Genomic DNA, 144,179 nt, shown 5'->3' on the forward strand with positions numbered 1-144,179 from the left:
GGACTGTGTTAAATATTTAGGAATACATCTGTCAAAAAACCACTTAGTCAGACAACATGAATTTCTCTCCTAAAATTTAGAAAACCAAAACTATTTTTAATAATTGGCTACAAAGGGATCTTTCTACACTTGGGAGAGTACTTCTGTCCAAGGCAGAGGGACTGTCTCGTTTTGTGTACCCCTCATTATCTTTATTTGTAAATCCCTCTAATTGTAAAGAGATCAACAAGACCTTTCTTGAATTCATCTGGAAAAATAAGTCTCACAAACTAAAGAAGTTAGTCCTCTGTAATAAAAAAGCTGAAGGTCTGGAAGTGTTGGGTTTTGTTGACATAAATAACACTTTCCAGATCAACTGGTTGAAAAGATGTTTGATCAATACTGAATCAATATGGTATTTCATTCCAAATAATGTGTTTAATAAATTGGGAGGTCTTCGTTTTTTACTGAAATGTAATTATATTCCTGAAAGATTACCCGCTAAATTGGCTAGGTTTCACCAACAAGCTTTAATTGCCAGGAAAATATGTTTCCTGCACAATTTTTCCCCACTTAAGCTATTTTGTGGAATAATTCAGACAAAACTGTAAGGAATAAGTCATTGTTCTATCTCAGCTGGCATGAGAGGAATATTGACTTTGTTCCTGATGTTTTTGACAACAGGGGTAATATTCTTACATATGAACAATTTGTAACATTGAAAGAGTTTCCAATACCTTTCAGAGAGTTTATTTGTGTGATCTAAGCCATTCCCAGTGGTTTAAGGCTTTACAAATATTGTATACCAAACAAATTTAAGGAAGTGCACTTTAAAATTCTACATAAGATATATCCATTGTCCAAATTCGTGGCTATTGATGATATCTGCGTTTTCTGTGGAAAAAGGTGAGAATCTGACTCACTTGTTCTTTGAATGTAAATTTGTGTCTGAATTTTGGGAAAACCTTGCAGAATACTTATTTACCATTATGAACACTACCCATGTTTATGACATGAAGGATATAATATGTTACTATTGCAATGATAACAAGACCATTGAAATGATTGTGATTTTTTTTATTCTTCTTGCCAAATACTTTATACACAAACAAAAATTCCAGAATTGTATAGCAAAATTACACATATGATTGAATGTTATTATCTTGTTAAGACATTATCCCTAGTGAATAACAACAAGAATAACATCTTCCTGAATAATTTCAGAGTGAACACAATTCCACTAGAATTGTTACTTATTATAATTTTTTATTATTTTATTGTATGTTTTTAGTATTTTTTGTTCATATCTGTGTTTTGTTTTGTTAGACATGTTTGATGTAGCATTGTAAGTTGTTGATTTTTGTATTATGAATAAAAAATAAAAAATAAAAAATATTTTTTAAATCTTGTAGGAATATTCCCGAGCATCCGCCAATCAACAATGAAAACATAGTTCCTACTTTTTGGTATCACTGAGCTCTTGTATAAAAAAAAAAAAGTAACCTTTATTTAACTAGGCAAATCAGTTAAGAAAAAATTATAATTTACAATGACGGCCTACCAAAAGGCCTCCTGCGGGGACGCGGGGTTAAAACATATATATCCTTTCTAGGACACACGTTCCGCTAGCGGAACCCCTCGACAACATTCCGCTGAAAAGGCAGCGCGGGAAATTCAAAAATATTTTTTTGAATTATGTAACTTTCACACATTAACAAGTCCAATACAGCAAATGAAAGATAAACATCTTGTTAATCTACCCATCGTGCCCGATTTAAAAAAAATGCTTTACAGCGAGAACACAACATATGATTATGTTAGATCACCGCCAAGTCCAAAAAACACACACCCATTTTCCCAGCCAAAGATAGGAGTCACAAAAAGCTGAAATATAGATAAAATGAATCACTAACCTTTGATGATCTTCATCAGATGACACTCATAGGACATCATGTTACACAATACATTTATGTTTTGTTCGATAATGTGCACATTTATATCCAAAAATCTCAGTTTACATTGGCGCCATGTTCAGAAATGCCTCCAAAAATTGCAGAAATTGCAGAGAGCCACATCAAATAACAGAAATACTCATCATAAACTTTGATGAAAGATATATGTTTTACATAGAATTAAAGATACACTTGTTCTTAATGTAACCGCTGTGTCAGATTTCAAAAAAACTTTACGGAAAAAGCAAACCATGCAATAATACGAAATTACATTATAAATATTCCCTTACCTTTGATGATCTTCATCAGAATGCACTCCCAGGAATCCTAGTTCCACAATAAATTGTTGTTTTGTTCGATAATGTCCATTATTTATGTCCAAGTAGCTACTTTTGTTCGCGCGTTTGGTAAACAAATCCAAAGTCACGAAGCACGTCCACTAAAAGCAGATGAAATGTCAAAAAGTTCCGTAACAGTCAGTAGAAACATGTCAAACGATGTATTTAATCAATCTGTAGGATGTTTTTATCATTAATCTTCAATAATGTTCCAACCAGAGAATTCCTTTGTCTTCAGAAATGCGATAGAACAGAGCTCGCTCTCACATGAACGCGCATGATCAGCGCATGTTCAGCTCATGATAGACCTTACTCAATCCCCTCTCCTTCGGCCCCACTTCACAGTAGAAGCATCAGACAAGGTTCTAAAGACTGTTGACATCTAGTGGAAGCCGTATGAAGTGCAAAATGACCCATATCCCACTGTGTATTCGATAAGCGATGAGTTGAAAACCTACAAACCTCAAATTTCCCACTTCCTGGTTGGATTTTTTTCTCAGGTTTTTGGCGCGCAGGCATAGGACGAACAGCACCCTCCCAGCGCCCCGGAGACACAGTATACAGAGCCGGCGCAGGATACCCTGGGCCGAAACGGCGCACCGGAGACCAAACACGCTGAGCTGGCACAGTCCGCCCTGGCTGGATGCCCACTCTCGCATGGCACTTGCGGGGGGCTGGCCTATAGCGCTCCGGGCTATGAGCGCGCACTGGCGACACCATGAGCGCGCACTGGCGACACCGTGCGCTTCACCGCATAACACGGTGCCTGACCAGTACCACGCTGCTTCCGGTAAGCACAGGGAGTTGGCTCAGGTCTATCGCCTGACTCCGCCAATCTCCCCGTGTACCTCCCCCCAAAAAAAAGAATTGGGGGCTGCCTCTCGTGCCTGCTGCGCTGCCTTGCCTCATATCACCGCCTCTCAGCTAAAGCTGCCTCCAGCTCTTTTTTCGGGCGGCGATATTCCCCAACCTGTCTCCAGTGTCCCTTACCGTCCAATTTCTCCTCCCAAGTCCAGGAGCCCTGAACCCTCTGCTCCTCGTTGCCACGCTGCTTGGTCCGTTGGTGGTGGGTAGTTCTGTAACGTTCGTCGTCTGAAGATGAGGAATCATTGGATCAAAACACAGCGTGGTAAGTGTTCATGTTAATTTATTAAAACAGAACACTAAACAAAATAACACAGAGAATGAAACGAAACAGTCCTGTCTGGTACAGACACAAAGACAGAAAACAACTACCCACAAACACAGGTGGGAAAAGGCTACCTAAGTATGGTCCTCAATCAGAGAGAACGATAGACAGCTGCCTCTGATTGAGAACCACACCCGGCCAAACACACAGAAATAGAAAACATAGAACACAAAACAACATAGAATGCCCACACAAAATCACGCCCTGACCAAACCAAAATAGAGACATAAAAAAGGAACAAAGGTCAGGGCGTGACAGCATGTAGACCTATCATCTCATGACAGGTATCCTAGTGGTTAGGGCGTTGGACTAGTAACCGAAATGTTGCAAGATTGAATCCCTGAGCTGACAAGGTAAAAATCTGTCGTTCTGCCCCTGAGCAAGGCAGTTAACCCACTGTTCCTAGGCCGTCATTGAAAATAAGACTTTGTTCTTAACTGACTTGCCTTGTTAAAAAAAAAATTTACCTAGCCCGGAGCGCTATAGGCCAGCCCCCTGCAAGTGCCATGCAAGAGTGGGCATCCAGCCAGGGCGGACTGTGCCAGCTCAGAACATCTTGGCCACACAGGACACCGGATAAGACAGGAGAAGTCCTCCAGATATAACAAACTGACCCTAGCCCCCCAACACATTAACTACTGCAGCATAAATACTGGAGGCTGAGACAGGAGGGGTCAGGAGACACTGTCCATTATAATCGCACTTTGTTTTACAACAAAATGTGGAACACTCAAGGGGTGTGAATGCTTTCTGAAGGCACTGTATCTATCTATTGGCAGGAATGTCTGTCTTAAAATCAGTCTTAGGAGTGGCAGGACATATCACATATTTTGCTTTTCAAGTGTTCATGACAGCAACCAGAAACTATATTTTTGACCAGAAACTGTATTTTGCTGGAGCCTTTTAATATGTAATCTGATTATGAAAATCACAGGGCCAGGTTTCTCAAAAGTTATCTGGATTTCACCTATAGGGTATGATGAAATAGAATGAATAGATTGGACAAATCATTGACTCAAATGGGGAGTCCCGTTCAATTCATTCCTTCTATTTCTATGCATTTAATCCTATCCGATAGCCAAAATCCAGATAGATAACTTCTGAAAAAATGGGCCCAGAAGACTAGAAGTCTCCACATCAGTTCAAAAAGTATTATTTCATTGTTAGTGTAGCATTTACAGTTGGAACAGACCATGGAGTTGAAAGACATAGTGGACGTAAAATCATGAGTCCAGAGGTTGTTCCAACTCACAATTTTCCTTATTAGCTTTGATCAAAAACACTCAGAGCAGGACAGTCTGACACGACAGAGTGACCTCTGACCTGCCCTGTCATACTTGATCCATACATGGAACTGAGAGAGGGCATTGGCAACAAATGTCTATCTGAAGCAAGTCAGTCAGCCAAAAGTCAGTCAGTCAGTCAGGCACATTATGTAAGTGAACTAAGGCTTCGCTCTCTGTCTCAAAACATGTCATCTCTCGATTAAAACCTAAAACCTGTTTTTAAAAGCAAATCAAACAATTCAGCCCCCATGGAACTGTACCAGTCAAACACACCCAGTAAGCTTCATATTTCATTTTTAAAAAGTTAAAGAATACACCTACTGCACTCCCCCGCTCTCCTTCGCTCTCTCCATTAGGAAAGTCTCTTCTGCGTGTGTCTGTGTTGTGGGCGGACTCTCCTCTGTGGGCCACTCATCTCTTCAGAGGGGAGGGAGGACGTGTGCCCCTCAGGCTCATTAGTCCACCCCTCGGGGGAGTAATGGGGGAGAATGGGGGAAGGGGGGGCCGGGGGATAGCGATTTCTCCTCCTCTCGTCCTCGTGATGGTGGGATGATCTCCAGTTCTCATCTCTCCTACGGTCTTCCTCTGGGGAGTAGGGCCTCCTCCAGTTGTTCTGTGGCTGGGGGGGTCTCCACTGGGAGTTGTTGAAGTGAGGGGGACGAGGCGGTTAAAGGTTGGGGTGGGAGGACCACATGCCGAAAGTAGGCAGAGGAGTAGGGAGCAGGTCGTGACCGTGAGTCTGGTAATTCAAACCCTTCTGGTGGAGAGGCCTGGAGAGAGTGAGAGAACATTCAAACAGACACCCAACAATACAGATATATAGAGACATCTGGCTTGAAGTTCAATTAATAATGTGTATGTAATTGATAAAATGTTTTGTTGTAAATGAGGTAAACAGGCATGCCCTGGGTTACTATTGCTAGATGTTATTGTGAGTGTTTTGTTATTGGATTTTGGGACCGTGTTAACCAATTAGATAGGAGACATGGGTACTCTGCCGGCAGTTTTGCATATTTGGGTAAACATAAAAGGATTTGTACCACAGTGGTTGCAATAGGTAACATTCCCGTGCGGAGACAACATTCCGTTCTGGGACCATTGATTAGGCAATACTCTAAGGGTAATATTGGCAACCCTTGCAAGTGACCAAGATTTTGAAATCTAAAAACAGCCGGTTTTCCTCGTCTGTCTCATTCTCCTGTGTGTTCGTGTTCCTATGTGTGTGTGAATGTGATATGAGAGTTGAGTGTAGAAATCGGTGTTCATCTGAAGTTTGGATAATAACATATAGAAATTAGCATAAGAGATTGGAATTTGTATAATAAACTGACTTAAATTTGGATAATAAGTTTCAATATGTAGCGTTATCCTGGGGTTCCATTCATCACTGCCCATCATAGAATATGACGGGGTAGTGGCATGTCTATAATTCTGGAAGTCTAGAGTTTTTGGATTCTGCTGGGAGTGTTTGCAGAGCTGCCATGTAGCAAGGGGGAGTCATTTCAAACGCACATGGAGTGGCTCATTAATGTGAGAACCTAAGATTTCTACGTTTATATATTGATTTTGTGAAGATTGTCACGCCCTAGAGATCCTTTTTATGTCTCTTGGTCCACTTTCTTCAACAGCCGTGACAAAGATATTACCTTTTTTTTTTAATTGATGAATTGTATGTGGGCATAATCGATTACTAGAGATTTGATGAAGTAATGATGGAACTAAATGATAAATGATATACTTACTTGCGCACCCAGACGTAGACGTACGTCGGGTGGGAATATAATAAATCCGAGTTTGAGTTGGACATGAAGGGGTTAAACCAAGGCCTCATACCTTTTAAAGGTTAATACATTGTGTTATGATAAACTGTAAGGTCTCCTCTTCTAGGAGACACCTGTTTTCAGTGTTGTGCCCTTCAGACACTATCAGAAGGCGGAAACCGGAAACATGGCTATCTGAGGTTCTGAGAACACAAGGCTGTCGCAGGCCTGATGAAAACAGCTACCTGTCAGAAGATGCTTAGACCTGTTCACTTCTGAGCTTTTAATTGCTGACAAGATGGTTGCTGCTGTCAGGGGGAGGTCAGATTTATTAAAATGTTGTTGCCAGGGAAAGTCATGCAAGGAGGACTGGGGAGGCTATATGAGTTACAGGATGTCTTAGACATTTTGCAGAACCTGGGGAGAGCTATCGTATACTGTACTCTGTACCAACTTCTGCCTACAATTGTATTACTAAAGGAGAATTGTAATACTAAAACAAAGCATGTGTTTCCTTTCCATTACTAATGTATGTTTGATAATTATATAGACCTGATCATCTGTTGAAGAAATTGACCAACCATCCCCTTGATGGATCATTTGATAAGAGATAAGGTTAAAGCATTATATGACTGTCTAAATGCTTATGGGATTTTCTCTGTCCAGGTAATACATTTAGAGAAAACTGCCCTTAAGTCCTGGGAAATGTATTTTCCGCAGTAAGAGATGAGTTGCTATATTTATTGAATAGATCCTTTTCCCATACATTTACAGCGGATTAAGATGGAATCTCGACGTAACTTATACCGTCATACAAAGCCAAATTAGGATTTCCATCAAACAAATTATCTTTGCGGAGCTAATGTGATGTACTAAAGTAATTTAAATATGTTGCATGAGAAAAGATAATCTGCTTTTATGACAAGGCGCAAGATCTGGTTTTGAGTCAACGTATGTCGATTTAATTTGTTTGACTGCTATGATTGTCAGTAAATCCCCTTTGCACATGTGAAAATCTCTGCAGAGAAACACTTGAACGAACTTTAAGGCTATTTTCGGGGGAAATTGTGTCGTTATTATGTGCCAGATGTTAAGACTACAGACCATTATAATTGGGTTATTTGCGGGACTTATTTCAATAGCATTGGGTCTATGTTACTGACTGTAATTTCAACTATTGCTATGTTTTTTCTTAGAAAGTTATAGCAGTGTTTGTTGTAAGATATAAACTGGATGATTTTACAGCTTGCTTAGTTCGATTTTGAACGACTCTAATCGCCTGATAGAATAGGCTACTAGTAATGATGTCGTAATTTAAATCACTGAATCAAATATTAATGATATGGACTGAATATATGCTCGTTAAAAATTGGAAGTGTTAGTTTTATTACCTGTAGACAAATCAGAAGGGACAGTCACGAAATCTAATGAATTCTAATAATAGCGGATAGGAAATTGCGATAGATCTGTGACCATGATCATAATTTTTAACTATATATGAGTATTAATTATTGCATGATAATACAAGGCTACAACAGCAATGGATTGATGTTGTGGACAGAAAGAGGCTCTATCATTGTGAACTATTAGCTCCCATCTAAATACATTTTTTCCTTATGAATTGACGGATGCATTTTATTCGGCGCATTACATGTTCATTTTAAAGTCATTAATAAGTGTGAAGCAGAGGTTGGTTGTCACACCCTGACCTTAGAGATCCTTTTTATGTCTCTATTTGGTTTGGTCAGGGTGTGATTTGGGGTGGGTATTCTATGTTCTTTAGTTCTATTATTTGTATTTCTATGTTTTGGCCGGGTAGGGTTCTCAATCAGGGACAGCTGTCTATCGTTGTCTCTGATTGAGAACCATACTTAGGTAGCCCTTTTAACTTTGTTTGTGGCACATAGCCCTTTAGCTTCACGGTTGTTTTGGATTGTTTATTGTTTTTGCTGGCATCATATAAATAAAGGAATATGTACGCTCACCACGCTGCGCTTTGGTCTACTTCTGTTGACGGCGGTGACATTGGTATTAAAAATATAGAGTAATATTGTTTGGGTAGACTGGAATGCCTTCTAATAATTTGAATGGAAATATGTTATTAGTTATTGGTGGTTTTTGGATAGACTACTAATGCATTGTTTTAGTCCGCTGGTGAAAGTGAGTCGTGCTCACTGGGCTATAATTTTATTTTATTTTTTTATTTCACCTTTATTTAACCAGGTAGGCTAGTTGAGAACAAGTTCTCATTTGCAACTGCGACCTGGCCAAGATAAAGCATAGCAGTGTGAACAGACAACACAGAGTTACACATGGAGTAAACAATAAACAAGTCAATAACATGGTAGAAAAAAAAGAGAATCTATATACAATGTGTGCAAAAGGCATGAGGTAGGCAATAAATCAAATAATTACAATTTAGCAGATTAACACTGGAGTGATAAATCATCAGATGATCATGTGCAAGAAGAGATACTGGTGTGCAAAAGAGCAGAAAAGTAAATAAATAAAAGCAGTATGGGGGGTGAGGTAGGTAAATTGGGTGGGTAGTTTACAGATGGACTATGTACAGCTGCAGCGATCGGTTAGCTGCTCGGATAGCAGATTTTTAAAGTTGTTGAGGGAGATAAAAGTCTCCAACTTCAGAGATTTTTGCAATTCGTTCCAGTCGCAGGCAGCAGAGAACTGGAAGGAAAGGCGTCCAAATGAGGTTTTGGCTTTAGGGATGATCAGTGAGATACACCTGCTGGAGCGCGTGCTGCGGGTGGGTGTAGCCATCGTGACCAGTGAACTGAGATAAGGCGGCACTTTACCTAGCATAGCCTTGTAGATGACCTGGAGCCAGTGGGTCTGACGACGAACATGTAGCGAGGGCCAGCCGACTAGGGCGTACAGGTCGCAGTGGTGGGTCGTATAAGGTGCTTTAGTAACAAAACGAATGGCACTGTGATAAACTGCATCCAGTTTGCTGAGTAGAGTATTGGAAGCTATTTTGTAGATGACATCGCCGAAGTCGAGGATCGGTAGGATAGTCAGTTTTACTAGGGTAAGTTTGGCGGCGTGAGTGAAGGAGGCTTTGTTGCGGAATAGAAAGCCGATTCTTGATTTGATTTTGGATTGGAGATGTTTGATATGAGTCTGGAAGGAGAGTTTGCAGTCTAGCCAGACACCTAGGTACTTATAGATGGAAGGGACGCAGTGGGACATTTGCAGCAGAGGTCTGAATAGTTGAATCGGAAACGTTCTTTGATAGTTTCTGATTAGTGTTGCTGGGTTTTATAGTTTAGGTAACACCATTGAATTTGAGCAAGAAGTTATTGTATTCTCAAATGATAATCTATTTCCATTGTGGGGAACAGTGCTTAAAATTAAAGTAGATCCAAGTAAATGTTTTATTTTTACTATTACGCTGATAGGACAGCAGACTTTTTGAAGGTTCTAGATTTGTTAAACAACAGGTTTATATGTTTACTAAATCAAGTGGAAGTGATGACATTACCGGAAAGGGCCATAATCTAAGGCGATATAGCTATGACCAATGTCATTGGACATTGGTCCAGTAACGACACCAGGATAATTTGACATGGGAGGAAATGGAGCCGATTTTGGGGTTGGACAATCCTTGCGAGAATTAAAGACAATGGAGTCTAAAGGGTAATAAATTAAAAATACTCCTTGCAAACTCAGAGAACCTTGGGTGTTTTAATCTCGTGATCATTTTTTTGTCATCTTATCCTGAAATAGATTTTCTAAAGGGAACTGGCCTGGCCATTTTTGTTTGTTTTTTCCATATGTTTTGCAAATACCCACTCAAAACACATTTGTTATGAATATTTGTTAGTGGTGTTAATACCGTGTTTGACTTATTGAGTGACTATTTCATTTGGGTTAGTGGGTTTTCACAGGTTAGTGCCGAGGTATCTTAAAAGGGGCACACACATGGAATTTCTGAAGTTTTTAATTTCTGAAGCCCTATTTGTGATTCGGACCAATGGGAAAAAGAGGGCGTTGCCTTTGAATAAGGGTAGGCTGTCTTAAGTCTATTTTACTATGACTGTATGGGAACATTTTTCTTTTTATTTCTTTATGGAGTTATTATGGGTAGTGATTCTAATTCGATTTTGTCATTTGAAATGGTTTTGTTTTATTTTTTTTACACATTACTCACATTGTGAGTCTTATGTCAAAATGGAGGAATAGTGATATATAGGAGTGTATCGAGTGATACATGAAGGAGTGTATTGTTGTGTTGCTTGTTCTGTTCTGTTTCGATACAAATCTCACCCGATTGGGTTTGTTGGATTGTTGGGATTTCTCCCGATGGGTTAGGGATCTGACTTCCTGATCCTGTGACTCTGTGATGACGTTGACAGTGTGATGGGGAGTATAAGCCAATTTGAAAAAAATGGCTTCAACAGAATGTGTTGTTATTCTCTTTGACATGTGTTTAGAGATTTGTATTAAGAATAATTGGTCAAAGTAATCATTTTTTGGATTTCCTGAATCAGAAATGAACTGAACCAAACTGTTGTTCTGATCTGTCCTCTCTCGATGTTATCGTGAGGGTGACTACGGTCGGTGTCTTAATAGATGGAAGGAATAATTTGACCACTAGAAGGTGTGAACCTCAAAACCCCCTCTAACCGGCTGAAGAAGAGCAAGAAAGGCGTTCAATACGGCCCTGTCCGCACCACTTCTACCGAGAGACCTGAGTCCGAGCCAGCAACCGGTGTACAGCATCCAATCAAAGCTATCAACTTCTTTTTCTCTCAGGGGTGTGACAGGAGTCCATCTGGAGTAAGCATGTAGCATGTTGTCACGGCTCCTCCTCTGCAGTGCAGGGGCGGTTCCTCCTGCAGGCAGAGGAGGGTCGTTAGTGATTGGAGTCACCTGGGCTCTAAGTATTTAAACTGTCACTAATCACTTCTCTCTCTCTCTCTCTCTGCTCCTCCAGGTATGCTCATGTTTTGTTTGTTCCTTTGTAGTTTTGCATAGTTTTCACTCAGTCATGTTCACACACACATATTCACGCATCCATGCACTTTACATACACCTTACATTCTGATACTTCCACACCTCATTCCTTTTTCTTAGTTTTAAGTTAATAGTTTTGTTTATAATAAAGAACACTTTTAATTGGCCTATACCTGTTGTTCGTGTCCCCTCATTTTTGTCACAGGCTATGAGCCGGCTTGTGACAAGATCCATTTCAAAACTTCTCTCATGTTGCCGGTATGCTGGTTGGCAAATGGTCAAGATATAATGGGTGGTAAAGGTGGGGGCGGCCCAGGTGAGACGTTGAAATTGAAACATTATAATGGGCCATCCACTTGAACAATGAAGCTATCTGAAGAAGACTATGAACAGACGCCAGAAGATTGAGTGCATGAAGGGGTGGGGGTCAACTTTTCCCAGAATTGATTTAGGCTAGTCTTTAATTTGGGGTATCAAGTTAATTATAGCGGTCTACACACTGCTAAATGTAAAGTAATTTAAATTAAGAATGCATTGGGATACTGATCTGTGGTTATAATCATGATAAGAAAGTGAATACTATAATTATGGATAATCATACTGTATGTTTATATAAATGTACATTCTGCCAGTGTGTCGATGTGTGCTAAGCTGAGGGTTTTTAAACTTTGAGTACTAGGACTAATGGGAATCACTGAAGCATTGCCATTCAAATTTTGAATGTTGACACTATTCTCAGCATGACCTGGTGAATGGAGAGGGTAAACTGATCCTAATCTATTTTACCTATATCCAATTACCAAATTACATTTGGTTTGTAAACGTTGTCTTAAGAGGGGCAACTGCAGATGGTGTTTAAAGGGAAGATGTGGTCCCAGAGTCAATGGTCATTACCTGAATATTATTTGATGTAGAGAAGACTGTGCTGACGGCAGAAAGGGTTTAAACTCAGTAACCCAAAGGAGGTTATTTACCATGTGTGGCAGTGCCGAGCACCAGAAGGTATTTAAAACTAAAAATAAATTGTAGTCGCTTTTTTCTTTTATTATTTTCATTTTATTGTTTTGTGATTATTTTAACACTGTAAGGATTTAACTGAAGGTTTAGAAGAAACGTAGTTTCTTGATTGGGGAATGTGAGGGCCTTTTCTGTTCAACCTTACTAATGCTTGTGTACTAAAATATCCATCTTTAAGCCTAGGCATTGGGCTTGAGATTGTTAACGAAACCAACTGATATAAGATAGATAAGTGTGTGTGCATTAATAAGAGGCTTGTTCTAACTGTTCTGTGTGTGTAGCATGACCCCATGATATCTGGGAGCTCAGCCAAGAGCTGACAGAAACTAACTGGTTCCTCTTAGCTTAAAACTTGTTATGGATAGGGGGCAGCATTTTCACGTTTGGATGAAAAGCGTGCCCAGAGTAAACTGCCTGCTACTCAGTCCCAGTTCTTAATATATGCATATTATTTTCTAAAGTTTCTAAAACTGTTTAAATGATGTCTGTGAGTATAACAGAACTCATATGGCAGGCGTCTGAACTTTTGCCTGGACCTGCCCGCGCATCGTGAGTTTAGATTGTGTACTGAACGCGTGAACCAAAAGGAGTAATTTGGACATAAATTATGGACTTTATGGAACAAATCAAACATTTATTGTGGAACTGAGATTCCTGGGAGTGCATTCTGATGAAGATCATCAAAGGTAAGTGAATATTTCTAATGCTGTTTCTGACTTATGTTGACTCCAACATGGCGGATATCTCTTTGGGTTGATTTGTCGTCTGAGCGCCGTACTCAGATTATTGCATGGTTTGCTTGTTCCGTAAAGTTTTTTTGAAATCTGACACAGCGGTTGCATTAAGGAGAAGTATATCTTTAAATCTGTGAATAAAACTTGTATCTTTTATCAATGTTTATTATGAGTATTTCTGTGATTTGATGTGGCTCTCTGCAAATTCACGGGATGTTTTGGCGGCAAAGCCAAATGTAAACTGAGGTTTTTGGATATAAATATGAACATGTATTGTGTAACATGTTGTCCCGGGAGTGTCATCTGATGAAGAATATCAAAGGTTAGTGATTCATTTTATCAATATTTCTGCTTTTTGTGACTCCTCTCTTTGGTTGGAAAATTGCTGTATGCTTTCTGTGACTAGTTGCTGACCTAACATAATGATATGTTCTGCTTTTGCCGAAAAGCTTTTTTGAAATCGGACACTGTGGTCGCAGTGCTAGCTGCGCCACCAGAGTCTCTGGGTTCGCGCCCAGGCTCTGTCGCAGCCGGCCGCGACCGGGAGGTCCGTGGGCGACGCACAATTGGCCTAGCGTCGTCCGGGTTAGGGAGGGTTTGGCCGGTAGGGATATCCTTGTCTCATCGCGCTCCAGCGACTCCTGTAGCGGGCCGGGCGCAGTGCGCGCTAACCAAGGGGGCCAGGTGCACGGTGTTTCCTCCGACACATTGGTGCGGCTGGCTTCCGGGTTGGAGGCGCGCTGTGTTAAGAAGCAGTGCGGCTTGGTTGGGTTGTGCTTCGGAGGACACATGGCTTTCGACCTTCGTCTCTCCCGAGCCCGTACGGGAGTTGTAACGATGAGACAAGATAGTAATTAATAGCGATTGGATACCACGAAAATTGGGGAGAAAAGGGGATAAAAAAATAAAAAATTAATAAAAAATAATAATGGTGTCTAATACTTGTATGTTTGAGAAAATTGAATTATGAGATTTCTGTTGATTGAATTTGGCGCCCTGCAATTTCATTCCCCAGTCCGAGACAGGTTAAGTGGAGACAGGGCAGTATTATATTCTGCACACCAATGATAGAGCTATTGTTCTGTTTGGAACCTGTTTCTGGGCGAAAGATTCATGTTTTGTGTGTGTGACCAGTACGACCATACATCATCTGGGCCGACAGTCAAAGGCGCTTGCTTGCCCAACTTGGGGTAACCGTTGAGCTACTGTTAGAGGAAGTATGTCTGGAGTGACTTCCTGTCATTCTGGCCCCCATTATCCTCACTCAGTTGCGACAGACTGAGGCAACCTTTTCACCCAGTTGTCTCCCCTCACACACACATACATAGGGTCACGTTTTTTGCAGATCCTTGCATGGGGTATCTTGACTATATAAATGCTCATGTACTCTTTGTACCAGCAGGCTATCACTCCATTTCACCTGTGTGGGTGGTGAAACCAGCATCCTTATTATAATAAGTTTATAATAAAAGTAATACCTTGATTGATTAATGACTTTGCCTCTCCTCATTATTAGTTAAAGGTAGAATTTCCACCACAACAGTACCAGCCAAAGGATTGGACACACCTACTCATTCAAGGTATTTTCTTTAATTGTACTATTTTCTGCATTGTAGAATGATGGTGAAGACATCAACACTATGAAATAACACATATGGAATCATGTAGTAACCAAAAAGTGTCAAACAAATCAAAATATATTTCATATTTTAGATTCTTCAAAGTAACCACCCTTTGCCTTGATGATAGCTTTGCATTCTCTCAATCATCTTCACCTGGAATGCTTTTCCAACAGTCTTGATGGAGTTCCCACATATGCTGAGCACTTGTTTGCTGCTTTTCCTTCAGTCAGCGGTCCAACTCATCCCAAACCATCTGAATTGGGTTGAGATCAGTGATTGCGGAGGCCAGGTTATCTGATGCAGCACTCCATCACTCTCCTTCCTGGTCAAATAGCCCTTACACAGCATGGAGGTGTTTCCTGTGTTTTCCCGTTGAAAAACAAATGATAGTCCCACTAAGCGCAAATCAGATGGCATGGCGTATCGCTGCAGAATGCTGTGGTAGCCATGCTGGTTAAGTGTGGCTTGAATTTTAAATAAATCCCAGACAGTGTCACCAGCAAAGCACCAGCAAAGCACCTCCATGGCATCACACCTCCTCCATGCTTCACCTACTCTGCGTCTCACAAAGACACGGCGTTTGGAACCAAAAATCGCAAATTTGGACTCATCAAACCAAAGGACAGATTTTCACTAGTCTAATCTCCATTTCTCGTGTTTCTTGGCCCAAGCAAGTCTTCTTATAGGTGTCCTTTAGTAGTGGTTTCTTTGCAGCAATTCGACCATGAAGGCCTGATTCACGCAGTCTCATCAGTTGATGTTGAGATGTGTCTGTTACTTGAACTCTGTGAAGCATTTATTTGGGCTGCAATTTCTGAGGCTGGTAACTTTAATGAACTTATCCTCTGCAGCAGAGGTAACTCTGGGTCTTCCTTTGCTGTGGCGGTGCTCATGAGAGCCAGTTTCATCATAGCGCTTGATGGTTTTTGCGACTGCACTTGAACAAACTTTCAAAGTTCTTGAAATTTTCTGGATTGATTGACCTTCATGTCTTAAATTAACGATGGACTGTCATTTCTCTTTGCTTATTTGAGCTGTTCTTGCCATAATATGGACTTGGTATTTTATCAAATAGGGCTATCTTCTGTGCACCACCCCTACCTTGTCACAACAACTGATTGGCTCAAACACATTAAGAAGGAAAGAATTTCCCCAAATTGTGTGCAACACACACAGACAAACCCACTTATCATGTTCACTTATAATGTTCCAAAAGTCATAGAAGTCTACTACCGGGTAGTTTGGCTCCTGGATGCTGATTCGTTGAAAGCTTTGGTATATTTAAGCAATAAGGCCCGAGGAGGTGTGGTATATGGCCAATATACCACGGCTAAAGGCTGTTCTTATGCACAACGCAACACAGAGTGCCTGGACACAGCCCTTAGCCGTGGTATATTAGCCATATACCACAAACCCTCGAGGTGCCTTATTGCTATTATAAACTGGTTACCAAAGTAATTAGAGCAGTAAAAATAAATGTTTTGTCATACCCGTGGTATACCGTCTGATATACCATGGCTTTCATCCAATCAGAATTCAGGGCTCAAACCACCCAGTTTATACTAGGCAAAAATAACACGGCTATGACGGAAAACTACTTGTTTACTGTTCCAATTACGTTGGTAACCTGTTTATAATAGCAAAAAGGCACCTCGGGGTTTATGTTATATTGCAAATATACCACGTTGCGTCGTGCCTAAGAACAGCCCTAAGCCGTAGTATAATGGCCATATACCACACCGCCACAGGCCTTATTACTTAAATATATAGTTAGAGGCGTAGTATATAGGGGTGAGAGGTAGAGCTGGGACGATAAACTGAAAATATTTTGCTGATATCGTTCATTACGACAAATAATGTACAGGGTTCTATTAGAGAAATTTTAAGTTTGAAAATAAATAAGTTTGCTAATATGAGTGACTGTTAATGGGACAGTTTATAGCTACAACATTCAAAGTAGTAGTAGAAATGTTAAGGGTAATATAAAAAAATGTGTACATTTGTTATAACTTGTTAAATTTAGCGTTATCGCGATACTTTGCCCATATCGCCCAGCTCTAGTTAGAGGTCAGGGTGCTTACACAGAGTGGTTGTGGTCGTAATGCCTGTCATGGTGCTAGTTAGAGGTCAGGGTGCTTACACAGAGCGGTTGTGGTCGTAATGCCTGTCATAATGCCTGTCATGGTGCTAGTTAGAGATCAGGGTGCTTACACAGAGCGGTTGTGGTCGTAATGCCTGTCATAATGTCTGTCATGGTGGTGGGCAGGACCGTCCGGAATATTGTCATGCCGACTGCCAGAGTAGCCTCTGATTGGCTCCTGCTCCGACTTCTCCATCCCATAGTTACTGCAGAAGGAGGGAGAGAGGGATGGATACAGGAAAGTATTGATGACAAACAACGATAGAGATATAAAGAACGACTGACCAACACATACACAATGACAGACAGAGACTACCTTCTCTTTGGCCCAGTCTGTAGGTCTTTCAGGTAGTTCTCTCTCTCTATGGAGTGGGCCCGCGAAGAGTTAAACACTGGAATAACACAGGGAGAGAACATTACACACCCATGCGTGCGTGCACACACACAATTCTTAAAAGGAGGTTCAGTACTCACACTCTCCAGCCTCTTTAGGATCCATCCCATCTACACCTATCAGATACCTGAAGAGAAGAGAGAGTAAGAGGAAGAAAAGAGAGAGAAGTGAGAGAAAGGGAGGAGGAAGAGAGGAGGAAAAGAGGAAGGTTATATACTGTAAGCACATGTAGAATCTACCAGACACTCCACAAAATCTGCTAAACGCTCCTTACCTACAGACCAAGTAGTCTGTCCTATTGAGACCATGAGTAGTAAGGTCTTCTAAGGTCTTCGAAAGCCAAGTCAACAAACAGATTACCGACCATTTCGAATCCCACCATACCTTCTCCGCTATGCAATCTGGTTTCAGAGCTGGTCATGGGTGCACCTCAGCCACGCTCAAGGTCATAAACGATATCTTAACCGCCATCGATAGGAAACAATACTGTGCAGCCGTATTCATTGACCTGGCCAAGGCTTTTGACTCTGTCAATCACCACATCCTCATCGGCAGACTCGACAGCCTTGGTTTCTCTAATGATTGCCTCGCCTGGTTCACCAACTACTTCTCTGATCGAGTTCAGTGTGTCAAATCGGAGGATCTGTTGTCCGGGCCTCTGGCAGTCTCTATGGGGGTGCCACAGGGTTCAATTCTTGGACCGACTCTCTTCTCTGTATACATCAATGATGTCGCTCTTGCTGGTTGTGATTCTCTGATCCACCTCTACGCAGACGACACTATTCTGTATACTTCTGGCCCTTCTTTGGACACTGTGTTAACAACCCTCCAGGCGAGCTTCAATGCCATACAACTCTCCTTCCGTGGCCTCCAATTGCTCTTAAATACAAGTAAAACTAAATGCATGCTCTTCAACCGATCGCTGCCTGCACCTGCCCGCCTGTCCAACATCACTACTCTGGACGGCTCTGACTTAGAATATGTGGACAACTACAAATACCTAGGTGTCTGGTTAGACTGTAAACTCTCCTTCCAGACTCACATCAAACATCTCCAATCCAAAGTTAAATCTAGAATTGGCTTCCTATTCCGCAACAAAGCATCCTTCACTCATGCTGCCAAACATACCCTTGTAAAACTGACTCGACTTCTCCTCGACTTCGGTGATGTCATTTACAAAATAGCCTCCAAAACCCTACTCAATAAATTGGATGAAGTCTATCACAGTGCCATCCGTTTTGTCACCAAAGCCACATATACTACCCACCACTGCGACCTGTACTTTCTCGTTGGTTGGCCCTCGCTTCATACTCGTCGCCAAACCCACTGGCTACAGGTCATCTACAAGTCTCTGCTAGGTAAAGCCCCGCCTTATCTCAGCTCACTGGTCACCATAGCAGCACCCACTCGTAGCACGCGCTCCAGCAGGTATATCTCTCTGGTCACCCCCAAAACCAATTCTTCCTTTGGCCGCCTCTCCTTCCAGTTCTCTTCTGCCAATGACTGGAACGAACTACAAAAATCTCTGAAACTGGAAACACTTATCTCCCTCACTAGCTTTAAGCACCAGCTGTCAGAGCAGCTCATAGATTACTGCACCTGTACATAGCCCATCTATAATTTAGCCCAAACAACTACCTCTTTACCTACTGTATTTATTTATTTATTTTGGTCCTTTGCACCCCATTATTTCTATCTCTACTTTACACTTTCTTCCACTGCAAACCAACCATTCCAGTGTTTATTTTTTATTTTTTACTTGCTATATTGTATTTACTTCGCCACCATGGCCTTTTTTATATTTGTATTTATTTATATATATATTTTGTTTGCCTTCACCTCCCTTATCTCACCTCACTTGCTCACATTGTATATAGACTTATTTTTCACTGTATTATTGACTGTATGTTTGTTTTACTCCATGTGTAACTATGTGTTGTTGTATGTGTCGAACTGCTTTGCTTTATCTTGGCCAGGTCGCAATTGTAAATGAGAACGTGTTCTCAATTTGCCTACCTGGTTAAATAAAGGTGAAATAAATGAAATAAATAAATAGTACAGTGCAATCCGATCAGCTTATCTGTGAAAGAGAAAGATAATAAATATGTTCAACATCCTCTTGTCTTCCTGCTGATGTGTTCATGATGAACTAATCAGTTTCACTAATCACCTGTGAGGGTGACTGTGTGTGTCACACCTTCCCAAGTTCTCCCATGTCACCCTGCTCCTCCGCACACTCCACTGGCTTCCATTCGGAGCTTGCCTCCACTACAAGACCATGGTGCTAGCCTATGGAGCAACAAGAGGAACTGCCCCTCCCTACCTTCAGGCTATGCTTAAACCTTACACCCCAACCCGAGTCCTGCCAAGTCAAAGCTCTTCTCTGCTAAGCTAAGTCCCTGCCCATCATCCGAAGACATCTGAAACCCTACCTCATGGAAGAATATCTTAAATAATCCCTTTTGTGAACTAACACTCACATTTGACTTTCTTCCCCCTTACTAGCTCTGACTTTGCTGATAGCTACTTCATTGAGATTTTTTTTTACTATGATATGTGGTTGTCCCACCTAGCTACAGTATCTTAAGATTAATGCACACTAACTGTTAAGTTGCTGGATAAGAACATCTGATAAGTGACTAAAATGTAAATGACTGACCATTGTGTGTGTTGTCTTGTAGGAACCTGCGGACGGCACGTTTGAAGTAAGGATTGTGGGATCGCTGGGAACTTCTTGACCTGCTGTGAAGATTTGTCTGGAAGGTCCTACACACACACACACACACGCACACACACACACACACACACACACACACACACACACACACACACACACACACACACACACACACACACACACACACACACACACACACACACACACACACACACACACACACACACACACACACACACACACACACACACACACACACACACACACACACACACACACACACACACACACACTATATACAGTCATTGTGTGTGTGTTTGTGTGTGTTTGCATGTGTGTATACCTCAGGATTGTAGTAGCGTGTTGTAAAAGTGAGGTCTATGATCAGTGTCAGGTCCTGTCGTCTTTTTCCAGAATCTGCATCAGCTCCCACGGACCAAACACCTCAGAACGCTCTACACGACAACACAGGGACTGGAACACGAACACGAACACACACACACGAACACACACACACGAACACACACACACAAAACCCGTTTTACACAACCCCAGGACTACTGAACACATACAAACACTCTGACTTAGTTACCTGTACCTGTTTCTGAGGGACTTTAAACAAGATTAACCTTATCCCAGGTATCCTCTTCCCTACTGCCTGGTAGTCTTCCCATCTGTATGGGAGAGCAGGGCATCAATATGACAGAGAGTTAGTCTATAGCGCTGTCCCGTTGCCAAGGTCCAGCATTAGTTAGCTAACGTAAACTCACCCCATTTTGTACAAATGTGCATAACCGCAACATTCAAACGAGGGTACAATGAAAACTAATGGGACTGTAGCGACTGTGTTAACTTCAAAATCTGGGGTGTGAACTACGTTTCTATTCAAGCGTTGATCGACATGGTAATGGCTCTATAGTATTGGAGAAAAGTTGAAAAAAACGGACCCTCCGTTACATCGTGACGTGTCATGCCGTAACGTACAGCACGCATAAAGCAACTATTTCTGTCTTACAATCTCTCTCCACCAGGTGTAGCACTTCTCTCATCCTTTAAAAACAAGAAATGGACAGTGGCGGGGGTAAGGGGGATACCTAGTTCTTTTTTGCGTCATCATTGCACGCGATCATCATTCTCATCATTCTCAAAGCCGCTAAGATCACTTTAGCACCGCCCTAAAAACCCGATTCAAATTCGACACAAACCTTCAAATAGGTATGTAATGACACATTATATAAACTTTTTATAGTGTTTTATTTACATTTTAGAGGCGATAAGGTGATAAGTTGGACAGATCGAGTGAAAAAAAGCAATTTTCCCACACAACATCTCTCCTTCTCACTATCACGCATTAGTTTCGCTTCCCCACCCGCCATTTTTAAAAAGACCCGACGGGGCTCATTGCCTTCTTGAATCATGCCGAAACGGGCAGCGTGGGGGTCATGTAATTGATTCTGTTGGAAAGGGGAGAAATTGGGCTTTACAATGGTATTGACATTACAGTTGATCTGGAAGTATTACGTTTTTGGGGCACTAAAATAAGCTCAATTGTACGTACCAAGGCGATGTACAAAAGTGAGTGAGTTTACGTTACCAGTTTACACGGTAACGTTACATATTTACCTGTCCGGTATCCCGTTTTTCTTGTTAGGCATCTTTTTCTTTGGTTTACTCTTGAGTAACGTTACTTATAAAGACAACATAATCTGCAATAAAATGTGTATCAGATACTATAGCAGCAAAACTAACTGCTACGCCAGCCAGCCAGCTAGTTAGTTAGTTAGTTATCTATCTCGGCAACACAGACATACTCTGTTCTGTCCACGAGAGATTAGTCAGCTAGCAGCTACGTCAGCTAGCAGCTACGTCACAGTGACAATGAGACAGATATTTCACCGGATGTATAAATGTGAAGCATCCACTTGGCGTTTCCACTCACTACCAAATATGGTATTGAGCGAAAGCCCAGTGGTCGGCAGTGATAGAAGATTGAAGGAAATGGAATATGGCCGACATTCTGCAGTTTCTCATCGATGAAACATTCGATCGCAATACAGTTTTCTGTTCCCAAAACTAAAATATGCTATGAACAGAGTGGAATAGATTTTGTAGACTTTACCCTTTGCCAAAGTTTTTAAAAATCACGTTGTTTAAAAGGAGTGCAAAGGAGAATTGTAGTTATTGCACACGCGCACTTCACAGAGTAGGCGTTCCCAAACGGAAATATGCAGATGTCTGCTAGAACGGACCAAGATCTCGCTAGCTCGTGCTTGGCTCTGCCCACCTCCTTGCTTGTTCTGCCCACTATGACTCATTTGTTCCCATTGGAAACGACTGGCTGTGGTTCATCTTGGTTCAGTTATAGAAATCTTTGTTCTAGTTATACAAATATTTGGCTACGTAGTTCTTCTTCTTCTTCAGGATTTGGTTAGCGGATTGCATCCAACTTTTAAGTGCGTATACGACCATCTACTGTACTGGTGTGTGAGGCCATTCAAGGCCTCCTTACATTAAATTCTTGATATGGTAATACAAATTGGAAAACAGGAAGAAGAAAAATCCCTGCCAACTATTAATCCTATATACAAAAAAATTAAAACACCACCCCATTTCACTTTTTTATCCTATCTAGTCCTACTCCAGACCAACGGTCAAACAGGACAGAACACTACCACTCAACACCCCCTGCAACTGTTCTGCAGTAAACCCTCGCAATCCCAAATACTTCTCTGCCGCAGCCACCACAGAACACTACCACTGACATTCATATTCTGACTATCTCTGAAACTCACTTAGACAATACCTTTGATGATACAGTGGTAGAAATACAAGGTTATAACAGTTACAGAAAAGACAGAAATGTCAGTGGTGGAGGTGTTACTGTTTATATTCAGAACCACATTCCTGTAAAGATTAGAGAGGATCTCATGTTAAATACTGTTGAAGTTATATGGCTACAGGTTCATCTGCCTCACATAGAGCCCATTCTTGTAGGAAGCTACCACCAAGTGCTAACAGTCAGTATCTGGATAACGTGTGAAATGCTTGATAATGTATGTGATATCAACAGAGTGGTCTATTTTCTGGGTGATTTAAATATGGACTGGCTTTCATCAAGCTGCCCAATCAAGAAAAAGCTTAAAACTGTAACCAGTGCCTGCAACCTGGTTCAGGTTATCAGTCAACCTACCAGGGCAGTTACAAACAGCACAGGAATTAAATCATCAACATGTATTGATCACATCTTTACTAATTCTGCAGAAATGTGCTTGAACGCAATATCCAGATCCATCAGATGTAGTGATCACAATATAGTAGCCATATGTAGGAAAACCAAAGTTCCAAAGGCTGGGCCTAATATAGTGTATAAAAGGTCATACAATACGTTTTGTAGTAATTCCTATGTGTTGATGTAAATAATATTTGTTGGTCCGTGGTGTATAGTGAGGAGCAAACAGTTGCACTAGACACATTTATGAAATTGCTTATCCCATTTACTAATAAGCATGTACCCATTAAGAAAATGACTGTAAAAACAGTTAAATCTCTGTGGATTGATGAGGACCTGAAAAATGTTATGGTTGAGAGGGTTGACACAAAAGGAATGGCAAATAAGTCTGGCTGCACAACCGATTGGAAAATGTACTGCAACTTGAAAAATCATGTCACTAAACTGAATAAAAAGAAGAAGAAACTACACTATCATACAAAGATAAAATACATAAAGAATGATAGTAAAAAGCTTTGGAGGACCTTCAGTGAAATGTTGGGGGAAAAAGGGTAACTCAGCTCCATCTTTCATTGAATCATTCCTTACAAATCTGACTGATTGCCAACTACTATAATGATTTTTTCATTGGCAAGATTAGCAAACTTAGGCATGACATGCCAGCAACAAACGCTGACACTACACATCCAAGTATATCTGACCAAATTCTGAAAGACAAGAATTGTAATTTTGAATTCCGTAAAGTGAGTGTGGAAGAGGTGAAAAAAATATTGTTGTCTATCAACAATGACAAGCCACCAGGATCTGACAACTAGGATGGAAAATTACTGAGGATAATAGCGGACTATATTGCCACTCCTATTGCCATATCTTCAATTTAAGCCTATTAGAACATTCTGCTAACTAAGAATAGTAAAGCCCCCTTTACTGGCTCAAATAGCCGACCAATCAGCCTGTTACCAAACCTTGGTAAAGTTTTGGAAGAAATGTGTTCAACCAGATACAATGCTTTTTTACAGTAAACAAATCGACAACAGAATTTCAGCACGCTTATAGGGAAGGACATTCAACAAGCACAGCACATACACAAATGACTGATGATTGGCTGAGAGAAATTGATGCTAAAAAGATTGTGGGGGCTGTTTTATTAGACTTCAGTGTGACTTTTAACATTATCGATCATAGTCTGCTGCTGGAAAAACGTATGTGTTATGGCTTTACACCCCCTGTTATATTGTGGATAAAGAGTTACCTGTCTAACAAAACACAGAGGGTGTTCTTTAATGGAAGCCTCTCCAACATAATCCAGGTAGAATCAGGAATTCCCCAGGGCAGCTGTCTAGGCCCCTTACTTTTTTCAATCTTTACTAATGACCTGCCACTGGCTTTGAGTAAAGCCAGTGTGTTTATGTATGAGGATGACTCAACACTATACAAGTCAGCTACTACAGCGACTGAAATGACTGCAACACTAACAAAGAGCTGCAGTTAGTTTCAGAATGGGTGGCAAGGAAGAAGTTAGTCCTAAATATATATATTTTTTAAAGCATTGTATTTGGGACAAATCCTTCACTAAACCCTAAACCTCATCTAAATCTTGTAATAAATAATGTGGAAATTGAGCAAGTTGAGGTGACTAAACTGCTTGGAGTAACCCTGGATTGTAAACTGTCATGGTCAAAACATATTGATACAACAGTAGACAAGATGGGGAGAAGTCTGTCCATAATAAAGCGCTGCTCTACCTTCTTAACAGCACTATCAACAAGGCAGGTCCTACAGGCTCTAGTTTTGTCACATCTGGACTACTGTTCAGTTGTGTGCTCAGGTACCACAAAAAGGGACTTAGGAAAATTGCAATTGGCTCAGAACAGGGCAGCAAGGCTGGCCCTTGGATGTACACAGAGGGCAAACATGAATAATATGGATGTCAATCTCTCCTGGCTCAAAGAGGAGGAGAGATTGACTTCATCACTACTTGTATTTGTGAGAGGGATTGACATGTTGAAAGCACTGAGCAGTCTGTTTAAAAGATTAGCACACAGCTCAGGCACCAATGCATACCCCACAAGACATGCCACCAGAGGTCTCTTCACAGTCCCCAAGTCCAGAACAGTACTACATAGACCCATGACTACATGGAACTCTATTCCGCATCAGGTAACTGATGCAAGTAGTAGATCAGATTTAAAAAACAGATTAAAAATACACCTTATGGAACAGCAGGGACTGTGAAGCAACATAAACATAGGCACAGACACATGCATACACACACACGTTAACATACGCAATATACACACATGTACACATGGATTTTGTGTTGTAGATATGTGGTAGTGGAGTAGGGGCCTGGGGATCCATAATAAATACAAATACAAATACCACTATTTTCTGTAACTTCCAATCCATTTCTGCAGTACAATTGACAATCATGACTATGAATGCTAAAAAGCCAACCTTACTGAAGCACATATTCTTCCCATCACTCTCTCTTGGTCTCTGCCTATCCACAGGAATCCTCTCAGTATCCCTCACCTTGTACCCATCTTCCTCTACCACTCTCTTCACTGCTTCAGCAAAGGACACTTTCTGTACTACTTTAACCCTGGCAACCACAACCTGCCTTTCTCTCACCGGACACTTCCGATCTCCAACCCCATGGGAACACCCACAGCTTACTCACACAACCTTCTCCACTGATACTACACATTCCTTCGTTTCATGCCCTCCTGCACACTTTTCACATCTAGGAATCTCCCTCCTAAACACTGCTGCAACATGCCCATAAACTTGACAGCTAAAACACAGTAGTATTTCCAGAACAAAAGCTCTCACAGGGTAACTTACACTTCCTAACTTGACCTTGTCCGGCAAAGATTCTACATCAAAACTCAACAGGACAGACAATGTCTTCTCCTCGTGAATATTCAATTTCAACTGATCATCTTCAACACTTAATGCACCCCGTTATCACCCCTTTCAACGACGCCCTGCTCCGGAGAGCAAATCAAGTCCTATTTCTTGTCTCTGATTGCATGATCTGGAGTGCCGGCTCCCTCTGGACTGAAGAAACACAATAAATCATCACTAATCCACTCCGAGTTACTCTCACCAACTCAACCGTCCGCAACCTCTTCTCCACCCAAACTGACACCACATATGGATCAGCCAAAATACAAGGATCCATTCTCTCCACAAACCTCACTCCCATTGGACCAGAAACATCCTTTTCATCCTCAGGACGAGGCCTGAACTCGGCAGTCCTCACCGCAGGTACTACATCTATGCTATCGTCATGTTCCATCTCAGCTCCTAGAGCAAGAATCCCCCTTTTTGCACTTGATACCAACCCTCCTCACCACACCACTTCCCTCTACACTCAGCACCTTCTCAGCAGTCATCACTGCACCTGTCACCACAATTAATTCACCCTCACTCTCATCACATTCCCTTTCCTCAGCTCTTCTAAAAGTTCTGTGCGATCCTCCATTCCATATTCCATTTAAACATATTCCACTTTTCACCTTTTTCCTTTATCTGCCATCTTCACCTTCACCAGATCTTTCCAGAAGGCTGTTGTAAATCCCTCACTCCATATTTATTCATAATGTGTTCTACTTTCTTCCTTTTTTCCTTGTCCGCCATCTTAACGACTTCCTTCAACCCTTCTTCCTCAAAATCATGTTGCTAGGGTTCATTCGGGTTCATTCGAAAAACACCCACAAACTCTTCTAAACAGTTCTTAACATAATTCATGCTTTATTGTAACTGAAAAGAAAGTAACCTAATTTATTTAACAAAAAACTATTTCGCATGAATGAGGGGGTGCGATTAATCTCACCTGTTTTACGCTGGCGCTCCACCCTCCTCACTTTCGCCCCCGATGACGTGACAGCCATTGCCTGGTTCAACCCGGGCCAGTGTAAAAGATTTCCCTTATTGGCTTTCCACGTTTCTGCTGCCGCATGTGGACGACATAAGCAGTATCTCACGACCAGAATGTCTCTCGTTCCCCCTACGGGTTTGGATGTGTCATAGAAAGAGATGTGACAACTGAAACTTCAGTACAAGCATAGCAGATAGACCAATATTCACGTAGTCTGTGTCTAAACACCCTTGGGAGCGTCGCTGGACAGCTATTCTCAGGTCTCTCCAGAGATGTTCGATCGGGTTCAAGTCCGGGCTCTGGCTGGGCACCTCAAGGACATTCAGAAACTTCTTGCATTTAAGAATGTGTTCCTTGGGACCTTCAATGCTGCAGAAAAGTTTCGGTACCATTACCCAGATCTGTGCCTCGACACAATCCTGTCTCGGAGCCTGCCTGTTGTGCCCTGTCCGGGGGTATTGTCGGACGGGTCCACAGTGTCTCCCGACCCTCCTGTCTCAGCCTCCAGTATTTATCCTGTAATAGTTCATGTGTCGGGGGGCTAGGGTCAGTCTGTTATATCTGGAGTATTTCTCCTGTCTTTCTCTCTCTCTCTTTTTCTCTCTTTTTTTCTCTCTCTCTCTCAGAGGACCTGAGCCCTAGGACCATGCCTCGGGACTACCTGGCCTGATGACTCCTTGCTGTCCCCAGTCCACCTGGTCGTGCTGCTGCTCCAGTTTCAACTGTTCTGACTACGGCTATGGAACCCTGACCTGTTCACTGGATGTGCTACCTTGTCCCAGACCTGCTGTTTTCAACTCTCTAGAGACAGCAGGTGCGGTAGAGATACTCTGAATGATCGGCTATGGAAGCCAACTGACAGGTGCTGACCTGTTGCACCCTCTACAAACACTGTGATTATTATTATCTGACCTGGTCATCTATGAACATTGAACATTTTGGCCATGTTCTGTTATAATCTCCACCCGACACAGCCAGAAGAGGACTGGCCACCCCTCATAGGTTTCTTTCTAGGTTCTGGCCCTTCTGGGGAGTTTTTCCTAGCCACTGTGTTTCTACACCTGCATTGCTTGCTGTTTGGGGTTTTAGGCTGGGTTTCTGTACAGCACTTTGTGACATCAGCTGATCTAAGAAGGGCTTTATAAATACATTTGATGGAGATACCTTTTTTTAAGTAGGGGTGTGAATCAGAAAACCAGTCAGTATCTCGTGTAACCACCATTTGCTCATGCAGCACGACACATCTCCTTCTTATAGAGTTGATCAGGCTGTTGATTGTGGCCTGTGGAATGTTGTCCCACTCTTCTTCAATGGCTGTGTGAAGTTGCTGGATATTGGCGGGAACTGTAAAACGTAGATCCAGATCCAGAGCATCACAAACATGCTTAATGGGTGACATGTCTGGTGAGTATGCAGGCCATGGAAGAACTGGGAGATTTTCAGCTTCCAGGAATTGTGTGCAGATCCTTGCAACATGAGGCCGTGCATTATCATGCTGAAACATGAGGTGATGGCAGTGGATGAATGGCACGACAATGTGCCTCAGGATCTCTGTGCATTCAAATTACACAACAATGGCACGACAATGTGCATCACGGTATCTCTGTGCATTCAAATTACCATCGATAAAATACAATTCTGTTCGTTGTCCATATCTTATGCCTGCTCATACCATAACTCCGCCGCCACCATGGGATACTCTGTTCACAACGTTGACATCAGCAAACCGCTCGCCCACACAACTCCATACACGCTGTCTGCCATCTGCCCGGTACAGTTGAAACCGGGATTCATCCGCGAAGAGCACAATTCTCCAGAGTGCCAGTGGCCATTTAAGGTGAGCATTTGCCCGCTGAAGTCAGTTACGACGCAAAACTGCAGTCAGGTCAAGACCATGGTGAGGACGACGAGCACGCAGATGAGCTTCCCTGAGTTTCTGACAGTTTGTGCAGAAATTCTTCGCTTGTGCAAACCTACTGTCTCAGACAATCCCGCAGGTGAAGAAGCCGGATGTGGGGGTCCTGGGCTGGCGTGGTTATACGTGGTCTGCGGTTGTGAGGCCGTTTGGACGTAGTGCCAAATTCTCTAAAAGGATGTTGGATGTGGCTTATTTTAGAGACATTAAGATTAAATTCTCTGGCAACAGTGCTGGTGGACATGCCTGCAGTCAGCATGCCAATTGCACGCTCCCTCAAAACTTGGCATTGTGTTGTGTGACAAGACTGCACATTTTAGAGTGACCTTTTATTGTCCCCAGCATAAGGTGCACCTGTGTAGTGATCATGCTGTTTAATCAGCTTCTTGATATGCCACACCTGTCAGGTGGGTGGATTATCTTGGCGAAGGAGAAATGCTCACTAATAGGGATGTAAAAAAATGTGTGTACAAAATTTGAGAGAAATAAGCTTTCTGGGATCTTTTATTTCAGCTCATGAAACATGGGACCAACACTTTACATGTCGCGCTTACATTTTTGTTCAGTGAACATTTCAAGTGCTTGCATTTGATTATTATTAATCAAATACAAACCTTGAATTGATTACTTCTTTCTGGTTATGTAGGTGAATATAGCTGGTTAAATTTTCTGAAATTGGCAATCCCTGAGTAATGTGATTACTCAGAACCACTTACTCCTATTTATATAATGTGACTTTGAGACTGTCTTTGTGAAAGTGAAGGTATTGATGACGGTCTGCCCAGCAAGCCCTTTACATTTACATTTAAGTCATTTAGCAGACGCTCTTATCCAGAGCTTTACAAATGAGATGAGCTGGTTATCCATTGCTATAGTATAGGTTGTGAAATATGGTTAAGTCCAGAGATGAGCTAACACGGGTTTCCCTGATATGGCTTTCCCAGCAGACAGAAAAGAACATAGTAGATGAATGGAGGAGGAAATGAGGGAAAAACAGAGAAAGAGCAGAGTTAGGTAATACTGTGACGCAACAGCATGTGATCCTGACATACCGCTTCTGGCCTTCCAGGTGTGTTAGTGTAAAGGGCAGGGCTATTGGCAGTAGCCCATCTGTCTGCAAGTTGGAACAGTGTTCAGCTGCAGTATAAATACATACACACCTGAACCTGACTCATAAACACACAGACTTTACACTGACATTCTAAAGAAGCTGAGACACAGCTTAGGTGGATATTTACGTGCTGGTGGTGTATTCAGGTAGCTTTTACCTGCTGGTGGTGTATTCAGGTGGATATTTACCTGCTGGTGATGCATTCAGGTGGATATTTACCTGCTGGTGGTGTATTCAGGTGGTTTTTACCAGCTCGTGGTGTATTCAGGTAAATATTTACCTGCTGGTGGTGTATTCAGGTGGCTTTTACCTGCTGGTGGTGTATTCAGGTGGCTTTTACCTGCTGATTGTGTATTCAGGTGGATATTTACCTGCTGGTGGTGTATTCAGGTGGGTGTTACCTGCTGGTGGTGTATTCAGGTGGACCCCAAGAGAGAAGTCACTCCATTCGGCACTCTGATCTACGCTCTTTCTATCACATTGGACTTTGTGCACAATATACTAGTACATTTGTCAGAGACAGTGAATCCGACCTAAACCCCCAGAGAGCAAGCAGAGACGACAGAGGCAAGGGATAGGTAGATACTCCAAAGGGACTGGTAGAAACCTTGAGAGGTACCAGACTGCAGCGACCAACTGGACCAATGGTCTCTAGATTTTTGGAAATGGCGCTGTGGAGACGGACAAAGGCTGGCAATGAGGAGTGTAACCGCGCTGTCCTGGTCGCAGTGTCGAACTTTGACCACGGTGTACCACTGTGCAGGAGGCCGGGGGCAGAGAAAGACGCCAAAAGACTCCACCGTACCCTGACCAGACTGGGATACAGAGTGGACATACACACTGACCTCACCTCTCATGAGATGTACACACTCTTCAAGACAGGTAACACACACAGACACACACATACCTTATACACACACACCCCTGCTCTACATCAGCTCTAAAACAATAATAAATACTTTATATCCTGGTTTTATCCATTTTATCAAACGTATCAGAGTTCTTACATAATGTTAGCAATTAGGGGACGGTCACAGAGTCCACTGCAGCCCTGAATACAAAACAATTGAAAACCTACACTGAGTGTACAAAACATTAAGGACACCTATTCTTTCCATGACATAGACTGACCAGGTGAATCCAGGTGAAAGCTATGATCCCTTATTGATGTCCCTAGGTAAATCAACTTCAATCATTGTAGATGAACGGGAGACAGGTTAGGAAGGAATTTTAAGCCCTGAGACATGGATTGTATATATGTACCATTCAGACGGTGAATGGGCAAGACAAAAGATTTACGTGCTTTTGAACAGGGTATGGTAGTAGATGCCAGACCCCACCTTGACCAAACTGTGGGAAGAATTGGAGTCTACATGGGCCAGCATCCCTGTGGAGTCCATTCCCCGACGAATTGATGCTCTTCTGAGGGCAAAAGGGGGAGCACACCTCAATATTAGGAAGGTGTTTGGTACAGTCAGTGTATACACACACATAAACAGAGTGTACAAAACAAAACATTTAGGACACCTTCCTAACAGATCGTATCTCTTGTCTTGCCCATTCACCCTCTGAATGGCACACACACAATCCATGTCTCAATTGTCTCAAGGCTTAAAAATCCTTCTTTAACCTGTCTCGTCCCCTTCAGGGGGAGGCAGAGGAAAGATGATTTGCCATTCATTGTTATTTACAGTTACTTACAGTAGTAATCATAGGAGATTTGAAATACTGTATGTATGGCGTGCAGACAGAATGAAATGATGACACACACAAACACACACACGCACACTCACGAGACAGAATGTCCTAGTAATAAAGGATGACACAGTCCTATACACACCTGTTTAATAACTACTGTGCAAATACCTGCGGACATATGCACACACCGTGCTGTGCCCTGCAGACAGGATCACAGATGGATAAGCTAATCTTTCACTAAAGCAAACTGTTCTGAGGAATCGCATACCACCATCATCACATGACCCAACAGGGGAGATAATGTTCTATTAATGTTTCTTCTTCTAACCAGTACAGCCAGAGAGGGATGGGCCGACCCATAGTCTGGTTCTTCTCAAGGTTTCTTCCTTTTAGGGACTGTTTCCTTGCCACTGTGCTGCTGTTAGCTCTTAGTGGGTCTAGGCCAGTAAAGCACTTTCTGACAAAACATATATAAATGAATACAATTTCATTAATTGATTGATTGCAGAGAGCGAGCGGCCGGTGAAGGAGTGTTTCCTGGCAGTGCTGTCGTCTCACGGGGAGGAGGGCTGTGTGTTCGGGGCGGACGGAAGGCCGGTTAGACTGTCCCACATCTTCTCCTGCTTCAACAACTCACACATGGAGGGAAAGACCAAACTGTTCTTTATCCAGGTCAGTACCATTATCATCAATCACCACATCCACAACAAAAAATCAGTCAGTGATATGACAATCATCATTAGTAATCATCTCTCTCTCTCTCCCTCTCTCCTTAGGCGTGTCGTGGGGGTGAGCTGGATGATGGGGTGACAGTGGAGACGGATTCAGCAGGAAGTGATGTCACTGAGGACACTCTGTCTCAGTACCTGTCCATCCCCATGGATACAGCGGTGATGTACGCCACCACGCCAGGTTACGGGGCCTTCATGCACCCTCTGGGTGCTGTCTTCCTCCAGACACTCTGCATCCTATTGGAGGAGGAAGGGGGCAGGGCCTTGGAGCTGACACGCCTCCTGACACGCCTCTCCCACCGTGTAGCCTTTGGCTTCCAGGCCAAAGGTCGTCTGCTGGGGGGGAAGAAGGAAATGCCTTGCTTCGTATCGAGACTGACCAGAGAGGTGTTCCCATTCGCCGAGCGCGGGAAGGAGGGCGGGGCCAATGGGCTTTCTGCAACGACATTGGTCAACCCAGAGTACAACAGACCTCGCAAACCATCTATAAGCTAAACCCAAAGTCTTTGTGAGATCTAAAGACACTTGTCGCTCACAGATTGATAGGGTAGACTTGCTCTGTCAGCTACATTAGTACGGATGATTTTCAATGTGTTGTTAGCCAGAGGGTTGTGAGTTCGTGCAAAGGTTGGGACAGAATTTCCACTCTGTTACTTGTGTGCATGTTCGTGTGCATAATAGAAACAGAACATTGTGAAGATCAGATATGTGGATAAAGGAACAGATCTGGAGGTGTTGATGGTTTCACCACAGAGTAGATGATTATGGCGTCTTCCTTTACAGACAACTGATGCATCTTAAAATATTATAGATAATGAACGGTATACTATGTTACTTGAGTCTATTTCTTTAATTCAAATGGCAACCTATGGCTAAGCTTCTGCTTCTATTTGAAACCATTAAATGTAAGTTGAACACGCATGCTCAATGTTGAGTGTGTTAAAAACGACTTTGCGTGTGACAATATCTTTTTTCATTCATTGCTTTGATAAATATAATGTTCAAGGTGTTTTTAGTATTTTAACTGAGACAATACATGACTAAGTTGTAGCGCTCTGACTGGTACAGTGAGATGGAGAGTAAGTTGAAGAAGACACAGCTTTACGCCAGATCAGTGCACCAGCAGGCTCAGATTTGAGTGCTGTAGGAGGAACACCAGTCCAGGTAGACTAAAAGATTAAAGTCACACTATAGTCTCCTTTTCACCTCATTTACTTAAACAAAAGGAACATCTCAATAAGTGGCCCAGGTATCCTCATGACATGGCACAAGTGGGGTTCTCTATTTCTCAACTATTGTTCCCGCAAGTATGGGGGAGTCCATCAGACCAACTCCTTGAATGGCTGACTCCAAGAAGTTTGAACTTGTGTAATTTTTTGTTGTTGCTAAAAACGTGTTCTTTTTTACCCATAAGTGCGTGTATATTACTGTATAAGTGGGATATTGTTTTTCCAACAGGAAAAGTAAAAAGATTGCTGGATTGTATCTTTACTCTTTGAACCCACATACTGAGCTGTGAGAAGGACTACAGGCCTTTCCCCAGACAGACAAGACAGGGAAAGAAGAACACATAACATGAACGCCTGTCACCTGATACACTCTGGCACATAATTACCTACCACAAACAAAGCACACTGATAAACCACCTCATAAACACATCTGATTCATTACTGATACAAATGTACTTCTCAGCACTATCACTTTCCGCTCTCAAGAATCATTTACAGTAATTTAAAAAAATATTTTTATTTATTTAACTAGGCAAGTCAGTTAAGAACAAATTCTGATTTTCAATGACGGCCTAGGAACAGTGGGTTAACTGCCTGTTCAGGGGCAGAACGACAGATTTGCACCTTGTCAGCTCGGGGATTTGAACTTGCAACCTTTCGGTTACTAGTCCAACGCTCTAACCACCAGGCTACCCTGCCACCCGTAAGACGGACTCTCTGCTGAGGAACTCTGAGGTCATGACCATAAGAGTTACATGTTTAATCATTAACCTGGGAGTTCCTTCAACCAGCTGATTAAATTTAGTAGAGCAACTGATACCATACACCTATGCATTTACATTTTAGCCATTGAGCCGACGCTCTTATCCAGGACTTACAGGAGCAGTTATGGTTAAGTGCCTTGCTCAAGGGCACATCAACATATGTTTTACATGGTCGGGGATTCGAACCAGCAACCATTTAGTTACTTGCTCTTAACCCCTAAATTACCTGCTCTGAGTTTACCCAGGGCTAGTAGACACACGACGTCTGCGTGCCAAATACCCAAGTTCAGCCTTGTTCCGATTGTAAGACGATTAGATCAGTGACTGTGCACTTTATTGTAGTAATAAAGGTCGAGTTGGGGAAACTTGTTCTTGAACAGATCATATCTAAATCAAATCCAAATCAAATGTTACTTGTCACAAGCGCCAAAAACAAATGGTGTAGACCTTACAAGCCCTTAATTTCTTGAACTACATTTTTGGTTAAGAAAATATTTACTAAATAAACTAAAGTAAAAAAAAATAAAAAATAAGTACATTTAGGTAGGGGTAAAGTGACTATGCATATAAAATAAACAGTGAGTAGCAGCAGTGTAAAAACAAAGGGGGCGGAGGTGTCAATGTAAAAAGTCTGGGTGTCCATTTGATTAATTGTTCAGCAGTCTTATGGCTTTGGGGTAGAAGCTGTTAAGGACCCTTTTGGGACCTAGACTTGGCACTCCGGTACCGTTAGCCATGCAGTAGCAGAGAGAACAGCATTACTTGGGCGATTGGAGTCTGACAATTTTTTGGGCCTTCCTCTGACAACGCCTAGTATATAGGTCCTGGATGTCAGGAAGCTTGGCCCCAGTGATGTACTGGGCTGAACGCACTACCCTCTGTAGCGCCTTACGGTCAGATGCCATAACAGGCGGTGATGCAACCGGTCAGGATGCTCTCGATGGTACAGCTGTAGAACTTAAGGATTTGGGGACCCATGCCAAATCTTTTCAGTCTCCTGAGGGGGAAAAGGCGCTGACGTGCCCTCTTCACAACTGTCTTGGTGTTTGGACCATGATAGTTTGTTGGTGATGTGGACACCAAGGAACATAAGCCGCTCCACTACAGCCCCGTCGATGTGAATGGGGGTGTGTTCGGCCATCCTTTTCCTGTAGTCCACGATCATCTCCTTTGTCTTGCTCACATTGAGATTGTTATCCTGGCGTCTCTGACCTCCTCCCTATAGGCTGTCTCATCGTTGTCGGTGATCAGGCCTACCACCATTATCGCCAGCCAACTTGGTTTTGAAGTCGTGCTTGGCCACTCAGTCATGGGTGAACAGGAGGGGACTAAGCACGCACATTTTATTTGTGCTGGTCAAACATTGAGGTTCATAGGAAACACTCACCTTCGATGATGAGATCCATTGAAGATGCAGTGTGTTAATTAGAAAGACTATGCTACCAAAGGCAAGACAACACAGGAACAGACACGTTTCAGAAATAAGTAGATGTTTATTATCAAGACTCAGTCATATGGGGGGTTATAAAAGAATAGGGGAGGGAGGGAAACCAGATCTACACACATTACTACCACAAAGACTGAAACGTACATTGATCTATTTTTCTTAAAAAATGTACCTTTACTTTTTTGTATTTTATACAAGTAGCAAATTGGACAAATTAATACAAAAAAAAGGTAGGATGTTGCAATACCATTTGACAAAAAAAATGTAGTTACATGAAGCCAAGTTAAAAGAGGTGTGGTCAAATATTGACCAATAATTGTTTCCTTTTCATACTAATATAAAACTAGGTCTAATATCTATAAAAGGTTAAAAAAGTTTATTTACAGACAAAAAAAAACAATAAAAAAGTAGGAAGAAATTGACCCTAATCCTAAAGCAACAGTGGGTGTTGCAGGCTTTTCCCCCCCAGCCCAGCACTAACATGATTCCGCTAATCAATGAATAATGATCTTCATTTAAACCTCTATTCAAACACTATTTAAATTGTGTGTGGTGCTAGGCTGGAGCATCATGTAGCCCTCAAGGAGTTGTTCACCCCTGCCCACAGAGTAGAGAGGACTCTCCAACACACTGATAGGGGGTCAGATATTTTTTCATCCCACCCATGATTAGACAGGGTTTAGAGGTATCTGTGGTTAGGGGTAGTGTAATGCTTAAGGTTACGGCTGGCCTTAGAGGAATCTGATCATAGATCTGTGGTTAGCGTCTTTGGGTTTTAATTATTATTTCTAGTGACGAGGGAGAGTGGCTGGGACTGGAGCATGGCATGATGGGAGCTCATTGTTGATTGGTGGATAGAGGTGGGAGGAGCTAAGCCAGAGGCAAAGGGGATTGGTCGAGACAGAAGTGGTGGAGTCTGTTTGCTGGATGAGCTCATGTGGAGAGAAAATGGGGGATGAGAGGAGGGGGATGAAGATGAAGAGGTATTGGGGGTAGGGGGCGGGGGGAGGTGTGTGTGAGTTAATAAATGTGAATGTGTGTGAGACTGGATGTGGGTGTAAGCCTGACCGTGTGTGTCCCTGTGTGACTGCAGACGAGGGGGTTTGGTGGTGAGGGAGAGGGGCTGGACCTGCTCAGGATGTGTGTGCTCGGAGTGTGAGTGTGTGTGTTCGGTGTGTGTGGGTGCGGGAGCGGCAGGGGAGGCCAGAGCAGTGGTGGGCGTGGCTGGAGAGTCCAGAGAGGAGGCGGGACTAGCCTGGGACAGGTGTGTGTGTGTCAGGTGTGTGTGAGACACACTGGGTCTCTCCTGAGTTCCATAGGACACACACGACTTCTTGAGCTGCGCGGAGAAGTGCTCTATAGACAAAATAAAAACACACTGATCAGTCTTGCTGTTACTTTGCAGTCATGTCATTAAGTAGAACAGAGTAGGTCACTTCTCATATTGCTCTGATCTTGAATGTATTAGGTGGTTCTTACCCTCTGGAGCAGCTGACTGGGGGTGTGTCATCTGTCCCTCTGGAGCAGTCTCTGGCCTGCCATCTCTCTTCCTTTTCTTCCTCTTCCCCTGCACACACACACAAAATCACATCACATCCTCCACCACCACACAGCAACCAATCAAATCACTACTAAATAATTACTACTTACGTAGTTGTCTCTAGCTGACCATCCAGGGTAGAGTTGGGAGTGTAGCTGTCTCTCCTTGCGGGCCATATCATAGTACTTAGACTGCTCCTCACGAGACAGAGTGTGCCACTGTAGACAGACACACAGGGTTAACACACACACTCCCTTCTGGAGCATAGGTCATTGACCACAACGTTCAGCATGAACGCACACATCATACAAACAATGACCGTTTGTGAGCACGCATACACACACACTGCCACTCACCCTGCGTCCCAGAATCTGGTTGATGGCAGCGCTCTCCTTCAGGGTGCACTCAGCCACCACCTTGGGTCTCTGCTCCTTCATGTACAGCATAAAGGCATTCAGAGGCTTCTTCACGTGAGGCTTCTTCTCCTCCTTCTCTCTGTCCCCCATAGACACAGCACACCTCCTACACACAACACAGCACAGAGTTACGGAGTCAGCAACAGGGGTGTGAGAAAGGTGTGTGGTTTAAAGAGCTGTGTGTGTACGTACCCGTGCTGGTTGTCATCTCTCGGTTCCTGTTTGATCGCCGTGGAAACGATGGCAGGGTGGGGGACTGACGTCTGGGGAGGCGGGACCATGTGGGGTGAGAAACGACTGGACACAAAGCTGTCAAACACACACCATACCACAAACATAAATAACAATTAAATGACATGTTTGCAATCTTTACAGAAGTACAGTCTTCACAGTATGTAGTCTCCAGAGGAGTGATACGTGGATGTGTGTAAGTGATTAGGTGAGCTGTACCTGGACATGGAAGAGTTCAAGGCGAGAGCTGCAGGGTAGGATGGTCTAAACCCCCCCACTGGAATACCGTACATGGACTGGCCCTGCCTGGAGACAGAAAACGAGGGAGGGGTAACAGTGTCACTTTTGTAATAGCATATGGTGTGCTAAAAAATGTTGGCAAAATAAACTAAACCATTATTGTATTTATCATGAGAGTTTGAATGGGCGTGTGTGTGACTCACAGCCAGCTCAGCGGGTGTGTCATGTGTTCCATGCCTCCAGGAGAGAGAGGGTAGTAAGGAGAGAGCTCTGCTGGGTGGGGGGTGGGGGGAAGACCTGGAGAGGGGAGAGCAACATATAAATCTGTTGTTATATAGCAACAAGTGTCATCTGACAGATATCAAACGTAAAATGTGAATCACCTAGGATTTAACATTAATACTGAGTATTCCAGACAAAAGCAGAAAGAGGGATGAGAGAGGAGAGGAACTTTCATACCCGTGTCAGCTGAGAGGTGAGGAGGGGGTGTCCGTGGGGGGAAGGGGTCTGGACTGTAGGACAGGAGTGGGGAGAAGGGGGACAGATGACTATGCTGCACCACTGGTACCTTATTGGACTAGAGAGAGAAAGAGAGGGAGATAGAGAGGGATTAGATTTGGAACAGCTATACAATGCTTTCAAATCGACATGAGCCTTGGCCCTAGGGCCTGGGGTTGTTTCTGGGCTGACTGGCTGTATCAGTGAGAGGGAGCGAGTCCTCCACCAGGTCTTCAGGGATATCCTCAGATACCCAACACACACTCCGTTACATACACACACTCATCTCATACACACGCGCGGTCCTGGTCTCTGTATCAGAACACACACAGCCATCGCTACACACACCACCCGGAGGTGCTAAAGTCCTCATTGTCTCTGGACGGATTAACACCATTCAGCTTTAACATTCCTGCTAGTGTCTGTCTACAGCAGGTTTGAGGGAGGTCAGGAGGGTGTGTGTGTGTGAGTGAGCATGGAGATATTCCAGGAGACATGCTAAATGGCTGATAGTAGCAGTGCAGGGAAACTAACCACGGTAAGTTTTGTAATACAAACAAGGTACTTCAGTAAAGTATGTAGCTAGAAGCTTACTTGCTACGTACAGTTGTCCTTTTACATGTTATGTGTCAGGGCAAGTGATGTCACTGCACAGTCACTAGACTGTAGTGCACACACACTCACCATGTGAGCAGGGGAGGGAGAGCGAGGGTCTTTTAAAGCAGAAGTTCCAGGAACATCCAGCATGGGCCACTTCATCTGTAGATACTAGAGAGAGCGAGCGAAAGTGATTTAAAACATACGACTTTGATTCATTGTTTGCATGCACTACATATTAAAAAAGATTTAATGGACAAATATGACATATCGTGAAACGGGTATGAAGAGGGGTGTCTGTGGAGGGACGTACGAGGGAGGATGTGTGTGCAATAGGTGTGTGTGTGTTACAGAGTGTGAGAGGTTGAGAGAGTGAATTCCGATGACTCTCCACATGGGTCTGGGTCAGATTAATGTATGCAGACAGACACACACACACACCCCCCTATGTGGTGAGTGTATCAGTCAGGCCCCAGCTGCACGTCTCTCTACATTAGGGTTTATGTGTGGGAACGGTTGCTTTTAGAAAAGCCAGCGCTTAAACATAGTGTTTCCCCTAGGATTTTTTTTCTGCAGCCGTGGCAAATTTAGCGGGGTGGAAGGGGTGGAGTGGTAGTGGGCATGGGCATGGGCATGGGCAATGGTGCAGTTTTAGAGGCCCTCTTGGCTGCGGACTAAAATAAAATGTTTTTTTATTTCAGCTTTATTTTAAAACCAATTTCTTGCAATTATACACATTTCACCATGAGGAAGATAGAATATTTTACAGTTTTGAAGCTTGTTTCCTGCAATTTTATACATTTGTCATGGGGGCTAAGAGACAAATTGCAGTTTCAAAGCTAATCTCCTGCAATTCTGCAATGGTCATGGCTTATGCCTTGCTCTTATGCTATCTGAGTTACTGAAACAAATCAATGTGGGGCCCATGCCGTGACATTTTTGGAATTTCAGATTCTCCCTGACTGTAGTTTTTATTTTGGTGATTGTTAGTTCTCAAATATAATCAAATTTTAAAAACTGTATTGCTCTCAATCTTTTCTACATACTTTATATCTGGTTTTAGCCGTTTAAGCTTCCACTGAAAATGTTTTACCTTCCCGAAACCCTGGCCACAATTTAGCAGCGGCAGTGCACCACTGCTAAATGCATATAAGGGAAACACTGACGTAAACCACAACAGCTCAGGGGTCAGTCTCCACTCAAAGGAAGTGAGACAGGAAGGAAGAAGGGATAAGCGAGGGGGCTAAAAATGGACATGGCAATTTGCAGGAGTAGAGAGGTCTAGTATCTGTGTAGGGACAAGAATCTTGAGGTGGAAAGTGACCTAGAGGTCGAGAGAGGAGTAGTAAGATGTGCCATAGAGGGGGAGAGAACGTGTGTGACGGGTATAATGCAGGGTTTCTCAAAGTTGACAGGGATGACTGCGGATGTACTGCAGGGAGTAGATTATTTTTAGAATTAATATTACTAACAGATCAAACAAATGTTGGCCAAGGGCTCCGTGGAATAAGTTTAGAGAGTGTAATACAATATTATTAATCTACAGTTTGTGTAAACCTTGGCCACCTGGGCCTGGGATGGATATTGGTATGCAAAAATTACAGGCATAAATGTACTACAATTTAAACTTTAAAACTGCAAAGTTCTCTCTCTGCCCCATGATAAAATGTGTAGAATTGCAGAACATTTGTTTAACGTTCTCTCCATTTCCAAGAGATGGGCCTTTAAAATGTTCCATCCCAGGACCCGAAACTTGGTTCGTCCAGCCTTGCACTTCCAAAGTCATAGTAGAACTCCTTGTGTTGTGATTATGAGGGGTCACTGATGAATTCGCCATCACAAAATTTTATTTTTGTTCACAGCAGACCAACATGCTACATTGAGTCGCTGACTACAGTTGAGGAAAAAACTAACATAGCACACACAATAAGGGTCCCATTGTGTAGCAGGTCAAATAAAACAAAAATAATGAGGACCACAAGAACATAGGTGTTTGCCTGTGCAGGGAGTGTGTGTTCACTGCACAAGGAGAGAAAGTGTGTGAGAGGCTGAGCAGCTCTTCCTCCATACTCTCTATTGTTACCACACACACACACACACACACACACACACACACACACACACACACACACACACACACACACACACACACACACACACACACACACACACACACCAAGGCCCCAGGAAGTTCTGGCTGTGAGCTCTAACTGAAACCAGCTGTTAGAAATACCATACTGATGAAGCCTACACATAAATACACACACTCTCCCTTTCTCTTTTTCTTTATCCCTGAACAATAAGGAGTTAGCTGCTCTATCATGAAGTCACTGCACAGCTGGAGGCTAAACATACTGCTTCTTATAAAACACCAAGACACAAACCACACACCAACACCCCCCACCCTCCTTAATTTAGCATAATAGGTTTCATAAGCAGTTTTGTAAACACTATTCACAATAAATAAAAAGCTGTAAACAGCAGTAGGTAGCATCATTTAGCTTTCTTTGTATGTTGCAAAAACATTTGATTGCAGAATACAACAGAATCCTTTTTGAAGTTCAGCGAGAGAAACAAAGGAATTTAAGTCCACGTCAGTTTCTCTCTGCAAACTAGTTAGGTAAAAAAATATATAAAACTCAAAAGTTTGAGGTCACTTAGAAATGTCCTTGTTTTTGAAAGAAAAGCACATTTTTGTCCATTAAAATAACATCAAATTGATCAGAAATACAGTGTAGACATTGTTAATGTTGTAAATGACTATTGTAGCTGGAAACAGCTGATGTTTTATGGAATATCTACAGAGGCCCATTATCAGCAACCATCACTTCTGTGTTCCAATGGCACGTTGTGTTAGCTAATCCAAGTTTATCATTTTAAACGGCTAATTGATCATGAGAAAACCCTTTTGCAATTATGTTAGCACAGCTGAAAACTGTTGTGCTGATTAAAGCAGCAATAAAACTGGCCTTCTTTAGACTAGTTGAGTATCTGGAGCATCAGCATTTGTGGGTTCGTTTACAGGCTCAAAATGGCCAGAAACAAAGAACTTTCTTCTGAAACTCATCAGTCTATTCTTGTTCTGAGAAATGAAGGCTATTCCAGGCGAGACATTGCCAAGAAACTGAAGATCTCGTACAACGCTGTGTACTACTCCCTTCACAGAACAGCGCAAACTGGCACTAACCAGAAAAGGAGGAGGAGTGGGAGACCCTGGTTCACAACTGAGCAAGAGGACAAGTACATTAGAGTGTCTAGTTTGAGAAACAGACGCCTCACAAGTCCTCAACTGGCAGCTTCATTAAATAGTACCCGCAATACACCAGTCTCAACGTCAACAGTGAAGAGGCGACTCAGGAACTCTGCCTAGAAGGCCAGAATCCCGCTGTCCAGTGTCTGTTCTTTTTTGCCCATCTTAATCTTTTATTTTTATTGGCCAGTCTGAGATATGGCTTTTTCTTTGCAACTCTGCCTAGAAGGCCAGCATCCCGGAGTCGCCTCTTCACTATCTTTCTCACATTGAGGGAGAGGTTGTTGTCCTGGCACCACACTGCCAGTTCTCTGACCTCCTCCCTATAGGCTCTCATATCGTTGTCGGTGATCAGGCCTACCACTGTTGTGTCGTCAGCAAACTTAACAATGGTGTTGGAGTCGTGTTTGGCCACGCAGTCGTGGGTGAAGAGGGAATACAGGAGGGGACTAAGTACACACCCCTGAGGGGCCCCAGTGTTAAGGATCAGCGTGGCAGATGTGTTGTTGCCTAATAAGTTAAAAAATAAGATAAATTGCAGAATTGGTTGGGAGAATGTAAAACGTCAGCCATGTTCTTCGGCGCCATCTTCACATCTCCTGCCTAACTCTAAAGGCTTCTGCAAGCTTCCCATCCGAAACAGTTTATGCATATATTATGACGACATTTTGTGACGTTTTGGCATCAGGCAAGAATTTTTCCCTCGAGGCAAGCCAAAGTCTATGCCCCTTCGTTGGTGATTGGTCAACAGTAGGGACTCCTCAATGAAGTGTTTGTCATCATTCAACGAGACATGACTCGTTTTCATGCTCATTTCTTCACTTCACCAAACACGGAAGTTAAATCTAACATTGAGTGACTAAGATCTCCTCAGCAAAAACATCACAATTCATGACAGATTCCGAGTTCTTAGATTAAGTCTAATTATTTTGAGGAAGTGTATACTGGCCACGGTGTCTCAAGACGGACAAACAGTACGACTGCCGCTTTTTATTGTTTTCCAAGCGAAGTTCTTTTCAAATGAAGGTCGAAGGTACACTATATATACACAAAAGTATGTGGACACCCCTTCAAATTAGCGGACTCTGCTATTTCAGCCACACCAGTTGCTGACAGGCGTTTAAAATCGAGCACACAGCCATGCAATCTCTATAAACAAACATTGACAGTAGAATGGCCTTACTGAAGAGCTCAGTGACTTTCAGCGTAGCAGTCATAGGATGCCACGTTTCCAAATGTCTGCACTGCTAGAGCTGCCCCGGTCAACTGTAAGTGCTGTTATTGTGAAGTGGAAACATCTAGGAGCAACAATGGCTCAGTGGTAGACCACACAAGCTCACAGAAAGGAACAAACGAGTGACGAAGCGCGTAAAAATCGTCTGTCCTTGGTTGCAGCACTGACTGCCAAGTTCCAAACTGCCTCTGGAAGCAACATCAGCACAATAAATGTTCGTAAGGAGCTTCATGAAATGTGTTTCCATGGCCGAGCAGCCGCACACAAGTCTAAGAAGACCATACAAAGTGCCAAGCGTCAGCTGGAGTGGTGTAAAGCACACCGCCATTGGACTCTGGAGCAGTGGAAACGCGTTCTTTGGCGTGATGAATCACTAATGCTCTCATGGCTGAATGGAAGCAAGTCCCCGCAGCAATGTTCCAACATCTAGTGGGAACCCTTCCCAGAAGAGTGGACGCTGGCCAGCAGGGAAGTTATTGTCCCTTCGCGCTCTAGCGACTCCTGTGGCGGGCCAGGCGCAATGCACGCTGACACGATCACCAGGTGTACAGTGTTTCCTCCGACACATTGGTGCAGCTGGCTTCCGGGTTAAGTGGGCATTGTCAAGAAGCAGTGCGGTTTGGCTGGGTTGTGTTTCGGAGGACGCACGGCTCTCGACCTTCGCCTCTCCCGAGTCCGTACGGGAGTTGCAGCGATGGGACAAGACTAACTACCAATTGGATACCATGAAAAATGGGGAGAAAATGGAGAAGGAAAGAAAAATAAGGGAAAAAGGGTGCATGTTAAAAGGGGAAAGGGTTCCTGAACAACTCTCCCTGGGTTTACAGTATCCATGGGAAACAGCTTTTCGGGTTTCCCTGGTCCTGGAGAGCTAGACTTAAAGATGCAGCCCGGGATCTTAAGCACAACAAATTTGCAACATATTGTACACTTTTAAAAAATTGTCAGTATGATATGTTATTATAAATAATAATCATAGCAGGACGTAACATCATACGAAACAGATGTAGTACCTTTTTTTTTTACGGGACCCATTTTGGCTCGTGAGCACCACTTTCAAAATTACTGGCTGAAATTATATAAAAGTTTTACTTCCAGTCCTGGAGAGGAGATATCTCCTTTTGTGACTGAATCTGATTTCACCCCTAGAGTTTTTGGTCCATATTTCTGTGAGGATAGATGGTATGCTATGGTTCAGCTAAACCAAATAAAATGTTATTGGTAAAATACACATGTTTAACCGATGTTATGGCGGGTGTAGCGGAATGCTTGCGTTTCTAGCGCCAACAGTAAAGTAATATATAACAAGTAAAATCTAACAATTTCACAACAATACAGTCAAATCCAAAGTAATTAAGAATAAAAAAATATTTGGACGAGTAATGTCGGAGCGGCATAGACTAAGATACAGTAGAATAGAATACAGTATATACAGTTGAAGTCGGAAGTTTACATACACTTAGGTTGGAGTCATAAAGACTTGTTTTTCAACCACTCCACAAATTTCTTGCAAACAAACTATAGTTTTGGCAAGTCGGTTAGGACATCTACTTTGTGCGCGACACAAGTAATTTTTCCAACAATTGTTTACAGACATTATTTCACTTATAATTCACTGTATCACAATTCCAGTGGGTCAGAAGTTACATACACTAAGTTGACTGTGCCTTTAAACAGCTTGGAAAATTCAAAAAAATGATGTCATGGCTTTAGAAGCTTCTGATAGGCTAATTGACATCATTTGAGTCAATTGGAAGTGTACCTGTGGATGTATTTCAAGGCCTACCTTCAAACTCAGTGCCTCTTTGCTTGACATCATGGGAAAATCAAAAGAAATCAGCCAAGACCTCAGAAAGAAAATTGTAGACCTCCACAAGTCTGGTTCATCCTTGGGAGCAATTTCCAAACACCTGAAGGTACCACGTTCATCTGTACAAACAATAGTACGCAAGTATAAACACCATGGGACCACGCAGCCGTCATACCGCTCAGGAAGGAGACGCGTTCTGTCTCCTAGAGATGAACGTACTTTGGTGCGAAAAGTGAAAATCAATCACAGAACAACAGCAAAGGACCTTGTGAAGATGCTGGAGGAAACAGGTACAAAAGTATCTATATCCACAGTAAAACAGGTCATATCGACATAACCTGAAAGGTCGCTCAACAAGGAAGAAGCCACTGCACCAAAACCGACATAAAAAAGCCAGACTACGGTTTGCAACTGCACATGGGGACAAAGATCGTACTTTCTGGAGAAATGTCCTTTGGTCTGATGAAACAAAAATAGAACTGTTTGGCCATAATGACCATCGTTATATTCGGAGTAAAAAGGGGGATGCTTGCAAGCCGAAGAACACCATCCCAACCGTGAAGTAAACCATCCCAACCGTGAAGCACGGGGGTGGCAGTATCATGTTGTGGGGGTGCTTTGCTGCAGGAGGCACTTTACAAAATAGATGGCATCATGAGGGAGGAAAATGATGTGCATATATTGAAGCAACATCTCAAGACATCAGTCAGGAAGTTAAAGATTGGTTGCAAATGGGTCTTCCAAATGAACAATGACCCCAAGCATACTTCCAAAGTTGTAGCAAAATGGCTTAAAACTTCTTATGGCTGCAATCCCGGTAACGGGATCGATATCACAAAAACAAAAAAAGTGCAGGGCGCCAAATTCAAAAAACAGAAATCTCATAATTAAAATTCCTCAGACATTCATGTGTCTTATATCATTTTAAAAGGTAATCTTGTTGTTAATCCCACCAAAGTGTCCGATTTCAAATAGGCTTTTCAGCGAAAGCACTAGAAACGATTATGTTAGGTCACCACAAAACCACAATAAGCAGCCATTTTCCCAGCGAAAGATAGCTTTCACAAAAACTAGAAATAGAGATAAAATGAATCACTAACCTTTGATTATTTTCATCAGATGACACTCAAAGAACTTCATGTTACACAATACATGCATGTTTTGTTTGATTAAGTTCATATTAATATAAAAAAATCGGAGTTTACATTGACGCGACTAGATTCACTAGTTGCAAAAACATCAAGTGACTTTACATAGCCACATCGTTTCAACAGAAACACTCATCATAAATATATGATGATGATAATACAAGTTATACACATGGAATTATAGATATACCTCTCCTTAATTCAACCGGTGTCAGATTTCCAAAAAACTTTACGAAAAAATAAACCATGCAATAATCTGAGACGGAGCTCAGAACAATAGCCAAATTAGCCGCCATGTTGGACTCAACAGAAACCAGAAAATACATGATAAATGTTTCCTTACCTTTGATGAATTCATCAGAATGCAGTCCTAGGAATCCCAGGTCCACAATAAATGCTTGATTTGTTTGTTAATGTCCGTTATTTATGTCAAATTAGCTACTTTGGTTAGCGCGTTTGGTAAACAATTCCAAAGTCACAAAGCGCCTCCACTATAACGTGACGAAATGTCCAAAAAATCCGTAACAGTCAGTAGAAACATGTCAAACGATGTACTGAATCAATCTTTAGAATGTTGTTAACATACATCTTGAATAACGTTCCAACCGGAAAATTAAATTGACTTCAGAAGAGCGGTGAAACGGAGGTCCTCCTCATGTGAAGGCGCATGGTGAATGCGTGATCAGCCCGTGGAAGTGATTACTCATTCCTGTCTCCTTCGGCCCCCCTTCACATTAGATTCATCAGACAAAGTTCTATTGACTGTTGACATCTAGTGGAAGCCATAGGAAGTGAAAACTCATCAATGACTCGCTGTGATTTCAATGAGAGCTTGGTTGAAAATTGGCACCCCCAGAAAAAATACAAACAGGAAGTGGAACTTCTCAGGTTTTTTGCCTGCCATGTGAGTTCTGTTATACTCACAGACATTAATTCAAACAGTTTTAGAAACTTCAGAGTGTTTTCTATCCAATATGAATAATAATATGCATATATTAGCAACTGGGAATGAGGAGCAGGCCGTTTAATACGGGCACCTCTGTGCACCTTTCATCCAAGCTACTCAATACTGCCCCTTCAGCCATAAGAAGTTAAGGACAACAAAGTCAAGGCATTGGAGTGGCCATCACAAAGCCCTTACCTCAATCCTATAGAACATTTGTGGGCAGAACTGAAAAAGCATGTGCGAGCAAGGAGGCCTATAAACCTGACTCCGTTACACCAGCTCTGTCAGGAGGAATGGGCCATTTGACCCAAGTTAAACAATTTAAAGGCAATGCTACCAAATACTAATTGAGTATGTAAACTACTGACCCACTGGGAATTTGACGAAATAAATAAAAGCTGAAATAAATCATTGTCTCTACTATTATTCTGACATTTCACATTCTTCAAATAAAGTGGTGATCCTAACTGACCTAAGACATGGAATTTTTACTAGGATTAAATGTCTGGAATTGTGAAAAACTGAGTTTAAATGTATTTGGCTAAGGTGTATGTAAACTTCCGACATCAACTGTACATAAGAGATGAGTAATGCAAAATAAGTAAACATTATTAAAGGGACTAGTTCCCATTATTTAAGTAGCCAGTGCAAATTGAAATGGTTTAGGGTGTCAGGTAAGGTAGAGGTGATATGATCCTTGACTAGTCTCTCAAAGCACTTCATGATGACAGAAGTGAGTGCTACGTGGCAATAGTCATTTAGTCGTTACCTTTGCTTTCTTGGGTACAGGAACAATGGTGGCCATCTTGAAGCATGTGGGGACAGCAGACTGGGATAGGGAGAGATTGAATATGTCCGTAAACACACCAGCCAGCTGGTCTGCGCATGCTCTGATGCGGCTAGGGATGCCGTCTGGGCCAGCAGCCTTGCGAGGGTTAACAAGCTTAAAATGTCTTACGTTGGCCACAGAGAAGGAGAGCCCACATTCCTTGGTAGCGGGCCGCTTTTGTGGCACTGTGTTGTCCTCAATGCAGGCGAAGGTGTTTAGCTTGTCCGCAAGACGTCGGTGTCCGTGACTAGGCTGGTTTCCCCTTTGTTGTCCGTGATTGTCTGTAGACCCTGCCAAATACGTCTTGTGTTGAATTGCGACTCCACTGTCTCTATACTGACGTTTTGCCTGTTTGATTGCCTTACGGAGGGAATAACTACACTGTTTGTATTTGGCCATATTCCCAGTCACCTTGACATGAGTAAATGCAGTGGTTCACGCATTCAGTTTTGCACAAATGCTTCCATCTATCCACGGTTTCTGGTTAGGGTAGGTTTAAATAGTCAGAGTGGGTACAACATCTCCTATACACTTCATGAGAAACTCAGTCACTGTATCAGTGTATCCATCAATGTTATTCTCAGAGGGTACACGGAACATATCCCAGTCAACATGATCAAAACAATCTTGAAGTGTGGATTCCGATTGGTCAGCCCAGCGTTGAATAGTCGCTAGCACGGGTACTTCGTGTTTGAGTTTCTGCCTATAGGAAGGGAGGAGCAAAATGGAGTTGTGATCAGATTTGCCTAAGGGAGGGCAGGGGTGGGCTATGTAGGCATCTCGGAAGTTGGAGTTGCAGTGGTCGACTGTTTCAGCAGCTCGAGTACTACAGTCAATGTGTTGATAGAACTTCGGCAGCGGTTTCCTAAAAATGTCTTTGTTAAAATTCCCCAGCAACAATAAATACGGCCTCAGGATATGTGGTTTCCAGCTTGCATAAAGTCCAGTGAAGGTCTTTGAGGGCTGTCGTGGTATCAGCTTGAGGGGGGAATATACACGGCTGTGACTATAACCGAAGATAATTCTCTCTTCGGAGGTAACACGGTCGGTATTTGATTGCGAGATATTGTAGGTCGGGTGAACAAAAGTACTTGAGTTCCTGTATGTTATCACAATCACACCATGAGTAGTTGATCATGAAACATACACCCCCACCCTCCTTCCCAGAGAGATATTTATTCCTGTATGCGCGATGAACTGAGAACCCACCTATACGGACTCAGACAGTACATCCCGAGAGAGCAATGTTTCCGTGAAACAGATTGTGTTACAATTCCTGATGTGTCATTGGAAGGAAATCCTTCCAGATAAGTCCACTCCGAACACCTCTTCTCCTCTGGCGATGTTTTGGATCAGCCTCTGGAATCAGTTAACCTGTCTAGCCCCGGGGTTCCGCTAGCGGAACCCCCCCCACATTCCACTGAAAAGGCAGTGCGCGAAATTTATTTTTTATATTTAACTTCCACACATTAACAAGTCCAATACAGCAAATGAAATATAAACATCTTGTGAATCCAGCCAACATGTCCGATTTTTTTAATGTTTTACAGCGAAAACACCACATATATTTATGTTAGCTCACCACCAAATACAAAAAAGCACAGACATTTCTTTCACAGCACAGGTAGCTTGCACAAAACCCCCAAATAGAGATAGAATTAGTCACTAACCAAGAAACAACTTCATCAGATGACAGTCTTATAACATGTTATACAATAAATCTATGTTTTGTTCGAAAAATGTGCATATTTCAGGTATAAATCATAGTTTTACATTGCAGCTACAATCACAAATATCACCAAAGCAGCTAGAACAATTACAGAGACCAACGTGAAATACCTAAATACTCATCATAAAACATTTATGAAAAATACATGGTGTACAGCAAATGAAAGATAAACATCTTGTGAATCCAGTCAATATTTCAGATTTTTTAAGTGTTTTACAGCGAAAACACAATATAGCATTATATTATCTTACCACAATAGCCAAAAACACAACCCATTTATCAGCAGCAAAAGTTAGCGATCGCAAAGAAACAGAAAAAGATATATAATTTTTCACTAACTTTGACAAACTTCATCAGATGACAGTCCTATAACATCAGGTTATACAATACACTTATGTTTTGTTTGAAAATGTGCATATTTAGAGCTGAAATCCGTGGTTATACATTGTGAAAACGTAGCAACTTTTTCCCAGAATCTCCGGATATATTTCTGACACTCACCTAATCTGACCAAATAACTCATCATAAACTTTACTAAAAAATACATGTTGTACAGCAAATGAAAGATACACTAGTTCTTAATGCAATCGCCGTGTTAGAATTCTAAAAATAACTTTAGTACGACATACAGCTTACGTTATAGCGAGACAGCGCCTGCAATGAGGGCGGAAAATAGTACTAAACATTTTCCACAGAAATACGAAATAACTTCATAAATGGTTCCTATTTTTGCTGAGCTTCCATCAGAATCTTGTACAAGGGGTCCTTTGTCCAGAACAATCGTTGTTTGGTTTTAGAATGTCCTTTTCTCCTGTCGAATTAGCAACCAAAGCTAGCCAAGTGGCGCGAAGCTGTCCATCTTCACCAAACGCAGAGAACGGAAAAAGCCAAAACTCCCGATAAACTTTCAATAATCGGATAAAACTATATTGAAAAAACATACTTTACGATGATATTATCACATGTATCAAATAAAATCAAAGCCGGAGATATTAGCCGTCTATAACGAAAGCTTTTCAGAAGGCAATCCAGGGTCCCTTCCCGCGCCTTGCTGAACAAAGGAAATAGTGGTCACGTCATTCCAAGAGCTCTTGTTCGACCTCAGATCAAGCTAGACACCCCATTCCACCTCTCACTGCCTCTTGACATCTAGTGGAAGGCGTATGAAGTGCATGTATATCCATAGATTTCAAGCAAATGAATAGGAAGGCCCTGGAACAGAGCCTCGATTTCAGATTTTTCACTTCCTGCCAGGAAGTTTGCTGCAAAATGAGTTCTGTTTTACTCACAGATATAATTCAAACGGTTTTAGAAACTTGAGTGTTTTCTATCCAATAGTAATAATAATATGCATATTGTACGAGCAAGAATTGAGTACGAGGCAGTTTAATTTGGGAACGATTTTTTACAAAGTGAAAATAGCGCCACCCTATCCCGAAGAAGTTAAACTGCCTTGGGGGGTACGAACAAAGGATCCAATTCGAGAAAGTCGTATTCCTGGTCATAATGCTGGTGAGTTACCGCCGCTCTGATATTCAAAAGTTATTCCCGGCTGTACGTAATAACACAAAAAAAATCTGGCCTAATAATCTAAGAAATAACACATACAGTCGTGGCCAAAAGTTGAGTGACACAAATATTAATTTTCACAAAGTCTGCTGCCTCAGTTTGTATGATGGCAATTTGCATATACTCCAGAATGTTATGAAGAGTGATCAGATGAAATGCAATAAATTGCAAAGTCCCTCTTTGCCATGCAAATAAACTGAAACCCCCAAAAAACATTTCCACTGCATTTCAGCCCTGCCACAAAAGGACCAGCTGACATCATGTCAGTGATTCTCTCATTAACACAGGTGTGAGTGTTGACAAGGACAAGGCTGGAGATCACTCTGTCATGCTGATTGAGTTCGAAAAACAGACTGGAAGCTTCAAAAGGAGGGTGGTGCTTGGAATCATTGTTCTTCCTCTGTCAACCATGGTTACCGGCCAGGAAACACGTGCCGTCATCATTGTTTTGCACAAAAAGGACTTCACAGGCAAGGATATTGCTGCCAGTAAGATTGCACCTAAATCAACCATTTATCGGATCATCAACAACTTCAAGGAGAGTGGTTCAATTGTTGTGAAGAAGGCTTCAGGGCGCCCAAGAAAGTCCACCAAGCGCCAGGACCATCTCCTAAAGTTGATTCAGCTGCGGAATCGGGGCAACACCAGTACGGAGCATGCTCAGGAATGGCAAAAGGCAGGTGTGAGTACATTAGCACGCACAGTGAGGCGAAGAATTTTGGAGGATGGCCTGGTGTCAAGAAGGGCAGCAAAGAAGCCACTTCTCTCCAAGAAAAACATCAGGGACAGACTGATATTCTGCAAAGGGTACAGGGATTGGACTGCTGAGGACTGGGGTAAAGACATTTTCTCTGATAAATCCCCTTTCTGATTGTTTGGGGCATCCAGAAAAAAAGCTTGTCCGGAGAAGGTGAGCGCTACCATCAGTCCTGTGTCATGCCAACAGTAAAGCATCCTGAGACCATTCATGTGTGGGGTTGCTTCTCAGCCAAGGGAGTGTGCTCACTCACAATTTTGCCTAAGAACACAGCCATGAATAAAGAATGGTTCCAACACATCCTCCGAGAGCAACTTCTCCCAACCATCCAGGAACAGTTTGGTGACGAACAATGCCTTTTCCAGCAGGATGGAGCACCTTGCAATTAGGCAAAAGTGATAACTAAGTGGCTCGGGGAACAAAACATCAATATTTTGGGTCTATGGCCAGGAAACTCCCCAGACCTTAATCCCATTGAGAACTTGTGGTCAATCCTCAAGAGGCGAGTGGACAAACAAAAACCCACAAATTCTGACAAACTCCAAGAATTGATTATGCAAAATGGGCTGCCATCAGTCAGGATGTGGCCCAGAAGTTAATTGACAGCATGCCAGGGCGGATTGCAGAAGTCTTGAAAAAGAAGGGTCAACACTGCAAATATTGACTCTTTGCATCAACTTCATGTAATTGTCAATAAAAGCCTTTGACACTTATGAAACACTTGTAATTACACTTCAGTATTCCAAAGCAACATCTGACAAGAATATCTAAAGACACTGAAGCAGCAAACTTCGTGGAAATTAATATTTGTGTCACTCAACTTTTGGCCATGACTGTACAAAAACAAAATATTGTAAAGTTGCCTAGGAGCTAGAAGCACGGCTGCACTATCTGTCGGTGCCATTTCTGGCTATTCTACAGTGAACCATTTAAATGTAATGACAAAATGTTGATTTCCGCCTAAATAGACATACCCAAAAGTTACTGCTATTCATGTGTAATTGCATGATTCTGACATGCCAAAACTTGGTATATTTGGAAAGAAGACATCTGTGAGATGAGGAAATAAGATAGGAAGATCAGATATAGGAGTTACATACTTCAGAATACACAAGATCACGCACACACAAAATAACCGTTTATTTTTTTTATTTTGAAAGTCATCTTTCAATGACAATCTATTGGTGAATTGATTCCCAGAGCTGTAAACACATTAGATGGCTTCCACAACATGTGAACAATCAGGAAAAAAACTGGATTGATAGACCTAAACTAAAAATGGACAGAGGGTTTTAGTAAGTGGTGTTAGGTGTGGTCACGGGACGTTTTCAAAGTGTCCCTAAACCTCTCCAAAGTGGCATATATTGGTATTTTCTTCTTGAACTGCACTGTTGGTTAAGGGCTTGTAAGTAAGCATTTCACGGTAAAGTCTACACTTGTTGTAGTCGGCGCATGTGACAAATAAAGTTTGATTTGATTTGTCTGTAAATAAGACAATTCCAGTGCCATTACATATTTGCAATCCCTAAATGCTATTTGTTCAGCGTAAAAACACAATTTCTACCATATCAACCTCACTTAAACATTGTGGTGGTGTTATGGGTTATCCAGAGTACATTCAAGTGTCCTTTCAACCTCTCCAAAGTGTCCGAATGTGGTAATTACACTGTGGATGTGCCTAAAAGTTATTGTTCACTATAAAAACAAAATCTCTACAACACCAACATCTCTCAAACATTGTGGTAGTGTCGGGGGACATACAGGGCATATCCAAGTGTTTTTCAACCTTCCAAAGTGCCTGAAAGTTTAGCCTAGGCATATCCAATGTATTGGTCCCACATACAAATGAACTGTTTACAAAAACAATATAAAAGCAACAGATACACAAGTTCCAGTCAAAACTTGGACACACCTACTCATTCCTGGATTTTCTTTATTTATTTTTTTACATAGTAAAATAATAGTGACATATGGAATCATGTAGTAACAAAAACAAAAGTGTTAAACAAATCAAAATATATTTTATATTTGAGATTCTACAAAGTAGCCAACCTTTGCCTTGATGACAGCTTTGCACACTTGACATTCTCTCAACCAGCTCCCTGAGGTAGTCACATGGAATGCATTTCAATTAACAGGTGTGCCTTATTAAAAGTTAAGGAAAGAAATTCAACAAATTAATGCATTTGAGACAATCAGTTGTGTTGTGACAAGGTAGGAGCGGTATACAGAAGATAGCCCTATTAGGTAAAAGACTAAATCCATATTATGGCAAGAACAGCTCAAATAAGCAAAGAGAAACGACAGTCCATCATTATTTTAAGACATGAAGGTCAGTCAACACGGAACATTTCAAGAACTTGCAGTCACAAAAACCATTGCGCGCTATGATGAAACTGGCTCTCATGAGGACCGCCACAGGAAAGGAAGACTCAGAGTTACCTCTGCTGAAGAAGATAAGTTCATTAAAGTTACGAGCCTAAGAAATGGTCGAATTGCTGCAAAGAAACCACTACTAAAGCACAACAATAAAAAGAAGAGACTTACTTGGGCCAAGAAACACAAACAATGAACATTAGACCAGTGGAAATCTGTCCTTTGGTCTGATGAGTAAAAATGTGCGATTTTTGCTTCCAACCGCCGTGTCATTGTGAGAGACAAAGTAGGTGAAAGGATGATCAACGCATGTGTGGTTCCCACCGTGAAGCATGGAGGTGGTGGTGTGATGGTGCCACTGTCTGTGATTTATTTAGAATTCAAGGCACACTTAACCAGCATGGCTACCACAGCATTCTGCAGCGATACGCCATCCAATCTGCTTTGCGCTTAGTGGGACTATCATTTGTGTTTCAAAGGGACAATGACCCAACACACCTCCAGGCGGTGTAAGGGCTATTTGTCCAAGAAGGAGAGTGATCGAGTGCTGCATCAGATGACCTGGCCTCCACAATCACCCGACCTCAACCTAATTGAAATGGTTTGGGATGAGTTGGATGGCAGAGTGAAGGAAAAGCAGCCAACAAGTGCTCAGCATATGTGGGAACTCCTTCAAGACTGTTGGAAAAGCATTCCAGGTGAAGCTGGTTGAGAGAATGCCAACAGTGTGCAAAGCTGTCATCAAGGCAAAGGATGGCTAATTTGAATAATCTCAAATATAACATTTGTTTGATTTGTTTAACACTTTTTTGGTTAATACATGATTCTATGTGTGTTATTTCATAATTTTGATGTCTTCACTATTACTCTATAACGTATAAAATTGTAAAAATAAAGAAAACCCTAGACTGAGTAGGTGTGTCCAAAACTTTTTACTGATACTGTACATAAAAAACGAACTTGGTTACACACGTGTCCTTCACAAAAAAAGATGCAAAAATAGAAATAAGCTTTACTATTTACAAATGGCAGTCGTGCTTGTTTTACATCCCAGGTGTAGATGATTAGACTTCACTTTCACCGTAGCTTGTGCATGTCGATGAGTGTGCATGAGTCTTTGAAGCAGTCCCTCTCTACCAGGAAACAAAAAGCAAACTGGCATTTCGGACAGAAGATCTGGCATTTTACCCTCCACCCTTGTTTTGTGCAATGCTTGTAGATTTTCCTTTGGTCATGTGTGTTAGATAGTGGCACTCACCTTGAGTGTGTGGTCTTGTGATGGTTGTGAGGTTGCTTTGGGCCCCCAATTCAGCTATTTCCAACACCAGCTGCTCTCGGAAGGCCAACTGGGAAAGAGGAGCTTGACCTTTTGCTTTGGCCATATGCTTGTGGAGAATGAAACTATTTACTGTAGCAATGTCCACAAAGTGTAAAAAAATAAATAATAATAAAATCTACCACTTCCTGGTCTTGTGGAGGACCTGGTAGTAGCCTATCAGAACATCAGATAGGTCGACACCCCCCACGATAGCATTGTAGTCCTTCACAGAAACAGGAATTGGGATATTCTTCCTTTTTCATCCTCCTTGAGACATGGTTGTTATTGAATGCCTTATGCTGTGTGGTGAGTATGGTTACTTCCCTAGTGATCTTCCATTTCACAAAAAGCAGCTTGTTAGTCCTGATCGACCGTATGGTCCCCCTCTCTGCTGTCTTTGTCATGTTGTTTACCTTGGTCTTGGGGAAACCAATTCTGTTAGGATGAATGGTGCCACAAGACATTATTTTATTTTTCAAGAGGTCTATCAAAAGTGGATGTGGAACCATCAGATGGGGTGATTGACACAGCAGGTGTAGATGTTGACCGGCGGTGGCGCTTGCTGGGGAGGGATGGCTTCCAAATGTCATCATCCAAATCCTCTGATTCCTCCACTGTTGTGAATTAAATAAATGGATATATTGTTGAAGACACAGAATTACAGTTGACTATATTTATAAAATATTACTGTAAAGTAAACACACTAAGCCTAAACTTTATCTATACAGTGACTCACATAGGTGTGAAGTACACAAAATGCAAACAGTGAGAACCACAAATAAACAATGGCTAGGAGAGTTTAGTGGCCTCTCCAAAGTTACAAGGATGAAACTTAGAACAGTGAACTAATATGAAACATAGGCCTATGTAACAAGTCATTTCTATGTAAACTAAATCCAAAGCACAAATAGCAGATCCAAAGCACAAATAGCAGAAAACTTATCAAAAATTAAATGCATTTCGTAAATTATCGATATAAAGTCATGAAAATAATTTACTTACAGAGCTAAAAGTGGATCCAATCCTTCTAGAAAGCAATCTTCCTCGGCTGAGTCGAAATAATCGTCGCCCAAATCGCTCCCCTGATCCGAGATCGGTATACATAGCTGCCTTTTTTCGAGCTTCGTGTTTGATATTCTAAACCCCCCCCCCCTTTTTTCTTCATTGAGAAGCGATATTTTATGCTAAAGCGATGAAATTATAGAGAGGAAATCTGTTTACAATGTAATGTAGCGTGCTCGGTGCGTCTCGTCTCTGAGCCAGGTAGCAATAGTTTGCATTACGCATAAAAGGTTCTAGGCCTTGCTTTGTCCCACCCAGGCCAATGGCATATCCCTGAAAAGCTTATCCCATTGGCTACAAGACTGTCAAGGTGCCATAGTGGCCCTGTGTAATGGATGCCTACGGCATGTAAGCAGGTGACGTCATATTTTTGATGAGCAAAGAGTCACTTGGTGGACATTCGATGTTGCCATTAAGTCATACATCATCAGATAACATTGGTAATAGGCTAGATTTGTTCCTACCAACCTAAGGATTAATTTCATACCCCCATGTAGCTATAGGTCAAACACAGACCAAATGGAAGCTTACCTTGTAAGATGTTTGCTGTTTGATGAAAACATTGTGTAAAATAAACATTTTGACTCTCGGGCTGGTGATCAATAACAGTATGTCACAGACTGACAAATAAGACATCATCATGATCTGCAGAGTCCCGGCTCTCGGTGGTGTGAATCGACGTATTCTGTGTTTATTTCGTTTATGCTCCACAGCGCTAACAGGAATGTAGGTAGCAACTATCTTGAAATTAGGTCATTGGCTTGGCCTGCCCTTATACATTCGTATGCCCATATATTGTAGTAAGTCAAATCAAAGTTTATTTGTCACGTGCGCCGAATACAACAGGTGTAGACTTTACAGCGAAATGCTTACTTACATGATCTAACCAATAGTGCAAAAAAGGTATTAGGTGAACAATAGGTAAGTAAAGAAATAAAACAGCAGCAAAAAGACAGGCTATATACAGTAGCAAGGCTACATATAGACACCGGTTAGTCAGGCAGATTGAGGTCACACCAAAGATTTTAAGGCACAGATCAATAACCAAGATACTCAGCTTTCTGCAGACACCCTGCTTTTGCAGCTAGGGGCTACCGTTCTCATTGAACTGAATTGAATAAAAAATCTAATAGGCTCCCCAAATATGGGGACTTTAAGTAGGGATGCATGATATCAGAATCAGACGATATTAGCCAAAAATGCCAACATCGGACCAATGTCTAGTTTAACACCGATGTCAAAGCTGACATGCAAACCTATATAACGTTAGGTAGATGACGTAATGACGCCACGAAAAATACAATGCTACACGCGCAACACCGTATTCCTAACCTGGCCCACAATGTCTGCTGTGTGGATCTACTTTGAAGTTTCAAAGGAAGATAACAAAAAGGCCATATGCAACGTTTGTGCTGCTATTATTTCCTGAGGGGAGAAAGTGAAATCTTTCAATACCACAAACCTAATTACTCATTTGAAAGTGCATCACCCCCAGACGTTCAGCAACTACCTAGAACAAAAGCAGAAAAAAAACTAAGTGCACGCTTCCAACAACTAAACAAGTTCAAGTTGAGCAGTCATTTGAAAGAGTAAGAACATTTCAGCGAGACACCTCAAAGGTAAAATCCATTAACGCCAAGATAATGGAATTCATTGCCCTTGACAATCAACCGTTCTCTGTCGTGGATGGTGTTGGCTTTCGCCGACTGGTCGGGCACCTCGAGCCCCGGTACACACTACCAAGCAGGCACTATTTTTCAGATGTTGCCCTACCGGAGTTACACAGTATGGTTGAAACGCACATTCATGAGCTACTTGCTATGGGCATCACTGCTATTAGTTTCACAACTGACATTTGGACCATCGATATCAGCCCCATGAGCATGCTGAGTCTAACAGCACAGTGGGTCGACAAGGATTTCGTACTGAGGAAAGCATTATTGCATGCTCGAGAATGTGCTGATTCTCATACTGCTGCTGCCATTTCAATGGCATTTGAGAACATGTTAGAAACTTGGAAACATGAAAACACTAGCTAGCTCCATTTGTACAACTGACTGGAGAAATAAGCTCATCAACTGCGCCTGGAGCAGATGTGACACCCTCTGTCATGGCATTGAAACGCCTGCTCAACAAAACTTGCAAAAGTACTCTACTAGAGGCTGTGAACAAGTAACTTGTGTCATTCTCTCCGAGCCTCTTTACTGTGTTGCCAGCATGCTCGATGATAGGTACAAGGACCGCTACTTCGATGCAGACAAGAAACAGGGTTTACGTGACACAGCTGGACAAGATGGAAACGGACACAGTGACAGTGCGCACTGAAGAGACCCGCTGACAGAAGAGGCCACGGACAAACAAAGCTGAAACTTCACTGCTTGACATGTATGATGACATCCTGGTTGAGAATGAAACGATTGAACAAATGAACAACGAAACAGCACAGCTAGTAAGTGAAAGAAATAGGTTTTGATTATGTTTTACTGATAATGGGGACATGTGTAAATGGCAACAAAATAATGTTTTGGTCAGTGTTTGTTTCAACTATAACTGTACTAGAATGCTAAAAAGGCAGCAAAAAAAATATTATCGGGTATCGGTCCAATTTTTTTTTTTGGTGCATCCCTACATTTAAGGGGTTAACATTAGTATGTTTATCTTCTCTCAGACAGAGAAGTGGGCATCTCTATCACCATCTAATAGGGGAGGAAGGCTGGGGGAGGAGGAAGGAGTATCAACCACTGTGTGGGGATGATCTCCTATTGAGAACAGTATTAGGTCCATTCAGCTTCTCCACCTCCTCCTAATGACAACAATATCCCATTAATACCTGGGGAGGGGAATGCAAAGGCAGGCAGACAGGGTGTGTGTGGAGTTAATGTATACAAAAAAAGAGCAACTACTACCAGTTGTGTTGAAGGGAAACATTTCCACATCAGACTTAGATCGGAATGTTAGCTTTTTGTCTACTTACACATACACGATTCAGAGTGAAGAGTTTTCATAACTATCGGTAATCTGCCTTTTTGGATGTCGATTATGGCCGATTACATTGCAATCCGTGAGGAAACTGCGTGGCAGGCCGACCACCTCTTACACCAGTGTAGCGTCAAAATGACCTTGTGGCTGCAAGAAGCCAAGATAAGTTGCTAGCTAGCATTAAACTTATCGTATAAAAAATAAATCTTCACATAATCACTAGTTATCATCAACCATGTGTGGTTATTACTAGGTTAACTAGCTTGTCCTGCTTTGCATATAATCAATGCGGGGGCCTGTTAATTTATCATCGAATCACAGCCTACTTCAACTTCGCCAAACAGGAGATGATTTAACAAAAGCGCATTCGTGAAAAAAGCACGTAAGTTGCACAAATGCACCTAACCATAAACATCAATGCCTTTCTTAAAATCAACACACAGATGTATAATTTTTTAAACCTGCATATTTAGTTAAAATAAATGCATGTTAGCAGGCAATATTAACTAGGGAAATTGTGTCACTTCTCTTGCGTTCTGTGCAAGCCGAGTCAGGGTATATGCAACAGTTTGGGCCGCCTGGCTCGTTGCGAACTGTGTTTCCTCCTAACAAAGACCCTAATTAATTTGCCAGAATTGTACATAATTATGACATAACATTGAAGGTTGTGCAATGTAACAGCAATATTTAGACTTAGGGTTGCCACCCGTTCCGACAAAATACAGAATGGTTCCGTACTTCACTGAAAGAATAAACGTTTTGTTTTCGAAATTATAGTTTCCGGATTTGACCATATTAATAACCAAAGGCTCGTATTTGTGTGTTTATTGTAATTAAGTCTATGATTTGATATTTGATAGAACAGTCTGACTGAGTGGTGGTAGGCAGCGGCAGGCTCGTAAGCATTCATTAAAACAGCACTTTACTGAGTTTGCGAGCAGCTCTTAGCAATGCTTGAAGCACAGCGCTGTTAATGACTTCAAGCCTATCAACTCCTGAGATTAGGCTGGCAATACTAAAGTGCCTATAAGAACATCCAATAGTCAAATGTGTATGAAATACAAATGGTAGAGAGAAATAGTCGACGCATCATAATTCCTATAACTACAACCTAAAACTTCTTAACTGGGAATATTGAAGAACTGGGAATATTAAACCACCAGCTTTCATATGTTCTCATGTTCTGAGCAAGGAACTTAAACGGTAGCTTTTTTTACATGGCACATATTGCACTTTTACTTTCATCTCCAACACTGTGTTTTTGCAATATTTAAACCAAATTGAACATTTCATTATTTATTTGAGACTAAATAGATTGTTATGTATTATGTTAAAATAAAAGGGTTCATTGTTCATTCAGTATTGTTGTAATTGTAATTATTCCAAATATATATAAAAAACGGATGATTAATCGGTATCAGCTTTCTTTGGTCCTCCAATAATCGGTATCGGCATTGAAAAATCATAATCGGTCGACCGCTAGCCTCAATCCCAAAACACAGAAAGGAAACAAACAAAAAAACAACATTAGCTACAACTGTAGCAGAGTTACACATGGATGGTGATGAAATACTGTAGCCTCTCTCTCCCCCCTCGCTCACTCTGTCACACACATTCCAGCAACAGTGGTTTATCAGGGCTGTGTCGAGGCCTGTCTGCTGCGGTAGTGCCAGTGTGTTAACACACCATTAATCGCTATGAGATACATCACACTGCTCAGAGTCAGAGCGCACACACACACAACTCATCATTCACTGTCCCTTATAACACACTTATAACAGACATCCCACACAGTCGATACACACACCGCCAGACACCACACACAGACCATACACCACACACAGACCATACACCACACAGACAGCTATGTTAGTACAGCAGCCTTACTTGCAAAAATTATAAGAACAATAACAGTGGCCGTATGTGATGCATGTTCCTGCGTGCATGTGACTGACTCACCGTCCTGGCGCCGGGTGAGAGGACTCCCGGAGAAAGGTAGGGGTTGCCAAGGTTCCCCAAGTGTCCCAGGTTGGCTAGGCTACCCAGGTCAGGGATCATCAGTAAAGGATAGCCAGCGTACAGAGATGCCTTGAACAACCCACTGTCGTGTTGCTGTCTCCTCAGAGCTGGGAGAGAGGGAGAGAGAGACACTGTATATAGACATAATGACATTTGAAATGTCTTTATTCTTTTGGAACTTCTGAGAGTGTAATGTTTACTGTTAATTTTCATTTATTTAACTTTTGTTTATTATCTACTTCACTTGCTTCGGCAAGGTTAACATATGTTTCCCATGTCAATAGATCCCTTAATTGAATTGAAAAAAATTGAGCCAGAGTTAACTTCAACAACCACTGACCAACTGCCTCCTCAGAGCTGGGGGATAGACTAGGGATGGGTTGTTGTCAATCTATTATAATCTGTTTAGTTGCTTTGTTAGCATGTAAGACAGTGACTTCTCTTGTCAACAGGGCTCATTGAATTGAGAGAGAAAGGGAGAGTGTGGGAGATAGGGGGGGGGGGAATGAGGCTGGAGAGAGGAGGATTCTGGAGGAAGAACTGAGCGATTTCCACTAGATGTTCCAGCTGCAAAGTCATAATTGGCTATAACACAAAAATGTATATAATCAAACATTTGCTTTTTGGTCTTAATTTAAGTTTAGGCATTCGGTTTTGCAGTGTGTTTGTTTAAGGTTATGTTTAAAATCAGATTGTATGACTGTGCCAGCTAGTGACCATTCTGCAGAGCTGCCACCAAGGCTAGAATGCTTGTGGTTGTTGATTTATTGCTATATGCTCTGTGTTTCTTGTAAGGGGTGTAAGATGACCTAACTCTTTCAATACAGCTTTTTTAAATGAATTGAGAAATAAAGGAATGGACTGGGAGGGAGAGATAAAGGAGGAGAGGATGAAGAGGGGGATATAGAGAAAAGTGGGGGAGAGGGGGACACTCATATGAAGGATCAAAGTGAGAGTTACAGGTATACAGTGTTGTAGTTTTACTATGAGTTTGTGGTGTTTTACCTTCTGCAACGAACTCTCTCTGTCTGACATAACTCTCCCAATCCGGTATGTGATGCTGGGGACGTCTATGACTGACTGCCTGCTGACAAACACACACAAACGTTGTTTGCCAAAAAACACTGGAGATTGGTAGCGAGAAGAAAAAGGTTAGTACCGTAGTTGTTTATATAGTGATTCAATCGTCTGTCCCTAGCTGACTAGATAGTAAAGTTAGCTACCTCGGAGTCAGACGAACTGCTGTTGTTCTCCGTCTCGTTGACCAGTGAAGACTTGACATCGTCCAGGTCCCGCTCAGAGGACACATTCTCGGCGGTCTTTTCCTCCTGCTCCCCCTCATCTTTAAACGAGATCAACTCGTCGTTGGCTCCCAAATCATCTCCTCCTCCTCCGTTCAGCTGCGGCATCTTGAATTTCTAAAAACACACTCACTGTTGTCTTGCCGTGGAAGTGATGTCGTACCCACCGAGTTTCAAAACACCCTGCTAACGTTAGCTAGCTAGTACACTGTATTATTTGGATTTCCAGTGGTTGTAACGAGATTAGCCATGAACAAGACTAGTTGTTGCAAACTCTGCAAAAATAAGCATCCAACGACTGTTCATTGTTAGCTAGCTAACGTTAGTTAGCCATGCTAAGCTAACTAGTTAACTAGCTAGTCGATTCCTGGAGTTGTTCCACTCGTTTCTTGTCGCGTCTTTTATTTTGGGCTAGAAAAACAGGCTAACGTTACAACCCACATCGACGATTCCACGAATAATCGTATACTGGTGTAAAAACAACTAGCAATCTCTTAAAACTGAAAGGGAAAACGAAAACAATGGAAAGTTGTACGTCGCAGAAGTTTAAAACACGCACGCACATAAGTTTGTCCTCCTGCACATACGTTGTCCTCCTACTTAACGTTACCCTCCCGAGTAAAATCAGCCCGAAGAAAAGTCAGCTCATAAGCCTACTTTCTTAATTATTTTGTCGTCCATTATCCTTCAAAAATAGAAAATGCAATCCTTGCGAGTTTGAGAAAAAGTTGAGAAAAAGAAAAAGTCGCTGGTTGTGTAGCGTGTATATGGTCGCGTGGGAAATAATACAAGTCGCTTGGTGTTTCTGATGTGGAGTGGAAGGAAGAGCTAGGCCGCCGCCGGGAGACTGTGGGTGGGGGAGGAGGGAAAACGGGAGAAGGGAGACTGGGGGTGGGGGAGGAGGGAAAACGGGAGACTGGAGGAGGAAAGTGGGTAGGGGAGGCGTTTGGGCAGAGTAATTCCAGTCCAACGATGTATGTGTCAATGGCGCCAGGAGTTTTTCCCATCTGATTTCTTGAGCTGAAAAAAAATATTGGTCAGGGGGAAAGTATATCTATGCAATGTCTGGATTACCAGCCAGATCACCCGTGATACAGTGGTATAAGGCACTGTATCTCAGTGCAAGAGGCGTCATTACAGTCCCTGGTTCGAATCCAGGCTGTATCACATCAGGCTGTGATTGGGAGTCCCATAGGGTGGCGCACAATTAAAAATACAAATCAGTTTGCCTCCGCACTGAATATCGCTCAGTTTTACTGTTGTTTCACCACACTGAATTATATTGGATTCCAGCTGGCTTCATGTGCATATTCATAGGAGAGAACTGAAGGATGTAATGGTAGGCTAATGATTATGATGAAGATAATGGTGTTGATAATGCCCGCTCTTCTTCTCTCTTTAATGTGTACTTTTTTCTGTGGGACTGTAACCCGAGCCCTCCCTTGGTCTGTTATCAGCTCTAACACCCCCCCATATATGTTTATGTGACTGCAGGTCCTTGCTACAAAATTGACACTCAACCCTCTAGCAAACCACAGGCATTTCCAAGCTAACATAATACTATTGCACAATAGTGTGTTTGTGCATGTGTGTGTAGTGCAAACGTGTGTGTGATGGGGGTGTTGGGAATGATGAGTGTCATGCCCCCCTCCCTCATAATAAAACCACCCACCAACGAGCAAAGGAGACAAGGGCTTAGACTGCATCTGAAATAGTGTGTGTGTGTGTGTATTTGTGTCTACGCCTCTATGTCTGTCTGTGTACATTGGTGAAAAGGAATTCCCTCTTTTGTTCCTGAGAAAGCTAGTGTATGTTCAGTATGTGTGTGTGCGTGTGTGTATCTGTGTGCATGTGTAAAAGAGGAAGCTGTAGGGTGCTCATCTACACACAGAGAGAGAGAGAGCATGCACGAGAGAGAGAAAGAGAGAGAGAGAGGGATGGCAGGGATAGAAAAGGAGGGAGAGAGGGAACTGCTCACCAACAGCAAAGAGATAATGAGATAGAGAGTATTTGATAGGATAGAGAAAGAGTGGAGATCTACTTATCAACAAGGCTGATGTTTGTGAACCTTCTGTAGTCTAACCAGCAATCACCTTCAGTCCCTTTACAGTAGACTCTTCCACCACCTGAATAGTTAGCAGGAAGCATTTAGTCTGCCAACTTGCTTGTATTGAAGAACTTGCAGTACTGCAGCACCAATCTAAAAAATGTGACTTTTCCGGTTCTGCCCTGACCGGTTTCTTTCTTTCTCTCTCTCTCTCTCTCTCTCTCTCTCTCTCTCTCTTTCTCTCTTCTCTCTCTCTCTCTCTCTCTCACACACACACACACACACACACACACACACACACACACACACACACACACACACACACACACACACACACACACACACACACACACACTGCCCCGACAAGTTTCAGAGGGGTGTGTGTGTAGTAGTTCCTTCATACTGAATCAGCTCGGACAGCCTGTGTGTGTTAGCGGTCCTCTTTCCTTGATTTCTCTAGGTAGAATATTTAAATCTTACTTTGACACAGAGAGGAGACCATTCTTTTGCCGATTTGGTCCTGATCCATCCCAGTTTTGACAAAGCTGAAAGAATCCCCTTGGTACAAGACTCGCTTGTCATTGGAAGTTCTACCTTTACCCACTAGAGTGCTCTTTCATCATTCAGTATATCTCAGCTACTCCAACTGAAGAGACCATTTCTTATTTCCTGGATAAAGTTTTGGTGCTGCGTTTTCTTTGACGCGGTGGATGCCACGGCACAGATAGACACACAGGAGAATGTCGGTGAATCTCAGTAAAAATGGAGCAGCGCTCACGGCCGCGTATAAAGAAGTGGTGGATGTGAAGTCTGATACCAACTGGTGAGCAAGAACTGAGAGAAGGATTAGATCAGTTGATTTGGTATCACAGTTGTATCTGTATGTGTGTGTTTGTGATTCAGCAATGACAAGAGAGAGTGAATCTTCCAGTTGTTTTTCTGTCTGTCTACAGGGCTCTGTTCACCTATGAGGGGAACACCAATGACATCCGCCTGGCAGAGAAGGGAGGTGAGTGTGGGTCTGCAATATGAGTTGTTTGTGCATGTGTGTAATGGGGGGGGTTCAGGGAACTTGTTGTATGATAACTGAAAACTGAAGATACACCACACCACGTAGGCTTTAGTTTAGCTGGCTGACATGGTCATCAGTAACGTTGACGACCCACGTTCGATTTGTGTGTTTGTGTATGTGTATCTGTATGTAGACGGCGGTCTGGAGGAGATGGTGGAGGAGTTGAGCAGTGGGAAGGTGATGTATGCCTTCTGTCGTGTCAAGGACCCCAACTCTGGCCTGTGTAAATATGTCCTCATCAACTGGGTAAGTAGCACACACACACACACACACACACCACCCTCGAAGCATAACGATCACTAGAGACCTTTGTCAAATCAGCCATTCACCTTTGTGTGTGTGTGTTTTAGACAGGTGAAGGGGTAAAGGACTCTCGGAAAGGACAGTGCGCCAACCATGTCATTTCCATGGGTAACTTCCTACGGGTGAGTTTTACCTGCTTTAAAGAGAGAGATGTTCCAAAATGTTAATTCTCTAAAATCGCGCTGTGTAGACTCTCTCTCTTACCAATCTCGTTCCTGCAGGGTGCCCATGTGACCATCAATGCACGGGGAGAGGATGACGTGGAGCCAGAGAGCATCATGGGTAAAGTGGCCAAGGCGTCGGGGGCCAACTTTAACTTTCGCAAAGAGACACAGAAATACAGCGATGTACCCAGTGGACCTGTGGTGAGAACACACACACACTCACGCACACACACAAGCATACACACACACACACACACAGAGTAATGTGTTGTTGTGTTTCAGGGGTCGGTGTACCAGAAGACTAATGCTGTGGATGAGATTCTGCAAACCAAAGAGACACAGAAATATAACATACCCAGAGGGCCTGTGGTGAGAGAACACACACACACACACACACACACACACACACACACACACACACACACACACACACACACACACACACACACACACACACACACACACACACACACACACACACACACACACACACACACACACACACACACACACATACAAAACAGTGTAGTTATTCCCTCTTCAAGGCAATCAAACAGGCAAAACGTCAGTGTAGAGCCAAAGTGTAGTTGCAATTCAACGTCTCAGACACGAGACATATGTGGCAGGGTCTACAGACAATCACGGACTACAAAAGGAAAACCAGCCACATCACGGACACCGACCTCTTGCTTCCGGACAAGCTAAACACCTTCTTCGCCCGCTTTGCGGATAACACAGTGCCACCGACGCGGCCCGCTACCAAGGACTGTGGGCTCTCCTTCTCCGTGGCCGTCGCGAGTAAGACATTTAAGCGTGTTATCCCTCACAAGGTTGCTGGCCCAGACAGCATCCCTAGCCGCGTCATCAGAGCATGCGCAGACTAGCTGGCTGGTGTGTTTACGGACATGTTCAATCTCTCCATATCCCAGTCTGCTGTCCCCACATGCTTCAAGATGGCCACCATTGTTCCTGTACCCAAGAAAGCAAAGGTAACTGGACTAAATGACTATTGCCCCTTAGCTGTCACTTCTGTCATCATGAAGTGCTTTGAGAGGCTAGTTAAGGATCATATCACCTCTACCTTACCTGTCACCTTAGACCCACTTCAGTTTGCATACTGCCCCAATTGATCCACAGACGATGCAATCGCCATCACACTGCACACTGCCCTATCCTATCTGGACAAGAGGAATACCTATGTAAGAATGCTGTTCATTGACTATAGCTCAGCATTCAACATCATAGTACCCTCCAAGCTCATCATTAAGCTTGAGGCCCAGGGTCTGAACCCTACCCTGTGCAACTGGGTCCTGAACTTCCTGACGGGCCGCCCAGGTGGTGAAGGTAGGAAACAACACATCCACTTCGCTGATCCTCACAACTGGAGCCCTACAAGGGTGCGTGCTCAGCCCTCTTCTGTACTCCCTGTTCACCCATGGCCAAGCACGCCTCCAACTCAATCATCAAGTTTGCAGATGACACAACAGCAGCAGGCTTGATTACCAACAATGACGAGACAGCCTACAGGGAGGAGGTAGGAGTGTGGTGCCAGGAAAATAACCTCTCACTCAATGTCAACAAAACAAAGGAGATGATCGTGGACTTCAGGAAACAGCAGAGGGAGTATCCCCATATCTACATCGACGGGACCACAGTGGAGAAGGTGGAAAGCTTCAAGTTCCTCTGCGTACAAATCACTGACAAACTGAAATGGTCCACCCACACGGATAGTGTGGTGAAGAAGGCGCAATAGCGCCTCTTTAATCTCAGGAGGCTGAATAAATTTGGCTTGGCACCTAAAACCCTCACAAACGTTTACAGATGCACAATTGAGAGCATCCTGTTGGGCTATATCACCGCCTGGTACGGCAACTGCACAGCGCGCAATCGCAGGGCTCTTCAGAGGGTGGAGCGGTCTGCCCAATGCATCACCAGAGGCAAACTACCTGCCCTCCAGGACACCTGCAGCACCTGATATCACAGGAAGGCCAAAAAGATCATCAAGGACAACAACTACCTGAGCCACTGCCTGTTCACCCCGCTATCATCCAGAATGCGAGGTCAGTACAGGTGCATCAAAGTTCGGACTGAAAGACTGAAAAACAGCTTCTATCTCAAGGCCATCAGACTGTTAAATAGCCATCACTAGCACATTAGAGGCTGCTGCCTATATACAGTTGAAGTCGGAAGTTTACATACACTTAGGTTGGAGTCATTAAAACTCGTTTTTCATCCACTTCACAAATTTCTTGTTAACAAACTATAGTTTTGGCAAGTCGGGTAGGACATCTACTTTGTGCATGACACAGGAAATTTTTCCAACATTTGTTTACATTCAGATTATTTCACTTATAATTCACTGTATCACAATTCCAGTGGGTAAGACGTTTACATACACTAAATTGACTGTGCCTTTAAACAGCTTGGAAAATTCCCCAAAATTATGTCATGGCTTTAAAAGCTTCTGGTAGGCTAATTGACATCATTTGAGTCAATTGGAGGTGTACCTGTGAATGTATTTCAAGGCCTACCTTCAAACGCAGTGCCTCTTTGCTTGACATCATGGGAAAATCAAATGAAATCAGCCAAGACTTCAGAATAAAATGGTAGACCTCCACAAGTCTGGTTCATCCTTAGGAGCAATTTCCAAACGCCTGAAGGTACCACGTTCATCTGTACAAACAATAGTATGCAAGTATAAACACCATGGGACCACGCAGCCGTCATACCGCTCAGGAAGGAGACATGTTCTGTCTCCTAGAGATGAACGTACTTTGGTGCGAAAAGTGCAAATCAATTCCAGGACAACAGCAAAAGACCTTGTGAAACAGGTACAAAAGTATCTATATCCACAGTAAAACGAGTCCTAAATCAACATAACCTGAAAGGCCGCTCAGCAAGGAAGAAGCCACTGCTCCCAAACCGTGATAAAAAAGCCAGACTACGGTTTGCAACTGCACATGGGGACAAAGATCATACTTTTTGGAGAAATTTCCTCTGGTTTAATGAAACAAAAATAGAACTGTTTGGCCATAATGACCATCGTTATATTTGGAGGAAAAAGGGGGAGGCTTGCAAGCCGAAGAACACCATCCCAACCGTGAAGCACAGGGGTGGCAGCATCATGTTGTCGGGGTACATTGCTGCAGTAGGGACTGGTGCACTTCACAAAATAGATGGCATCATGAGGGAGGAAAATTATGTGGATATATTGAAGCAACATCTCAAGACATCAGTCAGGAAGTTAAAGCCTGGTCTTAAATGGGTCTTCACAATGAACAATGGCCCCAAGCATACTTCCAAAGTTGTGGCAAAATGGCTTAAGGACAACAAAGTCAAGGTATTAGAGTGGCCATCACAAAGCCCTGACCTCAATCCTATAGTAAATTTGTGGGCAGAACTGAATAAGCATGTGCGAGCAAGGAGGCCTACCAACTTGACTCATTTACACCAGCTCTGTCAGGAGGAATGGGCCAAAATTCACCCAACTTATTGTGGGAAGCTTGTGGAAGGCTACCCGAAACGTTTTACCCAAGTTAAACAATTTAAAGGCAATGCTACCAAATACTAATTGAGTGTATGTAAACTTCTGATGAAAGAAATAAAAGCTGAAATAAATCATTCTTTCTATTATTATTCTGACATTTCACATTCTTCAAATAAAGCGTTGATCCTAACTGACCTAAAACAGGGAATTTTTACTAGGATTAAATGTCAGGAATTGTGAAATACTGAGTTTAAATGTACTTGGCTAAGGTGTATGTAAACTACCGACTTCAACTGTACATAGACTTGAAATCAAATAAAAAAATGGAACAATAGTCACTTTAATAATGTTTACATATTGTGCATTACTCATCTCATATGTATATACTGTATTCTATTTTATTCTACTGTATCTTAGTCTATGCCGCTCTGACGTTGCTTGTCCATATATTTATATATTCTTAATTCCATTCCTTAACTTAGATTTATGTGTATTGAGTTGAGTTGAGTTTATTTTATTTTTACAAGGATATTGGGTATATATTGTGAAATTGTTATATATTACTTGTTAGATTTTACTGCACGGGCGGAGCTAAAAACACAAGCATTTCGCTACACCCACAATAACTTCTGCTAAACATGTGTATGTGACCAATCAAATTTGATTTGATTTGACACACACACACAAACAGCTGTAATGTTTTTATTTTTTTATTTCACCTTTATTTAACCAAGTAGGCCAGTTGAGAACAAGTTCTCATTTACAACTGCGACCTGGCCAAGATAAAGCAAAGCAGTGCGACACAAACAACAACACAGAGTTACACATGAAATAAACAAACGTACAGTCAATAACACAATAGGAAGAAAAATCTATATACAGTGTGTGCAAATGAGGTAAGATTAGGGAGGTAAGGCAATAAATAGGCCGTAGTGGCGAAGTAATTACAATTTAGCAATTAAACACTGGAGTGATAGATGTGCAGAAGATGAATGTGCAAGTAGAGATACTGGGGTGCAAAGGAGCAAAATAAATAAATAAATAACAATATGGAATGAGGTAGCTGGATGGGCTATTTACAGATGGGCTATGTACAGGTGCAATGATCTGTGAGCTGCTCTGACAGTTGATGCTTAAAGTTAGTGAGGGAGATATGAGTCTCCAGCTTCAGTGATTTTTGCAATTCGTTCCAGTCATTGGCAGCAGAGAATGTGTTGTTGTGTTTCAGGGGTCGGTGTACCAGAAGACTAACGCTGTGGATGAGATTCTGCAAACCAACAAGGACAACTTCTGGGCCCAATCTCAGGTAGACCTTCTCAGATAGCCAAGCCTACATTTTATTTGTCGTATGTAACTAGTAAGCTACATTGAAGTGCTTGCTCTTAAGACATAACAAAATTCCAGACAAAAGTAATACTATACTATATTGTTATTGTGCAGAAGATGAATGTGCAAGTAGTATGCGGTATGCAATCCTGTTTTGAGTTACTCTGCTGCTGGTTCTTTGGGAGTTTGGTTCCAACAGAAGGTTACATTTCTCACACTTTCTCTCTCTCTCTCTCTCTCTCTCTCTCTCTCTCTCTCTCTCTCTCAGAGAGATGAGGAGGTGCGTCAGAAGGAGGAGAGCAAGAGAGTGGAGGAGGAGAGGCAAAGGGTGAAAAGAGAGCGAAAAGAGAGGGATGAAAAGGAGGCTGCAGAGAGAGAAATGAGGGCAAAGGAGAGAACCTCTCAAATCGACCAGACAAAGTCAGTCATCACACATGCGCAGACACACACAAACACATGCTCAATAATATAATATTGTCTGTGTGTGTGTCCGTTTGTGTGTGTGTGTTTGTGTTTGACAGGACTTACCAGAAGCAGCAGGAGTCAGGGTATAGAGACCAGGAACAACATCAACCGGTGAGCCTTCTCTGTGGTACTATGTGTGATTTCTATGCGTTGCACAAAATGCTTTTGTGAGTTGCAGTATTCCACACTTATTTGTGTGTGTGTGTTTTTCTGTGTGTGTCTGCTTTTTAGGAGCAGCAGGACAGTGAGCGTCAGAACTCTCAGAGGATAAGACCTGCATCTGTACAAAATGCAAACGTGAGAGTCCGCACTCACTGTGTGTGTGTGTGTGTGTGTGTGTGTGTGTGTGTGTGTGTGTGTGTGTGTGTGTGTGTGTGTGTGTGTGTGTGTGTGTGTGTGTGTGTGTGTGTGTGTGTGTGTGTGTGTGTGTGTGTGTGTGTGTGTGTGTGTGTGTGTGTTCAATATGTCATAATTTACTGAACTTTGTGTGTGTGTGTGTGTGTGTGTGTGTGTGTGTGTGTGTGTGTGTGTGTGTGTGTGTGTGTGTGTGTGTGTGTGTGTGTGTGTGTGTTTGTGTGTTTGTGTGTGTGTGTCAGGAGGCAGCACGTCTGATCTCCCAGAGGTCCTTGAACCCCAGAGAGCTGTTTATAAAGAGAGAGCAGAGTGCTTCACTGGACAACACGCCCAGCTCCAGACCTGGTAAAATCACCTAGAATGTTGTAATAGTGTTGTATAGATAAGCAACAAGGTGGGAATCGATATAGAAAACTGGTCAACGCTAAACACACTTAATAACTTAAATGAAGTTATCAATATATCCTTATGACATATCAATAACACATTCTGCCCCCCCCCCCCCCCCCCATAACACATATACCCCTAGCCCCAATAACATATAGCACATATTATTCCCCTCCTCCCTCAGGGAAGCTGCAGAGCCAATTCCTGGCTCAGAAGTCCACTGAGCGAGAAACACCCATCGAACCACGTTCCCCACAATACCCTGCTTTTCTTCACCCAGAAGCCCCGGCTCCACTGCTCCCAAAAACACCTGCTCTGCTCTCAGAGCCCAAGGCACAGGCAGCCCCGCTCTCACCTGTCCAACCCGCAGGTAATACATGCACCCACCCACACCTGTATCATAGATAACCCTTTAACCCCTGCCCCACTCTCACCTGTCCAACCCACAAGTCAGACACGCATGCACACATGAATGCACACACACATCTGTATCATAGCTAAGCCTTTAACCCCTTACTTCTCTACTCCCAGAAACCCCTGCTACTGTGTTCCTACAGCTTGAGGCACCAGCTGCCCTACACTCACATGTCCAACCCACAAGCCAAACACGCATGCATACAGGCATACAGCTAACTCTTTCCACCACATGCTGATTCATGTCGTAGTGATAAGGCTGTCTAAATAATATGTGTGTGTATGTGTGTCACAGAGTCTTCCTTCACTGAAGAGGAGTACTGGTCAGATGATTTTGATGATGATACACAGGACACAGCACCAGAGGACGGTAGGCCTCCACCTCACACACACACGCAAACTAATTTCCACTCTCACATTGTTAGCACTTAAAAACTACAGCTGGTGAGGGTCTTTAAATATTGAATCTCTCAGAGCCAACAGTTGCCGGCCTGGTTCAGGGTAGAGAGGGGCACATTGGCCCAGATGAGGTATACGAGCTCCTGCCATTGGCAGCAACAAATGAGGAGGATAACATTTATGATGATATCTACCAGGACACACCCACAGTAAGTCTACAGGAAGTATGATGGCGTTGCTCTTAGCCATGTTATCAAATATTATTCCAAATAGGTTGAAAAATTCTGTGGTGTTATGACTCCACTGTTTTATTCCTCTTCAAATCTTCTTTAACTCCCTATCACTTGAACAATCTCTCTCAGGTGCTGGAGCAGAGAAAGGAGGCCAGTGGACAGGATGTGCATGCCAGGGCTCTGTATGACTACCAAGCCAGTGAGTGTTGCCCAGCTCTGGGTTCAAATCAAGTCCCTCTTTTTTTCTAATTTCATCTTCTTTCATCTGATCCTTCTTTGCTTTTCTAATCTTCTCTGATGTCCCAAGTCATATTCCTTCCCTTCTTCCATCTCTTTTGGCACCACTCATCCCTATCTCATCTCTATCCATAAAGTTGTATTGAATTTAATCTTCTTTCATCCTTCTCTCCTCTCCTCCTCAGCTGACGACTCTGAGATTACCTTTGATCCTGATGACATCATCACAGGGATAGACATGGCGGATGAGGGTTGGTGGAGAGGCTACGGACCGGATGGACACTACGGAATGTTCCCGGCCAATTACGTTGAGCTCCTGTAGTTCCAAAGCCCTCCCACATGCCTGTACAACCAATTAGAGCATCAGTTGGATCATTCTGACTGCGACCCATGCGAACAATACAGGGGTAGGAAGGGGGATGTTTCCCTCTCTGCACAGATATTAGATTAGGTTTATAAGTAGAAAGTGAAGAGAATGGGGGTGCGGGGCTTATCAGGGATGTCAGGGAAAGTGACTGTCACTTGATTACTGTATTTTAATGTACAACAGAGCTATTCTATTCTTTATGATTGTCTGGTTTTAGTCAGGTCTCAGACTAGTAGTCTTCTATGGGATTATGGGGATGTTTGGGGTTTTATATGTGTCTTGAAGTTGTCAGACTTTTGCTTTTGATCCACTTTTCAATAAATAAAGATGCATGTCCAACTGTTTCCATGTGCTTAATCTTTTCTACCATTTGAAGCCTCGTGAGTTCTAGATTATTTATGCTCATCCCTCTTCTATGAAATGGGGATGGTGTATTCATTTGGACTAATCTTGCCTAGTCTAATAAAGGTTAAATAAAAAATAGATTATTAACAGATGATGTCATGTAGGCCTACTGAATGGACTGCAATGTTTTCTTAGTTGTTTTGGGGAACGAAAGGTTGAATAAGTTTGCATGATAAAGTATATGCATAACTTACCTTTTCAGGTAACGTTAGTCAACCACCAGAGCCTTGAACGCGTCTATTTTTTAAAAATGCAAGAGCACAGACGTCAGAATAATGCGACTGTCACGTAAATATTAAACGTCATCAGTGTGCTGCCAGTTGTATTTCGACCTCTTATTATACATCAGTGCTTTCGACCAGAAGGAGAAATGGCTGCAAGGTTATTGCTTCGCTCGGCCGTCAGGGCCGCTACAACTTGCCGGGCCGCCCCGGTCCCTGCTCTCACCCGCGGCATGGCGGTTGGTGGTGAGTCGGTAATGTGGAGGTTTTGGGCAGAAGCCATGGAAGCATCGTATTTGACATATGGATGTCTTGCCAAGGACAGGCGATGCATTGCCAGGCAATGGCGCAAGGTTTCCTAGCCAAGTTATCACAATATTCGTTGTATCAAAATACAATTTTCAATCTGTCCACATTTTGTTCTCATTAAGTAGCTAGCTGAGCAGATGATGTTTTCATGTCCTATATTGAGCTATTTTGCTTTATATAGCGACCTTTGTCAAAGTCAAAGATGGTACCTTAGTTTAGGGTTCTAGCTAGCGCGTTAGCGAGCTATCCGTGTCGACTTTATCATCGAATGTGCTCAGCGCGGAAGTAGCCCACTGCTAATTTTGCTAGCTAATAAACTAGCTAATGCCAACTAAGTGACTAGCCAACTAACTAGTTAACCTTGCTAGCTAACACTGACATGTTTTCAGGCATCCCCACCGACGAGGAACAGGCCACTGGTCTGGAGAAGATCGTTATGAAGGCTGCGCAACAGGGCGCGGTGAGTCTAGATTACATTTGTTTGAAATTAATATTATTTGCGTCAACTGTGTTGCCCTGGCCAACATTTACGTAACACCGGTAGTTTAACATGTCAAGTATTAATTAGTTTGGCAGTAATCTCACTCTCTTCTCTCAGCATTGGCCCGACATGCCTCTAACTTTTTCTAGCCACATTTAGGATCCTTAGAAGGTTTCTGTGTGCTTTGTTCTCCATGTCACCAAGTCATACCTAGGTCTAATACTGAACCTGTCTTGTGTGATTTCTTTCCAGGACCCCTACAGCATGTTGAAGCCCAAAGAGTATGCTGGCTCAAAGGCCGACCCCCATCTGGTGCCCTCCATCACCACCAAGAGGATTGTGGGCTGTGTCTGTATGTGACTAGTTTTATATTAGTCTTTCTACAGCTGTCTGGTAGTTCTGTGGCCAGAAGCTGTACCACTCTGATTTGTCATGGCTGTCTGAGGGTTGTTCTTCCTACTCATATCTAATGTCTCCTTCAACTGATCTCTCCCTCCCCCCTCCCTTTCTCCCTCCCCCTCCCTTTCTCCCCCTCTCTCACTTTCTCCATCCTCTCTCTCTAGGTGAGGAGGATAACACTGCAGTGGTGTGGTTCTGGCTCCATCAGGGCGATGCTCAGCGCTGTCCCTCATGTGGCTCCCACTACAAACTGGTGCCCCATGAGCTGCCCCACTAAAATACACACACCCTCTTATATACATACACACATCACCTAGTACCTTTACATGACATTACATTCACTGAAAGATTCCAGCTTCTTTAGGATGAAGGGGGTTAGATGGTGATGTCAATTCTCAATGTTCTTTCAGGAAGTGTATTTGCACTGGGAGTTAGTTGTGTTAAATTAGAATGTTGGGCCTCTGTGTGTACCCTTTGGTTTCTTTTAATCATGTGTTCGCTGTCCAATTTATCTTTCTCATCCTAACGTCTACTTGAAAATCTATCTAACCTGCTAACCTCAATGTCAGTCTGTGATCACAGGACCAGTTATTGTTTAAAACTTACCGAAGGTCTAGGCCTAACGGTGTGGGACGCAATGTTATTTGTCAAGCAATTCCATTCAAACAGCAGTTTATGGTGATGTATGTACTGTACACTTGGTCTTATCAAATCAATAAAGTCTACTCCTTAACTCCTCTTACTGTTTCGGTGGTGATGTAGAATAGTGTGATGGTTTAGGTCAGGGGTGGGCAAAATACAGCCTATGTTAAAAATTAAAATAAATAATACTAAATCCCTAAAACCGGATGGAAAGTATGTAGAAATAGACCTATATAATTAGACATGAGTGACAGTTTTCTAGGCTGTAAGTTGATTTTGACCAGCAAATCTGTCCACATAAAATCAGTGGTACTCTGTTAAATTTTGATATCCCAATGTGGCCCTCGAGCCAAAATTAAGATTATTTAGCTGATCTGGATCTGAGAAGCCGGCGCATATAATGGTGTATTCATTCAAGGACTATGCTTGTCGCACTTATTTTGACAGTTTTCATTGTGGTGCCATGTGTAATGTATAGTACCCTGCTACTTGTAAGAGCGAGCTAATGGCACGGAGGGGATAAATTACGTTTTACGGGCTCCTAACCAATTGTGTTTTTTTTCACATTAACTTATTTTGTACATAATGTTGTTGCTTCTGTCTCTTATGACTGAAAAGAGCTTCTGGATATCAGAACAGAGATTACTCACCTGTAACTGGACAAAGATTGTTTTCTTTAATGAGTCTGATGTGAAGGATATATTGTTTCTCCCAGACCAGGCCCAAATCCCTGTCATTTGCATGGAAAAAAAGACAGTTCCAGGGGGGACAGTTCTGGGTGCCATGTGATAATTCGTTTGGTGAGTGGGTAACCCGCCTCTACCATCCATTCTATTGGCCAACGTACAATAATTGGAGAATAAACTGGATGAGCTCCGTCCAAGACTCTTACCAACAGAACATAAAAAACGGTAACATATTTTGTCACCAAGTCGTGGCTGAACGACGACACGGATAATATACAATTGGCTGGGTTTTCTGTGCATCGGCAGTACAACTGCTACGTCCGGGAAGAAAAGGGGTGGTGGTGTGTCTATTTGTCAATAGCAGCTGGTGGGCGATGTCTAATATTAAGAAAGTCTCAAGGTATTGCTTGCCTGAGGTAGAGTACCTCATGATAAGCCGTAGACCACACTATCTACAAAGAGTTTTCATCTATATTTTTCATAGCTGTATATTGACCATCACAAAACCGATGCTGGCACCAAGACTGTATAAGGCCATAAACAAACAAGAAAAATGCTCATCCAGAAGCGGCGCTACTAGTGGATGGGGATTTTAATGCAGGCAGACAAATCTGTTTTACCTCATCTCTACCAGCATGTCACATGCAACCAGAGGGGAAAAAAACTGTAGACCACCAATACTCCACACACAGAGACGCATACAAAGTTCCCCCTTGGCCTCCTTTTGGCAAGTCTGACCATAATTCTATCCTCCTGATTCCTGCTTACAAGCAAAAACTAAAGCAGGAAGTACCAGTGACTCGCTCAGTACGAAAGTGGTCAGATGACACGGATGCTATGCTACAGGACTGTTTTGCTAGCACAGACTGGAATATGTTCTGGAATTCATCCAATGTCATTGAGGAGTATACCACCTCAGTCACCGGCTTCACCAATAAGTGCATCGACGTCGTCGTCCCCACAGTGACCGTACGTATATATCCCAACCAGAAGCCATGGATTACAGGCAACATCGGTACCGAACTAAAGGCTAGAGCCGCCGCTTTCAAGGAGTGGGACACTAACCCGGACGCTTATAAGAAATCCCGCTCTGCCCTCAGACGAACCATCAAACAAGCAAAGTGTCAATACAGGACTAAGATTGAATTCTACTACGCCGTCACTGACGTTCGTCGGATGTGATGGGGCTTGCAAACTATTACGGACTACAAAGGGAAACCCAGCCGCGAGCTGCCCAGTGACGTGAGCCTACCTGACAGTCTAAATGCCTTTTTTATTATTGCTTCAAGGCAAGCAACACTGAAGCATGTATGAGAGCACGAACTTTTCCGGACGACTGTGTGATCACGCTCTCCGTAGCCGATTTGAGCAAGACCTTTATACAGGTCAAAATTCACAAGGTCATGGGGCCAAACGGATTACCAGAACGTGTACTCAGAGCATGCGCGGACCAACTGGCAAGTGTCTTCACTGGCATTTTCAACCTTTCCCTGACCGAGTCTGTAATATCTACAGTTGAAGTCGGAAGTTTACATACACCGTAGACTAATACATTTAAACTCAGTTTTTCACAATTCCTGACATTTAATCCTAGTAAATATTAGCTGTCTTAGGTCAGTTAGGATCACCACTTTATTTTAAGAATGTGAAATGTCAGAATAGTAGTGGAGAGAATTATTTATTTCAGCTTTTATTTCTTTCATCACATAGATGGTGCTTCAATATATCCACATAATTTTCCTCCCTCATGATGCTATCTATTTTGTGAAGTGCACCAGTCCCTCCTGCAGCAAAGCACCCCCACAACATGATGCTGCCACCCCCGTGCTTCATACGTGGGATGGTGTTCTTCGGCTTGCAAGCCTCCCCCTTTTTCCTCCAAACATAACAATGGTCATTATGGTCAAACAATTCAATTTTTGTTTAATCAGACCAGAGGACATTTCTCCAAAAAGTATGATCTTTGTCCCCATGTGCAGTTGCAAACTGTAGTCTGGCTTTTTTATGGTGGTTTTGGAGCAGTGGCTTCTTCCTTGCTGAGCGGCCTTTCAGGTTATGTCGATATAGGACTCATTTTACTGTGGCTATAGATACTTTTGTACCTGTTTCCTCCAGCATCTTCACAAGGTCCTTTGCTGTTGTTCTGGGATTGATTTGCACTTTTCTCACCAAAGTTCATTCATATCTAGGAGACAGAATGCGTGAGCGGTATGACAGCTGCGTGGTCCCATGGTGTTTATACTTGCGTACTGTTGTTTGTACAGATGAACGTGGTACCTTCAGGCGTTTGGAAATTGCTCCTAAGGATGAACCAGACTTGTGGAGGTCTACCATTTTTTTTCTGAGGTCTTGGCTGATTTCTTTTGATTTCCCATGATGTCAAGCAAAGAGGCACTGCGTTTGAAGGTAGGCCTTGAAAAACATTCACAGATACACCTCCAATTGACTCAAATTATGTCAATTAGCCTATCAGAAGCTTCTAAAGCCATGACATAATTTTGGGGAATTCTCCAAGCTGTTGAAAAGCACCGTCAACTTAGTGTATGTAAACTTCTGACCCACTGGAATTATGGAATTGTGATACAGTGAATTATAAGTGAAATAATCTGTCTGTAAACAATTAAAAATTACTTGTGTCATGCACGAAGTAGATGTCCTAACCGACTTGCCAAAACTATAGTTTGTTAACAAGAAGTTTGTGGAGTGGTTGAAAAACGAGTTTTAATGACTCCAACCTAAGTGTATGTAAACTTCCGACTTCAACTGTATATGTTTCAAGCAGACCACCATAGTCCCTGTGCCCAAGAAAGCGAAGGTAACCTCCCTAAATGACTACCACCCCGTAGCACTCACATCGGTAGCTATAAATTGCTTTAAAAGGCTGGTCATGGCTCACATCAACACCATCATCCCAGAAACACTAGTCCCATTCCAATTCGCATACCAGACCAACAAATCCACAGATGATGCAATCTCAATTGCACTCCACTCTGCCCTTTCTCACCTGGACTAAAGGAACACCTATGTGAGAATGCTGTTCATTGACTACAGCTCAGCGTTCAACATCGTAGTGCCCACAAAGGTCATCACTAAGCTAAGGACCCTGGGACTAAACACCTTCTGCAACTGGATCCTAGACTTCCTGACGAGCTGCACCCAGGTGGTAAGGGTAGGCAACAACACATCTGCCACGCTGATCCTCAACACGGGGGCCCCTCAGGGGTGAGTGCTTAGTCTCCTCCTGTACTCGCTGTTCACCCACGACTGCGTGGCCAAGCACAACTCCCACACCATCATTAAGTTAGCTGACGGCACAACAGTGGTAGGTCTGATCACCGGCAACGATGAGACAGCCTATAGGGAGGAGGTCAGAGAACTGGCAGTGTGGTGCCAGGATAACAACCTCTCCCTCAACGTGAGCAAGACAAAAGAGATGATCGTGGGCTACAGGAAAAGCAGGTCCGAACACACCCCTATTCACATCGTCAGGGCTGTAGTGGAGCGGGTCGAGAGTTTCAAGTTCCTTAGTGTCCACATCACCAACAAACTATCATTGTCCAAACACACCAAGACAGTTGTAAAGAGGGCACGACAATGCCTTTTCCCCCTCAGGAGACTGAAAAGATTTGGCATGGGTCCCCAGATCCTCAAAAAGTTCTAAAGCTGCACCATCGAGAGCATCCTGACCAGTTGCATCAACCCTGGTATGGCAACTACTCTGCATCCAACCATAAGGCGCAACAGAGGGTAGTGAGTACGGCCAAGCTTCCTGCCATCCAGTGCCTATATAGTAGGAGGTATCAGAGGAAGGCCCAAAAAATTGTCAAAGACTCTGCACGGCAATTGGTGCCGGAGAGCCAAGTCTACGTTCAAAAGGCTCCTTCCTGAACAGCTTCTATCCCCAAGCCATAAAACTGCTGAGCAGCTAATCAAATGGCCACCCGGACGATTTGCCTTTACCCCCCCCCCTTTGTTTTTACACTGCTGCTACTCACTGTTTATTATCTATGCATAGTCACTTTACACCTACCTGTACAAATTACCTCAACTAACCTGTATCACCGCACATTGACTCTGTACTGGTACCCACTGTATATGGCCTCATTATTGTTACTTTTTTTTATTTTTTACTTTAGGTGATTTAGTAAATATTTTCTTAACTGCATTGATGGTTAAGGGCTTCTAAATAAGCATTTCACAATGTTGTATTCAGTGCATGCGACATCATATTTGATTTGATTCGATATGACTTGCTTCTGCAACTTGTGTAGTCACCAGCAGAGGGTAATATTTACCACCAGATTATCCCAGTTTTGTGTTTTTCTTCAGATGTTCCATGGACATCCTACAAAATGACATCAGATGTTATTCAGGCACTGACTGATTGGTGTCATTATAAAACCATATCTCATCTGGCTAGTTCTTCAGACTTTGTAAGGGAGTCATAGAGCTGGTTAGTTTAGAGAGAGGAACAGCTGTTTGTTTCAAGCTCATCTACATCTCTGTCATGCTCTCGCCACAATTCATCCTGTATCAGACAGAACATCAACAAATGTCTCAGTTTTTTAGTCTTGAATCATAGTCTCATTAGTGTTATTCCATTCTCTTTCATAGTATGTTGATGATCACCCAAGTCTTACCACAGTGCTGGTGGTGCTATTGTGGCAAGAAATATGTGGATTCTTTCAAAGGCACCAACTGTGTCTCAAATGACAAATCCTGTATAGTGCACTCCTTTTAAATGACACCATATCCCCATAGAGTGCACTACATTTAAATGGCACCCTGATCCCCATATAGGGCAACTAAATGGAGAGGGAATAGCCTAGGTTTAGGTTGTCACTGGAGATTTGCCCAGGGCTATAATCCCCTGTGGCCTATGAAGTTGAGTTTCCATGGTTACTGAAAGGAAAGGACAGTGATGCCCAATTAATCATTGTGTGTGTGTGTGTGTCTGTATGCTTTTTTCTGCGTATTTAGGAATCATTCCTGGTCCTTCTTTACTGCCCTCTCCTCTACACATTACTACTAATTTACTCTCACTTAGAGGGGAGAGTTTGAGAGGAGGAAGAGTGGATAGGATGAAGGGGGAGGGAGGGGGTGGAAGAGAGAAGGACAGTCACGTCCTACAGGTCTGAGAAATGCCAGACTTGAGCAGGGCAACCTGGGAAATGATTTATACTGAAGGAAAGGAGGTTGGGAGGGTGTAGAGAGAAAAAGAGGGGGGATATGATGAGTGATAAGGGAGAGGATGAATGGCATAGAGAGGTCAAGAGGTAAATAGAAAGGAGGGAGAAAGGCCATGGGTTTAGGGAGGAGAACCCAGGAGGATTACGTAAACTGTGCTGAATTTAAGATGCAGAGAGGATGCTACTTGTTTACTGCTCTTCATTCCTTCTCATTCCTTTTTCTCTCTCTCGCTCACTCTCACTCTATTGCAATGCAACTCCTGTCTCTTCTCTCTTCTCTCCTTCTTTCCGAGACACAGAGGTCTGATGTGGAGGAAACTGTCCTGCCTTCAGGCTGCTGCTGGCCTGGTCTCCCCTCCTTGAGGTCCAGGGTGTCTGACCCTGTCATCCACCCCATGGAGGGCTTAATGTCTATGGGCATGTCTGCTGCAAGAGCCTCCTGTCAGCTCTAGCCCGGGGCTACTAGGGTCAGATCAGCCCGATGCATCTGAGTCAGTCAGACCTTCCTCTCCCTGACCCTGCTGTATTTCTGTTTGTGTGTGTGTGTGTGTGTGTGTGTGTGTGTGTGTGTGTGTGTGTGTGTGTGTGTGTGTGTGTGTGTGTGTGTGTGTGTGTGTGTGTGTGTGTGTGTGTGTGTGTGTGTGTGTGTGTGTGTGTGTGTGTGTGTGTGTGTGTGTGTTCTCACTACAGGTTCTCTGGGTACATCGCTGTATTTCGGTGTCTCTTTTGTGAAAGAGGCCCCCGACGCCTTGGCCACTTCATTGACATCTGGCTGTAACTGATTGTGAAGGATAGCTGATGGTCTGTTTAACTTATTCCCAGACACATACACACTGAGGTTGTATCAAGCTGTTGCTCATTAGCCTATTAACACGCCAACACGCACATATGCCACCCATCACGTCCGGCTCATTAACACGTGTATTTTTCTATTTGATACGCAGCTGAGAGATGGGAACAAAAGCACTGGCCTACAGGCTGCCTGAATATGGAAAGATTACACACACAGAGAGAGAGATAAATAGTCAACACTTTCAATTATTAACCTCTATCAACCATGTCAATATTAGCATGGTGGTTATTACGGTGAAGGCAGACAGCATAGTCTGCATACAGATAGAGCAGATCGGTGTAATCTCTAGCCTGTCAGTCTCCCACCCACACACCCCACCTCTCTTTTTTTCCTCTGTCTGTCTTTCATCCAAACCTGCCATGTTGCAGTACACGATCGTTGCAAAACAAATCCAATAATTTCACCCCGCACGCTCGTGCGTGCGAACACCCGTCTGCCTAGCCAAGCACTAGAATATAACTTCATTGTAGCACATTGGCAATGTGTGAAACACTCCTCAGCCTGAAGTGTCCCAATAGTTAGCTTTTCATGTGGCGCGACAGGTAAGACGCTTCAGGAGGGCATTCATGTGCTAGCAGGGCTGAGGTTATGGGTTTGAGTACCGCTTCTGCAGGAAGCGGTACTCGCTAAGCAAGCAGCGTGGTGTCCGTTACACAAAAACACACAGCCTGTCATCGCGAGCCAGTGCCACCACTTACTTCATTAAGCACATTTACTGTTGAGGCTGCCCCCTGATTGGAGGATCAAAGTGATAATTGCTGTCATGGAAACCGGGCCCCTACAGTCCTGTGATTGCAGTGGAGAGGGTGTGTCTGCTAACAAGCAAATGTTGAGGCGGGGGAGTGTGTGTGTTGTGTTTAACAGCATGTTATTACACCATTCTCCTTTTTGAGTTTGTATATCTTTAGATGCTCATGTTCAAGCTAAAACAAACTATTTATCCTCAGAACTAACTCCCAAGTCTGGAAAAAGTGGTACCCCCAGGTCCCATGATCGCTTGGTCCAACACTGATAACTTCAGACTCAAATCTACCTTCACTATTAGCTAAGTCGGCACCCTAAACACCATAACACTGTGTACTTTATTCACACACTCGCCACCCTAATTCTCCAATCTACTAACTTTCCACTCTAACTGCACCCTTGAAAAAATTACTGAATCTTGATTTTCATCTCCCTCCTTTATGCACTTTCTGACATGGCTGGCGGCTCCACCCAAATCAAATTGAAGTGGAAATGAAATCCTGCACTATGGCGGAGTGCTTGGAATCCTCCATGTGGGCCAGGGATCAGATCTACTAGATCAACTGTATACCACTGTTATATACAGCGCATTTGGAAAGTATTCAGATCCCATGAATTTTTCCACATTTGTTACGTTACAGCCTTATTCTAAAATGGATTAAATAAATAAAAATCCTCATCAATCTGCACACACTACCCCATCATGATGAAGTGAAAACAGGTTTTTAGAAATGTTTGCAAATAAAAATAAATAAACATCAATCAATCAAATGTATTTATAAAGCCCTTCTTACATCAGCTGATGTCACAAAGTGCTGTACAAAACCCCAGCCTAAAACCCCAAACAGCAAGCAATGCAGGTGTAGAAGCACGGTGGCTAGGAAAAACTCCCTAGAAAGGCCGAAACCTAGGAAGAAACCTAGAGAGGAACCAGGCTATGAGGGGTGGCCAGTCCTCTTCTGGCTGTGCGGGGTGGAGATTATAACAGAACATGGCCAAGATGTTCAAATGTTCAGAGATGACCAGCAGGGTCAGATAATAATAATCACAGTGGTTGTAGAGGGTGCAACAGGTCAGCACCTCAGGAGTAAATGTCAGTTGGCTTTTCATAGCCGATCATTCAGAGTATCTCTACCACACCTGCTGTCTCTAGAGAGTTGAAAACAGCAGGTCTGGGACAGGCAGCACGTCCAGTGAAAAGGTTAGGGTTCCATAGCCGCAGTCAGAACAGTTGAAACTGGAGCAGCAGCACTATCAGGTGGACTGGGGACAGCAAGGAGTCATCAGGCCAGGTAGTCCTGAGGCATGGTCCTAGGGCCTAGGTCCTCCGAGAGAAAGAGAGAGAGAATTAGAGAGAGTATACTTATATTCATACAGGACCCCAGATAAGACAGGAGAAATACTCCAGATATAACAGACTGACCCTAGCCCCTCGACACATAAACTATTGCAGCATAAATACTGGAGGATGAGACAGGAGGGGTCGGGAGACACTGTGGACCCGTCCAACGATACCCCCAGACAGGGCCAAAAAGGCAGGATATAACCCTACCCACTTTGCCAAAGCACAGGCCCTACACCACCAGAGGGATAACTTCAACCACCAACTTACCATCCTAAGACAAGGCCGAGTATAGCCCACAAAGCTCTCCCCCACGGCACAAACCCAAGGGGGGGGGGGGGGGGGGGGCGCCAACCCCAACAGGAATACCACGTCAGTGACTCAGCCCACTCAAGTGACGCACCCCTCCTAGGGACGGCATAGAAGAGCACCAGTAACCCAGTGACTCAGCCCCTGTAATAGGGTTTGAGGCAAAGAATCCCAGTGGAGAGAGGGGAACCGGCCAGGCAAAGACAGCAAGGTAGGTTTGTTGCTCCAGTGCCTTTCCGTTCACCTTCACACTCCTGGGCCAGACTACACTTAATCATAGGTCCTACTGAAGAGATGAGTCTTCAATAAAGACTTAAAGGTTGAGACCGAGTCTGCGTCTCTCACATGGATAGGCAGACCATTCCATAAAAATGTAACTCTATAGGAGACAGCCCTGCCTCCAGCTGTTTGCTTAAAAATTCTAGGAACAGTAAGGAGGCCTGTGTCTTGTGACCATAGCGTACGTGTATGTACGGCAGGACCAACTCGGAAAGATAGGTAGGAGCAAGCCCATGTAACGCTTTGTAGGTTAGCAGTAAAACCTTGAAGTCAGCCCTAGCCTTAACAGGAAGCCAGTGTAGAGAGGCTAGCACTGGAGTAATATGATCAAAATTGTTGGTTCTTGTCAAGATTCTAGCAGCCATGTTTAGCACTAACTGAAGTTTACTTAGTGCTTTATCCAGGTAGCTGGAAAGTAGAGCATTGCAGTAGTCTAATCTAGAAGTGACAAAAGCATGGATACATTTTTCAGCATAATTTTTGGACAGAAAGTTCCTGATTTTTGCATTGTTACGTAGATGGAAAAAAGCTGTCCTTGACACAGTCTTGATATGTTCGTCAAAAGAGAGATCAGGGTCCAGAGTAACGCCGAGGTCCTTCACAGTTTTATTTGAGATGACTACAACCATCAAGATTAATTGTCAGATTCAACAGAAGATCTCTTTGTTTCTTAGGACCTAGAACTAGCATCTCTGTTATATCCGAGTTTAAAAGTAGAACATTTGCCGCCATCCACTTCCTTATGTCTGAAACACAGGCTTCCAGGGAGAGCAATTTTGGGGCTTCACCATGTTTCATCGAAATGAACAGCTGTGTGTCGCCCGGATAGCAGTGATAGTTGACATTGTGTTTACGAATGACATCACCAAGAGGTAAAATATATAGTGAAAACAATAGTGGTCCTAAAACGGAACCTTGAGGAACACCAAAAGGTACAGTTGATTTGTCTGAAGACAAACCATCCACAGAGAAAAACTGATATTTTTCCGACAGATAAGATCTAAACCAGGCCAGAACTTGTCCTTGATGACCAATTTGGGTTTCCAATCTCTCCAAAAGAATGTGGTGATCGATGGTATAAAAAAGCAGCACTAAGGTCTAGGAGCACGAGGACAGATAAAAGGTCATTTACCACCTTCACAAGTGCAGTCTCAGTGCTATGATGGGTTAAATACTTATTTATTTACATAAGTATTCAGACACTTAGCAATGAGACTCGAAATAAAGCTCAGGTTCATCCTGTTTCTATTGATCATCCTTGAGATGTATCTACAACTTGATTGACCTGTGGTAAATTCAATTGATTGGACATGATTTGGAAAGCCACATTGTCACGACTTCTAGGAGTAGTGGGTGGAGGAGTCAGGCGCAGAGAGCAGAGGTAGTTCAATCGTGATCTTTTAATCCAGAACAACAAGTAACGGTAACGCCAAACACTAAGGCGCATCACTTAAACCAGCCCAAAAGCAGGACCAAACAGTCCGGAGAAAATAGTCCACGAGAATACATACACACATGAACAGAAAAACAAGCCCACACAAAAGCAGGCGGGCATACCTGGTTTAAATAGCCCAAATCAAAACCCAAACAAGAAACAGGTGTAACAAATCAGACAAAACTAACTGAAACAGAAAAGGGGATCGGTGGCAGCTAGTAGACCGGCAACGACGACCGCCGAGTGACGCCCGAACAGGAAGAGGAAGCACCTTCGGCGGGATTCGTGACACACATAGATCTGGGGAAGGGTACCAAAACATTTATGCAGCATTGAAGGACCCAAGAACACAGTGGCCTTCATCATTCTTAAATGGAAGAAGTTTAGAACCACCAAGACTCTCCCTCCCGGCCAAACTGAGCAATCGGGGGACAAGGCACTTGGTCAGGGAGGTGACCAAGAACCCGATGGTCACTCTGACAGAACCTTCCAGAAGGACAACCATCTCTTTACTGAAGCCAGTCCTCAGTAAAAGGCACATGACAGCCCGCTTGGAGTTTGTCAAATGATCAAACCAAGATTGAACTCTTGGCCTGAATGCCAAGCGTCACTACTGGAGGAAACGTGGCACTATCCCTAGGGTGAAGAATGGTATTAGCGGCAGGGACTGGGAGACTAGTCAGGATCGAGGGAATGCAAAGTACAGAGAGATCCTTCATGAAAACCTGCTCCAGAGCGCTCAAGACCTCAGACTGGGTCAAAGGTTCACCTTTCAACAGGACAACAACCGTAAGCACACAGCCAAGACAACGCAGGAGTTGTTTCGAGACTCTGAAAGTCTCTGTATGTCCTTGAGTGGCCCAGCCAGAGACCGTACTTGAACCCGAACGAACATCTCTGGAGACGCCTGGAAATAGCTGTGCAGATCTTGAGAGGATCTGCCGAGAAGAATGGGAGGAACTCCCCAAATACAGGTGTGCCAAGCTTGTAGCGTCATACCCAAAAACAATCATGGCTGTAATCGCTGCCAAAGGTGCTTCAACAAAGTATTGAGTAAAGTGTCTGAATACTTATCTAAATGTAATATTTAATTTCTATTTGTTTGTAAATTTGCAAAAATGAACCTGTTTTTGCTTTGTCGTTATGGGGTATTGTGTGCAGATTGCTGAGGGGAAGATTTTTTTTTTTTTAGAATAAGCCTGTAACGTAACAAAATGTAGAAAAAGTCAAGTGGTCTGAATACTTGTGTACTTACAGTCGTGGCCAAAAGTTTTGAGAATGACACAAATATTAATTTCCACAAAGTTTGCTGCTTCAGTGTCTTTAGATATTTTTGTCAGATGTTACTATGGAATACTGAAGTATAATTACAAGCATTTTATAAGTGTCAAAGGCTTCTATTGACAATTACATGAAGTTGATGCAAAGAGTCAATATTTGCAGTGTTGACCCTTCTTTTTCAAGACCTTTGCAATCCGCCCTAGCATGCTGTCAATTAACTTCTGGGCCACATCCTGACTGATGGCAGCCCATTCTTGCATAATCAATGCTTGGAGTTTGTCAGAATTTGTGGGTTTTTGTTTGTCCACCCGCCTCTTGAGGATTGACCACAAGTTCTCAATGGGATTAAGGTCTGGGGAGTTTCCTGGCCATGGACCCAAAATATTGATGTTTTGTTCCCCGAGCCACTTAGTTATCACTTTTGCCTTATGGCAAGGTGCTCCATCATGCTGGAAAAGGCATTGTTCGTCACCAAACTGTTCCTGGATGGTTGGGAGAAGTTGCTCTCGGAGGATGTGTTGGAACCATTCTTTATTCATGGCTGTGTTCTTAGGCAAAATTGTGAGTGGGATCACTCCCTTGGCTGCGAAGCAACCCCACACATGAATGATCTCAGGATGCTTTACTGTTGGCATGACACAGGACTGATGGTATCGCTCACCTTGTCTTCTCCGGACAAGCTTTTTTCCGGATGCCCCAAACAATCGGAAAGGGGATTCATCAGAGAAAATGACTTTACCCCAGTTCTCAGCAGTACAATCCCTGTACCTTTTGCAGAATATCAGTCTGCGCCTGATGTTTTTCCTTGAGAGAAGTGGCTTCTTTGCTGCCCTTCTTGACACCAGGCCATCCTCCAAAAGTCTTTGCCTCACTGTGTGTGCAGATGTACTCACACCTGCCTGCTGCCATTCCTGAGCAAGATTTGTACTGGTGTTGCCCCGATCCCGCAGCTGAATCAACTTTAAGAGACGGTCCTGGCGCTTGCTGGACTTTCTTGGGCGCCCTGAAGCCTTCTTCACAACAATTGAACCGCTCTCCTTGAAGTTCTTGATGATCCGATAAATGGTAGATTTAGGTGCAATCTTACTGGCAGCAATATCCTTGCCTGTGAAGCCCTTTTTGTGCAAAGCAATGATGACGGCACGTGTTTCCTTGCAGGTTGTCATGCCCTGACCATGGAGAGCCCTTGGTTCTTGTCACGAGAATTTTCAATCCCAATGATAATAACTATCAATCAATAGCTTTGACCAATCCCGAGGTTTGTAAGACCATGGGTATAATAATAATTAGGCAAAGACTCAGCTCATGCAAAAGGTTAGTACAGTTTATTCACAAGAACGTTCTGAAGTCCACAATACAAAGACATCCATTTTATAGCGGCGCACATACTTCCACACAAACAGCAGGTATCCTACGCACATACTGTATCACTACCCAGCCGACAAAGATTAGGGAGACCGTGAGAAGTACTCCCTGTCCTCCCCCAAGATTAGGGAGACCGTGAGAAGTACTCCCATCCCAAATCTCTCATAGCCAGGTCGGCACCGAATTTTTCTCAGACCGTCTGTGTTTAAGATACTATAAAGATATATTATACAGATATATTGTTTTACCCTAATTCTGACTAAAACTACACACATCATTAATTATAATTTTACTGACTAAAACTACACACATCATTAATAATAATGTTATGATTCTAATCAATTTCATACAATTATATGGTTTCAGGGTGGAATATTCTAATCATTAATTTAAACATATAAATTCCATTATCAGTTCTCTATGGTGTTGTAGGTCAGGGCGTAACTAGGGGGTGTTCTAGTTGATGTATTTCTATGTTTGGTCACGTTTCATTGCTTGTTTATTGTTTTGTTGAGAAGCTGCGCCTTGGTCCGTCCATTTCAACAATCGTGACAGAATATCCCACCAAACAAGGACCAAGCAGCGTGTTAATGAGGTAAAGGAGTTTTGGACATGGGAGGAGGTCATGAGTGGATGCGAGACCCTTCCTTGGCGGGAGTCGCAGAGGACTCAGGAAGGACAGCAACGAACAGAAACCCAAAGATTTTTGGGGGTGGGGGGGCACATGGAGCTGTCGGCTGAGCAGTGGAGAGTACAAGAGCCCGAATTCCTCGCACTCGCCATGAGGAGCGTGTCTTCAGTCCACTGCCACATGGAGCTGGCGGCTGAGCAGAGGGAAGAGCCAGAGACCGTCAGGGAGACGATGGAGAAGTTGGGGGAGAGAGAGAGGAGAGAGATGTTGGTCAAGTGTGTTCGGCTCAACAATCGACCTGAAGAGCCTGTCAGCAGTCTGGTGAAGTCTGTGCCGGCTCCACGCATCTGGCCTCCAGTGCGCCTCCCCAGTCCGGTATGTCCTGTGCCAGTTCCCCGCACTCACCCTGAAGTGCGTGTAACCAGTCCGGTGCCACCTGTGCCGGCTCCACGCACCAGGCCTCCAGTGCGCCTCCCCAGTCCGGGTACGTCCTGTGCCAGCTCCCCACACTCGCCCTGAAGTGCGTGTCACCAGTCCGGTGTGACCTGTGCCGGCTCCACGCACTATGCCTCCAGTGCCTTAACAGGATAATGGAGGACGGAAGACAGGGTGGTGCGGCAGGTGCCGCTTCTCATAAGAATGCTGTTATTTTATCTAAAACATCAGGTGTAGGCCGACCCCAGCTAAGTAACTCATGAAAAGAGTTAAAGCGCAATTATGTGTTTTATCCCCAGTACTTTGCCATGATTGTCAGTTATGTAGTTGCTCTATTGATAATCTCAGTGCGTCCTTGCTGGGATGACACAATAAATCTACTGCCGGAGAATATTAACACCAAACACATTGGTTCACCGTTCCACGGGAGCGGACAGTACACAACATACCATAATGTTCTGAATAATGGCCAAGTCTACCTCGCTCCCTATTCCACTGAACCGCTTAGGCGTAACAAACACAAGTCCAACATTTATCGGAAACTGTTAAACTACCTGTTCACTACCCTCCTGCTCCCCGGGGATGTGCAACTCAATCCTGTGCCTAACATCACCGAGCCAGCGATACTCACCGGAGTGGAAAGCAGTGGATGGCTTCGTCCACTGATCGTCGCCGCTGTGGAAGTGGGTGAGTGCTATGGTCCCATGGTTTCTCTCGACTCACCCGGCTCCAGGATAGATTTTGACTCTTCAAACATACCCAAGTCGCTATATGCGATCCCTGACTCTGCTTCTGGTACGCAAGTTGTTTTAATTAATTCCCTGCATCCAGTGCAGGCAGGAGGGATTGTTAATTGCGCTACTGAACTGCCCCTAATCAAAACAAAACTAAACCCAGCCGTCAGAAAACACAGAAAATGTAACTTTTTTCAATGTGTCAATCACTCTCGAGTCATCTGGGACCCACGAGCTAAGCCCAAGGGACTACTAGGGGGGCACTTGAACATTCGTAGTGTCATTCCAAAAAGTGATCAAATTCAACATCTACTCACAGACCCCAACCTTGATTTCCTCTGCCTCTCAGAGACATGGCTCCATAAAAACTTTCCATATGCTGCTTTGATTGTGCCTGGCTACAATGTTTTCAGGAGAGACAGGATTGAAGGAAGCGGAGGGGGTGTGATGATTTACATTAAAGAACATATCCGATGTAAACAAATTGTATGGTCATGTGACAATGAACTAGAATGTATTGGCCTGAACGTTACACTGTCTCCTCAAATGTCTTTTACCCTTATTGGAATGTAAACACAACAAAAGTTAGTTTTTTGATCAGTTTAATAACATGCTTAGGGAATGTGATTTTGGGAAAGAGGTCATCTTAATGGGAGATTTTAATATTAATTATGAAGACAAGTCTTGTAGGAAAACCCTCAAACGGATCACTAATACCTTTGACCTTACACAGCTAGTTAAAGGGCCAACCAGGGTGACTTGTTGCTCTAAAACACAGATTGATTTGGTGTTCAGTAATAAACCAGAGAGAGTGACTAAATCATTCAATGTTGCTACTGAGCTATCTGATCGTAATCTGACACTTATAGCCAGAAAGCTGTCTAAGAGCAGGTTTAACCTCTCTACTGCTAGAAAGCCGGATCAACTAAGAATACCTAAGAGTGAATTAAACAATTTTGAAAACGCAATTAAGGGAATTAACTGGAATGATCTCTTGTCCTATACAGACGTGGAAACTGATAGTCAGGTTTTTCTATCCACAATCCAGACTACAATAAATGGTTTCCTAAAGAAAATCAAATACAAACCTGGCCAAAAGAGCACTCTTCCTTGGCTAAATGGAGAAATATGGAAATTGATGAAAGAATGAGATTATGCTCTAAAAATATCCCTAAGATCCAAATTAGAGCATGACAGACGTAGGTTTACCATGTTGAGAAATAAGGTGATGAAAGGCCAAAGCAAACTTTTTTATTAACATAATTGGTGAAGCAAAGGGAAATTCTAAATTGATCTTGGAGAATCTAAAAAAGTTAACAGGGAAAGACCATAGTAACACTGCAAAAAGACTAGAAATCATGGTGAATAACAATCTAACACAGGATGCAGTCGAAATAGCAATAGCCTTCAATTCCTACTTTATTGAAACCTCCACTGGTTTCTTGGGCTCAGTGCTAGTGAATGACGCTCAACCTGTCTTCATCATAAGTTTCTGAGTCAAAGGTGAACAAGGTGATTAGCTCACTAAAGACCTCTAAAGCCAAAGATGTGTTTGGGCTGGACTCTACCTTTCTTAAAAACTACAAAGAGTCACTCATTGGCCCCATTACTAAGGTCACCAACTCATCTATTGGTCTCGGGTGTTTCCAAGGGTATGGAAGTTGGCCATAATAACGGCCATCTTTAAATCGGGCGACCCTGCTGACGTGATGTCAAAGGTTGTTGAAAAGTGTGTAGCAGAACAACTGATTGCCCACCTCAACAACAGCCCCTTCACATTACACTCCATGCAGTTTGGCTTCAGAGCGAAACACTCCACAGAAACGGCCAACTGCTTTCTTCTGGAAAATGTGAAGTCCAAGATGAACAAAGGGTGCGTTGATGGGGCTGTGTTTCTGGACCTAAGGAAGGCTTTTGATACTGTTAACCATGAGATTCTCATCACAAAATTGTCCAAGTTCAACTTTTCTCCCGATGCCTTGAGATAGATGAAATCATACCTTGAAGGCAGAACTCAGTGTGTCAGAGTGAGCAATGAGCTGTCGCCCACTCTTAGCTATGATGTGGGCGTGCCCCAAGGGTCAATACTGGGGCCCCTCCTGTTCAGCCTGAACATTAATGATCTGCCTTCTGTTTGTACTGGGTCTGAAGTTCAAATGTATGCAGATGATACAGTGATATATGTGCATGTGAAGAGCAAACAACAAGCTGCACAAGAACTCTCTACTGTAATGGTCCAGGTTACAAAGTGGCTCAGTGACTCGTGTTTGCATCTCAATGTGAAAAAAACTGTTTGTATGTTCTTCACAAAGAGGGCAACAGATGCTACTGAGCCAGATGTATATGTGTCAGGGGAGAAGCTCCAGGTTGTATCTGATTTTAAGTACCTTGGCATCATACTTGATTCCAACCTCTCTTTTAAAAAGCATGTGAAAAAGGTAATTCAGATAACCAAATTCAACCTAGCTAATTTCCGATTTATACGAAATTGTTTGACTACAGAGGTAGCAAAACTGTACTTCAAATCTATGATACTCCCCCACTTAACATACTGCTTGACTAGTTGGGCCCAAGCTTGCTGTACAACATTAAAACATATTCAGTCTGTCTACAAACAGGCTCTCAAAGTGCTTGATAGGAAGCCCAATAGCCATCATCACTGTTGCATCCTCAGAAAGCATGAGTTCCTGAGTTGGGAAAATCTTGTGCAATACACCGATGCATGTCTTGTATTCAAGATCCTAAATGGCCTGGCTCCCCCTCCACTCAGTATTTTTGTTTAAACAGAAAACCCAAACATATGGCAGCAGATCCGCAAGGTCTGCCATGAGAGGAAAAGCACCTTTAGTAAATCCGCTTTCACTGTGAGAACTTCCCATCTCTGGAATATACTGCCATCAGACACACATAACTGCACCACATATCACACTTTCACAAAATGCATGAAGACATGGCTAAAGGTCAATCAGATTTGTGAACATAATCCGTAGCTGTGTATTGCCGCTTTCCATGTTGTCTGTTGTCTGTAGCTTGTGAGGTGTGGAAACACTGTTGCTTTTATGAATTTTGTATTGCTGCTTTTTGTTCTATGTTGCTCTGTCTGTATGCTATGTCTTGCTTGTCCTATGTTGCTCTGTCTGTATGCTATGTCTTGCTTGTCCTATGTTGCTCTGCGTGTGCTCACTGTCTATATTGTAATTGTTTTTAATAACCTGCCCAGGGACTGCGGTTGAAAATTAGCCGGCTGGCTAAAACCGGCACTTTTACTGAAACGTTGATTAATGTGCACTGTCCCTGTAAAAATAAACTCAAACTCGGTGCGCCTCCCCAGCCCGGAGCGTCCTGTGCCGGCTCCACGCACTCGACCTGAGGAACGTGTCATCAGTCCGGTGCAACCTACGCCGATGCCCAGTCCAGGCACGGCGTCCAACCCAGCTCCATGGCCGGAGCCTTCCTCTGCGCCGATGCCCGGTCCAGGCACGGTGTCCAGTCCCGCTCCATGGCAGGAGCCTTCCTCTGCGCTGGTGCCCAGTCTAGGCACGGCGTCCTGTCCCGCTCCATGGCAGGAGCCTTCCTCTGCGCTGGTGTCCAGGCACGGCGTCCAGTCCCGCTCCAAGGCCGGAGCCTTCCTCTTCGCCGGTGCACAGGCACGGCGTCCAGTCCCGCTCCATGGCAGTAGCCTTCCTCTGCGCTGGTGTCCAGTCCAGGCACGGTGTCCAGTCCAGCTCCATGGCAGGAGCCTTCCTCTGCCCTGGTGTCCAGGCACGGCATCCAGTCCCGCTCCAAGGCCGGAGCCTTCCTCTTCGCCGGTGCCCAGTCCAGGCACGGCGTCCAGGCACGGCGTCCAGTCCCGCTCCAAGGCCGGAGCCTTCCTCTTCGCCGGTGCCCAGTCCAGGCACGGCGTCCAGGCACGGCGTCCAGTCCCGCTCCATGGCCGGAGCCTTCCTCTGCGCCGGTGCCCAGTTCAGGCACGGCATCCAGTCCCGCTCCAAGGCCGGAGCCTTCCTCTGCGCCGATGCCCAGTCCAGGCACGGCGTTCAGCCCGGCGCCATGGCCGGATTCGGGGTCTGGTCGGGGGCTACGACCTGCACCGGAGCCGCCACCGACATTAGTCACCCCCCCTACCCTCCCCATTTGGTTTCAGGTTTTGCGGCCGGAGTCCGCACCTTTGGGGGGGAGGGTACTGTCACGCCCTGACCATGGTGAGCCCTTCAACTACATCAACTAGAACACCCCTAATCACGCCCTGACCTACAACACCATGGAGAGCCTTTGGTTCTCTATGGTGTTGTAGGTCAGGGCGTGACTAGGGGGTGTTCTAGTTGATGTATTTCTATGTTTGGGATTGAGTGTGGTTCCCAATTAGAGGCAGCTGATTATCGTTGTCTCTAATTAGGGATCATACTTAAGGTGTCACTGTTCCCACCTGCATTTGTGGGATATTGTTTGTGTATGTGCTTGTTGCACCACGTAGTCACGTTTCGTTGCTTGTTTATTGTTTTGTTGAGAAGTTTCACTTTAAATAAATATGTGGAACTCAAATCACACTGCGCCTTGGTCCGTCCATTTCAACAATTGTGACACAGGTAACCATGATTGACAGAGGAAGAACAATGATTCCAAGCACCACCCTCCTTTTGAAGCTTCCAGTCTGTTATTCAAACTCAATCAGCATGACAGAGTGATCTCCAGCCTTGTCCTTGTCAACACTCACACCTGGGTTAACGAGAGAATCACTGACATGATGTCAGCTGGTCCTTTTGTGGCAGGGCTGAAATGCAGTGGAAATGTTTTTGGGGGATTCAGTTAATTTGCATGGCAAAGAGGGACTGCAATTAATTGCATTTCATCTGATCACTCTTCATAACATTCTGGAGTATATGCAAATTGCCATTATACAAACTGAGGCAGCAGACTTGGTGAAAATTAATATTGTGTCATTCTCAAAACTTTGGCCACGACTGTACAGTTGAAGTCGGAAGTTTACATAAACCTTAGCCAAATACACTTAAACTCAGTTTTTCACAATTCCTGACATTTAATCCTAGTAAAAAAATCCTGTCTTAGGTCAGTTAGGATCACCACTTTATTTTAAGAATGTGAAATGTCAGATAGTAGCGACAATGATTTATTTCAGCTTTTATTTCTTTCATCACATTTCCAGTGGGTCAGAAGATTATATACACTCAGTTAGTATTTGGTAGCATTGCCTTCAAATTGTTTAACTTGGGTCAAACGTTTCGGATAGCCTTCTACAAGCTTCCCAGAATAAGGTGAATTTTGGCCCATTCCTCCTGACAGAGCTGGTGTAACTGAGTCAGGTTTGTAGGCTTTTTCAGTTCTGCCCACAAATGTTCTATAGGCTTGAGGTCAGGGCTTTGTGATGGCCACTCCAATACCTTGACTTTGTTGTCCTTAAGCCATTTTGCCACAACTTTGGAAGTATGCTTGGGGTCATTGTCCATTTGGAAGACTCATTTGCGACCAAGCTTTAACTTCCTGACTCATGTCTTGAGATATTGCTTCAATATATCCACATAATTTCCCCTCATGATGCCATCTATTTTGTGAAGTGCACCAGTCCCTCCTGCAGCAAAGCACCCCCACAACATGATGCTGCCACCCCCGTGCTTCATGGTTGGGATGGTGTTCTTCGACTTGCAAGCCTCCCCCTTTTTCCTCCTAACATAATGATGGTCATTATGGCCAAACAATTCTATTTTTGTTTCATCAGACCAGAGGACATTTCTCCAAAAAGTATGATCTTTGTCCCCATGTGCAATTGCAAACCGTAGTCTGGCTTTTTTATGGCGGTTTTGGAGCAGTGGCTTCTTCCTTGCTGAGCAGCCTTTCAGGTTATGTCGATATAGGACTCGTTTTACTGTGGATATAGATACTTGTGTACCTGTTTCCTCCAGCATCTTCACATGGCTCTTTGCTGTTGTTCTGGAATTGATTTGCACTTTTTGCACCAAAGTACGTTCATCTCTAGGAGACAGAACGCGTCTCCTTCCTGAGCGGTATGACGGCTGCGTGGTTCCATGGTGTTTATACTTGCGTACTGTTGTTTGTACAGATGAACGTGGTACCTTCAGGTGTTTGGAAATTGCTCCCAAGGATGACCCAGACTTGTGGAGGTCTACAGTTTTTTTCCTGAAGTCTTGGCTGATTTCTTTTCATTTTCACATGATGTCAAGCAAAGAGGCACTGAGTTTGAAGGTAGGCTTTGAAATACATTCACAGGTACACCTCCAATTGACTCAACTGATGTCAATTAGCCCATCAGAAGCTTCTAAAGCCATGCCGACATTTTCTGGAATTTTCCAAGTTGTTTAAAGGCACAGTTAACTAAATGCATGTAAACTTCTGACACACTGGAATTGTGATACAGGGAATTATAAGTGAAATAATCTGCCTGTAATTTTTTTTTGAAAAATTACTGGTGTCATGCGCAACGTAGATGTCCTAACCGACTTGTTAAAACTATAGTTTGTTAACAAGAAATGTGTGGAGTGGTTGAAAAAAAACTAGTTGTAATGACTCCAACCTCAGTGTATGTAAACTTCCGACTTCAACTGTATGTGTAAGCTTACGAGCACTGCCTGGTCACACCTGATGAGATTTAGATGACAGAGCATGATCAGAGTTAACTCTCTCTCTCTCTCTCTGTGTGTGTGTGTGTGTTTCTGTAGGTTTCAGAAGAAAGGCCAAAATGACCATTTATCCTTCAGTATGTCATTCCGTCTGACCTATAGGTCATCTTGCTCTATACAGCTGTTATGTCATTACAGTGCATTGGTAGGTTACAAATACGTACCTCTGTCACTCTCCATATATCTCCTTTGAATCTTTCATTCGGCCCATTTCTTGGTCCCTCCTCTCCTTCTCCATCTCTCACCATCAGTCTCCTTCTCTCCATACTTCATCCAGTCCAGTGCTGACAGCTCAATGAGAACGATGTTATTAAATGTGAAGGGTCAGGTTTAGTCCCATAGAACTATGAATTAGAATACTAGAATGGACATGAACCTCGTTGATGGGATAAAGGTCTGGGAGCTGGTCAACCATGGTTTGCCAGTGCTGTAATAAGATATGGTAAAAATAAAAAATATTATTTTGAAGAATTGATCTGCCCTGTTTGTTTATAAGCTAGCTAACCAGCCAGTTTTAGAGAAATGATTACAGAATATTTTTTTCTAATTAACTGCCAATATGCCAACATAAGTTGTAAATGCAACAAGTACTGGTATTGTATCATGTATCATATGATGACAGCCCTGACCTAAATCCCATAGAAAAGTTGTGGGCAGAACTGAAAAAGCGTGTGCGAGCAAGGAGGCCTACAAACCTGACTCAGTTACACCAGCTCTGTCAGGAGGAATGGGCCAAAATTCACCCGACATTTTTGTGGGAAGCTTGTGGAAGGCTACCCGAAACATTTGAACCAAGTTAAACAATTTAAAGGCAATGCTACCAAATACTAATTGAGTGTATGTAAACTTCTGACCCACTGGGAATGTGATGAAAGAAATAAAAGCTGAAAGAAATCATTCTCTCTATTATTATTCTGACATTTCACATTCTTAAAATAAAGTGGTGATCCTAACTGACCTAAGACAGGGATTTTTTACTAGGATTAAATGTCAGGAATTGTGAAAAACTGAGTTTAAATGTATTTGGCTCAGGTGTATGTAAACTTCTGACTTTAACTGTATATCATAACAACCTAAAGTATAGGTAATTGGTAGGACATATGTGTTAGATGGAGGTAAAGAGAGGGTTAGTACAGAGAGAGTGAGGATGATGGAGGGAGAGAGAGTGATTCAGATAGAGAGAACAGATAGAGGGATAGCAGGGTGTTATACGATTTGATCCTCCTATTCCCCCTCTTCCCCTTTCCTCACCCGTACTTGATCTCATCTCTCCTCTCCTTTCCTCTCCTCTTATACGCCCAGTAATATTGTGTTAGAATGTCGCTCCCAGGGGAAAGGGCTAAGATGATTTCCCATCCTAGAGGTCTCCAACTGGGGCTCAGATACCCATCAACCAGCCTGTGTGGAGCTCCACTCTGGTACTCTGATTAATGACAGAGAGACGGAGAGAAATAGAGATAAGTAAAGAGAGGGAAAGGGAGAGAGAGGAGAAGGTAGAGACTTCTGATCAGTGAAGATGCAGCTAATAAAAACAATGAATCACTTTTTGAACTATTTTTATTGTAAGTGAGAGATAAGATAGTTAGAGTGGAGATGGTGTGTGTGTTTGCTGTGAGTACAGGGTTGATGAGCATAGATCAGGATGTGTTTATGTTTGTGCTTGTGTCGGTCTGTGTGGTTGTGTGTGTGTGTGTGTGTGTGTGTGTGTGTGTGTGTGTGTGTGTGTGTGTGTGTGTGTGTGTGTGTGTGTGTGTGTGTGTGTGTGTGTGTGTGTGTGTGTGTGCTTGTGTGTGTGTGTGTGTTTGTGTGGGTTTCTGTGTGTGCTTGTGTGTGTTTGTGCTTGTGTCGGTCTGTGTGGTTGTGTATGTGCTTGTGTGGGTTTGTTTGTGTGCTTGTGTGTGTGTGTGCTTGTGTGGGTCTATGTGCTTGTGTGTGTGCTTGTGTGGGTTTGTGTGTGCGCTTGTGTGTGTGTGTGTGTGTGTGTGTGCTTGTGTGGGTTTGTGTGATTGTGTGTGTGCTTGTGTGGGTTTCTGTGTGTGCTTGTGTGTGTTTGTGCTTGTGTCAGTCTGTGTGGTTGTGTATGTGGTCGTGTGGGTCTGTGTGGTTGTGTGTGTGCTTGTGTGGGTTTGTGTGTGTGCTTGTGTGTGTGTGTGTGCTTGTGTGGGTTTGTGTGATTGTGTGTGTGCTTGTGTGGGTTTCTGTGTGTGCTTGTGTGTGTTTGTGCTTGTGTCAGTCTGTGTGGTTGTGTATGTGCTTGTGTGGGTCTGTGTGGTTGTGTGTGTGCTTGTGTGGGTCTGTATGGTTGTGTGTGTGCTTGTGTGGGTTTGTGTGATTGTGTGTGTGATTGTGTGGGTTTGTGTGTGTGCTTGTGTGTGTGTGTGTGTGTGTGCTTGCATGTGTGCTTGTGTGGTTGTGTGTGTTAGTGCTGAGTGATTAGTGCTTTTTTAGGTCTGTTCGGTTTCAGTTCAATTATTAAAAAATAATAAAGATTTTTGATTTTGGTTTTTAGTCTTTTTTTAAACATTAAATGCGAGAGAGAGAGAGAGAGAGAGAGAGAGAGAGAGAGAGAGGGGGAGGGGGTGAGAGAGAGAGACTGTATATACACTGTATATACACATGATATGACATTTGTAATGTCTTTATTCTTTTGAAACTTCTGTATGTGTAATGTTTACTGTTCATTTTTATTGTTTATTTCACTTTTGTATATTATCTACCTCACTTGCTTTGGCAATGTTAACACATGTTTCCCATGCCAATAAAGCCCCTTGAATTGAATTGAGAGAGAGAGAGAGAGAGAGAGAGAGAGAGAGAGAGAGAGAGAGAGAGAGAGAGAGAGAGAGAGAGAGAGAGAGAGAGAGAGAGAGAGAGAGAGAGAGAGAGAGAGAGAGAGAGAGAGAGAGAGAGAGAGAGAGAGAGAGAGAGAGAGACAAGATAAATCTGGAAATAACAGGGTATAAGATAATGTGCTCTCATTGTTGAGGGGAAAGCAATTCCCTGTCCCCATCTCCCTCCTATGTGACCTGCAAGAGGCATTTCAAAATAGTGTAGTGGGCATTCATTTTTATATGTATATATACAGTATATTATATATACATCACATGCGACTCGTAATACGACTAAGCAATTAGCCTATTAAAATGTTTAACTGGCTCCATAAAGATACTTAAAATATACAAGCAAGCATTAGGCAATGAGTTAACGTTGACTAGCAAGAATTGGTCTGAAAATTGTCTATATCAAAGGCAGATATTTAATTAACATTGTACAATGAATGGATTCACATACAAGGCATGAAGCTTAAGTTACAAACATTACCAATCATACTTCTAGGCATGTAGAACCTAAGGTTAATTTAGAAGACAAAGCACAAAGAGATGCCTAGTAGGCCAGAGGGCTAGAAGCCTAGGAAATTACAATTGATCATACAACATTCCTTCATGGACTGGATACAGGATAATAGAGAGAACAAAGGAATTTAGTTCCATTTATAACATCTGAAGGTGTAACCTTTCAACCTAAAACCAACCCCCATTGACCAATCAACTGATACCAAGATTACAGTAACCTAAACCTACCCAATCTCCACAGGGTGTCACAGCATTTAGAGGCTTGTGTGAGGGATGAGACCAATGTAAACGAGACAGAATTAACGAGAAGACACCCCTTTACATAATAGAGTCATTCAGAGTTTACTCTGTGCAGATACAAGTAATTACGGAGATCATACATCCATATAGATAGCATCAGAGTTATCCTCAGAGGACAAGTTTCACATAGTGTAGCATTATTTTATCACAGTAGTCAGTCCTTTGGATACTGTAACAGAGAGATACATTTAGGCCCCTCAGAGGGGGAATGGTTTATTTTTTATTTAACTAGGCAAGTCAGTTCAACAACAAACAAATTCTTATTTACAATGACGGCCTACCCCAGCCAAACCCAGACGACGCTGGGCCAATTGTGCGCTGCCCTATGGGATTCTCAATCACAGCCAGATGTGATACGGCCTGGATTCAAACCAGGGACTGTAGTGACGTCTCTTGCACTGAGATGCAGTGCCTTAGACCGTTGTGCCACTAGTCCTTGGGCGTTGTCCTTTGTGCTTTCCTTGTGTTCCTGGACCATTTGCCATGCAGCTCCAGGTGACAGAGAGCACATACATTATTAAGGTCGAGCCTACAACAGTATTTTAAATAACTATTGGAAAATACTTTCAAATACAATTAGAAAGACTATTTGGTTTTTACAAATAACCATTCAAATACTCAAAATAAAAGTTCTTGTTTTGGGCTGTGTATTTGAAAATACAAAAATACACAAACAAAATGTATCTTCTACCCCCAAGCCATAAGACTCCTGAACAGCTAATCAAAGGGCTACCCAGACCCCTCTTTTACGCTGCTGCTACTCTGTGTTTATAATAGTCACTTTAACTCTACCTACATGTACATATTACCTCAACTAACCGGTGCCCCCGCACATTGAATCTGTACCAGTACCCCGTGCATATAGCCTCGCTTGTATTTTACTGCTGCTGTTTAATTATTTGTTACTTTATTTTCTATTTTCTATTTTTTACTTAACACTTATTTTTTTATTAACTTCTTAAAGCATTGTTGGTTAAGGGCTTTTAAGTAAGCATTTCACTGTAAGGTCTACTACACCTGTTGTAATCGGGGAAAATGACAATTTGATTTGATTTTAAATAACAAATACTCAAATACACATTTGATCCCAGCTCTGACACACACACACACACTACCACACACACACACACACACACACACACACACACACACACACACACACACACACACACACACACACACACACACACACACACACACACACACACGCACACACGCACACACGCACACACGCACACACGCACACACACACACACACACACTTGTAAACCTCTTATTCTAAGAAGCCCAGCTAACCCCTAAGCAGGTGTAATAGAACCAAGCCATCCCATATACTAGGGCCCTGTGTTATTGTTAATCATGTCACATGACCTGGATTTTAGCCTTTATTTTAAGCCTTTTCCAGAAATGAGAATTAGACCAAAAACGCTGAGCATTGAACTTTATGTTATAATTATATTGCCTATGGTTCAGGATATTTACACAGTGAGGACACCATGCCAATTAATGAACGATGGACAATATACATACTGGGACTGCTCTCTTGTGTGGCTACAGAGCACTGAAGCTATCTGGGCTAAATATGGCAATATAAGTTGGTCGCTATCCCCCCTATTTATTTATTTTGTATTAATGTTTTGCTATTGGTAAAGAGAGATGGGCTACTACTACACAATAGCGCTTTTGGTTTTCCTTGTTTTTCTTCTTGTTGATTCCTGTCCGTCTCTGTTTAGGCTACAGAATTTATCTCAGAGGGAGGACTTGCCCTACAGGCAATGATGAATTATTATATAATATCTAGAGCCTTATAACTCAACTCTGGATGTCGAAGTCAGTTCCACTGCTTTTTTGTCATTGTTCCCCTAATAACAAATAATAACACATGAAGATAATGGATTAAGGGCTATTGGTCCTACATCTATCCTATTTTTGACTGCTTAGGCACTTGGACGACATATCTGTCATATCTTCATATTCTTTATTTTTTCTTCATTACTCACTAAGGGTAAAATCATATAATGTTACATAAGAAACTCAAAATCACCATCCTTGTTAAAGGTGAAGAACAAGAAGGCAGAATCACTTTCATTAATTATATGTATCCATAATGGAAAGAAAATTGCCTTTATTAAACCAGTTAAATGTAACTAAATGTAATCGAAAATGTAATCTGCTTAATCCCCATAAACAATAGCTAGTAATGCTGCATACTCCACGAGAGGTTAAAATCTCACCTTTCTGGGAAAAATAGTTATAATGTGCTGAGGTGTGGTCAGTTTTGAGGACACAAGCTGAAGTTCACAGTACAAATATGATACAAACATGAGATTATGAAATATTTGATATGATGTATTTCCTATTCAACAAAACTGGATGAATAAGGCTTGAAATGACTTATATGCTTTCTACATTTCCACATGTAAATCTTGATGGGGCAAGTAAAATTATAATTTTTTCATGCATTCCAGCAAAGCCACTACACAACACAACACTAAACAATACATTAATTTCACTATAACAGTGACAAACGGTGCCACAAAACTGTTAGGGCCTACATAAAACTGTCCCAACAGCAGAGTCCCAACACCTTACCACTGCTACACCTGGCTATCAGCGGAGCCTTGTCTGGCAGCAAAACAGTTCATTCAGGCTCATTTATTGCCGTAAAAAAACATAGCTGATATGGCTGACTTGCTTAAACAAATGTGGTTTCTACTGACAATTGAGATGTACAAACTACGGCTTAAGGGGACAATGAGCGGATAAGAGGCGATCCGTAATTTCGATTAAGACAATGAGCCAGCTAGGATGGACGTAGTCAATATTACCAATCAACTGATCAGTTGGTAGTGCATGGCACTTGCAGCGACAGGGTTGTTGGTTCAATTAACACAGGGGACCAGTACGAAAAAAAATATTAAAATGTATATATGAACTACTTTGGATAAGAGTGCTTGCTAAAGAATGAAATATAGAACTATTTGTTCAGCACTTTTGAAATGCAAAGTGACAGAATTCAGAACATGGGCCGTTCTTACAGTATTCTCCCTGTACACCAAGTCAGAACAGTAGGATAAATAAAGGGGGCGTATAAGCAGACAATAAAAGCTCTTACAATATTCAATGATAACGTTTCTCTAAAACAGGCTATAAGCTACATGTGCACCACCAAGTCAGAACAGTAGGCTAAGGGCTCCCAAGTGGCGCAGCGGTCTAAGGCACTGCATCGCAGTGCTAGAGGTGTCACAACAGACCCTGGTTTGATTCCAGGCTGTGTCACAACCGGACGTGATTGGGAGTCCAATAGTGCGGCACACAATTGGCCGAGCGTTGTTACGGTTTGGTCGGGGGAAGGCCGTCATTGTAAATAAGAATTTGTTCTTAACTGACTTGCATAGTTAAATTAAAAATAAATAAAAAGGACCAAATTATTAAGGTGAGACACATGGGCTACTAACAGCTTACTACACAACATACACTTAGTATTACTTTCTTAGCTACAGTATATCTCCCTGGCATATTACATAATTTATGCAGCAGCATACAAGACATTTTTGGACACACCTTGCTGTGCTGTGCTCACTTGAACAGGAAGATGGCACGGCGGTCCTTCGTGGGCAAATTTTGAATGATGGGTCACCACTGAAACGACTAACTATAAGATTTCCTTATAACTGTAAAATACATATTTGTATGTTTGTATGTTTAGTGTTAGAGAAAATTTACTTATTTTCTAAAGGTCTCTATAGGAACCCGCCTTTCATCTCAGATTAATTATTGTAGATTAATATAAATTGATCTCTGAATGTGCTACAGTGTGCTACAGTGATGAAACCATTATGCCTGCAATCTCTGTAAGGATTGCAGGCATGTGCTTCGTCCGTTGCTGTGACATAGGGTTCAGCCAGGAGTTGATGGACAGTCGGAAGAGCAAATTAAATGGTAAGAGGGATATCCCAGCTTCAAATGGTTTCAGATTTCAGATCCTACATCACACAAACTCAGAAAATATACTACCATGTCCATGGGAACCAGGGCTATCAATGCAAGCCATTTTGATCTACGGTGTCCACAGATCAATTAATAAGCTACAATGTCTGTCGGAACTGGAACCAGAACCACACAGTTTCTCAAAACAGGGGACTTTACATCTAAGAGGTTTTGATGTGTATGCTCCAAATTCATATGATCCAAAGTTTGTTTGATTCTCTGAACAGCATGTTGTTAGAATTAACTGAATTCCAACTGGTTATTGGGACTGACATGAATGCAATTCTGAATATCCGGCACAAATCTAATAAGACCAACTATAATCCACAGGCAACCAAGGCTCCGCAACATATACTCACTCTCTGATTACAACCTCATTGATGCCTGGCGAACTCATAACCCTAAAGCAAAATAGTACACTTTCTATTCAAACAGACACAAAACATTCTCCCGAATCGATCTCATACTATTATCTACTCCTCTATTTTCTTTATTCAAGAAAATAGAAATTCGACATTTGAGCCTATCTGATCATCATGCTTACTACCAAAAAGCAAACATCAGAATCTCGTATAATAGCCACAAGATAGAGCTTTATTGCTTCCTTACTACAAAATCCTATTTTATATCAACATTTTGAAAGTGAATTTAATTAATTCAAAATGATTAACAAAAATTCAGTCGATGATCCTCTGGTTTTATGGGAACCCATCAAAGCTTTTATTAAAAACAATGGAACTATCTCAGCTAAGGCTGGAAATAGCTAATAAGAACCTTGATAGTGCTGCTGCAAGTTTTTATATATATATATATTTCTTTATTTTTTAATAATTATTTGTTATTAGGTTTTTTTGGGGGGGGGTTCTCATTTTTATTATTATTATTATTATTATTATTTATTTTTTTAAGTATGTCACATCTTTGAATGTGGAATGTGTTTTGTTGGTTAATTGACAAACAAGAAAACTTAATAAAACTTAATAAAAAAAAAACTATGGAACTGCATTTGAATAAATCACAATTACAGAATTGGAAAAGTTGTTAACGACGTTAGAGCGTTCTCACCATACACTTTTTTCAGACCAGGTAGCGACTTCTCTCTCCAAAGTCAAGATAGAACTACGTTTATTGGTAAGACAGAGAGCAGAATTTGCCATCCATCGAGTTAGATTCTACCATTACTTCCATGGCAATCGACCCAGTCGTCTACTGGCTAACAAGCTTCACAGTAATATAGCGGATATTACAACTATTGAATCTGAATCAGGTTAATTACTATTAGAACCTAAATCAATCAACCAAAGATTATCCCGTTTCTATAAATAATTGTACAACTCTGATTGTAAACCCACACCAAGCCAGACTGAGACCTTTTTAAATTATAAAATAATTCCTCTTCTCTCAACTGTGGAAGCCAGCTTGCTGGGAGCCCAAATCTCTCTCCATTAACTCAAAAGGGCATAACATAAATAAAGACAAATCACCTGGTTGGAACCAATTAGGTCCACTGTTCCTTGAAATGATTAAAACAGCCGTTCACAAAGGTTAATTTGGAAGGGATGTCAATACAGCAGTAATTTATTCAAAAAAGATAAGGACGCCACCGAGTGTTCTCTCTATCGCTCCCTATCTTTGATAAACACAGATATAAAACTATTTTCAAAAATGATGTCGTCTTAATTGGTACATCCGGACCAAAGCGGGTTTGTTAAACAAAAACAATTAACCTCATATAACCTCCGTCGTCTATTACATATCTTACATGCTTCATCAGAATCCAAAGCTCCTTGGGCAGCTCTCGACGCTATCAGAACTCAGCATAAGACCCATATGGAGACAGTTCAAATCACAGAAGTTTAGTTACAAAACAGGGGGTAGGCAAACAACAGGTCAAGGGCAGGCAGAGGCCGGTAATCCAAGACAGAGTCCGTAACGTACATATTGGAAGTCAGGCTCAGGGTCAGGGCAGGCAGAGGTCAGTAATCCAAGACAGAGTCTGTAAGGTACATATCGGAAGACAGGCTCAGGGGTCAGGGCAGGCAGAGGTCAGTAATCCAAGACAGAGTCCGTAACGTACAGATCGGAAGACAGGCTCAGGGGTCAGGGCAGGCAGAGGTCAGTAATCCAAGACAGAGTCCGTAACGTACAGATCGGAAGACAGGCTCAGGGTCAGGGCAGGCAGAGGTCAGTAATCCAGGGCAGTGTCAAAAGGTACAGAACGGCAGGCAGGCTCAGGGCAGGCAGAAATTGTCAAAACAGGAAGCACTAGAAAACAGGGACTAAAGAGAACAAGAGTACGGAAAAACATGCTGACGAGACAAGACGAACTGGCAACAGACAAACAGAAAACACAGGTATAAATGCACAGGGGATAAAGGGGAAAATGGGCGACACCTGGAGCGGGGTAGAGACAAGCACAAGACAGGTGAAACAGATCAAGGTGTGATAGACATAGAAAAAGGTTTTGATAGATTAGAATGGCCATGTCTTTGGTCTGTTTTGGAAGATATGGGACTTGACTCCAATTTCATTAATATGATTAAAATATGATATGCCATCCCTAGTAGCCATAGTAATAACAGGCAATTGTCACGGCTGACTAGGTGTGTAGAAGGAATCAAACGCAGAGAGCAGAGAGGTCCAGTGGAAAGATGGACTTTAATGCAGCACCAAAAATAAATGTCCAACCACGCAGGGTGCAAAACACTGACCAACCCAAATACAACGGGTAACACGGTCCAGAGCACAAAACAACACCAAACGACACAACCATGAACAAAGAAATAATCCCGCACAACACAGGGGTGGGTTTCACAACCTAAATAGGGAAGTAAATCAAACACACACAAACAAGGAACAGGTGTAACTAATTAGACAAAACTAAACGAAAAGAAAAAGGGATCGGTGGCGGCTAGTAGGCCGGTGACGACGACCGCCGAGCACCACCCGAACAGGCGGGGGAGCCAACTTCGGCAGGAGTCGTGACAGCAATACCTGCTCTGTTCAGTTCAGAATAACTAGAAGTAGCAGGAAAGGTGAGCCGATCTCACCTCTACTATTCTTATTGTCTATGGAGCCCCTGGCCCAGGCAATTCGACAATCGAAAGAAATTACACCAATATCTCTTAATTCTACAGATCACGTCATTTCATTATAAGGCAATGATATCTTACTTCATCTAGATTCTAGACAATGTATCTCAATCCCTCCCAAACGCTTTGGAGATAATAGAAAAATTCAGTTCCATCTCCAGTTATAAAATAAATATAACCAAATCTGCCCTATGGAGGACTCCATCTCTACTTACGTAATCCCAATTGTTTCCAATTCTAAATATTTGGGAATAGATAGATTTCTTTTCTTAGATAAAACCATTGCCAGAAACTTTAACAGAATGCTCAAATCAAATCAATCTGACTTCAGTAAATGGACTAATATCTCAGCTGCTCTAACCGGCAGAATATCTATTGTCAACATGAATACATTGCAAAATATATGAATTAAAATGTATATTGTACCTGTAAACCCCCCAACAAAAAATGACAAAACAAATAAAAACTTGGTCAAAAAAAGAAAAGAAAAGGGGACAGTTTGATTGTTAGGTTAAAATTCAGGTCATGTGACATGATAAACCAAAACACAGGGCCCTATGTCAGGCTAGCCCAGAAACATTTATTATTACTATTTTTTATTACTCTGTAATCCAAATCCTTACAGCAGCTGTTACTGTAACGGCCCCTCTCTCTGCTCCAATATGGACACAGCACATTTAAAAACAAATGAATCTCCAATTCCTCATACACTATTCATTCAGCTCTTTCTCATACATACATACATACATAGAGAGAGAGAGAGAGAGAGAGAGAGAGAGAGAGAGAGAGAGAGAGAGAGAGAGAGAGAGAGAGAGAGAGAGAGAGAGAGAGAAAGAAAGAAAGAAAGAGGGAAAGAAAGAAAGAGGGAAAGGGAGAGAGGAAGAGCCAAGATAAATCTGGAAATAACAGGGTATAAGATAATGTGCTCTCATTGTTGAGGGGAAAGCAATTCCCTGTCCCCATCTCCCTCCTATGTGACCTGCAAGAGGTGTAGATGAGGTATTAGGATTATACACCTGTATGTGTGTGCACCGTGTATGTGTGTGTATGTCTTTGTGTGTGTGCGCTGTGTGTGTATTCTCTCTCTGTTCCCCCTCTCTGTATTTTCTCCCTCTCTGATTCTCGTTGTATAACTTTCTCCCCCTCTTTTTGATCTTCTCGTCCTCCCTTCCTCTTTGTATCTTTCTCTCCCTCCCTGTTCCCCTTTATACCTCCTCCCTCCATCTCTTTGTAGTTCTATCTGAGTATGCAATCCATCTCTGAGATTCAGAAACTCACTATCAAAGTGAAATAATGTACATACAGGGACGGACCAGGAAATCTGGTCACAATGCGGACACAGTGGACAGATAAGAGGCACATTTTAGTATAGAAAATGTGGGCAGAATCAGAATGTGTGCATGATCAGGACAAAGTTACCCTTGGTAAAAATGCCCCTTTTTAAAAAACAACATTTTATTAAATAACTAAAAAAGTGTAAACTGTAGCCACTTATTTCTCTTCGTAGTTTGTTTGCCTAAGCATGACCATCATCCACATACCACATTTTTACCAAACGTTGCTTTTTTGTGTCAGCAGTTGAACATTGTTCCTAGAGTGGGCTAGTTACCCCACATGACCTATAACCTAGGGTTTAGACTATCTATATGGTAGCCTATCAGATTAAAACCAAAGAATTCAACCAGAAAAATAAGACCATTCTATTTTACGACATTCTCCGGTGTGGACTTTTCCCCCCAAACTGTCTATTTTCCCTGAGTCTAGGCCTGTATTTGTCAACTCCAAGGTTATCCAATGGCAATAGCCTTAACGAGATTATCTGGTACTTTTGTTGACTTTTTTAGCCAGTATTTCTCAAGAGCCAGAAGTTATCCCAGAAAATATCGTACTAGGTCACATACTGTATGTGCACCATGTCATTACTCTCTCTCCCACTCTGCTGTGTGTGCATCTTGCTAGCTGTCACTCAAATGGCGAGGGGCTGAAGCTCATTGGTTGAACACGAATTGCTAGTGGACTGGACCACATAGGGGAAAATATAGGGAAAATGGCACAGCACAGCTTCCAGAAAAACTGTAGCTTTCAAACTAGGGATTTCTTGGCTAATTGAGATAAGATAGTAATTCTGCTCATAGATTATGAATGTACGAACTACACATTGACACATCCAGCCCAAATCTACACTGGAGTTGCTTACCAAGAAGACAGTGAATGTTCCTGAGAGGCCGAGTTACAGTTTTGACTTAAATCTACTTGAAAATCTATGTCAAGACTTGAAAATGGTTGTCAAGCAATGATCAACAACCACTTTGACAGACCTTGAAGGATTTAGAAAATAATAATGGGGAAATGTTGGACAATCCAGATGTAGAAAGCTCTTAGAGACTTACCCAGAGAGACTCACAGCTGTAATCGCCGCCAAAGGTGCTTATTCAAAGTATTGACTCAGGGGTGTGAATACTTACATAATTGAGATATTTCTGTATTTAATTTTCAATAAATGTGCAAAAATGTATTAAAACATGTTTTCACTTTGTCATTATGGGGTATTGTGTGTAGATAGATGGGTGAGAGAAAAAAATCCATTGAATCCATTTCGAATTCAGGCTGTAACAACAACATGTGGAACAAGTCAAAGGGTGTGAATACTTTCTGAAACCAGTGTATATGTCTAGAAACACATCTCAATTCAGAATTTGTCAGGATATTGATTGGAAATGGTCAAACTCTAAATATGCATTGGAAATGGTCTGTATTTATTTTATTTTTTATTTTTTACCTTCATTTAACTAGGCAAGTCAGTTAAGAACAAATTCTTATTTACAATGACGGCCTACCCCAGCCAAACCCGGATGACGCTGGGCCAATTGTGCGCCGCCCTATGGTACTCCCAATCACAGCCGGTTGTGACACCTCTAGCACTGCGATGCAGTGCCTAGACCGCTGCAATCCTTTATTCAAAGTTACTGTGCAAAAAGGGTCCATATCAGGGGATAGCTTTACATGACACATTTTTGATATTCTAGAGAATACCTTTTAGTCATTTATCAAACACTCTTATCCACAGCAACTTACAGTAGTGATTGCATTCATTTTCATACTCGCCCCCCCCAGTACTGGTCCCCCATGGGAATCAAACCCAGAACCATGGCGTTGCAAGCACCATGCTCTACCAACTGAGCCACAGGGTTCCTTCTTCTTGCTCTGTCAATTAGGTTAGTATTGTGGAGTAACAACAATGTTGTGGATCCATCCTCAGTTTTCTCCTATCACAGCCATTAAACTCTGTAACTGTTTTAAAGTCACCATTGGCTTCATGGTGAAATCCCTGAGGGGTTTATTTCCTCTCCGGCAAGTGAGTTAGGAAGTACACCTGTATCTTTGTAGTTACTGGGTGTATTGATACAATATCCAAAGTGTAATTAAAAACTTCACCATCCTCAAAGGGATATTAAATGTCTGCTTTTTTTCATTTTTACTCATCTACCAATAGGTGCCCTTCTTTGCAAGGCATTGGAAAACCTTCCTGGTCTTTGTGGTTGAATCGGTGTTTAAAAATTCACTGCTCGACTGAGGACCTTACAGATAATTGTATGTGTGGCGTACAGAGATGAGGTAGTCATATATTTTGTTATGTTAAACACTATTATAGCACACAGAGTGAGTCCATGCAACTTATTAATATGACTTGTTAAGCAAATGTTTACTTGTGAACTTATTTAGGCTTGCCACAACAAAGGGGTTGAATACTTATTGACTTAAGACCTTTCAGCTTTTCATTTTTTTATTCATTTGTAAACATTTCTAAAAACATACTCCACTTTGGCATTATGGGGTATTGTGAGTAGGCCAGTGACAACAAAATCTAAATGTAATCCATTTTAAATTCAGGCTGTAACACAACAAAACGTGGAACTAGTCAAGGGGTGTGAATACTTTCTGAAGGCAATGTATGATATTGGGATTACACATGGACATTTCCTATGGCCAGATATGGACTCATTCGCAAAGGTGAAAAGTACTTTAGTAAAAATACTATAAAGTGCTACTTAAGTCATTTTTGGGGTAGCTGTACTTTACTATTTATATTTTTGATAAGTTTTACTTTTACTTCACTACATTCCTAAAGAAAATAATGTAATTTTTACCCCATACATTTTCCCTGACACCCAAAAGGACTTGTTACGTGTTGAATGCTTAGCAGGACAGGAACATCGTGCAAATCACGCACTTATCAAGAGAACACTTTGTCCTCAATACAAATGCATCATTTGTAAATTATGTCTAAGTGTTGGAGTGTACCCCTGGCTATCCGTACATTTTATAAACAAGTAAATGGTTCCATCTGTTTGCTTAATATAAGGAATTTGAAATGATTTATACTTTTACTTTTGATACTTAAGCATATTTTAGCAATTTCATTTACTTTTGATACTTTTTGAAGTATATTTAGAACCGAATACTTTTAGACTTTTACTCAAGTAGTATTTTACTGGGTGACTTTCTGTTAAGGTATCTATACTTTTACTCAAGTATGACAATTGGTACTTTTCCCACCACTGCTCATTTGATATCCTGAGATATGTGACATCCTATTTTTCTCTCTTCATGTTGACAAATACTAACGGCATACATAGCATATCTGTGTTTTCTCAGCACATTCACATCCAAGGAAGCTATAATAGGTGCAGATATCTCTTAGCTGAGGTCCCTCGAGATATCATACATGGTATGGCCGGACATGGACTAATTAGATATCCTGAGATTGGCCTATGTGGACATCCTATTTTCTCTATATGTTGACAAATATTGACAGTAGGTCTACATAGTATATTTTCTCAGCACATACATGGTCGTTTTTTTATTGTATTACCATGGCAGGAAAATACCATGATATTTGCACCAGTACCATGGTTTTTTCCTGCCATGGTAGTGACCAAAAAAAAAGGATATTTTTTTAATAGTACTAGCTACCATGGTGCAAAAAAATACCATGGTTTTGTACTAGCAGTATGCAGTGAACCATGAAAGCATGGTCGTTGTTTACAATGTATTATGATGGTCTGTGTCCCACCATTTTTGGGGTAAAGTGACCAAAAACGTAGCAATTTATGGTACTCACATAATGTAACACTGACTACTCGCTCTGCAATGGCAAAGTGTAGGCCTAGTACCAGTGGCAGTCAGTGCCGTTTAAGATGAGGGAGGACGATTTTTTTTCTTACATGAGTATGGCCTTATTTCTATTACAGCATGTTGGATGACTGTCATTCATATTCCATTCACCCAGCTCAATGTAACATCGATATGTTTAGGCTACTACATGATACTCAAATTTTCCCTATACCCATCATGAGGTTCCTACAACCTAGCCTATGAATGAAAGTTTACAACGTAGGTGCACAGGTCGAGAGAAAAATTTGAGATGACAGACACTGACACATTCAATAGCACCTTGCACACTCTTGCCTGCATCTACCTTATCTAGGGTGTAATCATTAGTCCAACAGTTGCAAACAAGAGTTTCTATTGTACAAATTCTGGTATTTCTATCCCCGTTTCGTTTGCTTCCGTTTAAGAAACGTTTTTCAACAGAATCGGCAGAATGAATACACTCTGATCATAGCAGCCACGTTGTATTCATTCTAGCCTCTATGCACTCTCCTCCTCTCACCTTTTCCCTTTGTTTGTGGACTTCAATGAACAACACATCATCTGTCCCCAACACATAGTTGTCCCCATATTAGCTAAAGTAACGTTTTAGTCAACATAGCTAATAGAACTAACACATTGGTAAAACCCGCTACAATCATGCAGTAACGTTACAGTGTATAGTCAGTAAGCAGTTACACCGCTGGCAATAAATTAATACAACCAAACGCTTACCTTGACTTGGAAGAGTTCCAGTGTTGTGTTGGATAGTCATAGCCAGCTAGCTAGCTCTGTTTGAGCCAGGGGTTTGAGTAACTAAACTAGCCAGCTGCATTTGCTAGCTAAGTAAGTGAAACTGAAAGTGAAAAAAAAGACTAAATCTCTCTCTCTCTCACTTCTCCTTCATTTTTGAAGAAATTAATTTGTTGAAAACTGTTCAACTATTGTCTTTCTCTCTCTTTGAGTCAACTACTCACCACATTTTATGAACTGCAGTGCTAGCTAGCTGTAGTTTAAGCTTTCAGTACTAGATTCATTCTCTAATTCTTTGATTGAGTGAACAACATGCCAGTTCATGCTGCAAGAGCTCTGATAGGTTGGAGGACGTCCTTCAGAAGTTGTCATATTTACTGTGTAAGTCTATGGAAGAGGGTGAGAACCAAGATCCTCCTAGGTTTTGTATTGAAGTCAATGTACCAAGAGGAGGACGGAAGCTAGCTGTCCTCCGGCTACACCATGGTTCTACCCTAGAGGCTGCTGTTGAGGCTTTTCTTTCAATCAATTATTTGGTGACGTGAATATATTTAGTATAGATTTATCTAAAAAGGATCACTTTTTCAATGTTTTATCATTTTTATTTTCATGAAATTCACTTAGGAGGATGGTCCTCCCCTTCCTCCTCTGAGGAGCCTCCACTGCCTAGTATGCTCTTAAACCCCTTTAGCTCATAGTGAAAAACCACAACACACATGGTCTAGTAGTGTAATGTACCCTTTTAAACCTTGGGAATTGGATAGGTTAGGGTAAGAAGAATGAAGGGAGTCTGAAAACCTTGAAGATTTAAAATTGTTTATCTGGTGCTTCTCTCTTCAACACAGTTTTCAGTTGGCTCTCTTTTATTCAACTGACTTGGCTACTCATGTACAATTCTAAATAGTCAACATACTACAAAACAATGTGTAAAAAGGTACACATTATCATCTTATCTCATAGATACATATTCATCATGTAATTCTCAACATATTCCTAAAAACAGCAAGTAAGAATGTTTCCCTTTGTTTACACTCTGTGTTAACATTCGTTGGTCCTGTTGCCATGACTACAACAGGCTAGCTTGACTGGAGCTAACTTTAGCCGATGTCAGCTTCTATGCTAACAGACTTTTTATAAATGTATTAAACTATCAAAACATAATAAAAAAATAACAAAGATTATATCATTACACTCTGCTTAACTTGGTGTTTCATAGCATTGTAGCAATTGAAAGGGAGCTGTTTTAGCGATTATGGTAGGGTGACCAGACGTCCCCGTTTTCCGGGGACAGTCCCCGTTTTTAGTGTCCTGTCCCTGGCTGAAGTTGTCCCCGGAAATGTCCCCGTTTTTAACTGTGCGTTAAAAACAGACTGCAAAGTGAAATAATATTTTACGTGGCAAGAAAGACCGGGCAGCAGAGTCTACCGGTTGACGTCTCAATCGTGTTGTGCTTGTTTTTTCCAGCAGAGGGGGCTGCTAGCTATATCAGCTTCATTCACTCTTCTTCTTCTTCTAACTACTTGCTCGCGCTAGTTTTAGAGAAAACTGCTGTGGAAAAAACTGGGCCAGAAGCTAGCAAGTGTCAAGTGAATCCATAACATCACCACAAACGTCTTTTCAAGCCAGGTAAGTTACACTCGTTTGAGATACTAGCTAATGATGTTATGTCACAACTTATTATATAGATAGACGCTCTGCTTTATAAGGTTTTAAATAGGTTATGCTAGCTAACATTAGCTATGTCGACTAAGTTATCTAGCAAGGTTAGCCAGCTACTGTCATGGTAACTAGGTTAAAAAAAACGTTCACATGTAAACATGCAGTGGACGGGCTATTTTGAAAATATTATTATATTAAATTAATGCACAATTATGAGAATATTTATTTGTAAATTACAATGTTAATGGTTTGGCATTATAAGTAGTGTGAAAATATATTTTGAAATTTTCATGGATAACATTAGCATAATGTTTTCTGTTAGAGAGTGGAGAGGAGGAAGACTGGATAGGAAGAAGAGTGAAAGAGAGAGGAGGAAAGATACAGATATGATTACAGAGCCTGCCAATTTATTATTCCAAACAATGTTTTTGAGATAAAATACAAAAACGAGGCAAGCAATGGGAATCTGTTAACCAAAGTATTTTATCTAATAGTGTACTATTTATTATTAAAGATTGGAGAAGAAGAAGGAAAAATTAAGGGAGTAAAAAGAGTGAAGCGAGGAGAGTGTGGAAGAGTGAGGTGGAAAGGAAGAAAGATCAGGAAGATGATTGGAGGAGAAGAAAAAGTTGAGAGTAAGAAGAGTGACACAAGGAGAGTGAAGAAGAGCAGACAGAGGAGCAGACACAATGGCTATTTCCAAGAAACGGAAATGCCATTTTAATGACAACATGATGAGAGAATTTCCATTTATACACTCAGGTCAAGGCGATAGAATGGTTAACTGCACCCTTTGTAATTCCTCTTTTTCAATTGGCAGCGGGGGAATAACGGCAGTGGTAGAAGATCAACAGACAAAAAAACATAAAGCCTCTCTGATTGCCCGTGTTGGTATGCCCTCTGTCACCACATTCTTCAAGAAGGTAGAGCCTTCCCAAGAAGAATATGATTTAGCTGTGCAGGAGAGAAAGCTTTATGAGCCGAAGTTTACATGTGCTAGGACAAAATGTGAAGCCATAGTGAGTAACGTGTTAGCACCATGGGCAACTACTTTGGTAACACAGGACCTAGACCAGGTTGAATTTGTGTCCCTGGTCATTGATGCGTCCAATCATGGACATGTAAAGCTGCTGCAAATAGCAGTCAGATATTGTAAGATATATGGTGGCAACACATCTGTGGAAACAAAACTGCTTGATTTTGTTGATTTGAAAGCAGAAACAGCAGAGGAGATTGCAGCTGAGGTCCTGGTGGTCATCCAAAAATGTAACCTGCAAAACAAAGTCGTGGCATTCTCTGCCGACAACACAAATACCAACTTTGGAGGACTGAATAGGCTGGGGAGGGTCAATGTCCATACCAAAGTTAAAAATGCTCTGCAGAGGGAGGTGATTGGCTTAGGTTGTCCTGCCCACATCATAACACGGCCAGAACAGCTTTGGATATGATTCCCCTTGATGTTGAGTACCTGCTCACAAAGATATTTTCACCGTCAGAGTAGAAACACTGAAGAGCTTTTGTGAGTTTGTTGGCCAGGAGTACCATAACATTTTAGGACACAGCAATGTTCGCTGGGTGTCCATGCTCCCTGCTCTAGAAAGAGTGCTGACAAATGCCCTGTTGTCCTGCAAACAATGTTCGAAGATCCACTGACTGAACTTTGGCTGGACTTTGTCCATGGAAACTTGACCGTATTCAGTGACACGATCAAGATGCTTGAAGGGCTGGACCACTGTGCTGTGGAGTCAGCTGCAATTCTGAGAAACATTGAGGCAAAATTGACTGCAAGACGTGATGACAACCAGTTTTGATCAGAGGACTTCTGAGAGAGCTAGAGGGAAATGGTGCAATGTCCAAAGAGAGCTTTATCAAAACTGCAAGAGTTCCTAAAGGGGGGGATCGCTTGAAGAATGGAAAACATCGGAGACACCGCTTAGTCAGAGATGGAGCACGGTGGTTACCCACTTCAAAGAGAACGACATCCCACACACTAACCTGGCTAGATTAGCGTCTGTTGTCATGTGCTTACCTGGAAGTAATGCACCAGTCGAGAGAGTGTTCTCCCAAATGAATGATATATGGACAACAGCAAGAAATATGTTCACTGTTCCTACCATCAAGGCCATGCTTATTGTGAAGACAAACTTCAACCTCCCCTGCCAGGAGTTCATGGAGAAGCTGGCCAAAGACAGAGCAATCCTGAAGAAGATACATTCTTCTGAGAAATATACAGATTAGGTTGGTATAAGTATATTATGTAGTTACCAATCTCATCATCCTCTTATTTATTATGTTGTTAAGTATTTCACATATACTATTGTCTGTTTTTTCAATTTTGCTCATGTTCTCTTCTGCTCTTATTCTACCCAGACTACCAGGACCACTGAATGGCTGTTCAGATCGGACAGTTCTGTCTTGTCTGTAGTGTTTCTGTAATATAGTTGTTTTCTCTATCACAGTGTGCCTGTTAGACTAAATACAAGAAACTGGAATTGTCCCCCTTTTTTATTTCATAGATAATAACATTGGATATTTTAATAATATATTGACCGCCGAACTGGAAATGTCCCCGGTTTTCATTTCAGAAATCTGGTCACCTTAAGATTATGGGAAAATGATTAGGCCAAAGTTGAGGACACAACAGTTTACCTGATACAAACGCTCCCTGAAACACTTCAGCGAGCAGGCCTTTCTAATCGACCTGGCCGAGGTATCCTGGAAGGATATTGATCTCATCCCGTCAGTTGAGGATGCCTGGATATTTTTTTTAAATGCCTTCCTCACCATCTTGAATAAGCATGCCCCATTCAAGAAATTTAGAACCAGGAACAGATATAGCCCTTGGTTCTCTCCTGACCTGACTGCCCTTAACCAACAGAAAAACATCCTATGGCGTTCTGCATTAGCATCGAACTGCCCCCGTGATATGCAACTTTTCAGGGAAGCTAGAAACCAATATACACAGGCAGTTAGAAAAGCCAAGGCTAGCTTTTTCAAGCAGAAATTTGCTTCCTGCAACACAAATTCAAAAAAGTTCTGGGACACTGTAAAGTCCATGGAGAATAAGAACACCTCCTCCCAGCTTCCAACTGCACTGAAGATAGGAAACACTGTCACCACCGACAAATCCACTATAATTGAGAATTTCAATAAGCATTTTTCTACGGCTGGCCATGCTTTCCACCTGGCTACCCCTACCCCGGTCAACAGCACTGCCCTCCCCTCTGCTACTCGCCCAAGCCTTCCCCATTTCTCTTTCTCCCAAATACAGTCAGCTGATGTTCTGAAAGAGCTGCAAAATCTGGGCCCTTACAAATCAGCCGGGCTAGATAATCTGGACCCTTTCTTTCTAAAACTATCTGCTGAAATTGTTGCCACCCCTATTACTAGCCTTTTCAACCTCTCTTTCGTGTCGTCTGAGATTCCCAAAGATTGGAAAGCAGCTGCGGTTATCCCCCTCTTCAAAGGGGGGGACACTCTTGACCCTAACAGCTACAGACCTATATCTATCCTACCTTGCCTTTCTAAGGTCTTCGAAAGCCAAGTCAACAAACAGATTACCGACCATTTTGAATCCCACCATACCTTCTCCGCTATGCAATCTGGTTTCAGAGCTGGTCATGGGTGCACCTCAGCCACGCTCAAGGTCATAAACGATATCTTAACCGCCATCGATAGGAAACAGTACTGTGCAGCCGTATTCATTGACCTGGCCAAGGCTTTTGACTCTGTCAATCACCACATCCTCATCGGCAGACTCGACAGCCTTGGTTTCTCTAATGATTGCCTCGCCTGGTTCACCAACTACTTCTCTGATCGAGTTCAGTGTGTCAAATCGGAGGGTCTGTTGTCCGGGCCTCTGGCAGTCTCTATGGGGGTGCCACAGGGTTCAATTCTTGGACCGACTCTCTTCTCTGTATACATCAATGATGTCGCTCTTGCTGCTGGTGATTCTCTGATCCACCTCTACGCAGACGACACTATTCTGTATACTTCTGGCCCTTCTTTTGACACTGTGTTAACAACCCTCCAGGCGAGCTTCAATGCGGTACAGCTCTCCTTCCGTGGCCTCCAATTGCTCTTAAATACAAGTAAAACTAAATGCATGCTCTTCAACCGATCGCTGCCTGCACCTGCCCGCCTGTCCAACATCACTACTCTGGACGGCTCTGACTTAGAATATGTGGACAACTACAAATACCTAGGTGTCTGGTTAGACTGTAAACTCTCCTTCCAGACTCACATCAAACATCTCCAATCCAAAGTTAAATCTAGAATTGGCTTCCTATTCCGCAACAAAGCATCCTTCACTCATGCTGCCAAACATACCCTTGTAAAACTGACCATCCTACCAATCCTCGACTTCGGTGATGTCATTTACAAAATAGCCTCCAAAACCCTACTCAATAAATTGGATGCAGTCTATCACAGTGCCATCCGTTTTGTCACCAAAGCCCCATATACTACCCACCACTGCGACCTGTACACTCTCGTTGGCTGGCCCTCGCTTCATACTCGTCGCCAAACCCACTGGCTCCAGGTCATCTACAAGACCCTGCTAGGTAAAGTCCCCCCTTATCTCAGCTCGCTGGTCACCATAGCAGCACCTACCTGTAGCACGCGCTCCAGCAGGTATATCTCTCTGGTCACCCCCAAAACCAATTCTTCCTTTGGCCGCCTCTCCTTCCAGTTCTCTGCTGCCAATGACTGGAACGAACTACAAAAATCTCTGAAACTGGAAACACTTATCTCCCTCACTAGCTTTAAGCACCAGCTGTCAGAGCAGCTCATAGATTACTGCACCTGTACATAGCCCATCTATAATTTAGCCCAAACAACTACCTCTTTACCTACTGTATTTATTTATTTATTTTGCTCCTTTGCACCCCATTATTTCTATCTCTACTTTACACTTTCTTCCACTGCAAACCAACCATTCCAGTGTTTTTTTTACTTGCAATATTGTATTTACTTCGCCACCATGGCCTTTTTTATATTTTTATTTATTTATATATATATTTTATATATTTTGTTTGCCTTCACCTCCTTTATCTCACCTTACTTGCTCACATTGTATATAGACTTATTTTTCACTGTATTATTGACTGTATGTTTGTTTTACTCCATGTGTAACTATGTGTTGTTGTATGTGTCGAACTGCTTTGCTTTATCTTGGCCAGGTCGCAATTGTAAATGAGAACGTGTTTTCAATTTGCCTACCTGGTTAAATAAAGGTGAAATAAATAAAATAAAAAATACAAGACTGAATTCAGACATTACACTGAATGCAAACATTACACATTTGTTGCTAACGAAATCTGAAAACATTTACTAACATGATAATAATATTCCTGGAAATGTGGGGTAGGTGCAACATAAAACAAAACATGACAAGGGTATTGAGAGGCCACACACCTCTCTGAAGTTTGCACAGTTCCTAAGTAAATTCAATGCACTTTTATGACTCAAAGAAGAGTCTTCAACTTTAAGGTTGTTTTTTAAGTTCTTCAAGATGGGCTGTTGAGGAATACAACCTTGTAGTAGTTTTGTTTGGAACACAACTCTGCATCTCCACCATCACACAATTACTGTTGTTGTTTATGCAATCCAAAAATGGCCCGTTCTAAATTATAATCTGGGTCAGGTGGGCACCATTTGAAAGCTTGTTCTATTGTCAACATGACTAGCTAAGTTATGAAATGTGATCTTACAGTGTTAGGCTTTCACAAGGCAATTCAGAGAAACAAATTGTAATTTTGGTGCGCATAGAAAAGAGTCATGATTCAGGTGCTTGTTCTGCGACTAATTTCTACACAATAGACAAACATATGTCATTCTTTTCAGAACAACCCAGGGCATGACACCACGTGATCTTGTAACAGTACATCAAACATAGTGATAAAAAACGTTGACATTGTATATGGCATGAGAAGTGCACATTTGGGTGTTTGGCTTGATCGTATGGAATCAAAGCGTTATTTATTATAATCCTCAATGTCATATCTTTCAAAATACATTGAGTCGTCTTAATTTACAGCATTTCCCCCACAAAAACAAGCCTGAGCTCTGATGTCATTTATATCATATTACTGTACAGCCACTGCATTCCAGTTTAGGTGCTTACCAGTGCCAATTTCTGCCATTTTTGACCCGTATACATACGGGTCCCGAGTGTAAAGTGTTACCACCTCGGATAGTAGTACAGTAGTAGTATGTTATCTTGACAATTCAAATATATATTGTAACATCCTTTAAAAGTATAAAGCTACTTGTTTATTGTCAGAACAAGCCTTCTAGATATGTGTAGAATATAAAACATCAGTGTCTCCCTGTTTCACCATAGGGTCTTTTTCACAACAGTTTAACATTTAAACAATATTTCAGTTTCTTGTAAAAATATATTTTCTGAGTATTAACATGTGAAATGGGGCTGCTAAAATAGCCAATGAATTATCAAGTCACATACAGTATGATCAGGTAATGACTACAGAAAAAGGCTTAGATATGTCAGCATTTTGACACATACCCTTTCCGGAGTTAAAATATTCTACAAATATGTAACGTTAAGCAGGTGCACGCGTATCAGGTGCGTGTCTTCAATGTATCTCACCCCAGATATTACCCCAGACTCATATGTTAGCAGGGAGATTTCGGAGGTCCAGTTTGAATCCATGAAGAAACTATCCCATTACGGAGAATATCCTAGCTCCTTATATGAAATGAAGGACATGCGTATCTGGAGCATATCTAGTCCTTATATCTAATAAAATGTCAGACATCCGGAAATACTGTATATAGATAAAGATATCCCCTGATATGACCCTTTTCACCCAGTGTAGTTGCCAGAGTTCTGGAAAATGTCTTTAAGGCTTGTCTTACTGTGTTGATGTCTATTCTGGATAAGAGAAGAATGGGCACAAATATGATGACTCATGCCATCATGTCTTTTTACAGTCTGTATGTCTGATATTATTAGATACATACATGGCAGGAAGCCATCATTGAATGTTAAATGTTCGTTAAATGTTCTAGTTGTCATCTAACTGACTTCAACGTGAAATCAACAAAAAATGTCACCATATCATTGGATTTATGTTAAAAGTTGGGTAAAAAAAATACGAAATTCCCTTACATGGATGACTTTCTTCCCCAAAAAATCCCCGTTGATTCAACGTTTTCACATATAATTTTTTGGTGGAAACAATGTCAATTCAACCAGTGGGTTATTACGCAAATGATGTCCCCCCCGCTTCTCTCTCTCTCTCTCTCTCGCTCTCTCTCAAGATAAGACGCGCCGTCGACTGTCTCTCCCCTCCTTGCTTCTCCCCATGCCCCTCTCGTTATAAAGCTGCGTTTCCGCGCTGTGAGTCCCTCCACACAGAACAGCCCAGAGGCGGCAGAGAGACGCACCAACACATCTCACACGAGAGAGAGCGCGCATCTGTTCTGTCCGCGTGGCTACATACAGCAGGTGACTGGCTGAGCATTTAGAGATCAACATAAGGTAAATTTCCGCTCACTCTCACATTTGACTTCATTCTTAAAGATGTTTGTTGTCTAGCTCTGGTGCTCCGATATTGTTCCTCTGCTTTTACGCGTATTTAAAAAAGTGAGGGAATACAGCTATGTTACCGTTTATTCAATATTCTAGTTGTTGTCGTCTTGAAATATTATTATTTTTTTAGATGCTGTCAATCAGTCAGTGTGGGTTAAAGATATGTTTCAGCGCGAGGGAACCCTTTTGACTCCAGTCAAACGTGGATATTCGTCAATCGCATGCAGCGATCTGGTTTACCGATGACCAAACGCTAATGGAGATGAATTACCGGCTACCGATGTATATATATATATGAGAGTGAGAGTGAGAGTGAGAGAGAGAGAGAGAGGTTCTTTCTCCTTTCTGTTGTGAAGCCATTTGACAGTTTGAAAATCATTGGTAATTGTTTGAAAATCAAATTGTATTGGTCACATACACATTGTTAGCAGATGGTAATGCGAGTGTAGCAAAATGCTTGTTCAGTGTAATCTGTTTAGTTCTCGATTGTTGTCAGTTTAATGAATTTAAAAAGTTTATAATTTAACCTTATGCGGTGTAGTTAGCTTACGAGAATTTAGGTAGGCTACAGAAGGCCTAAGTGTCAGGACCCGGTGCGAGAAACAGTCACTAATAATCGTCAGAACCCAGAAGATGAGGCAGACACAGCAGTACTAGAGATGGTGGTTTAATTAAAGAACAAAATCTTCAGGCAAAGAAACCAAATCCACAATGTCCAAAAATAAAGCCAAAAGGCACAAAATAGAAAACCTCCAAAATACAAAAGAAACTCCACAAAGTGGTAACAAAACAGCAGGGAAAAACAAACCTCAAAAGACTACTCAAATAATACACAAGAACTAAACCAGAGAACCTCTGGAAAATCCAACAAGAGAAATATCAGAATAAAACAAGGCTTGGGCTGGGGCTGGGTGCTAACTTACAAACACTGAGCAAGGAACTGAGGAACACACAGGGTTTAAATACTAACAAGGGAATGACCTACAGGTGCAAACAATAATTAGAGCAAGAAAAACAAAAGGTACAAAAAAGGTGCAATGGGGACATCTAGTGACCAAAACCCGAACAGTCTTGGCCAAAACCTGACACTAAGCTATTGTAGCCTATATCAGTGGTTCCAAAACTCTGGGGCGTGCTCCCTAGGGCGAGGGGTTGGCAGGGGGTCAAAAAAGGAACTCAGTCTGGCTTTAAACTTACTCTTTAAAGTTGTAATAGTAGAATGCACAAGGTGCCGTTTTGAAATTGGGTAGTGCATCATCAGTTCTTCTTGTCATGTCAGTCATTGCATACCGTAGAGCTATTTATAACTTGTCAGAACTGTCCAGATCAACTAGCCCATGTCAGCTAACATTTTTTTTTTTTTTTTTTTTTTTAGCCCATAGATATTGTTGTACTTTTTTAGTCACTCAAATATAACATGAATACACATTAGACATGGTAAAATGTATAGAATTTCAATAAAATGTGCTTTAAAACAGCAAAATTGTCTTTGCACCCCATGACAAAATGTGTAGAATTGCAGGAAAGAAGCTTTAAACCTGCAAAATTCTCTCCACCAACAAGAGGGATGTGAACAGTTTGTGTCATGAACAGTCATGCTTGTACCCATAGAAATAGATGTGGCGCTCACATGCAGGGGGAAGGGGGATGTTCCCCAATGCTGGAAGGGGGGCCTCATGTGAAAAAGTTTGGGCACCCCTGGCCTATATGATTGTAGCTAAATTTGATATCAAATAAAGAATCAGGACAGGTTTGTCTGTCAGCAGAACTCTGGTAAAGGCTGTAAGGCAGAGACACAGAATTATTTTCAATTATTATCCAGCATATTGTCCTCCAGGAGTGGCTGTGTCTATCTGTCTCACCTCAGTTCATGGGCCTTGGTAGGACAGGAAATCAACCAACCAAACAACCAATAAATGTATCTGTATAGTTGGTATTTGTGTGGAGGAAAATGTGTGTGTTTCTTGTGTTTGTGTGTACTTGTGTGTGTGCGGTGTGTGTGTGTGTGTATGTCACTGCTGTGATTTTAAATGGGTTCTGCTCTTATCAGTGTACATAACGCCTGGCTCTGATTGGTAGACGCCCGAGTGTTCCAGGCGTGCTGTGTACCCAGGTTACTCCTGAGAAAGGATCAATACCAGACATCCTGTAACTCTGTGCGTGTGTGCCTCCGTGCGTGGATGTGTGTGTGTGTGTGCGTGTGTTATAACATGTACAGTGTTGACAGCACATTTTCAGTGAAACAAATGACAGTGTATTGTAACATGTACAGTGTAAAAGCAACACATTTCCCAGAGCAGGCCAACAACACACATAATGAGGTGTTACGCAATAACACAGCAGCTAACACCACAGAATAGGATGCTGAATATGGAGGGAATAACTGCAGTGGAAATCACAGTTTGTGTGTGTCTGTCTCTGCGTGTGTCTCTGTGTCTGTGTGTGTTTCTCTCTGTGTCTGTGTGTATCTCTCTCTCTGTGTATGTTTGTGTGTCTCTGTGTGTGTGTGTATGTGTGTGTTTATGCCATTAGTCATAGCGTCAGACCACAATAGCCTGCTCTGTCATTTCACCTGCAGTTTTGACTTAATGCTCTTTAGAATCTGACATAATGTGTGTCACACACACCCATACACACACACACACACACATGCACACACACATACAGACACTTCCATTTTACCTGTGGCTCAGCCTTAATACTCTGTAAATTAACTGTGGATGGGGAGCCAAAGACAATAACAGCATCTTAGAGGGGATTAGAGAACTGCCCTGCACACACACACACACACACACAAGGTTAGATGGGGCTGCAGCAGTTGTGCTACTCTCCCCGTTACTGTTTAAACCCCTGGCTTTAGTTAGAGCTACTTTAGTTCTAGACCTGTTCCTGGTCCTGGAGAGCCACAAACTTTAAATCAAATAAAATCACATGTTATTTGTCACATGCTTCGTAAACAACAGTTGTAGACTAACAGTGAAATGCTTACTTACGGGTCCTTCCCAACAATGCAGAGAGAAAGAAAGTAGAGAAAAAATTTAAAGTAAAACACGTGATAATAATAATAAATACACAATGAGTAATGATAACTTGGCTATATACACAGGGTACCAGTACGGAGTCAATGTGCAGGGGTATGAGGCAATTGAGGTAGATATGTATATATAACTATGAATAAAGTGACAGATAACAAATAGTAGCAGCAGCGTTTGTGATGAGTCAAAAAAGTTAGTCCAAAAGGTGTCAATGCAGATAGTTAAATAGTTAACCAAATAGCTACCCGGACTAACTATTTAGCAGTCTTATGGCTTAGGGGTAGAAGCTGTTCAGGGTCCTGTTGGTTCCAGACTTGGTGCATCGGTACAGCTTGCCGTGCAGTAGCAGAGAGAACAGTCGATGACTAGAGTCTTTGACAATTTTTAGGGCCTTCCTCTGACACCGCCTGGTATAGATGTCCTGGTATATTTAGATAGAGCTACAGGCTTTACAGAGTCAAAATGACAGCGTACATTTGACTCTAATTTAAGAATATTTTACTCTGCCACAGATAACATTTGGTGCCAGTCTAAGAAGGGTAAAACATACTCTGGCAACAGAGTAATTTTTTCACAGTTGAACATGCTCAATTTAGTGTTGATATTTAACTCTGCGTCATTGCGTTACACTCTGTCAGTATTAATTAACAATATCTGTTACTTTTTTAACTCTATGCAGTTTTCAGTATTCTACAGTTAATTATTTGGAGTAATGTTTACTCTCACAATATAATCACAATAGTTAATTCAACTCCCATGGAGTCAAACTCAACACCATTTTGGGGTTTATATGGTCCCATTTGAGGTGTAAGGGTGTAAAGTCTCATTTACAGTTGAAGTCGGAAGTTTACATACACTTAGGTTGGAGTCATTAAAACTCGTTTTTCAACCACTTGCCAAATGTCTTGTTAACAAACTATAGTTTTGGCAAGTCGGTTAGGACATCTACTTTGTGCATGACACAAGTAATTTTTCCAACAATTGTTTACAGACAGATTATTTCACTTATAATTCACTGTATCACAATTCCAGTGGCTCAGAAATTTGCATACACTAAGCTGACTGCCTTTAAACAGCTTGGAAAATTCCAGAAAATGATGTCATGGCTTTAGAATCTTCTGATAGGCTAATTGACATCATTTGAGTCAATTGGAGGTGTACCTGTGAATGCATTTCAAGGCCTACCTTCAAACTCAGTGCCTCTTTGCTTGACATCATGGGAAAATCAAATGAAAAGAAATCAGCCAAGACTTCAGAAAAGAACATTGTAGACCTCCACAAGTCTGGTTCTTCCTTGGGAGTAATTTCCAAACGCCTGCAGGTACCACGTTCATCTGTACAAACAATAGTATGCAAGTATAAACACCATGGAACCACGCAGCTGTCATACCGCTCAGGAAGGGAACGCGTTCTTTCTCCTAGAGATGAACGTATTTTGGTGCGAAAAGTGCAACTCAGTCCCAGAACAATAGCAAAGGACCTCGTGAAGATGCTGGAGGAAACAGGTACAAAAGGATCTATATCCATAGTAAAACAAGTCCTATATCAACATAACCTGAAAGGTCGCTCAGCAAGGAAGAAGCCACTGCTCCAAAACCGCCATAAAAAAGCTAGACTACGGTCTGCTACTGCACATGGGGACAAAGATCGCACTTTTTGGAGAAATGTCCTCTGGTCTGATTAAACAAAAATAGAATTGTTTGGCCATAATGACCATCGTTATGTTTGGAGGAAAAAGGGGGAGGCTTGCAAGCTGAAGAACACCATCTCAACCGTGAAGCACGGGTGGCAGCATCATGTTGTCCCGGTACATTGCTGCAGTAGGGACTGGTGCACTTCACAAAATAGATGGCATCATGAGGATAGAAAATTATGTGGATATATTGAAGCAACATCTCAAGACATCAGTCAGAAAGTTAAAGCTTGGTCGCAAATGGGTCTTCACAATGGATAATGACCCAAAGCATACTTCCAAAGTTGTGGCAAAATGGCTTAAGGACAACAAAGTCAAGGTATTGGTGTGGCCATCACAAAGCCCTGACCTCAATCCTATAGGAAATTTGTGGGCAGAACTGAAAAAGCATGTGCGAACAAGGAGGCCTAAAAATCTGACTCAGTTACACCAGCTCTGTCAGGAGGAATGTGTCAAAATTCACCCAACTTATTGTGGGAAGCTTGTGGAAGGCTACCCGAAACGTTTGACCCAAGTTAAACAATTTAAAGGCAATGCTACCAAATACTAATTGAGTGTATGTAAACTTCTGACCCACTGGGAATGTGAAGAAAGAAAGAAAAACTGAAATAAATATTTCTCTCTACTATTATTCTGACATTTCTCATTCTTCAAATAAAGTGGTGGTCCTAACTGACCTAAGACAGGGAATGTTTACTAGGATTAAATGTCAGGAATTGTAAAAAACTGAGTTTAAATGTATTTGACTAAGGTGTATGTAAACTTCCGACTTCAACTGTATAGAGGTAGATATGGATTGGGCTAAGGTGACTAGTCATCAGGATATATGATAAACAGAGTAGCAGCAACATATACCGTGGGGCAAAAAGGTATTTAGTCAGCCACCAATTGTGCAAGTTCTCCCACTTAAAAAGATGAGAGAGGCCTGTAATGTTCATCATAGGTATACTTCAACTATGACAGACAAAATGAGAAAAAAAAATCCAGAAAATCACATTGTAGGATTTTTAATGAATTTATTTGCAAATTATGGTGGAAAATAAGTATTTGGTCAATAACAAAAGTTTATCTCAATACTTTGTTATATACCCTTTGTTGGCAATGACAGAGGTCAAACGTTTTCTGTAAGTCTTCACAAGGTTTTCACACACTGTTGCTGGTATTTTGGCCCATTCCTCCATGCATATCTCCTCTAGAGCAGTGATGTTTTGGGGATGTTGCTGGGCAACACGGACTTTCAACTCCCTCCAAAGATTTTCTATGGGGTTGAGATCTGGAGACTGGCTAGGCCACTCCAGGACCTTGAAATGCTTCTTACGAAGCCACTCCTTCGTTGCCCGGGCGGTGTGTTTGGGATCATTGTCATGCTGAAAGACCCAGCCACGTTTCATCTTCAATGCCCTTGCTGATGGAAGGAGGTTTTCACTCAAAATCTCACGATACATGGCCCCATTCATTCTTTCCTTTACACGGATCAGTCGTCCTGGTCCCTTTGCAGAAAAACAGCCCCAAAGCATGATGTTTCCACCCCCATGCTTCACAGTAGGTATGGTGTTCTTTGGATGCAACTCAGCATTCTTTGTCCTCCAAACACGACGAGCTGAGTTTTTACCAAAAAGTTCTATTTTGGTTTCATCTGACCATATGACATTCTCCCAATCTTCTTCTGGATCATCCAAATGCTCTCTAGCAAACTTCAGACGGGCCTGGACATGTACTGGCTTAAGCAGGGGGACACGTCTGGCACTGCAGGATTTGAGTCCCTGGCGGCGTAGTGTGTTACTGATGGTAGGCTTTGTTACTTTGGTCCCAGCTCTCTGCAGGTCATTCACTAGGTCCCCCCGTGTGGTTCTGGGATTTTTGCTCACCGTTCTTGTGATCATTTTGACCCCACGGGGTGAGATCTTGCGTGGAGCCCCAGATCGAGGGAGATTATCAGTGGTCTTGTATGTCTTCCATTTCCTAATAATTGCTCCCACAGTTGATTTCTTCAAACCAAGCTGCTTACCTATTGCATATTCAGTCTTCCCAGCCTGGTGCAGGTCTACAATTTTGTTTCTGGTGTCCTTTGACAGCTCTTTGGTCTTGGCCATAGTGGAGTTTGGAGTGTGACTGTTTGAGGTTGTGGACAGGTGTCTTTTATACTGATAACAAGTTCAAACAGGTGCCATTAATACAGGTAACGAGTGGAGGACAGAGGAGCCTCTTAAAGAAGAAGTTACAGGTCTGTGAGAGCCAGAAATCTTGCTTGTTTGTAGGTGACCAAATACTTATTTTCCACCATAATTTGCAAATAAATTCATAAAAAATCCTACAATGTTATTTTCTGGATTTTTTCCCCTCATTTTGTCTGTCATAGTTGAAGTGTACCTATGATGGAAATTACAGGACTCTCATCTTTTTAAGTGGGAGAACTTGCACAATTGGTGGCTGACTAAATACTTTTTTGCCCCACTGTATATGAATGAGTGATGGTACAGAACGGCATAGGCAAGATGCAGTAGATGATATAGAGTACAGTATATACATATACATATGAGATGAGTAATGTAGGGTATGTAAACATTATATTAAGTGTCATTGTTTAAAGTGGATAGTGATACATTTTTACATAAATTTCCATCAATTCCCATTATTAAAGTGGCTGGAGTTGAGTCAGTATGTTGGCAGCGGCCACTAAATGTTAGTGGTGGCTGTTTAGCAGTCTGATGGCCTTGAGATAGAAGCTGTTTTTCAGTCTCTCGGTCCCTGCTTTGATGCACCTGTACTGACCTCGCCTTCTGGATGATAGCGGGGTGAACAGGCAGTGGCTCGGGTGGTTGTTGTCCTTGATGATCTTTATGGCCTTCCTGTGACATCGGGTGGTGTAGGTGTCCTGGAGGGCAGGTAGTTTGCCCCCGGTGATGCGTTGTGCAGACCTCACTACCCTTTGGAGAGCCTTACGGTTGTGGGCGGAGCAGTTGCCGTACCAGGCGGTGATACAGCCCGACAGGATGCTCTCGATTGTGCATCTGTAGAAGTTTGTGAGTGCTTTTGGTGACAAGCCGAATTTCTTCAGCCTCCTGAGGTTGAAGAGGCGCTGCTGCGCCTTCTTCACAACGCTGTCTGTGGGTGGACCAATTCAGTTTGTCCGTGATGTGTACACCGAGGAACTTAAAACTTACCACCCTCTCCACTACTGTCCCGTCGATGTGGATAGGGGGGTGCTCCCTCTGCTGTTTCCTGAAGTCCACAATCATCTCCTTTGTTTTGTTGACGTTGAGTGTGAGGTTATTTTCCTGACACCACACTCCGAGGGCCCTCACCTCCTCCCTGTAGGCCGTCTCGTCGTTGTAGGTAATCAAGCCTACCACTGTAGTGTCGTCCGCAAACTTGAAGACATACTTGATTGAGTATGTATTCACAGCCCAGAGGTAATACTTGGAGGTAATAGGTAATACTTGGTGAAAGCACCCTTGACAGCAATTACAGCTGTGAATTATTTTGAAAAATATTCTATCAGCCTTGCACAACTTTTAGGGCTGCATACAATACCAGTCAAAAGTGTGGACACACCTACTCATTCAAGGGTTTATCTTTATTTTTACTATTTTCTACATTGTAGAATAATAGTGAAGACATCAAAACTATGAAATAACACATATGGAATCATGTAGTAACCAAAAAAGTGTTGAACAAATCTAAATATATTTGAGATTTGAGATTCTTCAAAACAGCCACCCTTTGCCTTGATGACAGCTTTTGCACACTCTTGGCATTCTCTCAACCAGCTTCATGAGGTGGTCACCTGGAATTCATTTCAATTAACAGGTGTGCCTTGTTAAAAGTTAATTTGTGTAATTTCTTTCCTACATAATGTGTTTGAGCCAATCAGTTGTGTTGTGACAAGGTAGGTGTGGTATACAGAAGATAGCCCTATTAGATCAACAACCAAGTCCATATTATGGCAAGAACAGCTCAAATTTTTTATTTATTCATTTTTTATTTTACTAGGCAAGTCAGTTAATAACAAATTCTTATTTTCAATGACGGCCTAGGAACAGTGGGTTAAATGCCTTGTTCAGGGACAGAACGACAGATTTTTACCTTGTCAGCTCAGGGATTCGATCTTGCAACCTTTCGGTTACTAGTCCAACGCTCTAACCAAGAGAAACGACAGTCCATCATTACTTTCAGTCATGAAGGTCAGTCAATGCAGAACATTTCAAGAACTTTGAACGTTTCTTCAAGTGCAGTCGCAAAAACCATCAAGCGCTATGATGAAACTGGCTCTCATGAGGACCGCCACAGGAAAGGAAGACCCAGAGTTACCTCTGCTGTAGAGGATAAGTTCATTAGAGTTAACTGCACCTCAGATTGCAGCCCAAATAAATGCTTCACAGAGTTCAAGTAACAGACACATCTCAACATTAACTGTCCAGAGGAGACTACGTGAATCAGGCCTTCATGGTCAAATTGTTGCAAAGAAGCCACTACTAAAGGGCAACAATAATAAAAAGGGACTTGCTTGGACTAAGAAACACAAGCAATGGACATTAGACCGGTGAAAATCTGTCCAAAGATTTTTGGTTCCAACTGCCGTGTCTTTGTGAGACGCAGCGTAGGTGAACGGATGATCTCCACATGTATGGTTCCCACCGTGAAGCATGGAGGGGGAGGTGTGATAGTGTGGGGGGGCTTTGCTTGTGACACTGTTGTGATTTATTTAGAATTCAAGGTCCTTTTAACCAGCATGGCTACCACAGCATTCTACAGCGATACGCCATCCCATCTGGTTTGCGCTTAGTGGGACTATCATTTGTTTTTTAACAGGACAATAACCCAACACACCTCCAGAATGTGGAATGGCTATTTGACCAAGAAGGAGAGTGATGGAGTGCTGCATCAAATGACCTGGCCTCCACAATCACCCAACCTCAACCCAGTTGAGATGGTTTGGCATGAGTTGGACCGCAGAGTGAAGGAAAAGCAGCCAACAAGTGCTCAGCATATGTGGAACTTAAAAAAAACAAGTAACATTTATTTAACTAGGCAAGTCAGTTAAGAACAAATTTGTATTTACAATGATGGACTACCAAAAGGCCTCCTGCAGGGACGTGGGCTTGATTACATTATTATATATTTTTTTAAATAGGACAAAACCCACATCACGACAAGAGAGACACCACAACACTACATAAAGAGAGACATAAGACAACAACATAGCATGGCAGCAACACATGAAAAACACAGCAGGGTAGCAACACAAAACATGGTACAAACATTATTCGGCACAGACAACAGCACAAAGGGCAAGAAGGTAGAGACAACAATACATCACACGAAGAAGCCACAACTGTCAGTAAGCGTGTCTATGATTGAGTCTTTAAATGAAGAGATGGAGATAAAACTGTCAAATTTTAGTGTTTTTTGCAGCTCGTTCCAGTCGTTAGCTGCAGCGAACTGAAAAGAGGAGCGCTCCAGGGATGCTTCGGGGACCTTTAACAGAATGTGACTGGCAGAACGGGTGTTGTATGTGGAGGATGAGGGCTGCAGTAGGTATCTCAGATAGTGGAGAGTGAAGCCGAAGAGGGTTTTATAAATAATCATCAACAAGTGGGTCTTGTGACCGGTATACAGAGATGACCAGTTTGCGGAGGAGTATAAAGTGCAGTGATGTGTCCTATAAGGAGCATTGGTGGAAAATCTGTTGGCCAAATGGTAAAGAACATCTAGCCGCTCGAGAGCACCCTTACCTGCCGATCTATAAATTACGTCTCCGTAGTATAGCATGGGTAGGATGTTCATCTGAATCAGGGTTAGTTTGACAGCTGGGGTGAAAGAGGAGCAATTACGATAGAGGAAACCCTGTCTAGATTTAACCTTAGCCTGCAGCTTTGATATGTGCTGAGAGAAGGACAGTGTACCATCTAGCCATACTCCCAAATACTTCTATGGGATGACTTCCTCAAGCTCTAAACCTTCAGAGGTAGTAATCACATCGGTGGGGAGAGGGGCATTCTTTGTTTGGTATACAGTATTTGTAAGGCCTTAACCATGCATTTTTCCAGACAATGTCAGGAATAAGCATGTTCCAGAAAAACTTTCCTTGCGGTGTAAGTTGGTTTTGTGAATGAAGAATTTGTCTTATATATTTATTACAACAAGATCTCTCAAGTAAGCCCACGCCTTCCAATCTGAGTTCTGGATCAACTTTGTGATCATTCCGAAAACTAAGATGAGTTTTCATTAGTGTAGTTAGACCACTGGGAACGGCTTTGATCACAGAAATAAACTCTCTGAAAGGTATTGGAAACTCTTTCAATGTTATAAATTGTTCATTTGTGAGAATATTACCCTTGTTGTCGAAAATATCAAGAACAAAGTCAATATTCCTCTCATGCCAGCTGGGGTAGAACAATTCCTTATTCCTTATAGTTATGTCTGAATTATTCCACAAAAGAGCTTTATGTGGGGAAAAATTGTGCAGGAAACATATTTTCCAGGCCATTAAAGCTTGTTGGTGAAACCAAGCTAATTTAGCAGGTAATCTTTCAGGAATATAATTACATTTCAGTAAAAATTGAAGACCTCCCAATTTATTAAACACATTATTTGGAATGAAATACCATATTGAATCAGTATTGATCAAACATTTTTTCAACCTGTTTATCTTGAAAGTGTTATTTATGTCAACAAAATCCAACACTTCTAGACCGCCTTCAGCTCTTTTGTTAGAAAGTACAGAATCTTTTAGTTTGTGAGACTTATTTTTCCAGATGAAGTCAAGAAAGGTCTAATTGATCTCTTTACAAGTAGCAGGATTTACACATAATGATAATGAGGGGTACACAAAACGAGACAGTCCCTCTGCCTTGGACAGAAGTACTCTCCCAAGTATAGAAAGATCTCTTTGTAGCCAATTATTAAATATATTTTTAGTTCTCTTAATTTTAGGAGAGAAATTCAAATGTTATCTGACTAAGTGTTTTTTTGACAGATGTATTCGTAAATATTTAACACAGTCCTTTACAGGAATATTTTCTATTTCTTTATCATCAGAGTCAAATAAACATAAGATTTCACATTTAGAAGCATTCAGTTTTAATCCTGATGCAATAAAAAATGCAGTTATAGCATTAAGGGCATGGGCGACTTGGTCTTTGTCTCGTAAGAAAAGAGTAGTATCATCAGCCAGTTGGGAAATTTTGATTCCTTTGTTAAAAATGGGTAAGCCATACAAATTTGCATTATTCAGAATATCTAGAGATAGAAGTTCCACAACCAAAATGAATAAAAATGGCGAAATTGGGAATCCCTGTCGTACACTTCTGTTGATACTGAATCTTTTGGAAGTATTAAGGTTTAGTAGCACATAACTATTTATATCTTTGTAAAACATGGAAATTACTTTAATAAACTTTTCACCAAATCCAAAAAGTTTAAGAGACCTAAAGAGAAATTCATGTTCAATTGTGTCAAAGGCTTTACAGAAGTCCAAAAATAGGACAACCGCATCTGAGTCAATTGCATCTGAATAATCTATAAGGTCCAAGACTAAACGAATTTTAGAGCTTATGTGACGGCCATTCATAAATCCTGTTTGAGTCTCATTTATAATGGTATCTATTCCTTTCTTTAATCTTTTGGCATAAACCAGAGCAATCAATTTGTAATCAACTTAATTGGTCTCCAATTGTCAACGAGAGAAGGGTCTTTATCGGGCTTCGGAACCAATGAAATAAGGCCCTGTTTCATAGTGGAGACCATTTCCCCATTTTTAATGCAATCTTGAAACATTGAAAATCGGGTCTTCTAGTAACTTCCAAAACTGTCTATAGAATTCAACTGACAGGCCATCAGGGCCTGGTGATTTCCCTTTTTTCATTGAATTCAGAGACTCTCTAATTTCTTCAATTGACACAGGTGAATTGCAAACTGATTGGAAATCATCCTCAATTACAGGGACATAATTCTGAATGTGGCAAATGTAGCTTTCACAACCATCTTCCTGAAATTGAGAGCTGTAAAGGTTGTCATAATAGGAATTGACAAATTATGATATTGTCATGGGATCTTTAATAGCAGCGCAACATTGCTTAGAATCAAGGGCAATGGTGACATCATTGAGGACCTTTTAATGTTGCAGTGACACATCCATAACCTGAGTTGAAACCAGATTGCGTACCAGAGAGAATACTATAGACATCCAGAAAGCCAATCAGTTGATTATTGACAAGTTTTTTCAACACTCTTGATAAACAGGACAAAATAGAAATAGGCCTATAACAGTTCGGATCAGCTTGATCTTCCCCTTTAAATAAAGGACCGTGGCTGCCTTCCAAGCAATTGGAACCTCCCCAGAAAGGAGAGGCAGATTAAAAAGGTCAGTGTTTGGCTTGGCGATGATAGGGGCAGAAACCTTAAAGAAGAAACAATCTAAACCATCTGACCCAGATGTTTTGTTGGGGTCAAGTTTAAGGAGCTCCTTTAAAACCTCTTGACGCTAGGGGTCAGATTTTTTTTTTTCTTAAAATATCGTTCCCAAGGTAAACTGACATTTTCTCTGGCCCAGATCGTAGAATATGCATATAATTTACAGATTAGGATAGAAAACACTCCAAAGTTTCCTAGACTCTCAAATTATTGTCTGTGAGTATAACAAAACGTGTTCTGCAGACGAAAACTTGAGAAAATATAACCCGGAAGTGGTATTTAAAATAAAAAAAACAGTGTTTCCTGGACCGTCTTTCTTCCATTTAAAGGGGTATCAACCAGATTCCTTTTCCAATGGCTTCCTCAGGCTGTGACCAGGCTTTAGACATAGTTTCAGGCTTTTTTTTTAAAAAATGAGCGAGATGTTTCATAAGTCATCAGGTGTCCTCCGAATAGTTCCTGCGCACGCGAGAGGAGCTCTCCATTTTCCGTTTGTCTCTTAAAGAATAGGTTAGGATCCGGTTGAAATATTATAGATTATGTTTGTTAAAAACAACCTGAGGATTGATTATAAAAAACATTTGACATGTTTCTACGACCATTACGGATACTTTTTGGAATTTGTCGAACGGAACACGGCTTTGGTTTTCTCAACATAATGCGCAACCCATATAGCGTTTTTTTGTGATAAAAGTAATATTTATCGAACAAAAAGAACATTTGTTGTGTAACTGGGAGTCTCGTGAGTGGAAACATCCGAAGATTATCAAAGGTAAGCGATTCATTTTATTGCTTTTCTGACTTTCGTGACCAAGCTAACCAAGCTAATATAAGGCTAGCTGTTGTAGCATTGAAAGCTACACTCACAAAAGCTTGGATTTCTTTCGCTGTAAAGTATATTTTAAAAATCTGACACGATAGGTGGATTAACAACAGGCTAAACTGTGTTCTTCATCTTTTTCATCTTCCATCTTCCTTTCAGGACCGGAACGAGGCTGTAGATTTCTCAACATAACGCGCAACCCAAATGGCATTTTTTTTGTTATAAAAGTAATATTTATCGAACAAAAATAACATTTATTGTGTATCTGGGAGTCTCGTGAGTGCAAACATCCGAAGATTATCTAAGGTAAGCGATTCATTTTATTGCTTTTCTGACTTTCGTGACCATGCTAATTTGGGGCTAGCTGTTGTAGCATTGAAAGCTACACTCACAAAAGCTTGGATTTCTTTCGCTGTAAAGTATATTTTCAAAATCTGACACGATAGGTGGATTAACAACAAGCTAAGCTGTGTTCTGGTATATTTCACTTGTGATTGCATGATTATAAATATTTTTAGTAATATTTTTGCATTTGGCGCCCTGCAATTCTAGTGGTTGTTTACGAAAGTGATCCCGTAAAAGGGATCCGTAGCGTAGAGAAGTTAAGACCTCGGACTCAGTGACCGCCTGCAGGGAGAAACTTTGTAGCGGGGCAGGGGAGAAAAAGGGAGGAGCATCGGGCTAGTTGCATTAAAAGGGTTGGGAGATGAGAAATGTTGGATGGGCAAGGAGGCATGGCTGAGTCAAATAGGAATCCTGACTTAATGAAGTGGTGATTTAAAGAGCTCAGCCATGTTCTCCTTGTCAGTAACAACCACTTCATCAACATTAAGGTACATGGGCAGCTGTGAGGAGGAGGGTTTATTCTCCAGATCTTTAACCATTTTCCAGAACTTCTTGGGGTTAGACCCACAGAGAGAGAACTGCTCCTTAAAGTAACTAACTTTGGCCTTCCGGATAGCCTGAGTGCACTTATTTCTCATTTGCCTGAACGAGTGCCAGTCAGCCTGAGTGTGCATGTGCCGAGCTTTTCGCCAAATGAAATTCTTGAGGTGGAGTAACTCTGCCAGATCACGATCGAACTAGGGGCTAAACATGTTTTCAATTCTCATTTTATTTTTGGGGGCGTGTTTGTTAACAATACCACTGAAAATAAAAAAAAAGAAGGTCCAAGCGTCTTCGACAGAGCGGATCAAGCTGATTCAATACCAATTTACAGAGGCCAGGTTATGAAGGAAGGCTTCCTCATCAAAGTTGTTTAGCAAGCGTCTATGACAAATCAGGACAGGTAATTTCACTGAGCAGCCATTATGAACACAGGCTGTAAAACAGTGATCACTAAGGTCAACACAGAAAAGGCCAGACTGATTGACTAGAGCGTCAACTCACTTGGAGCCTGTTCTAGTGGGTACTATTCTATTAAACAGATATGATTGTCTGTCATGTATAATAGGGAATCATGTTAGCTTAAATAACATTTCTTCTTAACGTTTTACCTTACCGACTACACCTCACTTGGCACAGGTCTGAGTCATCCCTGATTAGAGGGGCTAGATGAAAAGTGCTGCGGAGGTTGTGTGTGTGTGTGTATGTCTGTGTCAGAGAGAGGGTTAGGTTGTTGACAAATATTTGGTTTGATCTTGAGCAGCCTGTCCTCAGTCTGCTGAATTATGTAAATATATGTGTGTGTGTTTGTGTGTGTATGTTTTAAGATAAAGCATGGTCTCTTCTGCAGAGTCACAGTAAGATGAGTGATCAGATGTGAAAGACAGTCAAACTCAATCAGGACAAATATGCTATGAATGTGACACACACACACACACACACACACACACACACACACACACACACACACACACACACACACACACACACACACACACACACACACAGTCTTGTATAACTGACCCTGTGGGTACACGTAATTCAGTCCCATTCAAAATCCTATTTTCCCTAACCCCTAACACTTAGCTTAACCCTAACCTTAACCCAAAAACCTAACCTTTACCCTAACCCTAAACCTAACCCTAGCTACACACACATACACACGTACACACACACAGTTGACTCCCCTGATCTTGCTCTGTCTCAACCCTGTATGTACTACATCATCTGTACAATTGTGTTTTCCAGTAAGAGGGCCACTAGAGACTATGCTGGATTAACATAAAGAAGTATTAGAAGGGTTACATCATAGTGAAAGTACTGGAAGTTGCAAGAAGCACCAGGAAGTACACATTGCCTCTTGCCCCATATAGTAAAAGGTAGCGCATTATATGGGGAATATGCCTAAAGTGAAAAGTGGTGTACTGTATGGGGAGTAAGGCTCAAGCAGAAAGTAGTATTTTGCATGGGAATAGGGGGTCATTTGAGACTGTATTTCGATCTACCTATTTCTGTCTACCTAAGGTACTACTGAATTACTACACAAAACCTATTTGTGCAGTAGTGACTATGTAGAGACGCGTAGGGATTTAGGTTGTGAATGTGTAGTTTATGCACTACTCAACTAGAGTTTTCTAGTCTTTCCAGTAGTATTCAGGTAGAGGTTTTTGCTGTTTGATGTTGGTAGATGGTAGTAAATAAATAGTCAAAACATTACAGCTTTACTACACAGGTGCGGCATAATACACACTTTACATGAAATTGGACAAATATAAGCACCCACCTAATTATTTATAGTTAATATTATTTTTATTAAACAGTCTTTCTTAATAGTAATCAGGTACAGTTTTTACTACTTGATGTTAGTAGTAAATTAGTAGTCACAACACTACAACCAGACTACACCGGCTTTTCGTGACCGCAGAAGAAGGCAAAACAGGAAGTAGTTGATTGTTGTTATCTACTGTTTTTGACAATCCCGAATGTAGTCATCCTCATTGTTTATCAAATGTTTTTCTGTGTTTTATGTGATGTCTGTTAGCTGATGATTAATAATGGCTTATAATTGGTTGTCTCGTGCCTGTCTTTGGTTGTGCTTGTCTTTATTTTCTAAAAGGTTACGTTGTGAAGAAATGTGGCTGCAAAAAAAGGAGGATCTGAAGATAGTTATTGTCACGTCGTGTATGTAGGTGGCAGGGAAGTCAAGCGCAGGAGAATTAAACTTGGTATAAATGGAGTATTTTAATAACTTAAAACACAAACTCCAAAACCAAAGTCCATAATAAAATAAATGTGGGTACAAGAACCCGTCGCACACCAATCTATAGAACATGAACATAACAATAAACAATCTCTGACAAGGACATGAGGGGAAACAGAGGGTTAAATACACAACATATATGAATGGGATTGGAACCTGGTGTGTAAGAAGACCAGACAAAACCAATGGAAAATGAAACATAGATCAATGCTGGCTAGAAGACCGGTGACGTTGATCGCCGAGCATCGCCCGAACAAGGAGAGGTATCGACTTCGGCAGAAGTCGTGACAGTTATGTCAAAACTGAATGAGGACAAGGCCTCAAAGGGATTAACAAAAGTGTAAATATGTAATGAATTTCATTTAAAAAAATTGAAGTTATTATTATTTGTTGTTTGATAATATAACTACAGTTAGAAACTTGAGTTTTGTTCATTGAGAGATGCATAGAACCTCGTCAGTTTTGAATAGTTCTCCAATCACTGCATCAGACTGAAGATCAATGAGCTCAAGTTGCAGGTCAGTGGGAGCGTTATCCACATTGAAGGTGAAAGGAAAGGAAACCAACAGCATGTCATTTTACAACACTTTGAAATCCTCAAAACGACGAGAAAACTCACTGTTCAAAGTACGCAGCAGCAATGTATACTTCTCCCGCTGGTCATCTAATTGGGAACAGACGAGTAGTGTCGGAAGGTTGATGAGATTGTTGGCTTCTACTTGGAGGATCAGGATGAGTAATTTTCCCATGAAGGCTTTGACAAGGCTGTACATCTGATTTGCAAAAAGGCCCTTCCCTTGTAGTTTGGAATTCAGTTCATCATGAGGACCATGATGTCCACGGTGAAGGCAAAATCAAAAATGTATCTTGTAGTTGAGGGAAATCCACATATTTTCCTTTAATTTGCAAAAACTCAGCAATCTCCGACTTCAGGTCCCACGAACCTTCCCCAAACTCAGCCATCTCACGTTTGTGTGGTAGGGAGATCTGCATGACCCAACTGTCTCTTCCAACAGTGAGACAAACTGGTTTAAAGATTTTGATCTTATGACGTTTACCACTTTAGTGACTATCCACAACATGGCTCATTTTCAGAACACATTTACAGAGCACCTCCTGATGGATAATGCAATGCAGGAAACTAATTTTCTGATCTGGGTTCAGTTCAGCTACTTGATCTTGTATCCTTTTTAAAAGGTCAACGTTTTTTCCTGTCAAGTTTGGGCACCCATCAGTGGCCCCACTGGATAACTTTTCAAAACTCAGTCACAGCTTTGCCACACACTTATTAACCTCCTCCAATAAATCTTTCCCTGTGGTTGTGCTCTTCATTGACTGCGCTGAAGCAAGCTCCTCTGTAATTTCAAAGTCTGGGGTATGCCTTGTAAGAATATCAACAACTGTGCCGTGTCACATGCATCACTGCTCTCATCCAGGGCCAAGGAGAAATAGGTGAAATCCTTTACCTTGTCTTTCAACTGTTGTTCCATATTCTCTGCGATGTCCTCAACACACCGTGTCACTGTTCGTGTCACGTTCTGACCTTAGTTCCTTTTTTATGTCTTTATTTTTGTTTGGTCAGGGCGTGAGTTGGGGTGGGCATTCTATGTTGTTTTTTTATGTTTTGTTCTAGTCGTTATATTTCTATG

The 144,179-nt window shown here is 42.2% G+C and overlaps 4 protein-coding genes and 1 pseudogene across 6 annotated transcripts; 3 read left to right on the top strand and 2 right to left on the bottom strand.

Moving 5' to 3' along the window:
• Positions 1 to 5,411: 5,411 nt before the first annotated feature.
• LOC139543432 (RNA/RNP complex-1-interacting phosphatase-like) lies at positions 5,412 to 21,717 on the bottom strand (annotated as a pseudogene).
• Positions 21,718 to 30,267: 8,550 nt separating this feature from the next.
• LOC139544123 (caspase-7-like) lies at positions 30,268 to 33,581 on the top strand. The gene is made up of 3 exons (XM_071350902.1): positions 30,268 to 31,085; positions 32,410 to 32,573; positions 32,678 to 33,581. The coding sequence occupies exons 1-3, from the start codon at positions 30,848 to 30,850 to the stop codon at positions 33,125 to 33,127; spliced, it is 852 nt and encodes a 283-aa protein (XP_071207003.1). The 5' UTR covers positions 30,268 to 30,847; the 3' UTR covers positions 33,128 to 33,581.
• A 2,517-nt stretch (positions 33,582 to 36,098) lies between these two features.
• On the bottom strand, positions 36,099 to 64,797 carry LOC139544124 (transcription factor 7-like 1-B). 3 transcript variants are annotated; one of them, XM_071350904.1, is made up of 12 exons: positions 63,844 to 64,797; positions 63,626 to 63,704; positions 62,561 to 62,727; positions 39,682 to 39,765; positions 38,959 to 39,076; positions 38,703 to 38,796; positions 38,479 to 38,565; positions 38,221 to 38,337; positions 37,969 to 38,134; positions 37,723 to 37,830; positions 37,552 to 37,639; positions 36,099 to 37,428 (listed from the first exon to the last, which is right to left on the bottom strand). In XM_071350904.1, the coding sequence occupies exons 1-12, from the start codon at positions 64,027 to 64,029 to the stop codon at positions 36,848 to 36,850; spliced, it is 1,875 nt and encodes a 624-aa protein (XP_071207005.1). In that variant the 5' UTR covers positions 64,030 to 64,797; the 3' UTR covers positions 36,099 to 36,847. The 3 variants fall into 3 exon arrangements, with proteins under 3 accessions (XP_071207005.1, XP_071207004.1, XP_071207006.1); XM_071350903.1 differs by having other exon boundaries at positions 63,626 to 63,707; positions 63,844 to 64,796; XM_071350905.1 differs by lacking the exon at positions 39,682 to 39,765 and having other exon boundaries at positions 63,626 to 63,707; positions 63,844 to 64,796.
• A 1,532-nt stretch (positions 64,798 to 66,329) lies between these two features.
• Positions 66,330 to 75,520, top strand: LOC139544125 (drebrin-like protein B). Its single transcript, XM_071350907.1, has 16 exons — positions 66,330 to 66,791; positions 66,922 to 66,977; positions 67,174 to 67,286; positions 67,391 to 67,465; positions 67,565 to 67,708; positions 67,790 to 67,876; positions 72,223 to 72,300; positions 72,589 to 72,740; positions 72,842 to 72,896; positions 73,017 to 73,082; positions 73,382 to 73,484; positions 73,711 to 73,896; positions 74,236 to 74,310; positions 74,415 to 74,548; positions 74,702 to 74,771; positions 74,995 to 75,520. The coding sequence occupies exons 1-16, from the start codon at positions 66,709 to 66,711 to the stop codon at positions 75,129 to 75,131; spliced, it is 1,614 nt and encodes a 537-aa protein (XP_071207008.1). The 5' UTR covers positions 66,330 to 66,708; the 3' UTR covers positions 75,132 to 75,520.
• A 149-nt stretch (positions 75,521 to 75,669) lies between these two features.
• Positions 75,670 to 77,730, top strand: LOC139544126 (cytochrome c oxidase subunit 5B, mitochondrial-like). The gene is made up of 4 exons (XM_071350908.1): positions 75,670 to 76,048; positions 76,501 to 76,571; positions 76,845 to 76,944; positions 77,156 to 77,730. Exons 1-4 carry the CDS (start codon positions 75,952 to 75,954, stop codon positions 77,266 to 77,268), a joined length of 381 nt encoding a protein of 126 aa, XP_071207009.1. The 5' UTR covers positions 75,670 to 75,951; the 3' UTR covers positions 77,269 to 77,730.
• The last annotated feature ends 66,449 nt before the right edge of the window (positions 77,731 to 144,179 follow it).

Source organism: Salvelinus alpinus, chromosome 18 (assembly GCF_045679555.1).
Source record: "Salvelinus alpinus chromosome 18, SLU_Salpinus.1, whole genome shotgun sequence".
Classification (NCBI taxonomy): domain Eukaryota; kingdom Metazoa; phylum Chordata; class Actinopteri; order Salmoniformes; family Salmonidae; genus Salvelinus; species Salvelinus alpinus.

Bases quoted from the DNA above. Each gene is read 5' to 3' on its own strand.
- LOC139544123 (XM_071350902.1), top strand. From the start codon at position 30,848: ATGGTCTCTAGATTTTTGGAAATGGCGCTGTGGAGACGGACAAAGGCT. The intron at 31,086-32,409 runs GTAACACACACA...GATTGATTGCAG, and splicing joins GTACACACTCTTCAAGACAG to AGAGCGAGCGGCCGGTGAAG. The intron at 32,574-32,677 runs GTCAGTACCATT...CTCTCTCCTTAG, and splicing joins CCAAACTGTTCTTTATCCAG to GCGTGTCGTGGGGGTGAGCT.
- LOC139544124 (XM_071350903.1), bottom strand. From the start codon at position 64,029: ATGCCGCAGCTGAACGGAGGAGGAGGAGATGATTTGGGAGCCAACGAC. The intron at 37,831-37,968 runs GTGAGTGGCAGT...GTCTGTCTACAG, and splicing joins ACCAGATTCTGGGACGCAGG to TGGCACACTCTGTCTCGTGA. The intron at 37,429-37,551 runs GTAAGAACCACC...TTTTGTCTATAG, and splicing joins CCAGTCAGCTGCTCCAGAGG to AGCACTTCTCCGCGCAGCTC.
- LOC139544125 (XM_071350907.1), top strand. From the start codon at position 66,709: ATGTCGGTGAATCTCAGTAAAAATGGAGCAGCGCTCACGGCCGCGTAT. The intron at 66,978-67,173 runs GTGAGTGTGGGT...ATCTGTATGTAG, and splicing joins CCGCCTGGCAGAGAAGGGAG to ACGGCGGTCTGGAGGAGATG. The intron at 67,877-72,222 runs GTGAGAGAACAC...GTTGTGTTTCAG, and splicing joins ACATACCCAGAGGGCCTGTG to GGGTCGGTGTACCAGAAGAC.
- LOC139544126 (XM_071350908.1), top strand. From the start codon at position 75,952: ATGGCTGCAAGGTTATTGCTTCGCTCGGCCGTCAGGGCCGCTACAACT. The intron at 76,049-76,500 runs GTGAGTCGGTAA...ACATGTTTTCAG, and splicing joins CCGCGGCATGGCGGTTGGTG to GCATCCCCACCGACGAGGAA. The intron at 76,945-77,155 runs GTATGTGACTAG...CTCTCTCTCTAG, and splicing joins GAGGATTGTGGGCTGTGTCT to GTGAGGAGGATAACACTGCA.